Source organism: Gossypium hirsutum, chromosome A05, assembly GCF_007990345.1.
Source record: "Gossypium hirsutum isolate 1008001.06 chromosome A05, Gossypium_hirsutum_v2.1, whole genome shotgun sequence".
In the NCBI taxonomy this organism is placed as follows: Eukaryota; Viridiplantae; Streptophyta; class Magnoliopsida; order Malvales; family Malvaceae; genus Gossypium; species Gossypium hirsutum.
Window position 1 is genome coordinate 22,866,417 of NC_053428.1, and position 115,515 is coordinate 22,981,931.

The following is a 115,515-nucleotide window of genomic DNA, read 5'->3' on the forward strand; positions in this document are numbered from 1 at the left end:
TAATGATGTAATTATAATAATAACACCAAATAATAACAATAACAATAATCATATTAATTACTATTCTAATACTAATTAAATAAATAAAGTGAAATAAACACTAATAATAATATGTGTAAATAAAGGAATAAATAACAATATAAATTCTAAATAAAAGAAGAGTAAAGAATAGATAAATGAATGAACGTATAAATAAATAAATAAAATAAAACAAAACAATATACATATAAAACATTATAAAAGCTTGAAATTAAGCGAATAAAGGATTAAATTGGAATTAAAATAAAATTTAGATTCTAAATTATAATAAAATAAATGAATAAATATAAAAGGGACTAGATCAAAATTTGAATGGAATTTAAGGGCCTAAATTACAAAAAAAATGATAAAGGAGAAACTAAAACGCGCTGAAAAGGGGCAGGGACCAGATAGGCAATTATTCCAAGCCCTAGGACAAATGTCATCCCTTAAGCGGGTTCATAATGGTCTAGGGACCAAATTGTGAACAATTTAAAATTACAAGGGATAAGTAAAATAATTAAGAAGGGACTGGGACTAAATTGAAAAAAGTCGCAGAACTAGAAGGACTAAAGGTGCAAATAGACCCCACATAAAAAACACGCTGACCTGTAGCGGGTCGGGTCGGGTCGGGTCGGGTTGCGTCAAAATGACACCGTTTTGACGTCTAAAGCTTAAGCCTAAAATGACGCCGTTTTGGACCCTTACATAAGTGAAAAATCTTTTTTTTTAAAAAATAATTTTGAATCAATTTTTTTTAAAAAAAAACTTCTTTTCCTTTCATTTTTTTCTCTGAAGCTACCCTCCCCTCCTGTCACGAGACAGGTGAGTCTTTGCCGTGCCCGCCGGTCATCGGCGACGAAGACCGCATCCTCTAGTGGCCAGAAATTGAAAAAGGCTCATTTTCGAGTCCTTTTTTTGTGTAGAGCACAGATCTGGGGTCAAAATCCCCAAAACATGATCCCAAGTTAGAAAATAAAAATAAAAAGATGAAACACTTCGGTTTCTTGGATTTTTTTTTAAAAAAAAGAAAGAAAAAAGAGATAGCCCCTAAGACGACTGGAGACAAAGTGTCGTAGGTAAAAATTGAGCCTTTTACTCTTATATTTTCTATTTTAGACGTGAAAAAAAAACTACTTTTGTTAACTCTTTGCTTTTTTTGTATTCAATTTTTCTGTTTTTGATTGCTTTCTTCGTAAAAAAATTACATTTTCCATCCGGCCTTTATAACCAATTTTTACATATTATTTTTATTTATTTCTCTGCTGTTGCGTGTTTGTTTTTCTTTGCAAGCGATGGTAGCAGAGAGCGAAGTCAATAATGGTGGCATAAGGGAGTCAGACGGCACGCCTTCCGACGTGGAGAGGTTGCGGCACTGCTGGCTCATATAGTATTAGGGTTTCAGTTTTTACTAAAACTGAGTTTAGTTTTTGGGCCAACAGGCCGCCTAGGGTTTTTAGTTTTTGGGTTTGTAAATTGGGTTTTTGGGTTTAATGCATTTGGGCTACATTTGTTGTAAATGGACTGTGGATAATTATTTTTTATATTTTTATTTTATTTTCTTTGGTTTTTTGGGTTGGGCCCGGGCAAAATTGGGCTTCTACATTCCTGTTTTTCTAAACTTGAAATATTGGTCAACAATGGGTTCCTTGGGTTATAGGCATCATGCAGTATGCATTCATTTCCCTACTCAAGGCCATATCAATCCTATGCTAAAGCTAGCCAAAATACTTTACCAGAAGGGCTTTTATATCACCTTTGTCAACACTGAGTTTAACCACAAACATCTACTTAAATCCTGAGGACCTGATGTTCTTAATGGTCTCCCTTCTTTTTGTTTCGAGACCATTCCCGACAGCCTTCCGCCGACGGATATCAATGCCACCCAAGACATCCCTTCCCTCTGCGACTCCACCTGTAACACGCCCTACCCGTATCCATTGCCGGAATAGGTACGAGGCATTACCGGAGTTTACTGAATATTTTCAGATAATTCTGAGTCATTTATTATTCATATGTTGAAAATAATCATAACGTCTCTCTATTGGGCCCTCGAAGCCCCAAACATAAATTAAAAACCAACCAGAATTAAATCGGGATCGTAAAAAAAAATTCGCAAAATCTTAAATTTTATTTTCATCTAAGTACTTACCATTTCAATACTTCTTATAATTAAATATGTTACCATTCAATCAATAGCTTGACACTTGTCTAAGCGTCAAACAACATCATTGTTAGTATACTTGCATATATTTCATATAAATTCAACATTTATATACTTATTTTCTCGACATGTTACACTTGAGTTTAATAATTGTCTTTACTTACATAATTTTCTTGTATTAACATATCAAAGATTATCATATATGTACATGTCATGAAACATATCATTCTCTTGCTGTTTCTTCATAAGTATATATCAATCATTTCATTATATCAATATTTCATGCACCATCATTTCCATATATTTTATGTATATTTATTCCGGTAAAGTTTATATCAAACTTAACATAAATTATATTCCATGTGCTTATTCTTATTTTGTTTATCTATCTTCATAATTATTTCATACAACTATGTTGTACATATATTTCCATATGACCAGTTCTTGTAAACATTTCACACAACTATTCCATATAACCATTCGTCATCTGACACATATTACCTGAATATCAATTGTTCAATAGATGTCATCGCGTCTCCCATCCACGGTCTTATTTATCTTTAACATGATGCCATAGTGTCTTTCAATTATGGTCTTACTCATTTTCTGTCATGTTGCCATGGTATCTTTCAACCATGGTCTTATTCATTTCATGTCACGCTGCCATGGTATCTTTCAACCATGGTCTTATTCATTTCCCGTCATGTTGCCATGGTATTTTTCAACCATGGTCTTACACATTTCATATCAGGTTGCCATGGTATCTTTCAACCATGGTCTTACACATTTCATATCAGAGAGCACACTCCCGCGAACCTCATCCTTACAGTGGGATTACCAGTCCAGGCTAAATCCCCTGCAACGACAATTACTCTAATGAGCTTGGATCTGAATTACCAGTCCAGGCTAAATTCAGACCCTAATTTGGTATACCCGTCCAGGCTAAATCCATTTACACGTATTCTTCGGGAGGGCTATATCAGGATAGGATCACCTGTCCGGGCTAGATCCTTTTTTACCGTCAATTCCTTTTCAGAGATCCATCGAAATTTCCTTTTATTCAAACGGGATTTCTTCCCCTTTTTATCAAATATATCAATGTTCCATCAATTTTCATACAATGAACATTCAAATTATTTTCACATCAATAACATACATTTCAAGCATTTAAGAATATAATTCAAGTTACACCAACTTACCTCATTGCTTGTTTGTGTTTATAATTTCATTAATCCGATATCTTTTCTTTTCTAGTATCAAGTCTCATATTTGAGTCGTCCGGATCTTTATAAATAAATTTGATCATCATTTTCATTCATTTCATATTCTAATACATTTAATTAATGCTCTAGGCAAAATTACCATTTTGCCCCTAAACTTTTAATTAATGACGATTTCATCCTTAGAGTCAGGGAAAATAAAATTCTTGCAATTTAATCCTTATTTCCAGCTATTATTCTCATATGTATTGATAACAGTTCATGAATTCTATAAAATATCAGAATTTTCCATAATTTCAACACTTTTTTAATTTAATCCCTAAAACATGTTGCTCCCCGATCTTGAACTAAATTAATAATTTCATTCAATTTTGTAATTTAAATAATAAAATAATCCATTTCATGCAATTTGGTCATTTCTGAAATTTTTACAAAATTGCCCATAAAGTTTTACTTTTATTCAGTTTAGTCCCTGATCCTAAAATATACAAATTAGCCATGCTAGATGAATATTCATACATATTTTTCCTCCTCCTCCTCTCCATTCCACATCCTTAATGTAGATAACACACTTGTAAGTAACATTATCCATAATTTTTATTATTTACTTTTATGAATATTCAAGCTGTCTATCTACGTCATACTCACTAAATTATTTATATCTAGAGCTATAGAACTCCAAATTAAGATCCGCTAATTTTAACTGAAACTAGACTCATATATATTCTTACCATAAAATTTTAATAATTTTTGGTTTAGTCAATAAGTACAGTTTATTCTTTAAAATTACCCATGTTCTGCTGTCTGACAGTTCTAGCCCTTCTTCACTAAAAATTAATTATCTCCTCGTAAAGAATTCAAATGATGTTCCTGTTTTTTATATTGAAAATAGACTCATTAAGGATTCTAAAAATATAAATTTAATCCCATAATTATTTCTATCCAATTTTTTATGATTTTATAAAGTCAGAACAGGGGAACCCGAAATCATTCTGACCTTGTCTCACAAAATTCATCATATCTCATTATTTACAATTCCATTGCTTACATCATTTCTTCTATAAGAAACTAGACTTAATAAGATTTAATTTCATATTTTATTCATCCTATAATTGGATTTCTACAATTTTTGATGATTTTTCAAAGTTAGACTACTGTTGCTGTCCAAAACTGTTTTAGTACAAGATATTAATTACCATGTTATAACACCCTTATTTTTTTTTCTACACCATTTCTCATCACTTTCTCTTATTTTCTCTTCACTAACATATCAAGAACATAGGACCTTATGTAAGAAAACTCTACTATAACATTATTTTCATGCTTTGTCAATAATAACAAACTTAAAAACATATTGAAATCTTGATATTCTTACCTCGTTCTATTGATACTAATCTTTAACTTGATTTTCTCTCTCCTCCAGCTTCTATTTCTTGAATCCAACTTGATATTCTAACTCCCCATGGTCTCCTTAACATTTTTCTCTCTTAGTAGCTATGGAAATTCTTTTGATTTCTAGGTGAAAATGATGAATTTTTTGTGGAAGAACCAAATTGTAAAGAAAACAAAATTTCTTTCTTTTCCTTCTTTTCTAACGTTGGTTGCATGGGAAAGGAAATGAGATGTTAATTCTTTATCTTTCCTTCCTTTTATACTAAATAAATAATAATATAATAATAAACATATCATAAAAATATTAATAAAATAATATTTATCTAATTAATTAATTTAAAATATCATCAACATAATCATTACAGTCTAGAATTCTCTCTCTTACTAATTGACCATTTTGCCCTTCATGATCTTTTAGAATTCCATCATCGAGTCATCACTTAATTTGGTAAAATTGTGATTTAGTCCCTCATAATTTTTCACCTATTTAATTTGGTCCTAATTCATCAATTTTTCTTGGTTTCTAGATCATTCCACCCTTAAAATATTTGCACCATTAGTCCTTTAACTTTTTATATTTACACATCAACCCCTTAAATTTTGAGTATTTACTCTTGTGCAACAAGACTTTTCTCATCTTTGCAGTTTAGTCCTTTCTTGAATTAATATATCATAATATACTTCCCAATATTGACATAACTCAAAAATTCCCTTTTTGTTACTTTATTTCCTTATTTTACTATATCACGGATAATATTTTACTGTAAAAATTTTCGGGGTCTTACACCACCAGCAAGATCTACTTACCCCACTTCAAACAACTCCTCCGCAAGCTAAATGATTCCATGTCTGTAACACCCCCACGCCCGAAACCGTCACCGGAGTCAAGCTTGAGGTGTTACTAAACTTATCTTACCTTTTAAACAACTCTAAACCACTTATTTTAATTTTTGGAATAAACTATTTTTCTGCGTCATGGTTGCTTAAAAATTCATTTCTCGAGTTCCAAAAGTCAAAATTAAAATCCGTAAATTTTTCCTAAAACTAGACTCATATATCTATCTACTAATTTTTTTCTAGAATTTTTGACTTGGCCAATTAGTGCAGTTTATTAGTTAAAGTTTCCCCTATTTCAAAACTCGACTGCACTGACCTATTCTTACTATGAACCATGTTTCTTCCTGTAAAAAATTTATATGACTAAGCAGTTTATTTCACTTAAAACTAGATTCAACAAGGATTCTAACCATATAAATTAAACCTTATAATTAGTGTTTTACAATTTATGGTGAATTTCCAAAGCTGAAACAGGGGATCTAGAAATCGCTCTGACCCTATTTCACTAAAACTTAGATATCTCATAAAATATAATACCTTTACCTTTTTTGCTTATTCCATAAGAAAATATACATAATAAGCTTTAATTTCATATATTATTCATCTTCAAACTATGTTTCTACAATTTTTAGTGATTTTTCAAAGTTACGTTATTTTTGTTACTTGAATCTGTTTTTAGGTTACTTTCACATTTTTCATAATTTTCATGTGATAATCACCATTCAATCATACATATTAATAAACATGTATATCATCGACTAGTTTATTAGCTAATCACTAGCAAGTATTTACACATCATTCATTATTCATATTATACCAAAAGTAGCTAAGTCTCTATACATGCCATGCCCAAAACAAAAAGTCTAATTATACCGAGTTATTTCTTTGATAGTGTGATCGGCTTCCGACGTTTCCTTCGATCCCCGAGTGACTAGATAAGTACTATAAGAAAAAGAAAATAAAGAGATTAAGCACTAGGCTTAGTAAGGTTACAAGCAAATAAATCACAACATTCAACATAATAGATAATTATGCATAATATCATCTAACATCATAAATTTCTTTACTTCTCAATTTCTATCTTCTTCTTTATTCCCTTACCTTCTTTCTTACCTGACCTTTCCTTTTTCATAAGTATAATCTACTTTTCCTTTGCTGTTAATTCACTGTAATTTAACTCGTATCCTGACCCGTTGAACCACTCGGAATACTAAGGATACTAGGGTCGTTCCTGTCTATCAATATCCTGCCAATGCCATGTCTTTGACATGGACTTACATGAATTATTCCTGTCTCCAATGCCATATATATATGGACTTACATGGCTCAATCCTGTCTCCAAAGCCATATTTCTAATATGGATTTACATGGCTCATTTCTGTTCTATCCTGTCAACCCTAATATCCTAACATTCCTAGGGTTCAACCGGGGCTTTCTAACACTTTTCCTCTGTCATTTCACCTTAAATTCGACTTTAAATATTTTCATAACATAAATATATAAATGCTGGAAGTTGACAATAATAATGTAAAATAAAAGAATATTGCATTTATTTGCTGTAACTTACCTTGATACAAAATGTGACTAAACTTTACAATTTAGTCCTTTACTTTTTCTTTTCCCCGATCTACTCCCGAATTTCGTTCTTCTTGATCTATAATAGCAAATTTAACTTATTTAATATTCACATTTATTAAAACAGTCCTTGACCCAAACTTTGGCAAAATTATATTTTTACCCCTAAACTTTCACATATTTGCACTTTTTCCCCAAGGCTCGTAAATTAAAAATCATCCTATTTTCTTATGTTTTATGACATGCTGATCATTTTTCCCTTTTATGACAATATCAAAATCACACTCTAACACTTAAAACCGAGTAGCATAAGTTGTTTAACATAATTTAAAACCTCATATTCTATCATAAAATACCAAAATACACAAATTTCAGCCATGGGTACTTTTCCAAATATGAACCCTAGGTTGAATTATTGCTAGAATAAGCTTAATCAAGTTACCGGGACTCCAAAAACGTAAAGATCATTAAAAACGGGGCTTGGAATCACTTACTATGAAGCTTGAAAGTTGAAGAAACCCCAGCTATGGAGGAGAGCAAAAATCGGCAGAAACTAATTGAGAAGATGACCATTTTTGTGTTATTTTTCCCTTTTTTAATTCATTTAATATCTAAATGACCAAATTACCCCTCCTTACTAAACTTTCAAAAATTTCTTCCATGTCCTAATTTTTGTCCATGAACTTAAAATTGGTCAAATTGTTATTTAAACCCTCCTAATTAATATTCCAAAGTAATTTCATACTAAAAACTTCTAGAATGCAAGTTTTGTAAATTATTCGATTTAGTCCCTACCCTCAAGTTAAGCACTTTATGCATAGAATTTCATCACGAAATTTTCACACAATCATGCAATCATACCATGAACCTCAAAATAATAATAAAATAAATTTTTCTACCTCGAATTTATGGTTTTGCAACCACTATTCCGTTTAGGCCCTATTTCGGAATGTTACATTTCTCCCCCATTTTAGGGATTTTCGTCCCGAAAATCTTACCTGTGAAGAGATTTGGGTACTGTTTTCGCATAGCCTCTTCGGGTTCCCATGTAGCCTCATCTACCCCGTGTTTATTCCATAGTACTTTCACAAGTGCAATACTTTTGTTCCTTAATTGCTTTACCTCTCGAGCTAGAATCTTTACCGGTTCTTCACCGTAAGTTATGTCTGGCTGAATCTCAACCTCTGTCTGAGAAATCACATGTGACGGATCTGAACGATAACGACGTAGCATAGACACATGAAATACATTATAAATCTTCTCTAACTCAATCGGCAAAGCTAACCGATATGCTAATGGTCCGACTCTCTCAATTACTTCAAACAGTCCAATAAAACGTGGACTTAGTTTGCCTTTTTAAATCTGCATACGACTTCTGCCTGTCTGAAGCTGCTTTTAAACAATTTCTGATAACTTTCACTTTTTCTTCTGTTTCTTTAACTAGATCAACCCCGTAAATCTGGCTTTCTTTAAGCTCTGTCCAATATAAAGGTGTACGGCATTTACGTCCATATAAAGCTTCATAAGGTGTCATCTTCAAACTTGACTGGTAACTATTATTATAGGCAAACTCTACCAATGGTAAGTATTTTTCCCAACTACCTTGAAATTCTAATACACAACATCTAAGCATATCTTCAAGTACCTGAATAACTCTCTTTGACTGACCGTCGGTTTGAGGATGGAAAGTTGTACTAAAACTCAACTTTGTGCCCAAAGCCTCTTGTAATTTCTTCCAAAACCGTGAAGTAAATCTTGGATCTTTGTTTGAAATGATCGATAATGGTACCCCATGTAGCCTGACTATCTCTGAAATATACAACTCGGCCAACTTTTCAAGTGAATAATCCATACGAACTGGGATAAAATGAGCCGACTTCGTTAACTTATCAATCACAACCCATACTGCATCTTTCTTTCTCGGTGTAAACGGCAATCCTGTCACAAAATCCATAGTAACTCGATCCCACTTCCATTCCGGAACTAGCACAGGCTGCAATAATCCTGAGGGTACCTGATGTTCGACCTTTACCTGTTGATAAATCAAGCATCTAGAAACAAACTCTGAAATATCTCTTTTCATTCCTATCCACCAATACAATTTCTTCAAATCATTATACATTTTTTGTACTGCCTGGATGAATAGATAAAGGACTGCTATGTGCTTCTTGTAAAATCTTCCGAATAAGCTCATCATTCTTTGGTATACATATTCTGTCTCTAAACATCAAACAACCATCAGAACCAATCCAAAAATCTGATTCTATGCCTGACTCACATTGAACTCTTTTAGCTTGTAACTCATTAAAATCTTTCTGAGCTTCACAAATCTCTTCAAGAAGTACCGGTTTAGCTCTCAATTCAGTTAAAATAGAACCATCATCTGACATGGCTAAATTGGTATTCAAAGCTCGCAATGTAAATAAATGTTTCCTACTTAAAGCGTCAGCAACTACATTTGCTTTACCTGTGTGATAATCAATCACTAACTCATAATCTTTAAGCAATTCCAACCATCTTCTTTGCCTCAAATTCAAATCTTTTTGAGTCATCAAGTATTTCAAGCTTTTATGATCGGTAAATATCCGGCACCTTTCACCATACAAATAATGTCTCCAAATCTTCAATGCAAATACAATAACAGCTAGCTCTAAATCATGTGTCGGATAATTTTTCTCATGTGGCTTCAATTGTCTAGAGGCATAAGCAATTACCTTTCCTTCCTGCATGAGTACACAACTGAGCCCATTCAAGGATGCATCACTGTAAATCACAAATTCTTTACCCGATTCTAGCTGTACTAAGATAGGAGCTTCCATCAACAATGCCTTTAACTTGTCAAAACTTTGTTGGCACTTCTCAGTCCATTCAAACTTAACATCCTTCCGTAGCAGTCTCGTCAACGGGGTAGCTATCATGGAAAATCCCTCCACAAATCGTCTATAATATCCGGTAAGACCAAGAAAACTTCTAACTTCTGATACATTTCTAGGAGGCTTCCAATCAACAATGGCTGAAATCTTGCTCGTATCAACCTTAATACCTTCACCTGAGACAATATGTCCAAGAAAACCAACTTCTCGTAACTAGAACTCACTTTTGCTGAACTTGGCATACAACTGATTATCTCTCAGAATTTGTAAAACTATTCTCTAATGCTCTGCATGCTCAGTCTCATCATGAGAATAAATCAAAATATCATCAATGAACACAACTACAAACTTATCTAAGTACGATCTGAAAATTCGGTTCATTAAGTCCATGAAAATGGCAGGAGCATTAGTCAAGCCAAATGGCATCACAAGGAACTCATAATGACCATACCTAGTTCGGAAAGCAGCCTTCAAGACATCTGACTCTTTAACTCGCAACTGATAGTATCCGGATCTCAAATTTATCTTGGAAAACACAGTAGCTCCCTTCAATTGATCAAACAAATCATCAATTCTAGGCAATGAATACTTGTTCTTTACTGTTACCTTGTTAAGTTGCCGATAATCTATGCACAATCTCATCGATCCGTCTTTCTTTTTCACAAATAGCACTGGTGCACCCCATAGTGAACTACTGGGTCTTACCAAGCCTTTATCTGTTAATTCCTGCAACTGAGCTTTTAATTCTTTCAATTCCAACGGAGCCATTCTATAAGGAGCAATAGAAATGGGTGTGGTACCTGGAATCAACTCAATACCAAACTCAACTTCTCTAACAGGAGGCAAACCTGGTAGTTCTTCCGGAAACACATCGGGAAACTCACATACCACAGGCACTGATTCAATTTTCAATTTTGGATCTTTAGTGTTCAACACAAAAGCAAGATAAGCTTCATACCCTTTTCTCAAACATTTCTGAGCAGACATAATAGAAATTATGGGAAATAAACTATCTGACTCTTCTGAATTAACCCGAAGAATTTCATCATTTTCACACTTCAACTCAATGAATTTCTTTCCACAATTCACTATCACATCATGTGTAGTCAACCAATCCATACCAAGAATCACATCATACTCATCAAATGGAAATAGTATGAGATCAGCCGGAAAACAGTAACCTCTAATCATTAAAGGATAATTTCTACATACTTTATCTACTAATACATGCTTGCCTAATGGATTCGATACTTTAATCACAAATTCTGTAGATTCTATAGGCATACTTATACTAGGCATCAATTTCATACAAACATAAGAATGAGTCGAACCCGGATCAATCACAGCAATGACATTAATATCATGTAGAGAAAATGTACCCGTAATCACATCGGGGGAGGATGCCTCTTTGCGTGCACGAATAGCATAAGTCTTTGCAGGGGCTCTAACATCTGGTCTCACAGCTGAATCTCTAGAGGTACCTCTGTTACTTGCTCCTACTCCCGGTTGCCTCGGTGATCTGCCTCTAGTAGGAGCATTTCTGGATCTAGCACTCTGTGTTACCTCTCGGCTAGCCACTTCTAGACATTCTCGTACAAAATGATCTGGAGCACCACATTTATACCAAACATTTTTGCCTGCCCGACAAGGACCATAATGAAGTCTACCGTACCGTGGACACCCTGATCTGCCCTATCTGACATTACCTACACTCGTAGTCGAGGTGGTCTGAGCCTTCGGATCCTTAAATCTGCTACCTCTATTCTGACTAGATTGCCCTGCCGAAAAGCTAGATCTGGTAGAAAACTCTTTGGGCCTCTTGGATGTAGCCTGAAATGATCTGCTCATCTGTCTCTTCTTTGTATCTTGTGTCTCTGTCTCAACTTTGCCTTTTCTTTTTAACAGCTCCTCTCCCTTACAGGCTCTCTTAACTAAATAACAAACTCTTTTATTTCTAGGACACCCACTGACAGTCGGATATCATCATTTAACCCATCCTCAAACCTTTTACACATGATAGCCTCTGTAGACACACATTCTCGAGCATATTTACTAAGTCTGACAAATTCGCGCTCATAATCGCTCACTTTCATATTACCTTGTTTCAATTCCAGGAATTCCTTTCTCTTCTGGTCAATAAACCTCTGACTGATGTACTTTTTACGAAATTCCTCCTGAAAGAAATCCCAAGTGACCCTCTCATTTGGTACAACTGATACAAGCGTCTTCCACCAGTAGTAGGCTGAGTCTCTAAGAAGTGATACTACACATTTCATACATTCCTCGGGTGTACAAGATAATTCGTCAAAGACTCTGATAGTATTTTCTAACCAAAATTCTGCTTTTTCCACATCATCATCTTTTGTTGCTCGGAACTCTTCTGCCCCTTGTTTCCTGATTCTATCAATTGGTGGCTTTTCTCTTACCACTATACCTGTGACTGGGGAAGCTTGAGCTACATGGGTAGCCTGAGAATCATGAGGGGGTGGAGGTCTAACTTCCGGATTCGTACGAACGAACTCAGCAAACAAATCATTCAAAGCTCGGAAGAGAGTTTCTCGAGTCACTCCTCCCTGATCAACTATTACTGGCCTATTCTCAGATGGCGCTACCCCTTCTGCGGGAGCAGGCGCATTACTTTCTACATCATCATCACCAGCTCGTCCGGGATCCATTACTATAAAACAAAATATTTAAAAATCGTCAGGAGTCGTCACACTATCAAAATACAAGTATGGCATGTATAGCTAGACTTTTTCTCACACTAACTGTTTCGAGAACCGACTAAACCTGTTCTGATACCAATAAATGCAACACCCCCATGCCTGAAACCGTCACCGAAGTCAAGCTTGAGGTGTTACTAAACTTATCTTACCTTTTAAACAACTCTAAACCACTTATTTTAATTTTTGAAATAAACTATTTTTCTGCGTCATGGTTGCTTAAAAATTCATTTCTCGAGTTTCAAAACTCAAAATTAAGATCCATAAATTTTTCCTGAAATTAGACTCATATATCTATCTATTAATTTTTTTCTAGAATTTTTTACTTGGCCAATTAGTATAGTTTATTGGTTAAAGTTTCCCCTATTTCAAAACTCGACTACACTGACCTATTCTTACTATGAACCATGTTTCTTCCTGTACAAAATTCATATGACTAAGCCGTTTGTTTCTTTTAAAACTAGATTCAACAAGGATTCTAACCATATAAATTAAACCTTATAATTAGAGTTTTACAGTTTATGGTGAATTTCCAAAGCTGAAACAGGGGATCTAGAAATTGCTCTGACCCTATTTCACTAAAACTTAGATATCTCATAAAATATAATACCTTTACCTTTTTTGCTTATTCCATAAGAAAATATACATAATAAGCTTTAATTTAATATATTATTCATCTTCAAACTATGTTTCTACAATTTTTAGTGATTTTTCAAAGTTACGTCATTTTTGTTACTTGAATCTGTTTTTAGGTTACTTTCACATTTTTCATAATTTTCATGTGATAATCACCATTCAATCATACATATTAATAAACATGTATATCATCGACTAGTTTATTAGCTAATCACTAGCAAGTATTTACACATCATTCATTATTCATATTATACCAAAAGCAGCTAAGTCTCTATACATGCCATACCCAAAACAAAACGTCTAATTATACCGAGTTATTTCTTTGATAGTGTGATCGACCTCCGACGTTTCCTTCGATCCCCGAGTGACTAGATAAGTACTATAAGAAGAAGAAAATAAAGAGATTAAGCACTAGGCTTAGTAAGCTTACAAGCAAATAAATTACAGCATTCAACATAATGGATAATTATGCATAATATCATCTAACATCATAAATTTCTTTACTTCTCAATTTCTATCTTCTTCTTTATTCCCTTACCTTCTTTCTTACCTGACCTTTCCTTTTTCATAAGTATAATCTACTTTTCCTTTGCTGTTAATTCACTGTAATTTAACTCGTATCCTGACCCGTTGAACCACTCGGAATACTAAGGATACTAGGGTCGTTCCTGTCTATCAATATCCTGCCAATGCCATGTCTTTGACATGGACTTACATGAATTATTCCTGTCTCCAATGCCATATATATATATGGACTTACATGGCTCAATCCTGTCTCCAAAGCCATATTTCTAATATGGACTTACATGGCTCATTTCTGTTCTGTCCTGTCAACCCTAATATCCTAACATTCCTAGGGTTCAACCGGGGCTTTCTAACACTTTTCCTCTGTCATTTCACCTTAAATTCGACTTTAAATATTTTCATAACATAAATATATAAATGCTGGAAGTTGACAATAATAATGTAAAATAAAAGAATATTGCATTTATTTACTGTAACTTACATTGATACAAAATGTGACTAAACTTTACAATTTAGTCCTTTACTTTTTCTTTTCCCCGATCTACTCCCGAATTTCGTTCTTCTTGATCTATAATAGCAAATTTAACTTATTTAATATTCACATTTATTAAAACAGTCCTTGACCCAAACTTTGGCAAAATTATATTTTTACCCCTAAACTTTCACATATTTGCACTTTTTCCCCAAGGCTCGTAAATTAAACTTCATCCTATTTTCTTATGTTTTATGACATGCTGATCATTTTTCCCTTTTATGGCAATATCAAAATCACACTCTAACATATACTTATGACTATTGGTATTTTTTTCCAATTTAAGCCATTTTACTCGTTTTCACTTAAAACCGAGTAGCATAAGTTGTTTAACATAATTTAAAACCTCATATTCTATCATAAAACACCAAAATACACAAATTTCAGCCATGGGTATTTTTCCAAATATGAACCCTAGGTTGAATTATTGCTAGAATAAGCTTAATCAAGTTACCGGGACTCCAAAAACGTAAAGATCATTAAAAACGGGGCTTGGAATCACTTACTATGAAGCTTGAAAGTTGAAGAAACCCCAGCTATGGAGGAGAGCAAAAATCGGCAGAAACTAATTGAGAAGATGACCATTTTTGTGTTATTTTTCCCTTTTTAATTCATTTAAAAATTACCCCTCCTTACTAAACTTTCAAAAATTCCTTCCATGTCCTAATTTTTGTCCATGAACTTAAAATTGGTCAAATTGTTATTTAAACCCTCCTAATTAATATTCCAAAGTAATTTCATACTAAAAACTTCTAGAATGAAAGTTTTGCAAATTATTCGATTTAGTCCCTAACCTTAACTTAAGCACTTTATGCATAGAATTTCATCACGAAATTTTCACACAATCATGCAATCATACCATGAACCTCAAAATAATAATAAAATAAAATTTTTTACCTCGAATTTGTGGTTTCACAACCACTATTCCGTTTAGGCCCTATTTTGGGATGTTACAACGTCCACATCCAAAGTTTCCCCTATTTCTTGCATTATTTCGAATGGTGTCATGACCTTCACTCTTAATGCAATTAAAGAATTAGATGTCCCTAAAATTCTGTTTTGGACTACAAGCACTTGTGGCTTCCTCGGTTACATTCACTATCACCAATTAATGGAAAAGGGTTATAAGCCTCTCAAAGATAATTTTTATAATCCAACATTTTAGCTCTACTTTCACCACTTGCATTAGCTTCGCCATTGATGTCGGGTTTAATTATTGTTATTTTTGATTTGTAGATGAAAGCTATTTAACGAATGGGTACTTGGATATCGTCATAGATTGGATACAGGCAATGGAAGGTATCCGATAAAGGGATCTACCTTCTTTTTTTAAAACAACTGATCCAAATTTCGTTATACTTAATTTTATTTTCTTTGAAACCAAAAGAGCTCAGAAGGCGTCAGCAATTATATTGAACACCTTTGATGATTTGGAGCATGAGTCATTGGACGTACTCAACTTAATGCTACCCCTAGTTTACTAATTGGGTCCTCTGTAACACCCTTAACTCGTATCCGTTGCCAGAGTTTTCAAATCAAACAAACATAAATTTCAAACATTTCAAAATCATATCAGTAATCATATTAAATCCAATCCAAAACATACATATTGTCCCGTATACGAGCCTTTGAGGCCATAAAAACACATTAGAAACAAGTTGGGACTAAATCAGAAACTCAGAGAAGTTTTCATAAAACAAGGAAAATTTTCAAAACTACAGGGGTCACACGGTCGTGTCCCAACCCATGCCCGTGCCCGTGTAAGTCACTAACTTGGGCCATACGGCCAAGTCACACGCCCATGTGCCAGGCCATGTGCTAGGCAATGCAACTGCTTGACTTGCAACCCTTTGAAAGCTACAGGGGACACACCGCCGTGTCGTTTGGCTGTGTGTCACACACGACTATGACACACTCCCATGTCTCTACCCATGTGGACGAAAATAGGCTATTTTACAAGCCATTTTTCTCACCCATTATGGCATGCACCTATAACAAATTTTCATATACATACAAGCCAAAACAAGGCACTAAAATCATTCATATTCTAGCTATTCTAACATGGTATAAAATCATATAACCAATATGTCCTTAGGCACCTCAAATGATAACATGAAAGCATGTATAACCATGTACTCAATTTGGCCAAAATAATCAACTAACTTTTAAGCATAATTGCATCAATGCATATAATTGAATTTACTTACCAAAACATACCAAATAGTGCAAAACATGCCATTCAACTACTAGCATTAACATTCATAAATGTCATTCACAACAAAGTACCAATCACAATATTTCCAAACATGCCAAATACTTATAAAAAATTAATCATCATAACTACTTATAACCAAACTAATTCACATAACATACTTGAAATATTCAATCATCATCATTTGACACCAAAAGATTTATACAACTTTTTCTTATATATGTTCCAAAAAGTTTACCTAATTAAACACACAAGTTCAATTATCTTTACTAGAAACAAGCATAACAAGTTACTTCCAATAGTTATATCCTTTCAAAATATTCAAGTACTATAGACCCTTTCCTAATACATGCCACTTAAACCAACTAGCAAGAACCAAAATGACTACCAAGATGCTGATGACAGTGCACGAGCTTCCGAGTCGATCCAATCAAAGCAACGATTCCAAAGGTTCTACAAGAATAAATCAAACTAATAAGCATCACAAAGCCTAGTAAGTTCGGTATTAGTTTCATTTATTAATTAACCAAAATTATCAAATAAATGTCAATTTGTATTACACCAGTACAATGCCTGTTAGGCACAAAGCCCGAATATCACCGGCACAAAGCCTGCTAGGCACATAGCCTGAATAATTACCGGCACACAGCCTGAATAATCACCGACACATAACATGCTAGGCACATAGCCCAAATAATCACCGACACTTCTAATTTGTTAAACATAACTAAATAAAATTCATGATTCAACCAATTATGAAATAGTAAAAATATTCAATAAGATTAATAGTAACCATATAACAAACTTACCTAGACTGAATTATAGAAATGGTAGAAATTCAAGGACTATTCCGCTAATTTTCCTTTTCCTCGAATATCTACAGATTTTTTATCTATAATATTAAATTCTTCAATTATTAGCATATATTTCATTTCAAATTCATTTTACAATTAATACCCTATTATTTTTTTGAATTTATACAATTACCCTAAACTTTTACATTATGCAATTTAACCCCTTAACTCGAAACTCATCAAATTAACTAATTTTCTCAAGTCAATAATTTATCCAAATATTATAGGCCGTCAACCAGCCCCTAATAAACATCAAATTTACTATTAAACCCTAATATTTTGACATTTTCACAATTTAATCCTAAAATCAAGATTTAACAAAAATCTTTTTACAAATTCATCATATAGCATAATAAAGACTCCAAATACATGGTATTAATAAAAAATATTCAATATTCATCAATGACAACTTCCAAAAATTTTTAACAAAATCAAACACGAAGGTACTGGCTAGTTGGACCTAGTTACAACGATCTCAAAAATATAAAAATTACAAGAAGATGGATCAATTTCCATACCATGCTAGGAAAAATGATGAAAAAGCTTCCTAGGGCATCAATGGTGAGTTTCGGCCAAGCAGAAGAGAAAAATGAATAATTTTGGCTTTTGATTCCATTTGTTTAATTTTAATTTTAACAAATTTACCATTTTTCCATTATCATTAATTTTTTCATTTTTAATTCTAATTGCCGTCCCAGACATTAATCATGGTGTAATTGCTACTTAAGTCTATCCTTAACTATTAACTAATCAATTTGATTACCTAATTGTAATAAGTACTAACTTTTTCACCTTTTTCTTTAATTAACTATCTAAACGATAAAATTCCCGAACCAAAATTTAATACGACTCTAGTGACTCTATAAATATTTTAAAAATAATATTTACGAGTCGATACGACAGAAATTTGTGGTCCCGAAACCACTATTCTGTCATGTAATACCTTAAAAATTTTTACAGTAAGATATTATCCTTGATATAGTAAAATAAGGAAATAAAGTGACAAAAGGAGAAATTTTGAGTTATGTCAACATTGGGGAGTATATTATGATATATTAATTCAAGAAAGGACTAAATTGTAAAAGTGAGAAAAGTTTTGTTGCACAAGAGTAAATACTCAAAATTTGAGGGGTTAAAGTGTAAATATAAAAGAGTTGAAGGACTAATAGTGTTAATGCTTTCAGGGTGGAATGATCTAGAAACTAAGGAAAATGAATGAATTAGGACCAAATTGAATAGGTGAAGAATTATGATGGACTAAATTGTAATTTTACCAAATTTAAATAATGACTCAATGATGGAATTTTAACAGATTATAAAGGGAAAAATGGTCAATTAATAAGGAGAGAGGAATCTAGAAGATAATGATGATGTTGAAGATATTTTAGATTAATTAAATAAATATTAGTTTATGAATATTTTAATTTAATTTTAAAAATGATATTTTATTATTTTATTATTATTTTATTTAGTATATATAAGGAAAGAAAGATGAAGAGCCATCATCTTTTTCCCATGCACCCAATGTATGAAGAGAAAGAAAGAAAGAATCTTTCTTTTCTTTACAATTTAGTCCTTTCACCAAAAATCGACCATTTTCACTTAGAAATCAAAAGAATTTCTATAGCCATCAAGAGAGAAAGATGACAAGGAGACTATGGGGACCTAGAATATCAAATTAGATTCAAGAAATAAAAGCTAGAGGAGAGAGAAGATCAAGTTAGAGATTGAAATCAATAGAACAAGGTAAGAATATCAATATTTCAATATATTTTTAAGTGTAATATTATTGAAAAAGTAAGGAAATGATGTGAATGTAGAGTTTTCTTATATAAAGTTTTATGTTCTTGATATGTTAGTGAAGGAAAATAAGAGAAAGTGATGGAAAATATTGTTGAGAAAGAAAATAAGAGTGTTATAAACGTGGTAATCAATATTTTGTACTAAAATAGTTTTGGACAGCTTGATATGAGTATATAAGCATATAGTGAAATTATGTACATATTAAGGATGTGGAATGGAGAGGAGGAGGGGGAAAATATATGTGAATATTCAGCTAACATGGGTTTACATTAAAAATGGCTAATTTGCATGTTGTAGGCTCAGGGATTCAATTGAATAAAAGTAAAACTTTAGGAGTAATTTTATAAAAATGTAAAAAATGACCATATTGCATGAAATGAATTGTTTTATTATTTAAATTAATAAATTGAATGAAATTATCAATTTAGATAAATATCGTGTGGAAAATAGAGAAAAATAAAAAATTTCTAAAATGCCCCTGAATTTTGGTATTTCTGCAATTTAGCCAGGTAAGTTCATATGATTGAACTTTCATGATTATTTGCTAAATTAAGACTGATATAATGTATTATTTCATATGTTTACTATTGAATTATGAATATTATTAAATTATGGAAATCGGATCAAAAGTTCAAATTGAGCAGAACGCTGAATTGAGTATGACCATTCAGTGATCAGTGATGAATTAACGGATAAGACCATGGTTGGGCCATGGCAATATATGTGTAAGACTATAACTAGGCTATGACATCCTAATGATAAGACTATATCTGGGATATGGCACCACGAGTGTAAGACCATGGCTGGGCCATGGCAATACACGTGTAAGACCATAGTTGGACCATGGCATCATACCAGAAATGAGTAAGACCATAGCTAAAAGACGTTATGGCATCATGATTCAGGCGAGTAAGACCATAGCTGAAAGACGCTATGGCGTTGCGATTCAAATGTGAAAGACCATGGTTGAAAGATACAATGACAATATGACAAGGAATGAATAAGACTATGGTTGAAAGATACCATGGCAACACGACAGAAAATGAGTAAGACCATAGTTGAAAGACACTATGGCATCATGTTGAAGATAAATAAGATCGTGGATGGGAGACGCTATGACATCTGTTGAACAATTAATATTCAGGTAATATGTATCGATGATGAATGGTTATATGAATTGGTTGTACAAAATGGTTGTATGAAATGTTTACAAGAATTGGTCATATGGAAATATATGTACAAAATAGTTGCATGAAATAATTATGAAGATAGATAAACGAAATAAGCATAGGTACATAGAATATAATTTATGCAAGTTTGATATGAACTATTACCGGAATAAATATACATAAAATATATGAAAATGATGGTGCATGAAATATTGATATAATGAAATGAACTATTTATACTTATGGAGAAACGGTAAGTATTTAATTAAAATTTTTGTTAAATGATATGTAAATCCTAGTAATGACCGAAACCTTGTTCCAGCTATGGATACGGGTTAGGGGTGTTACACCTCACCACTGAAAATTGGGCTATTACATCCTCTGCGTCTTGTTTTGAATCACCATGTGGATGATAGTGAGTTGAAACAAATAGGATTGAATTTTTGGAAAGAAGAGCCCGAGTGCTCCAATGGTTAGACTCCAAAGAGCCCAACTCTATTGTTTACATGAATTCGGGAGCATCACTGTGATGATAGCTAATCAACTAACTGAATTTGCTTGGGGGCCAACAAACAGCAAACAACCTTTGATGTGGGTCATTAGACCCAATCTTGTCGGTGATGAATCAACAGTTGTGCCGATAGAGTTTGTAGCAGAGACCAAAGATAGAGGCATGTTGGCAACATGGTGCCCACAAGAACAAGTCCTAAACCACCCTTTAGTTGAAGGATTCTTAATGCATAGCGGATGGAATTCCACGATTGAAAGCATATCCGGCGGCATCCCCATGACATATTGGCCGTTTTTCACGGAGTAGCAAACGAATTGTTTGTATTCGTGTACTAAATGGGGAATAGGAGAGAAAAGCAGAGGCGGCTACTGTTAAAGAGTAAATATATAAAGAGTAAAGGAATGGGCATGGAAATCGACAATAATGTTAAGAGGAATGAAGTAGAGAGCCTTGTTAGAGAGCTAATCAAAGGAGAAAAGAGTAAAGATATGAAGAAGAAATCTGTGGAATAGGAGAGAAAAGTAGAGGCGGCGGCTGTTAATTCTGATGGCTCGTCTTATAGGAATCTCGACAAAATTATCCAACTTCTATGCACACCTAGAGCTTAAAACCAAAGCCTACTTTACTTGTTTGATTCAAAAGAAATATCTAAGAATTAATAAAGTTATACTGTTTTGCCCTTACAAAATTAATATAACATTAACACTAATAAAATTCCATTCGTAATATTTATTTGTATTAAATTATAGAGTACAAATTTAAATTTTAAATTATACTTAATTTCATAAATTTAGACTTTTTACTTTTTTAATTTAAAATTTTAAAAATAATTATTATCATAGTTAAATATTTTTTATTAAATTCACTTATGTGACATTTTAAAATTTAAAACATCATTTGTTAATCATGTAAAAAAAGAGAGAGCATAATTTGTCTTATATAAATATAATAAAAATATGATGTGTAATATTATTATTTATCATTAACAATATAAATTTCTTTCTAACTATATGACTGGACTTTTTTACATAAACAATATATAAATAAAATTAATTACTAGAATATTATACTTTGAAAATTGTTTATGAAAATGAGATGTTTTAATTTATTTGTCAATAAATTTAACATCAAATTGCCATTATTCATAATAATTTAGAATTTCAAAGTGTTTTGTTTGTCTCAAATCGTCACCACTCATGTATATGGATGGTAACTTAAAAAAAATTCATCAATCATGAATCAATATTAAATTAAAGTTTTTTTTTTGTAAAAATATCAAAATTTATAGAAGAAATGAAAATAAAACCTTGAAGATTTAAAAAACGAATATCATGGATTCAACATATTTTAAATATGGAAAGATGTAGGCAACTAGATACAAGGTATAAAATTACAAGGAAGGGGAATTTGGCACGTTCAAATTAATGTTGTAGTGTCGACTTTGTTAAATAATGACTGAAAGAATAGAAATACTGTATTGAATCAAGAAGACTACAGTAAGATACAAAACTCAGCCTTTTTGATGTACCTGCATGCAGGTTATATAGTAACGTAACCTAACAGTATTGAATAACTGACTACTGACTTTGCTAACTACTAATAACTAACGACTAACTGATTTTATTAGTTACTCTAACATTCTCCTGGTTTCTTTTTTCCTTGTTTGTTTCGAGAAGAAAGACAGTATCTCCGGGCAATATACAAAAAGCCTGTCGAAAAAAGCCAAACTGCTTAGGCGTGATGGGCTTGGTGAGGACATCAGAAACCTACTTCTCAGAAGGAACAAAGTTGACTTGCAGGGTGCCATTAAGAACTCTTTCTCGAACAAAATGATGATTGATCTCTACATGTTTTACTTTAGCATGATGCATAGGATTGACAACTATTGAAACCATGAACGTATTATCACACCAAACCACAAGAGATTGGCAGAAGATCACACCAACTTCAGCTAATAACTGTTTGACCCACAGTAGCTCAGACACACAATTGGCTAGACTGCGATACTCGGCTTCGGACTAGGATCTAGACACGACCACTTGTTTCTTGGAACATCATGCAACTGGATTCGATCCTAGATAGACGACATAGCCTGTGGTGACCGTCTGTCTTCAATGCAAGAGGACCAGTCAGCATCTGAGTAGCAGGTTAGCTGGAACTGGCCTTTGGAGTAAAGGAGCCCATGAGCCATAGTGCCACTAAGGTATCGAAGAACCCTCTTTACTGCCTTCCAATGAGCCTTACTTGGAGTGTTCATATAGTGACTTAACTTGTTAACACAGTAGGATAAGTTAGGACGAGTGATACACACATATTGAAGCATGCCAATTGTACTCCGATATAAACGATCATCAACCAGTGGAAGACTCTCATTAGCAGTTACCAGCTTTGGAAAACTCACCATGGGTGTTGGCGTGGGTGCTGCTGCTGACATGCCTGTTTTAGACAGAATCTCACCAATGTATTTTTGTTGGCTTAAAAATAACCCTTGAGGTGTATGTTGGACTGCAACACCTAAGAAAAAACTGAGTGGCCTTATGTCTTTAAGAGCAAATTTCGTGTGTAACAGTTGCACAACCTTGTCAATCTCATGATTGGAACTGTCTGTGATGGCTATATCATCAACATAGGCCATAAGTAGAAGAAAACTGTCAGATGTAGATCGAATGAACAACGAAGGGTCAGCTTTGGATGCATGAAAACCAAGCGGACTAATCAGGTATTGTCTGAGTGTCTGAAACCATGCACAATGGGCTTGCCGCAGTCCGTATAGAGCTTTGTTTAATTGACACACAAGCTACTGTCCATTAGGACCAACTTCTTCAAACTCAGGTGGTTGCTCTATGTAAATTTTTTCAGTCAACAACCTATTGAGGAAGGCATTGTTCACATTAATTTATCTTAACGCCTAGCCTTTCATGACTGAAAGAGCGAGATAGTGCGAATGGTAACAGCTCGAACCACAGGACTGAAGGTGTCCTGATAATCCAAGCGTGCATGTTGTGAGAACCCTTTGGCCACGAGACGTGCTTTGTACCTCTCAACAGTACCATCAGCCTTTATTTTTACTCTAAACAACCACTTGCAACCAATTACTCGTCTATTTTCAGGTAGAGGACATAGGCACCATGTGTTATTTCGAATAAGAGCCTGCAGCTCACTATGTACAGCAGCCTTCCAAGACTCATTGCTCATCGCAGCATGAATGTCTTTGGGAATACCGTCAGAGGAAGAAGATGCTATGCTCATGTAGGCTTTTGGCTTAAAGATGCCAACTTTGCTACGAGTAACCATAGCATGGGTGTTGCATGGGACATGTATTGAAAGTGGTTGAGTTGAGATGGGGTTAGGTGAATGTAAAGGAGATCTGTCAAAGATAGAGGGAGTTGAGGTAAAGGGATGAGACTGAAGATTATTAGTAAGAGAGGCAGTAGACATAGGGGTCAGTTGTCGAGATGGTTGAATAGAAGAGTGGGCTTGAGTACAAGTTGTCGATAAAACAAGTAGTTTAAAAATTGACAGTGATGGAGATGAAGAACAATGAGGCTTGGAGTTGACAACTTTAAATGGAAACATTGTTTCATGAAAAGTGACATGACGTGTGATATACATTCAACCAAAAGCATCTTGACACCGGTAGCCCTTATGCAATGGGGAATACCCCAAAAAAGTGCATGGTGTTGATCTATACTGTAACTTGTGAGTGTTGTAGGGTCACAGGTTAAGAAAGTACAAGCAATCAAAGACATGTAAGAAGGCATAACTGGGCAAAACTTTAAACAATTTTTCATATGGCGAGATGTGGTTCAGAGGATGAAAGGGCAATCTGTTGAGTAAGTGAACCGCAGTAACAAAGGCATCATTCCAGTAAGTCAAAGGCATAGAAGCATGTACCAACATGGAGAGACCTACTTCAGCTATTTGTCTATGTTTCACTCAACTAGACCATTTTGAGCTGAGGTATACGGGTATGTAAGGCGATGCACAATCTCTTGTTGAGATAGGTACAGTTTCAAAGCTTGAAATTCTCCTCCCCCATCGGTTTGAAGAGTTTTAAGCTTGCAACCAATAACTCTTTCAGCTTGTCGCTGAAACTGTGAAAATACAGTAAGAACTTCAGACTTCTTTTTCAGAAAGTAAACCCAAGTGTAGCGTGTATAAGCATCTGTAAAAGCAACATAGTATCAAAAGTTATTAGAAGTAATTGGAGCTGGTCTCTAGACATCAACAACCACTAATTGAAATGGTACAGTATATTCGGTTACAGATTTTTGAAATGGCTGCTTATGTTCTTTACCCAAATGACACGTAATACACGGAAATGAACCGTTATTATCACCAAAAGGTATGTTACACTTAAGCAATGCCTTTGTAAGTATAGCTTTACAAGGATGGCCTAGCCTATAATGCCATACATCATAAAGAATAATGAAGCTGGTAGTAAAACATTGAGCTGAAGCAGAAGAGCCTGGCTGGGCAGAAGTAGGTAAGTGAAGTTTGTAAATCCATACTGCACTGACCCTTTAAGAAGCACCTCCCCTGTGTGCATGTCACGAACTTGACACTGTGTAGGAAAAAACTCAAACATCACCTAGTTATCTTTAGTAAACTTTGAGACAGACAAGAGGTTCTTAGTTATGCCAGGCACAAGCAGTAAAGATCGCATATATAATGGGCACGAACGAGTAAGCAAAGAAGACTGACCAAAGGACAGGATCGGAAGAGCATTGCCATTACCAACATACACCTTAGCTGGACCTTTGTATAGTGTGTTGTCTGCTAGAGAAGTAGGGGAGTGAGTGAGTGAGATGATATGTTGCCCTAGAGTCAGGGTACCATGCATTTTCTCCAGCAGCCTCGGGTGTGGCAATGTAAGCTTAGGCAAGTGGGGCTGCTAGAATAGATGTATTGGTCGGTAGAAAACTGCTTGTGGCAAATGGATTAGACCAAGAAGATGTTGGCATTATAGATGGAATAAACCAGTTTGGTGGAGCATTGGGAACGGTAGTTGATGTAGGTGGCATCCAAGGCATCATGGGAGAAACAACAGAACATACAAACATTGACCTGTGTAGGCTGAGGTGGCCTATATCCTGTACTTTTGTACGAGGCATTGAACCTATAATAACAGTGATCAACAAAGTGACCGTGTTTCACACAAAGTTGACACTGAAAGCAGGAGCCAGATGATCGACCACGCTCTCGTCCTCGAGTGCTAGTGAGGGACGATAAACAGGTATAGATTCGCTGTTATCAACCGGCCTTGTTGGCTGATGCAAGACCACATTAGCAGGAGCAAAGACCTCAAGAACTAGAGAAAGTTGCCTTGTCCCAGCATCCAAAATCATAGTAGTGACACCCTAAACAGTGTAAGGTATTTGACTGGCGGTGATGATCGTAATAATAGACTCATAATTTGAGGAAAAACCATTAAGAATTAAGGTGACATGCTCATGATCGCTAATGATCTCTCCACAACTAGTAAGACTAGCACAGTACCCCTTAATCTTCATTAAAAAATCTTTCATAGATAGATCTCCTTTGCGCTGAGAGTGTAAAGTTCACTTGTAAAACATCAGTCTGGACATGGTTTGGCTACTGATGATAAGAGCCAAGACACAAGAGCACTATCTTGCTGCTCAAACCGAGTAAACTCAGGATTTTCTTGAGGTACACCAACAGCATCTGGAAGAAACTGAGGAGGAGGGACAGTTCGTGAATCCAAGAAACTTTGAAGCTTAAATGTTTTGATCTGTAACAGCCCGATTTTGGGCCTAGTCGAAATAGTGATTTCGGAACCACTAACCCGAGGTCGAATAAATTATTTTTAATATTATTTTATGTGTGATGGCATGTTTATAAATGTGCATGAAAATTTTGGTGAATTAATTTTAGCGTTTGTGAGCTTAATTACGAAAAAGGACTAAATCGCATAAAGTGAAAAAGTCTTAATTTGATAGCTAAAGGTGTTAAATTGTCATGAAACTTAAATTGGAGGTATTTAAAGGGAAAATAAACCCTAGAAATAATGCTTGGTCGGCCATGAGACTAGAAAGTCAAAATTAGGTGAAGTTTTGGTAACCAATTTTGACTAGTATAATATTAAAATAAAACAAAAAAGGCTTCATCTTTTTAGTTCTTCTTCTTCACCAATTTTCAGCATCAAAAAGGAGTTTTAAAGAGCTCAAAATATCAGCCACTAAGTTCTCTCATAAGTGAGTGATTTTGATGATTTTTCTTGAAGATTTTTACACTTTTAGAAACCTTGTAACATGAGTTTTCAAATGAGGGGACTATTTTGCAAAATGGTTGAAAGTCTAGGGTTTTACCATGAGTGTGTTCATATTGTCTGAAATTTTATGGAAGAACATGAGTTATAGTAGTGTAATAATAAACAACTTTTGTGAAGTAGTTTTCATGAAAACCCTAACTAATGACCATTTTGCATATGTTGTAAAATTGATGATAAATGTGTGAAATAATGAGAATTGTGAGCTACTTCTAGTATAAAAAGTATTCGGATACGCTTGGTTAGTGAGAAAATGTGATAGAAATTGATTTTTAGACTTAGTGGTAAAATGGTCATTTTACAAAAGTCTAGGGGCAAAATGGTCATTTTGCCTAATTATGAATTTTTGAGTGCCTAGATTAATATGCTGATGAAATGAATGAATTTATATCATTTTAGATCAATAATTACAAAATCCAGGCCTAGACCGGGGAAAAGCAAAACAAGTTAACTAAGCCGAGCTAGTCGCCTACATTTTGTACACCGAGGTAAGTTGTATGTAAATAATACAACTACATTGTTATTATATGTGTTTGAATTGATATCGCATAAAGTGCTTGGTTGTAGAAATGATAATGTATGTTGAATGTGGAGATTGTAGAATTCCCGTTTGAACCTTAATAAATAAATCGGATATTCATGCCATGATATTCGGGTTATTTGTGTGCTAGTGTAAGACATGTCTGGGACATGCATCGGCGTCGTAATGTAAATCAGTGTAAGACATGTCTGGGACATGCATCGGCAACGAGATGTATCAGTGTAAGACCATGTTTGGGACGTGACATCGGCACGGAGACGTGAAAGCCAGTGTAAGACCATGTCTGGGACATGGCATCAACTTAATGGATGAGCCAATGTAAGACCATGTCTGGGACATGGCATCGGTATTACACCCCAAGTTTGAGGCTTAATAAATATCCGGTAACATTCCAAAAGGTTCAACGATGAGAGTTACAGTTTAAGTTAAACAAGAAAAGTATAACCATGTTGTGAGTGGTACAGGTGCCTATTTGAAATGCATGAAATGTGAGCTCAATGTATGCTATGTGAATTGTATTGGATAGTGATGAGTAAGTTGTACTTATGTCTACTTTTGTGTTATGAGCATGGTTTTAAATGGTAAAGTTGTTGTCATATATTTATTTGCATGCAACGTTGGAGGCATCGATCACACTATCATCCGAAGCACTTGGTATAGTTAGATCTTTCATTTTGATTATGCCATGTATAAGACCCTGACTTTTGAGTTTTTGTCATTGTTAATTGGCCAAATGTGTTGGCTTACTTTAGTATTTGATTCATTTTGTATAAGGCCGTGGAAAAATGGCTAATATTGAAGGTTATTATGTGAATGCAAGCTAGTCTTTCATGAATGTGAAATTGTTGGCATGGTTGAATATATGTGATGTATATAGATCTTGACTACGGTTGTTAGTTGTGAAAATCATACTAATTTAGACTTTGTTATGTTGTTTGGTGTTGGATTGTGTTTCAAGGTGGCAAAGGGCTTTGTAGATACCCTTATATTGTCCACTCGAGTAGACACACGGGCGTGTATCTAGGCCATGTGTGACATACGGTTAGCCCCATGAGCGTGTTGCTTGGCCGTGTGTCCCCTACACATAAATTTTACAAGTCAGTATGCATGGTAGTAAACACACGGGCAGAGACACGGCCGTGTGGAGGACACAGCCTTTGGCCATAGGCTTGTGCCTCGGCCGTGTGCCCTAAATCGGATGCTGACGTCAGAAACAGAATGTCAAGGTTTTTAGACACGGGCGTGTCATGGTCGTGTGAGGGACACGGGCCATGGACACGGGCGTGTGTCAGGCAGTTGCAAAACCCTTGTAGGTTTGAATTTATAATTTAATTCACACGAGTATGGGACATGGACGTGTCCCTAGATGTTTAGGTCGTGTGTGTCACAAGGGCGTGTTACCCTTCCACACGGGCGTGTGCCCTGTTTCAAGAATTATTTTTATTAAGTCGATTTAAGGACCCGAGTTGGTTCCGAGTGGTTTCCATTGAATGTTTGAGGCTACGTAGGCCCGTATTAAGAAGATTAAAAAAAGTTCAAAAAATTTTAAATTTGGTCAAGTCTTGATGACTCGAAAAGGTTAAAACACATGTGTTAAGTAAGGTGACGCCTCGCATCCCGTTCCGGCGTGGGGTTCGGGTGTGGGGTGTTACATGATCACCAAAAGAATTTGTTGACGCCACAACAGATAGTTAGTGTCATCAAGAAGAACACTAATCTTCTTGGTAAAGAAGAACCGACTATCAAGAACACCATCAACAACACTGAAAGCCATTGCAGGTGCGGTAGACTGTACAGCAGATAGACTGAAAGACATGAAGAACTTAGAAAACTAACCTCCAGGGATCAATGGACATCTAGTACCATGTTAAACAATGACTAAAGGAATAGAACTACTGTATTGAATTAAGAAGATTACAATAAGATACAAAACTCAGCCTTTTTGATGTACTTGCATGCAGGTTATATAGTAACGTAGCCTAACAGCATTGAATAACTAACTACTGACTTTGCTAACTACTAACAACTAACGGCTAATTGATTTTATTAGTTACTCTAACAAGCTTCAAGGGTGATGTGAATTCATCGTCTTGGCACGTTCAAACTCATGCTGGCACCACAAATGTATGTGGACGTCGAAGCTTAGGCTTGTCATTATTATCGACAGTTACTGGCCCCTTCTTTTCAAACCCTTAACTTATATTTTTATTAATTTGGTATTATTTATATTGTTGGTTTTAATTTATAAATATATTTAAGTAGTGCTAATTTCTTTTATATTGATACGGTTATTTAAGTTATATGTAATTTAATTTATAAAGTTTAGTGCATATGTGTTTTAAGTACGTTATAAATTATTTTTGGTTTAAAATTATTACTCTAATGTGATTCGGTAATTTTAAATTTTACAAATTTAAGAAATGTTACAAATTTTATAAACCATCTTTGCTAAGATTGTTACATATTTCTTCACAGACTAATGAAGAAGCAACCTTTTCCCAACTTGGTCCTCACTAAGGACATCCTACAAATAACCTTCAAATTTTACCCTAAACAGGGGCGAAGCCAGAAAGTTTTTTTAGGGGGGCGGATGAAATTTTAATTTTCTATAGTTTATATCTTTATAATTTGTGAAGGATTAAATCAAATTTTTATAATTTTAGGGGGGCCAAAGTGAAATTTTACCTTTACTAATTTAATTTTTTTAAAAAATTTAAATTGCCAAAAATATAATTTTATATTTTAGGGGGGCCGGGGCCCATGCCAGCCCCCCTAGCTACGCCCCTGACCCCAAACGTAGCCCATCTCCCCTGAAAACTAAATGGAAGCTATCAAAAAACAAGTGCAAACATTGTAACATGCAAAGTTGGATGATGTAGAGTAGACAATGTAATGACTCGATTTTAGTCTGTGTTAGAAAAATATGATTTTAAAAAATTAATAGGATGAATAAATTTAATAATTGAGTCTAAATTAAAAATTAAATTATGTAATTATCGTAGTTTAATTCCATTCAGATAATTAAATATGTTTGCACATAAATTTTAATATAGTAAAATAATCATTGAAAAAAATTAGAATTAAGCTATGTGAATTAATTAATAATTAATTAAGATGAATATTTAATGATTTTGATACTTAGATAAATTGGTTTGTTTTTTTATTAAAATAAAGAGAGGTAAGTTTGAAAATGGAAAAGGCCCAATTGGTATAAATAGGATTAATAATTTATTTGATTAATAGGTTGATGTTACAAATTAATTTGATACCGACTCAAGATTGATAATAATATAATAATAAATAATTTAATCTATTATTCTTTTAATTTTAATATCGTAAATATTTCATATGTTATTATTAATTAATTTTAAACGATATATTTTATTATTTATTATATATTATTTTTAAATACATATTTATGATATCCACGTGAGATAAGATTTATAATAATAATAATAATATTATTATTATTATTATTATTATTATTATTATTAAGAGAACAAATAGTTAGTAGCCAAAAAAGGAAAGTGAGGTATAATATTTTGGAAAAAGCAAGAAAATCCAACTTAAGATGGGTTCAAGGTGTGATGTAAAAAGGTTGTATTCACTGTTTCAAACCCATTTTGATGGAGAAGGAATGAAACAGAACTATAAAGCGTTGCTTTCCTCTTTTGGAAATATAAGTAAATAACTAATTCCATCCTAATCATTTTTTTGATGTCTTGCTTTGCCAATTCTGCGTAGAACAGATGTCTCTTTGTCTTCTTTGTACCGATTAGGTGATCATTACTTTTATATCTCGGGATATATTTTAATTACTTATGTTATCGTGTTGTAATATTTTAACCATTAAACTATTAATTTTCGTTAACGGTGTAACGATGAGCTGATATGGCACACTAAATAATAATTTTAAACGAAAATTTTAAGTTAAATTCTATAATTTATCCCTATATTTTTTCATTTTGAGTAAATTTTTTTATGTTCTTTGACTTTCTTTCTTTTTTCCATTCTCTTTTGCTTCTCCCTCTGATTTCCTCCCTCTTTCATTTCCTTTAACGTAGTTTTTCTATATTTTTCATTTATTAAAACTAATCCATAAGCTCGTCTCATTTGCAAAAAATTAAATTTTTCAAAAAAAATATAAGAAAAGCTAGTTTTAACAAATAAAAAACATAGAAAAATTACGTTAAAAAAAATAGAGACTGGAGGAAAACAGAGAGAGAAGCAGAAGAGAATGGAAAAAAAAAAGAGAATAAAGTTAAAAAAATAATTAAATTGCTCAAAATGAAAATATATGAGGACCGATTATATAAAATAATTTAAAATTTTATTTGAAATGATGATTTAACGTGCCACGTTAACTTACCGTTATATTGTTAAAGGTAATTAACGGCTCAATTACTAAAATATTATAACGCGATAATATAACTAAAACGTAACATTTCAAATATAAACAACTAAAATATAACTAGAAGTAAAAAAAAAACGACTATTTTAATAGTTTACTATTTTCTTCTTCATGCTTCTAAGATTCATCGGGAAAAGGATAGGATAAAATCATAGGTCATCACATTATTAAAATGAATTATTATTTTGTAAATCGATAATATTAATAATGAAGTAAAAAAAAAATTATGAGTTGGAGATTATGTTATTTTTTTTAAAGCGTAATAAAATAAAAAATAATTAAAAAATATTTGACGTCATTTTAAACATGCTTTTTTCTTATCACTACTCACCATAAACAGAATAATGATCTAATTAAGATATTTTGATATTATTTATCCAACTATTTGAAGAAACAAGATAAAAGCGTAATTGGATAGATGTGAGGGTGTGTATGCTGCAACCAAGAGTTTGAGTCCGAAATGAAATTTCTCTCTGCATAATTGCCGCCTAAAAGCGCCACATAGTTTCCCATACGTAGTTGAATCAACTATGTTTTTGTCCGTGGCACTACATAAAAGAAAGCTCAATCTCTCTTTTTTCATCAACATCCCAATCTGGCTACCATCTCCATATATCTTATTATTTTAAGTTGAGATTTTTCTTCTCTTTTTATTATGGTCTAGTTGCTTACATGTAAAAAGTTTTACTAAAAATGTTTTTTATATTTTTTTGTATTTGTTTCACAAAAAATAGTTTGATCAACGGAAAATAATTTTTTTTCCTGTAAAATAACTTACTCTTTTGAAAAACGTTAAGTTATTTTCCGAAAAAAAAGCTCCTCTATAAATAATTTTATTTTGATATAAAAATCAACTTAAATCAAGTTTAATATTATTATATTAATAAGAATTTTTATTTTTATTTTTAAAATATTTAAAATATTATATTTCTTAATATTATTAAACATACCTATTTAATTATTTATATGTAATCATATAATAAATTATTAATATAATTAATATAATTTATTATTTTAATAAATATTTTAATTTTATTTAATAATAAATTTAAAAAATAATAATTTTAAATAATATTCATCATATATTATTGAAAATATTCAATATTAATATTTTATAATAAATATTTATTATCCACCAAAAATAATAATAAATATTTATTACAATTATAAATATATTAATAATAAATGTTTTGTAGTATAAAGGTTAAAATATGTCATAAGTCTTTATGTACTCTTCACAAATTTGCAATTTAGTCTCTATACTTTTATTTTCAAGAATTTAGTCCCTCTACTTTTCAGGTTTGAAAATCAAGTCCAATTGGTGACATTATTAAATTTTTTGTCAATTTTGTTGATATCACATTTTTAAATAAAAATGCTCACTTGGTAATCATGCAACTAAAAAATGACATTGTAATGAACCTGAATTTAACAAAATATTTTTAATATATGCAAAAACAATGTAAAATATAAAATTATAAATATAAAATAAACTTAATTAAATAATTAAAAGATAATAAAATCTCGAATGAATATTTATTTCATTAAAAACAAATTTTATAAAATATTTTAAAAAATCTGTCAAACAACAGAAAATATCTTATACATATTCATCTAAACATAAAAAAATATTAATTTTTTTAAAAAAATAAATTATTTTTCAAAAATTATTTTTAGTGAAGAAACAGAGCCTTAGTCAACGTAATAATGGGGAATTTAGAGTTGAGAAATAAGTCCCATGCAATTTGTATTCCATTCCTTGCACAAGGCCACATAAACCCCATGCTGAAGCGTGCCAAGCTACTTCACCACAATGGTTTCCATATCACCTTTGTGAATACAGGGTTCAATCACAAATGTTTGCTTAAATCCAGAGGACCCTGTGCTCTAAATCCTCACCCGGCATTTCGTTTTAACCCATTATTGGAAAAAAATAGATTTTTTAGAAATTTTAAGGTAAATTCTCGATTAATAAAGATGGAGATTTGAATCATAAAATTATAATTTTATATTTTATTCTATAAGACATTTATAATAATATATCATATGAATGAAAAATTGATGTTCAAAGGAAGGTACTTGTGAATTATGTTGAGAAAAATGAAAAATTTAGTCTCATAGATATCAAGTGTGAAATATGTTTATATATGTAAACAAACTATGACTAAACTAATGTTCTTCGCGCACAAAGGCGTGCAAATCCAAACTTATCGGAGTTGGGGGCACACTCGCATGACTTGGACAACCAAAAAGTTCTTTATTGTTAATCATTGCAGTCGTGCTACTACCATGCTCATCTGTTATATCTTGAGAGACAATCGACCAATATTTTTTCAGCACAAAACAGTTTCACATTGTGATTTAAATAAATAAATAATTTACATTACTATTATTTTACTGACGTTTGTGCAACACCCATATCCGGTTGTCTCCCTCCAATTGATGTTGATGCCACCCAAGACGTTCCATCTCTCTGCGACTCCATTTCCAAAACCTGCTTGCCTCACTTCAACAAACTCGTCAATAAAATCAACACCGACTCCGACGTTCCGACTGTTTCTTGCATTGTTTCCGATGGTGCAATGAGCTTCACCCTCGATGCAGCTCAAGAATTTGGTGTCCCTCAAGTTATTTTTTGGACTACAAGCGCTAGTGCTTTCTTGGGCTATTGCTACTTCGGCCAAGTCATAGAAAAGGGCTATCATTTTGAATATATTTGAGGACCTGGAGCATCAAGTTCTACGTGTACCCTCCTCAATGCTACCTCCCGTTAACTCCCTTGGTCCTCTTAATCTTTTATTGAACCATCAGGTCCACCACAACGGTTGCAAACAACTTGGGTCAAATCTATGGAAGGAAGACCCCATTTGTCTTGAATGGCTAGACTCAAAACAGCCCAATTCTGTGGTTTACGTGAATTTTGGTATCATCACTGTGATGACACCTGAGCAGCTCACAGAATTCGCTTGTGAGTTGGCTAATAGTAACCACTCATTTTGTGGGTTATTTGCCCTGATTTAGTATCCGGAGACACTGCAATTCTACCACCAGAATTTTCGACAGTGACCAAAGACGGGTTTGGTGGCAAGTTGGTGTCCACAAGAACAAGTTTTGAGCCACCCTTCTGTTGTTGGATTCTTGACACACAGCGGATGGAATTCTACCATTGAAAGTATATCATTTGGTGTTCCAATGATATGGTGGCCATTTTTCGCTGACCAGCAACCCAATTGTTGGTTCTCTTGCACTCGATAGGGAATCGCCATGGAAATTAACAGTGATGTTAAGAGAGATGAAGTTGCTGGGCACGTTAGAGAGTTAATGGAAGGAGAAAAGGGCAAAGCTATGAAGAAGAAAGCTTTAGACTGGAAGAAGATGGCCGAAGAGGCCACCAACACTCCCGATGGATCATCTTATGATAATCTAAACCACATCATAAAGCAGGGTTTGCTCCATTAGTCCATTAGAATAAAGACGAAGCAAACCTTCTTTACACCTTTTGTACATGCATTGACGTCAAGCCTGGAAGGAAATAAAGTCAACTTAAATCACTTTACTTTTAGATTTTAGATGTTGATCAATCTGTGTGCTTTGTTCAGATTTTAAACGCTGTTACCTTCCCAAGAAACATAGGAAAAGACGCAAACAAACTTTATGTAATCCAAAGGCAGAAAAATGGTGCGTTTAGGCCGAAATCTCACCGCACTAGGGGCCACTGGTGATCCAAAGGGGGCCTATGTCCTCTTCAACAACAAAAGTAGTGCACCATTAGGGAAGATTTGAGACGACTAGTAATATTGAGACAATCAGATCCAAAGAAAACTTTGGATCATCCTAATGTTATTGGGCTTAAAGCTTTGATCCATTCATTCTTTCAAGTTTTATAAGTCACGACATGAATGGTCTATACGTGTTTATGTGTTTCAAGAGAAGACAAAAACCAGAGCATGAATAACTCGAAACATTTTATGATATGCAGATAAAGTTGTAAAGATGGAAATATCCATCTTATTATACATAATACATAGTTTTTTTTTCCCTTCTTAACAAGGATTTTTGGCTGGTGATATAAATTAAGGGTTTTAAGATTCAACTTGCTAAGAAAATATTAAAATGACAATTGAAGGACAGTGCACTGTCATAAATATCGTGAAGGAGAAGTAGCATAATTCCAAAGCCAAAAATATTAAGAGGAATTATACATTATGCGGGCAAAAACTGGGTCCAATATTCATTTTAGGTTAATAGTTATTATTATTAATTACGGTAACTAGTAAATTTGCGACCTATTCATAAAAAAGAGTTACATCATTAATTCCACATATTTATTAATTCAGATTGACCCCATACATAAAAGAAAATCAGAAGACGCTGAGAGGTAAATTGTTAAGCAATTTTTTTTTTTAAGGGAATGTGCTTCCCTTTTGGTTCATAGTTCTTACAGTGTAGTTCTGTAAAGGATGTTAAAAACTCCTAATGAATGAATAACTTGAGATAAAAACTTTTGGGGAGAAAAATGGAATAAGGGGGGAAAAATCAGCATAAGGGTGGTTGATTAGTCCTCCTTTTCCTGCCTTAGGCCATAGCAGTAACTTGATGCAGTAGTCAGCTATGGCTAAAATGTTGAGAATATAAGAGTGAAATGAGGTGATAAGAAGGGCATAAAAAATTTATCAAGATTGTACAATTTGAACATTTTGGCATCAGGGATGAGTTCTTCCCTTTAGGTTTTTGGACTTTCAGAAGTGATGGCCCCAGGTTCTGATTCTGTGGAGGTAGGTTGAGGAGTCTGTGAATCTGAGACCAAAATCAGTAACAAAATTTATGATAAGCATATATATATATATATAGATACACATAGATATATACAATTGAAAAGAGCAAACCAATGATACAGATGAAGCAGTCTACTTTAAAATGTATATATATTTCCAGAAGGAAATAATGCCCCGCATGTGATGTTTCACTGAGCAGCAGGGCCCCTCTGCCTGCCTGGCTTCCATGTTATGTCTTTATACATCACATTGGACTGGGGGCATTGTAAATTTGGAAATCCAATAGCCATGCATCTACTAGAGAGAGAGAGAGAGAGAGAGTTACTCTTTTACTGAACATTGAGACAGCTAGCCTAGCAAAGCCAGTATCTCTCAGCATATAAATATAAATCTGGGTTAGTACTCTTAAACTCAATGGGATTTTTAAGACAAATTTTTTGGTCACTCTTTTCAATCAATTAAATATATATTGTGCTTTAAAGTCATTCCCTTTTTCATCTGTCATATTCCAAGAAAGGTTATTGGCCTGATCAGTCCAATAGAAAAGCAAAAAGGTTTGTTTTGTCAAAAGAAAGTGTGAATACTAACTTTGCTACTTAAAGTCTAGTTAAATAAATCCATTCATATATAGGAACACAAGAAATAGTTAAAACAATGGCAGTGAATAACATGGTTAGTGGGCCACTCCAAATTCGACCACTTGACTGCATGATCAGAATCAATCAAACCATCATCCCTGATACTTGAACAACATGTCACTATTTGTTTACACCATGCTCCTCTGTCATGACTTTCTATTTGACCCATCTTTTAGGTCATGCCAATAGCCAGACAGCTCATTCACATGTTTGAGGTTGCCCCATGTGGCCCCCTTCCCATTTGGCGCATGCTAAACTAGAACGCTATTACTATATATTATCTGTGGCAGAATGTGTATGTGAAAATCAGAGGAACAAGGCAGAAAATTATTACCACTTACCAAGAATGAACACTAAAACCATATGAGCATTTGGCTCAGGTGCATTCTGATTATAGCATTGGAAAAGTAGTTGACTCAGTATCATCAGATATGTATGAAGTCTAAGTTATGTTGGGATTCAGTGGTAGTAAAAACTGAAAGGAATAATTATTTACCTGCAGGAGATGGAAATGGATGCCTAGTGGGATGAAAAGGGGGGGGAGGATAGGTGGAGAAGGACCCCTCCATTTGTGAAGGATAGTAAAGATAGGACGGTCCGGGGATGCGTTGAGCCTGGGGTGCAGAAAATGTTCCCCTGGGAGCTTGCAAAGAGTAGCCAAAATAATATGGAGACCCCATTGAAGTTGATGATGAACCATACAGTTGATGATAGTATTGTGCCTGCTGGATTTGTGGATTATAGAGAGCCTGCATTGCCATTTTCAACATTCCTTTACCAAATAATGTTGCCTCAACTATTTGCTTTATATTAAACAACTTAACTATTAATATTGTTAATTTTCAGCTGAATTATCTTATGAAATTGACTGAGGTCTAGGGTTCCTCACTTACTTGGTGATACCCGTATTCAGGACTGTAAGTTGGGAACCTGGAAAGATAGAATTCATCAACAACTTTTGTTAGAAATAGAAGCAAATTAAAGGGGAAAACCGTGTTTTCCCTCGGAAGCAAATCGCAAGAAGCACCATCCATATATATTAAGGAATTAATTATAGCTAGCAAATAAGATGTCCACCATGAAGCAATTATTAGTACTAATAACAATATCGGCTTAGGTATATACTTGAAATTAATTCAAGGTATTAACTCTAGTGTTTATGCATTTAGATATACATGTACACACACAAATATATATTTTTTTATGCATTTATATATACATGTACACACACAAATATATATATATGTTTGATGTAAACGAAGGGTATCATATCAACTTATTCCGTACATTTCAGTGTGGAATATGTTATAAAAATCTGCCAACAAACCCAGAAACTAAAAGTTCAGACACCCCACCAGTGATCACTGATAAAAGTTTGTCAAGAAAGAGAAATTGGTATATTCTTGCAATGGTACTTTAGTTAAATGTATGTCACACATCAAGAAATGTTAACTATAAATGAGTTGGATCATTACCAGATGAGAGCATCGAACAACTTAATTACTATAACCTGATTTTTTTTCTTAAAACTTTTTCTGTTTTCACTCTGGGATGCCTGGCACTATAAGCAGGCTAAAAATGCATCTCTTTGTATGAACTCATATACAACATCTGCATTATTTGGGACCACTTTGAAATATAAATAGGCACTACAACGCATAGCCATATGTTCTACTAATCTTACCATGGATTTCCCAATTTGATTAACTGGTCACTTAATTTTCATATACCTTAAAAAAGTAAACTAGATTATAAGTTGATTAATAAATGGAAATATGATCATACATAATAAGGAACTAAAAGCTGAATTTATAAGGATCATAAACGTTCCTCTATCAAACCCTTTTCATATATAAATATATATTTGGCTTGCTTCGCCAAAGAAATGCTTTTAGCCTTTCCTTAAAGACTCAGTTTGATCCCAATATGTATCATTGACTGCATTAATTAATATAAGGTTCCCATTTTCTTTTTTCTTTTTAATCCAAGTGATGACAAATTTGCATAATGTAATTAGACAAACACTAAAATAACCAAGTTATTTAAAATTTTAAAGGCATGCATGTACCACTTCCTCTAACTGGTGCATGTGGACAAGCAATAGCTTTGATTTGATTGAAAAAACAATAGGGAGTACTCACCCATATGGTGGATAAATGACAGGTGGTAGTGGCGGCGGAGGTGGTGGAGGCACTACTGCTGCAACTCCACTATACGACGGTGTACCTTGCTGTGCAACTCCCTGAAAAGGACTGCTACCTTGATTTCTTCCTGCATTAAAATCAATCATATCCATTTCATTATTGTCATCACCTGTTTTTTTTTTTCTTTTCTTTTCTTTTCTTTTCGCTTTCAATAATTGAACAAAGAGCATGGGGGACCTCGTGGCGGTGAAGGTCTAGGCCTTCCGAGTGAAGAAATGTTACAATTTGCTCTTCTTCCACCAATCACAGGATTTGGATCAACACAAGCCCTCCGAGCTGATTCAGGATCACGGAACGTAACCTTCACAAATGTAATCATACGTTTTGGATCAACACAAGCCCTCCGAGCTGAGTCAGGAACACCTTAATGCATAACAACATATGAGAATGTAAGAGATCAGATATAAAACTTACAAAGCCATATCCTTTAGATTTGCCAGTGTTTTTTTCAGTGATGATAACAGCTTCAAGAATCTCTCCAAACTGCTGAAAATACCTACGCATTTCCTCTGTGGGGGTCTCCCAAGCTAGTCCCCCAACAAACACTTTGGTAAACGTTGTGTCACCAAAAGGTGATCGGTAATGTGGATAAGCCATGGCATCTAAACAAACAAAACAACAAATGGGTAACTTTCCTTTTGCATGAAAATCCTCTCCTCCTTTTTTTGGATGGATCACATTCACAGTTGACAAGAATGGATCAGAAAGCTGAATCTTGTGCAGTTCCACCTCATTTCCCTTGCTTGTTGCTCACTGTGCTTGTCCCTATATCCATTTCCCTAGTCCCCCACCCTCCACCCTTTTTGTTCACCACAAAAGAATCATTGAAGAGGGTCAGAGAATGAGATGAAGCCTTGTTTATGATGTTACAGAAGTTGTTGCCTGTTGTTATTATTTGATGAGTTGGTTAATAAAAGAGAAAGCCAGAAAAGGAAAATAAAAAGGGAGAAGAAAACAGTAGTTTAAAGACACAGAGACCCGACAGCTGCAAACGTTAATTTGCTGTCTATTGAGATATTGAGAGAGAGACAGAGAGGAGAAGGGGGCTTTAGCTTCGTAATATCGAATGACAGCTGAGCCAGCGAGATTGCACGCACTTGAACCTGTCCCTACGTTAATATAATCTCTTAACTCCCCCCTCAACCCCTCAATACAGTAGTCTTTTTGAGTCCTTGCCTGAAAATTTGAACTTTATAAAAAAAAGAAAAGAAATGCAGATAATTTATATAAGCATAATACTAAATAATATGATTTATAAACAGAAATTATAAATGTGATTGGTGTGTCTTGTCTTGAGCAACATTGCCATTGGTGATTGCTTTTGGAGAGGAAATAAATAAAGAAAAAGGCAAATAATTAATAAGAAAAACAGTGATTGCAGGACCTACTTCCATTATATATAAAAAGAAAATAGAGAATACCAGGCTTGTATAAGCTGGAAGAGCATTTAGAAATCAAATAATCCATCATTGAAAGGACCATTGACTCTCTGATGATGTTATGGTCCAACCAATTGAACCCGCTTTTTAATTTGATGAATAAAATGAGTAAGATTTCAAACTTGTTCATTTATAAATATTAATCATTGGCTTATACTGTTTATTTCTTTACATTTTTTTTATCAATTTTAAGATTATTTATGCTTGATATACAGTTATAATTTTTTTAAAATCTTTATAAAAAAATTACACTTATTCAATTAAATAATTTATTTATTAAATTAAATTTAAATAAATTTTATTAATTAATTATTAATTGATTATTGTAGAAATTTAAATTTTCTCTTATTTAAAAATTGGGAGAAATTATGAATAAACCTAAGCATTCTATAAAAAAATATTTTAATTAATTAATTATTATACTATTCTATTTATTTTTGTTAGATTCAATCTTTATAATTAATAATTTCAACTAAAAGTAATAAACATTTACTTTTTATCTTTTGTTTTGCTTAGCGGCGGTGTCAGTTTTCGAGTTGGCTACGACCCGTCTTTTTTCTCTCCCATCAACCCTTTCTTTCTTTCTTATTCTCAATCATTACACACGTCTTCTCTCTTTTCAGTTTGCAGATTTATTTTGTAGGTATTTTTGTTGTCTTCGCAAGTTGTGATGGGCAGATGATAATACTTGTTGTTCGCTAAAACTCCACCAGCCGCCAGTAGTTTTTCTTGGAAAGCGGGTGGCTCTTCGTCAACTTCTTAATTTGTTTCTGGTTTGAAAGTATTTTAGAATAATAAAAAATTTCACGTGTCGATAGGACCTATGTTGACTTAAGTTTTATATGTTTTTTTATTGTTTAATAAGTCTTCAGTTTTAGAAGTTTTTGTCTGCTCTTGTAGCACATTTTTAATTAGTCTTACTTATGCATGTAATTTCAGTTTGACAAATGATTTTGTTATCGTCCTCTCTACTTTGGCAAATGCTTGATTCTTTTGTTGATTTTTGCTCGCCGCTTTGGATTATCTGGGGCTGTTTTCATTATCATTTTAAATGCTTTCAAATAATCCAAATATGTCGTGCTTAAGTTGTGACAAAGCCAATTATCAACATGTCATAATGTTCTATTGATGCTGAGACTAAAGCCTTTATTGTGTTGATGAAACTTGTCCTTCACCATCTACAACGAGTATTTACTATTTTTTTTCTTTTTGAATTGTATGCATGGTTCCATTCATTGAATAAATTAATGAATTTAACTTTCAAAAAAAGTAATAAACATTTAGTTAGTTATAAAATATTTTAACTAATTTTAAATTAAATTATTGTCTAATAGAATCATATATTAAACATAATGTATTTATTTTTTAAAAGTTATAAACATAATGCACAATTGCAAATATAAATAACAAATTTAACCATTATCAAGATCTAGACCAAAAAACCGAAATAAATCCAGATACACGACGCATATATGATGAGACATGAACTAAAAATCACACATGAAATATAATTAATAATCAAATTTGAACTTGATATCTTAAAGTTGTTTCCTTAACTAGTTATTAACGGGCTATATCTTTAGAAACTGTTATCAATAATAATTGTATTTTGTTTTGTTTTGTTTTATTTTGTCTTTTCTTTTTTTTTCTACATATATTTTGATTATTCAAATTAAATTAAATTATATGTTGATGTTTTGATTTTTTTTCCTTTACTTTTTTATAATTTAATAATTTTTTTCATTAAAATATTCTAAATAATAGTTAATTAATTTTATATAAAAATAATTTAATGAATTCATCTAAAAAAATCAATATATAACTTAATTAAATACAAATTTAAAAAAACTTAATTTTAATTGAAGTAAAATAAATTAAGTTTTATACTAATTCAATATGCAATTGAATTTTTATTATTTTGTAATTAAAAATAGAGAAATGGTAATAAACTAAATAGAAAACAGATAATAGTAATGGTGGTGGTGGCGGCTTAATTGTCTTTTCATTTAAGATTTCTTAATAAATAGATTTCAATGGAGTTGATGAAATTTTCTTGAAATATGATGGATAAGTTCTTTTATTATTATTTATATAAAATATCAGTTAGACCAACTGATCTCATTATTATTTTATATTTTTAAAAATTAATCATCATTCAACATGACAATAATTAATTGAATGGTCTTAATAATTTTATTTAAGACACGAGAAAAAAAATACTAAAATACAATTGAAAAAATAGCATAAATTATAAAAGAAGTCAAAATTGCGTATAAATACATAATACCTTGAATACGTTAAATTATAAATTTCATATATTCCTTCACTTCTTCTCTCTTTTTCCTTTCTTTCTCTTCTTTTTTGTTGTTCATCAAAATAACTTAAAGCTGGCCGCATGCCTGATGAGGTTATAGAAAGTCATATGATAATGATATGTGCACTAACCATTATACTAACTTGTGGTGTACAATTGTAAGCTTTAAATATATATATATAAGTACATGGAAATACACAAAAATAGATCCTTGAATATTCCCACATGAATCCATGTTCCAAACCTCCTCTAATCACAAGCCTGTTTTTACATACAGAAAATAAGAATTAATATTATTTATATATATCAAAAGAATATAACAGTTGGGATCACACACATAAAACTAACCACTGAACAGCGATAGAAAATCATGTGCAAACGAGGGAGTCGTTGGGCGGGATGACTGCATGCGTTTGAAAACAATAACATCATTCCCCTTTAATTTGGTCAATCATATTTATATAAACAAAAGCTGATATGAAGGAAAATAATAATAAATCATGTTTTAACAGATTAAAGCATTATCATTATATATATGTGTGGAAGAGCATTAATTATATTGTCCACAACCGCCAGCGAAAAGCTCGCCCTTTTTTTTCTCTCTTGAAGGATTCTTCCCCATTTCCCAATTGGAAACGCGTGTTTGTCATATCCTTTGTTGTAAAGCTAGCCATGGTTTAAAAGACAGTGGATCGAGCTTTTATATCAACGAAAATAATAATAATAAAAGAACCCTTTTATTGTTATTTGTGGGGTTGATGAGAACAGGCAAAGAAAGCCAAAGAGAGGGGGGGAAGCCAAAGAGAGGGGGTCAGTTTATCTAAGCTTAGCTTTGTTTGTTGGCAGTGCCAGCGTTAGGGACGATGAGACAGCTATAAGAAACTATTTTTCTAATATATATTTATTAAAACTGTGCAAGTCCGTGAACTGGCTGGCTGTTTTCTCCACGTGGGGGTCGTATCACTCTTTGAGAACAATGAGCTGGATTTCATCTACTTCCTCTCTTTATATTTTATTGTTATTTATGATGGGTTTCATCTGTTCTTCCATTGTTTTCATGGTTGAGAGCTGAGGCCCACCTCTACTGCTTCCATCTATCAATGAATGGCTAATTAAAGTTTGCAGTCACACCCAAAAAATAAAAGCATTTTCTCCCACATTCTTTCCTTAAGACTCACCTCACTTCCGGCTTCAATTCTCCCACCGCTGCCAAAGTTGAAATTTTTGAGATGGAGCAACAAGATGTGTTTTAATTGTGATTGGTCTTGAAAATAAAATCTTTGTGCTATCTTAAAAGTAAGATACTAGATCCCTGGAAAGGGGTGGCCTAGCTATGTCTGAAAAATCAGAGGGCCTAGTGTTAAATATCTTTTGCTTTTATAGGCGACCAGTCCTTAGACATTTTGGCATCAAGACATATAGTTAAACTGTTTTAGCAGCAACTATTAACTCCCTTAGTAAATGTTCTTGCAATGTCATGTGATGTCTGAGTGATCTAGATTTGAGGATTGTATATTGCATTCAAAGACCTAAATTAAGACTCAAAGTGTAAAACCGTAAACTGAATATTCTTGGGTTCAAATCACGGCCATGGGCTTTGATGATTGGACGGGGTATCACTTTCCATGATGAATAAAAACCAAACATTTGGAATCAAAATAGGTCACACCAAAACTATAAGTTTCTAACTTAAAAACCACATTACATGACAGTAGCATATTCCACTTATTCATATTACGATTTTAAAAGAATGATAAGTTAAATTTTGATATGTTTTAAGGGAGTAAAATAAGATTACGGATTGCATAACTAAAATATTAAATAGAGATTTGAATGTGAAATGTTACTTTGTTGAACCATTTGAGGATGTCCGAAATCTAGTAGAAAATGATATTTAGTAATCTGGAATAAGATTAGTCTTTTAATAGAGTCATGTAATTAGAAGCTTACTTATATTTCTTTTCTTTTTTTAAATACAAAACCTTTACTACCTGCATTATATTAGTGTTTTGGTATTTAAAGAATTTATTTTGTATTATAGATAGCATCAATTGAGGAGCTTCAAATGCCCTGTATCATATAGACCGGCAAATTTATGTACATTTATTAACCTGCCCATTATCCACCGGAACAGGATGGCCTAAACAAAATTAATAGCCTGATCGAAAACAAAAAGAATACTATAACAATAGAAAAGGTTTTGTATGGAATATGGACATTAACATATATCACAAATTTTTGTAAAAGTTAGGTTATTTGTTCTTGATATTTCAAATTATTTGAATAAAAATATTTTATTCTCAAATAAATTTGAAAATAAAATTAGATCAATTTAAAATACACTTGAAATATCAATTAGCCCGTTTTTCAATTTTAGTAGTAATATATTATTTTTACATAATTTATATTGGATTTTAATTGAATATATATAGCATTTTAATATAAATATTAAAAATAATGTGTTAATTTTAATAATTGTGTACATTTATAATTTTAATAAATTATAAATTATATGGATTAATTATTTATAAATATAGATAAAATTTGAAACACATTAAATTAAGTCAAACTTAGACAACTGCGTATAGTTTTGATGCTAAACAAAATCTTGACCTGAATGAGTAGACAAGAAGATATTCCTAAGGTTTTTGGTGGGCTTTTATATGAATCGATAAATCAAATTTTTATAAAATTTGTGCAACTTTGAACCAATTGTAAGGGTTAGTTAATTTGGAGGGTGGAGATTTGAAAAGTCGGCGTATATACTGTTTTTGGTGGTGAAATTTTATTAAATACGCATAGAGTGATTTGGGAAGCAGATGTGGTGCCTTACGAACCCATCCAATCCAAGTTTGATGTGAAGCTGCTCCGAAGAAATTCCTTGCAATCAGCAACAATAGCATCACTTTCATTTTTAGAAGAGTAGAGAGCATAACATAAAGCCTCTTCTTGCCTTATAATAAAAACATTTTAAAGCTTATTTAGCTTCATTTTTATTAGTTCGTGATAAAATAACAATGACTCAATTATAATGAATAAGATATGAGTATCAACCACCAAATCCTAGTCTTTCTTTTCCTTTAATTAAACCCTGTCGGATTTTTATTATTATAATTGATGAATTATTGATAAAACTTTAAGTTTTGCCACATACAAAATAATAATAAAAGTGACCATTTCATCCTCACTTTAACCCGCAATTATAAAAGCTTAATAAAATTTATTTTTATCTTTTAATAAGGTTAAGTTGGAATTCAAAATCTCTTCTTCTCAATATAGATAATATCTAAAGGTTTGTATATATATTGAAAATTCTGCCAAATTTGGTTTATTGATTTATTTTTATAAAACTTAATTAATTAAAAAAACATTTAAAACATTTGAGGTTAAATTCTTTTTTTTTTTAAATCTTAACTTCAAATACGTTTTGTGTTAGTTACATTATGACTGAGTGAAAAATAAAATTAAGTAATAAATATATCTATAAAAAATTTAAAAAAATTTAAATTTTTGGTTAAATGATAAAATATAAATGTTGAAAGTTATAAAAGGTTAAGTTTAAATTCTATTATTTGTATTTTTATTTTTATTTTAATATATAAAAATTATAAAATAATATTACCTACTTTAAAAGGTGAGAATATTTTCGTTATTACTAGATATATATATATATATAAAAGGTAGGATAGTTGTGTTATAACTGAAGTTTTGTATGAAAAGAAATTGGAGTTATATCTCTTTAAGGTGCACTTAAATGAAATGATTATTTTGGACTCAACAATCACCAGGGGTGGTGGCGCAGTTGGCTAGCGCGTAGGTCTCATAGCTTCTGAGTTATCCTGAGGTCGAGAGTTCGAGCCTCTCTCACCCCATCATCTTTTTTGCCAATGTGTGTGTGCCAGCCTAGAATTGTCAATGTCGTCAGGCTTACGCTATTCTGCGTCATGCATGCCTATGCCTTTGCCCTAAATTTGGATGGGCAGTATTTAAACATTTAAAAAACAACATAAAATGAAATAATAAATAAGAAGGGGATTATTATAGTTTTTAAGGGAGTTAACTGGTATAAAGGTGAGCTAAGCATCTTTGTCAGTACCGTTAATCGTTTTTTGCTTATAGTTCCTTTGGTTACCATTTCGTCCATGAAAGAAATGTTTCTCCACTCAAAATTTTTTACAATATTTTTGTCTGCTTTTATGACATGATTTTATCTACTTCTATAGCACAATTATGTCTGTGCAACTTATTGATGACTCAATTATCGACTAAAAAGATGTATTAATTATTTTTTTTCAATTTATAAAATATTATCGAGACCTTTGAGCATCAAAACACGTAAATCGTAAACGATGTAGAGCAAAGTTTTTGACTTGCCTTTACAAATCATGGATGTATGCAGTATGTGGAATAAAGTTTCCATTTCCACTTTCTTGGAACAAAGTTTTGAGTATAATGTTTTTTGATCCTTCGCTATCATCCATCGCTCTCCACTTTGCACTATCCTGACACAAAAAGTTTGGGGCCTCATTCATCTTAAAATTAATGTGGTTTTTGCACTATTAATGTATTAATGATTGCTTTGCTTAATTGCTCACTGTCTTATGCATATTATCTTAATTTCAAAATAGTATTTTAGGTTAATTTCCGTTAGATATTATTGAAACTGTCTATCGGGATAATATTATTATCTACCTATTACATATATAAATAATTATATTTTTTAATATATAAATAAATTAATGTGTTTATTTATTTACATATGCATGATTAGTTGAATTAAAATTAATATTTCACATTGTTAAATTTACCTATTAATTACACATTCAATTTCAGCTAACTTTAACAACCGTAAAAGTAAATTTTCAAAATGCATAAATTAGTTCGCAGTTTGTACGACATTCCCAACGAGCAAACCACTAGTAAATTGTAATACAATATGTGATTTGAGTTCAATTTTTTAATCAAGATATAACATCATTACTCTTATACTTAACTATATTACTCTCTTCATTAAGATTTTTTCATTAAAAACTTTCATAAATTTCACAAGTTATATTTCTTACAATGAAAAATGTTAATACTCTGAATCTATTCACCAAATATATATATATTAATACTCTGAATCTCATACTCATTACAATAATAGGCCTTCTTTTAAATAGGCATATATTAACTTTAATGTTCAAAAATTTCGGCCCATTAACAGACAAGGCGTTAAATTGCAAGCTTAGGCAAGTTGTTGTTTGTCCCTAATGGAAAAGTGATAATCATGGTAAGCTTCGAAGCGGGGCTAATTAAATAGATACAATGAACCAGGTTAATTCAAATCCAAAGAAGTTTCTGGAATTCATCTGTTTGGTTAATTAAGAATGGTGGTCAGCCTGTGAGGAAACTGTGAAAATTAAGCATCTTGATATTCACATGCGAAAAATTCAATGATTATAGCTATGTAAGAAATAGGAGAAGAATGGAAATTATGGCTTTCCCACGTTTTTTAAACACATCACATGCAATGGAGGGAATTGGCCATAGGTTGCCCTAAGCTTTGACATTATGTATATTATGGTTTTTCCAATTTTCAAAAATATTATTGCATTAGACCAAGACATTTTACTCTTTTATTTTTTTTACTTAAGCATATTTTAACTATTACTAAAAAAAATTATGTGAATTCAAATATTAGAATGCATTCTAAAATATATATAAATTTCAATCATGTGAATTCAAATGTTAGAATGCATCCTAAAATATATATAAATTTCAGTCGGGAATAGTAGTAGTCAAATTTCCACAAGGTTTGTGGGTTTTTTTTTGGGGGGGGGGGGTGTGGGCTCCTTATTGGCTGAATTTTGATTTATGCTCTCTCAGCTTGATTCGATGCTAGTAGTCATACAATCTTTGCAAGTCGAGGAACGTAAGTATGACATAAAATTTATTGACGAGTCTTCTACTAGTACTATTGAAGATTGTGATATGTGTCAACAAGAAAGTTCTGTCAACACCATTTGTAAAGAAACACCATGTGATCCTATACCTATTATTGAGATTTCCTCTAGTGACAAAGAAAGTTGTGATGATGAATTCAATGTTCAAATTTTTTGTGAAGGGTTAAAGGGAAGTGAGAATTATTCATGTAAAAAGGCCGATAAAAATGAGATTTTGAACGATAAAAGTCAATTTTATTGGAGGAATGATACTTGCAACGACTTTCTAGATGGGATCCATGCATTTTCTGGGTTGAGATGTTTTCATAGCGTTCAAAGAGCTATCTCTTATCTTCGAAACGTACTTTAAATCACTTGATTTCAAGTCCAGGAGCTCAAGTTATGATCGCTTTAGTGAAGATTGCGAGAGCTGAATTTATGGACAGGATTATTACAACAAATTACGAGTTTTGGGCTTTAATTCGAATTTAAATCATATTGGGTTTAATTTTTAGGCTTAATTTTGATTATATATGGTCCTACTATTGTATCTATTAGGTTTTATATTCCGAATATTAGGATATTTTTAAGTATTTTAAGTTGTTTAGGAATTTTATGTTTCTTAGTCGAACAAGAAAATTTAGTTATATTAGAATTACTTCTTGTTTAGATTAATTAGAGTTTCGAGATCTATTTTAATGCAATTTGCTAGCCTATATGAAGGCCTCTTCGTTATTTATTATTCGTGCTTCACTTTTGAGTTAATAAAATTCTCTTTAAATTTTCTTTTAAAGAATTTTTCTTCAGTATTATTTTAGACGAGTTTTAACAATCTTTTTAAATTGTGAGAATCAATTCAAGCTTTTTCTTACCAATTATTATGATTCTTTATTGGGGGCGAATTAGAATTGTTTGAAGAAGGTTATGAATTCATCTTATTTTCAAGGCTCTTTAAGACTTCTACACATCATCTCTATCTTCTTTTATTTTCATTCGTTATCATATTCTTGTTATTTTGAATCTTGGTGAAATTCAAAGTCTTCAACTATAGAAAGTGACTTTATTTATTCTGTAAGTAATATTATTTAATTCGTAAAAAATAATTTTAAGTCTTCAATTTCAATTCAATTGATCTTTATGTTTTGGGCTTTAACTCATCTAAATATTTTCAAAAATAGATAACTCAATGCTTTTGTTGTAAAATTTACCTAAAGTTTGTGACAACTATTTCAATCACAAAAATAACCACAAAATTTATCTCCTTATTGAGAATAGAAGTACATTATGTGTAGTGTCGAAGTGAGTAAAAACATACATGGGATCGGTAGGCAGGCTCCAATGTAGGAGCCGAAACCACGTGGCTGGTGAGGTACAGCCCATCTTCCATGGCCAGTTGAAGTCTAACAATGCACCAAGGTGGAAGGATGCGTATTTAACAACGTAAAACGAAACATCAATGCATTCGTACAAGTGAAGTTTAGCAATTAATTAAATCTGGAAAGGCAAAACAAAAAAAGGTTCCTACAGTACTGTTATTGTATTAATTATTAATTAACACAATAAATGATCCCACAACATGATTCGATATGTCCCTAAAAACGTGTCAACTTCATTTTTCATGATTCTCAATTATTATAAATAATTAAAAGAAAATCGCACAAAAAGCAAAAGAAAAGGAATATTTATTCTTTTATACGTGTAAAGGCTTTGAATTTGTGTCCGTATAAGTATTGGGCATTTAGAGAATAGATGTGCATGGACCAGCAAACTCATTTGGCTGTAATTATGCGGAAAAGGAAATCAATGGCGTCGGGATTGAATGTGAAAATGGGATCACCGACGTCGTTTTTATGGATGGTTTTGACCTTTTATTAAGTGGGAATTAATGTAATATTATCCTTAAAAATATCTTTTAAGGTTGGTGCATGTATGTATGTACCTGGAAGTCAAAGGTTGGAGGAAGATCTACTTTAGAAATATGTTGGGTAGAATAGAATGAATATCAAAAGTATTTATATTTTATTTAATAAAAGTGTAATGTTTTGTTATTTGTTATTACTTACGAAAAATAATCTATAATCCAAAATTTCCACCTCAACCAAGACTGTATAATTTGATAAATGGAACGGTGCGAGTCACTCCCGTGTTTACGTCATTACCTCAATGACAACACAAAAACAAACAGCGCACAAATCTCTGTACGTAAAGAAAATATAATAGCTGAGATCTTGGGCATCGCATGTAACAGTAACCAGCGCCTCCATAACTGACACGTCATTATTTTATGTCACCGACAGAGGAACGCGGCAGAGCGGGCCCTACAGTTTGTTCTCCGAACCTTTTTCTCAGGGTGGTCCATTTTTATTATTATAGTTTTTTAATTCCTCAAAATCTAGTGTGTGTTTGCATGTGAATGGTAATTACTGTTTTCTTATTGCAACTAAAAATTCTCCAAACTCCAAAGTTTCACATTACTAAAATAAATTTAAATACCTTTATTTCTGTATTTTATTTTGAAATTGGTCTTGATCCAATGCATCTATTAACCCCACAGAGTACCCTATGTGTGCAGATGACTATAATTAAAGTACAGTAACTATTAAAAAGCTTATTTATTCCGATATTCAGTTAAATATTTTGTATAGTTTTGATTAAAATATAAACACTCGAAAATAATTAATTTATAAAATCATTATGCCAAAAATAAATCCAGGATGGAGTTGAATTTATTTCATTCCGCTTTCCACGCGGTGACAGTCAATTGAGGAGTGGAGCCACTCTCGAGCTTAAGAATTTTTATCATATTTGTCAATTAAAAATTAAAATTCATTATTAACGAAAATAAATAAATAAATTTAGGAGGCAAGATTTGTCACCGTACGTCTAGCGTTTCCGGCACGAGTCAAATATTATATTTATGTTCTATTAAACAAAATTAATGTCTTAATTCGTTGCTCTACTGTCGGTTTTATACAGCTTTGGATCCCAAATCTACACCTTAATTATGCTAACTACAAGCATAATCATAATAAATTGAAGTTCAATTTATAATCATAAATAAAAATTGACACCTTTTAATAAATACTTACCAGAATAAAAAACTGAAATTTTAATTTTTTTAAAGTTGAGATAAGAAGATAATGATTTATTAAATAATGAATTATCTTATAAATACATACACTTAGTTCAAAAATTCTATTTTTTTTATCTTCTTATCATTTTAATTTTAAATGTTTTGAAAAATTAATATATCTTTTATTTCTCTCGCAAATAGAAAAATATATTCTCAAAAGCTTTTAAATTTTATTTAAAATTTTAAAAACTTATACATGATTTGATTAAAACAAATATTTTCATAAATAAATAAAAGAATAAATATAAATTCAATTTTTTTCTATATCAAAATATTTTTCTTAAAGACGTAACAACTTAAACTAAATATGTTAATATTTTTTTCTATTTGTTTCATTTTTATAACTATTTAAAATTTAACCCTAAATTTGACATCGTAGGTAATTTTTTTGTGTAAATAGTAACAATAAATCAATAAAAATGTGTACAAATAGGTTAGATTTAAAGAAAGTTGATTCTAGATTTTGTTTTCAAAGAAAATAGGGGAATCTTAGTTGAACTCTTTTTTGTTATTGAAGTACTATTCTATGGTGATTAATTTGCCACTAAAGATTTAAAGTCCACCGGTGAAACAAATTTACTGCTAAATAATCGGGGCAAAATTTTCTGATAATTCAATTAATTTATATAATGGAACCTTCGTAAAACCTATCAATTTAAAATATTTATCTCGATTGTCATTTAATTACTTTTAAATTTTAAATTAAATTAAAATCTTTTACGAGCTTTTTTTTTTTTTTAAACAATTTCAATTTGAAATTCTTTTTTCTCCATTGTCTATTTCAATGATTACTGCGATTATATAAAAGGAGAGTAGTTTTTTTTCTCAGCTTTTCACGAGCTCTGTCTTGATTGGTTCCTTGCGGAAAATCGCTTACATTTCTTACAGTATTAAAGGGAGCTCGCAAAATCGCGATAAAGAAAACAGTAATTTTTTTCTGTAGATTAAACAAAAGGAAAATTTCTTCTTAGTATCTCCATTTGATGAAATTACGCTGATTTTGAGGCTGGTTTTCTGCTTTTTTTTTCCTTCCATTTCTAGCTCTGCTCCCACCAACAAGGTACCTTTTTTTTTTTTGGTGTTGTATTTCCTTGTTCGTGTTTTCTAACAGTTTAAATTTGTCTGATTTGATATGAGCTCCGATTTTCAAATATTTGAGCCAACATGGGTTTTGCTCATTTTTTAACCTGGGTTTTCGTTAGATTTTAGTATTGGATAGCAAATATCAGTTAATTATAATGAAAAGGACGTGATTTTGAATGGAAATGAGCTTACTATATTTATTACTTTCGGGTGGCGGCACTCACTCATAGTTTTTTCTATGGAAATTTATCTACTTACTTTCCTTTATTTTCTTCCTTTTCTAGTTTCAGTCTTAGAATCATCCAAAACGCCTTTCTTCTTCTTCTTCCTTTAGAAGTTTAAAATTTGATAGGTGCTCTAAGAGTTTCACTTTCAGCAGGGTTTATGGATTTAGTATCTTAAAATTGGTAAGTCTAATTTTGATCTTATTTAAGAGCAGTAAGTCTTTGGTTAAGTTAAAAACCATTTCATGCTTGTCCTTATTAATGGGCTAGCTAGGTTCAGAGAGTGATTTGTGTGGGATTTTTTTTCCTTCCTTTTTTGGTTTCAACTTTAACTTCATTGTGTTATTTCTTCAAACTTTACTGATGAAATTTCAGGTTAGTAAAATGCCCCGGCCTCTGCATCGAGGTGTATCTGGTATACGGGTCTCAGGCAATAGCAATGACTTTTGGGATGCCGAAGTGAAAGATAAAACAGAGAAGGAAGAGTCGGATAGAAATCATTCTTCTAGTCAGAGCTTTTTGTCCCTCAGGTCTCCTTTTCGGTTATTTTTTCAAGATAATTCTCCACCCAAATATGGTGTCACTGAGAATGGTTTTACATCCGATCCCTTCGGTGGTGGGACTCCAAGAAGCCGGCATAGGTTAACAATGCTGTTTTTGAAGTTAAGTTTAGTTGTGATCGTGATTCTTGCTCTTACTGGATCATTTTGGTGGACCATCTCCATTTCAACATCATCTAGGGGTCATATATTTCGTGGTTATAGGCGACTTCAAGAGCAGCTTGTTTCTGATTTGTGGGATATAGGGGAACTTTCTCTTGGTCCTTCACGGTTGAAAGAAATAGAATTCTGTTCTGAGGAGTTTGAGAACTATATTCCTTGCTTTAATGTTTCTGAGAATGTTGCTTTGGGTTATTCTGATGGTAATGAGTATGACCGACTATGTGGGCATGGGTCAAGGAAAAGTTGTTTAGTTCTTCCACCTGTGAACTATAAAATTCCTCTTAGGTGGCCAACTGGGAAAGAGGTCATCTGGGTTGCTAATGTTAAAATTACTGGTCAAGAGGTATTTTCCTCTGGCAGTTTAACGAAGAGGTGAGTGGTTGTTTCTCTTGTCAACCAAACTTTGTTATCTAATTGCCTTCATCCACCCTCCCCTTCCCTCCTTACCTATTTAAGTGTTTCTTCAGCTCCTTGCCTTGTGCCATTGCAGGATGATGATGCTGGAGGAAGATCAGATTTCTTTCCGTTCAGCATCACTTATGTTTGATGGTGTGGAAGATTATTCTCATCAGATTGCTGAAATGATTGGACTGAGAAATGAATCTAACTTCATACAAGCAGGGGTAAGCGAAATTTTACCTTGGAACATACATGTTGAGCTCCTACTGTTGAATTCTTTATGATTTTTTTCCCTTGTCTATTTTATTCTAATATTAATAAGGTTATTTCTGTTTAGCTTCAAGGTTGGCCTGCATTTTTTATTGCTTTATTATCTCTTACTTGACAGTAAACTGTTAATGATACCTTTTGGTTGCTCATTGCACTTCTTGGAATTTAAAGCCTGAATTAGCTTAAAGCCTTCTTAATAGCTACCATGATCTGGAGTGCCATAATTCTATTTACTTGCTTTTGCATTTCCAATAACAGTTAAAATGTTTCTACTCCCCCTACCTGATCTGAATTTAGCGCTACTGTTGCAGGTACGAACCATCTTGGATATAGGATGTGGTTATGGTAGCTTTGGAGCTCATCTTTTTTCCAAACAGCTCTTAACGATGTGTATTGCAAACTATGAGTCCTCAGGCAGCCAAGTTCAACTCACTCTCGAAAGGGGCCTTCCTGCAATGATTGGTTCTTTTAATTCGAAACAGTTACCATATCCATCTCTTTCATTTGATATGCTGCATTGTGCACGTTGCGGTGTTGACTGGGATAAAAAAGGTATAGTTTAAACTTTGGTGGTGTAGAATTTGCTGCCTCTTTCCACATCTTTTCATCCCTCTCCCCCCTCCCGCTACCCTGGTTTGTTATAATTTCTTATGTTGAGAGTCATTTTGTGTTAGGAATAGAAATAGGGCTAGAATCATTATTGTATGACAGAAAAAAGTTCTGTTGAATATTCTGTATATAAAAGGTCCTTTATGAATGTTTTATTGGTTTTTTGGCAGTTAACTCCTGCCAACCGAAGGATAATTTAACAGAATACACAAATTCCATGGTCAACTTCCTTTATTATTGCTTAAAGTTCTGAAAATTTGCCTCACTTCAGCAGCTCTTATATTTCCTAATTTGAATGTGTTATCATCTGTTGGCAAAATGTGTGCCACAGATGGTATTTTATGCCAAATTGTGTGACTTCTTTAATTATTATTATTTTGTTGTAATAAAAGTTTTATGCCAAAATGTTGTGCCGCAGATGGTATTTTCTTGATTGAAGCTGATAGAGTTCTGAAACCGGGTGGATACTTTGTGTGGACTTCACCTCTTACCAACGTTCATACTTTTCTTCGGGACAAAGAGAAGCAGAAAAGGTGGAATTTTGTTCGTGATTTTGCAGAAAATCTCTGCTGGGAGTTGATATCACAACAAGATGAAACTGTTGTTTGGAAGAAGACCAATACGAAGAGTTGCTACAGCTCCCGGTAAGGCAATTTTTTAAATTCTATTTACATAAAATTTCTTCAAACATTTATGTATTTTGACTATGTGAATCTTGGAAATCTTTATTACTTGAGAGCAGTAGGTTGTCCTGATCGTGTTATTGTAATGTATGTATCCAGGAAGCCTGGTTCTTGTCCTCCTATTTGTAGCAAAGGACAAGATGCTGAATCTCCATATTATCGGCCTCTTCAAAACTGTATAGGTGGAACAAATAGCCGCCGATGGGTTCCTATTGAGGAGAGGGCAACATGGCCTTTCAGGTCTAATTTGAACAAGAATGAACTAGAACCATACGGTAATTTGATGCTCTTTTCAAGGTTGTATTAGAAGTAAATTCCATCAAGCATTGATGACAGAAATTTCTGACTGCCACTCTGATTTATCTGTTTTACCAGGTCTACACTCGGAAGAACTTGTTGTAGATACTGCAAACTACAAAACAGCTGTTCGTAATTATTGGTCCCTTCTGTCCCCCTAATATTCTCAGATCATCCAAAGAGACCTGGTGACGAGGATCCTTCTCCACCTTATAACATGTTCAGGAATGTGCTAGACATGAATGCTCGCTATGGTGGTTTTAATGCTGCATTACTGGAAGCAGGGAAGTCAGTCTGGGTCATGAACGTAGTCCCAACAACTGGACCCAACTACCTTCCCCTGGTTCTTGACAGGGGATATATCGGTGTATCACACAATTGGTGATTCTCTCCTCTAGCTATATTTTTTTTTTCTTTGTTGCAGTGTTGTTTCAGTATGTTCTTTATATGAATCTAAAATATGAGCAGTCTTATAGTAATTTCTATGGGGCCGAAGAATGATTTTCAGCAACTTGATATACTTTAGTATAAGCTTTTCTCTCTAAGAGTAAAATAAAATCAAATGCAGTGAATGAAGAAAGCATTTGTATATTTAAAATGTATGCATCATGCAACAATATTAAGAGTTGAACTGAAGGAAACTCTGCTAGACTTATCTTTCTATTTAATGTTTGCTGTGTTTATTGTAACTCAAGTTTGAAGTTAGTACAGCATATTAGTTGATTAGGTTCACAGTTGATTAACCATGTTTCTAATTTTAATGATGGGATATTCTTGCGATGGTACTTCTCCTAGCCACTTTTATCTTTCCTTTTCTGTTTTATGTTATATTGTCTTATGATCCATCTGCATCATATTCAGGTGTGAAGCATTTCCAACATATCCTAGAACTTATGATATGGTGCATGCTGATGGACTTCTATCCCTTGAGACTAGTCAATATCGCAGGTGCACCATGCTTGATCTTTTCACAGAAATAGACAGGTTGCTTCGTCCAGAGGTACTAAACCAAAGCTATCAATTATTTAAATCAGGCCATATTTTAGTTCCTTTTGTGGTTGCCTTCTGTTTCTCTGTTCTTGATCAGTGGATTTAAGTTCAATTCTTAATGTGTTATTATTTCATGCCAAACCCCTTTTTCTTGTCATTCTAACTGATAATTTTAGTAAACACTCAAGAAAAAAAGAAGCAAGCACTTATTCATTTGGTTTTTCTCCGTAACTAATGTTGATTTGAGAACTTTTGTAGCTATATTTTTGGGGTTTGATGTTACTTTCTCTTGTAGATTTGAATGTCTGTATGAACATTTGTATATGCGACAATGATCGCTTAGCTGGTTGGCCTTTGAAATTAAGAGATCCAATCACCGGAGGATCACTTCTTCCATGGATACCACTCAAAATAGTATTTGTTTAAGTCGTACTCATTCAGCAGTCTCATATTGCTTCTCTATCATGGCTTAGAGACATGACTCACACTTTCATACTATGCAAACATCTATGCATATGTTAAATTCTATCAACTGTTAGTAGACCTTTCTAACGCTACCAATGTTTACTGCAATGTTTTAATGATTCAATGGTGGATGCAGGGTTGGGTAATAATTCATGATAAGGCTCCTCTTATCGAATCAGCTAGAGCTCTAACTGTGCAGTTGAAGTGGGATGCCAGAGTCATAGAAATCGAAAGCAACAGTGATGAGAGACTCCTAATCTGTCAGAAACCATTCTTTAAGAGACAAGCAACAAGCTAAGAACAATATCTGGAGAAGAAGCCCCAAAATTTTTCAAGTCTTGGTATTCAAATTCATTTTGTGCATTTTGAACAGAAAGAAAGAAGAAAGCAGCAAAGATAGTCGATGAAAAACAAAAATGAAAGCCGCAAGGCATAGATAGGGTTTTGTAATTAATCGAAAAGGAGGCGCCATTGCAAGGGAAAAACGTATAGCTTAGGTTTAAAATTTTCATGTTCTTTGTTTCATTATTACTATACAAAATACATGATTTAAGGTTGTGCAAAAAAGGTTACAGATTAAGCTTCTAGCTGTGCAGCATAGAGAAAAGAGAAGAGAATGAATTGCAGAGAGAATGAAAAAGAAAAGAAAGAAAGAATTGCCTGTAAGTGCATTTATGATGAAAATTTATAATTCATGTTATGTTCTTCTTCGAAACCAATATGGTGGATGGTGTTATTGATCTGAATTGAATTGAGAACTCAAGTGAATCGTTTTCCTTTGGATTTGATTTGAATTATCAGTTGAATTTTCTACTGAATTTTGTAAGCAAACCAAACTGTGAAACCAAGACTTTAATCTGGATCATGATCAAGGATTAGTTTCAGGGCGAGTTAAATTTGTTTTGTCTGAGATTATGTAAACAAGATATAAAAATTTGGAACGATAAAAAGGGTTTGTTTATGCAATCCTTAAAAACAAACTTCATGCACTAACACTTGATTATACCACACAAACACAAATCAAATTACCAAAAATACAACAAGAAACCCGGGAGGGGGGGGGTTGATTTGTCTGTGAAGCAAGCAGTCTTTAGGTTCACTCACAAAGCAAAAACAAGGAAATAAAGAAAAAAGTGCCCATGAATTGTCCAGGCAAGTTACTGGTAAAATATCTTAACGGGATGAAGAAGCCAGTGCAGGTGATTTTGCAGATGAGTGATAGCGACTTCGGCTCTTCGACTTGTTCTTGTTCTTATGCCTCAATCCCACACTGCCCCTATGCACACTGGCGGATGTTGAAGCACCTTGGCTTGTTCTTTTTGATGCTTTTCTTCTGGAGCTCCAACTGCCACTCCCTAGAGCAGCTTTGGCAACACTATCAGTGAGCACTTCCCTTGCCCTTTGTGGTTTAATGGGTTGCTTGTTCAGGTACGTAAGCTTAGGGAGCAAGCTACAAACTGCCTTTCGCAGCTGGTCATCACTAATGTTGCTCTGAACTGGATTTCCCAACAGATTCAATGCTTGCAATGAGTTGTAGTTGGCGACAAGCTGACCCAATGCCCTTGTTGTCGTTATCTTGTTGAAGCTCAGGTCCAATACTGTCAACTTCAAGAACCTATGTAGCCCTTCAACATCACTTATCTTGTTCCCAGCAAGGTACAGTTCTTTGATCAGTATGCAGTTTGACAACCCTGGCATCATTAATGAAACACAATGCACTTTTAGAACTACATGCAAGTTGTCTAAGGAGAATGTTTCTAGGTGACGGATTCACGAACTAGTTACCTACCATGTCCAATTCGAGCAATGCGGTTATAACTAAGGTCAACAACTCGCAATCGAGTTAACTCCCTGAGTCCTTCGATGGTGCTGATCTTGTTTCTTGACAAGTTGAGTATGTGAACGCCCTTTGGCAGTGATCCAGGAGTAATATGGGCTGCCGAGAAAGCACGAATCATAGTCATATATCAGAGTGCAAACTGCAAATTAGTTATATCATCAACTTCTTTTCAAGAGCTTACTTATAAAGTTGTTCGACAAGTTGACAGACCGAAGGCTGGTGAAACCTGAGATGATTGGAATAGCTTTCAAACCTATTCCTGATATGTGAGCAACGGTTGAGGAAGAATTGAGAGTCTGAATGACACTATTGGCATGTAAAATCTCCTCAGAAAGATTGATATCCGAACGGCGAGTGAAGTAGGCAGTGTTTCTTGCTGGTGATTTACCAGTGTCTGGAGAAGGTGGAAATGTGATGCCCTCTTCATCATTCACATCATCAGCAGGCTGCACAATTTCGGTTTCGAGATCTCTCACCCATTCATCGACTCTTGAGAACGATGATGATGGAGCAGGGAATGCAACCCATTGGTTCTGGGGCCATAAACCAGAAACTCCATTATGAAAACCTTTCCAGCTCCGGTTGTCATCGCAGTTGCCAGTGAAGCCTTTGTTCAAGGACTCTCCCGTAAACGATCCCGGTGATTCCATCTTGCTCGGTTTCATTGCTTGATGTAGATCAATTGTGTCTGAAGAATACCCACCTTGCTGGTTCAAAGTAGCAGTGATAGGAGCAGGTTGCGGTTTGGTCGTCCAGTTGTGAGAGTTCCGATGGCTCCAGAGGAAGAACTGCCACCATAACTTTCTGCTTCTGGAAGGTAGAACTTGACTCGAAGAATGTTTTTTCAACATCACTCGGTCGGCACTGCAGCGAGTCATCACAGAAGCAGGGCTACCGAGATTAAGTCCTGCAGATAAGTCCTGCAAGTCTTCAAATGACTGAGATGGAGGGAAATGATCAGCTACCTCTCTTAGCACATTCCTCCTCTCCAAATCAGAACACGAGCGCTTAAGCATAGGTGAAGCCCAGAACTCAGCCCTCCTCATCCCAGGATCACTAACATGTCCACTTTGGAACTTATCAACAGCCTTTTCAACCTCTTCCTTGGCTTCAGTTTCAAATGAATCTGAAGAAGCAACCCTTTTGGTTCCAAAATCAAATTCTTCACTTGAGTTGACCACATGGACTTGGAGATCAAAGTCAGAGAATTCTCTCTTGATTGATGCATTCTCTTCATGCTCATCTTCCCCTTCATATGCTTTCTCTACTGCTTCACATCCAACAGGGCTCCCATGCCTGATCACCTTGACATTGCAATCCTCCTTAAACCCAACAGGTGCTGGGACACTAAAAGTTGTCGATTTCAATTCATCGCTCTCTAAGGGCTTCACCGGTTGCTGTTGGAGCTTAATTTGGAGGGTTCTACCATTCTTTTGCTCACCAGCCCCCTACAAGTGAAACAGATTCAAGCCAGATGAAGCAGGAAATCATTACATGCACAAAATTGAAGTCTTATGTTAGACTTTTAAATCCCATTCTTACCTTATCTTTCTTTTTCCTCGCGGTCAACAAAGAGAAACAATTGAATTTGGCCATTTTATGAAGGACCTGGGTCAAAATCTAAGAGAAGCCTAAATGTATATATGCAATGAGTGCACCGTTTTATTTTCGCTCTTCCGCCTCTTGAACGTAAACTATCTAATAACCTCACATCTCTAACCGATTCTAATTAACAATGGAACTTGAGTTTGTGGTTTAAACGTTAGCCATAATCAACAGGAAGGCACCAAACCAAGGAGCGTGTAGAATCTGAAGGCGAATGACCACCAGAAATGAAAGGGCCAACGCCTTCTCCGGCTCGAGAAGGTGTCACTAGATTGTCGGCCAGAGTTGAAGACCCAGCTTCTTTCCAGAAGCTACTTTTAAATCTATCCTGTTTAAGAAGAAAAGCAACCAAGTGGTTAAGAAGACTCCAAAGCTCCTTTAAGGTAGAGTTAATTTTTCACACCTATTTGAGCAAATATCTGTGTCAGTTTGCCTTGTTATTACATAACCCCATTAATAAAAGAATCTCGCTCAAGACGTCTCCCAACTCCACATTGAAGTATTACATAACCCCATAACCTTTTAAGGATGACATCAAATGGATTACAACACTCTCAGATTCGTAACTTAAAACATGGGATCTGGAATGCAAGTGAAGTTTCTGGCACAGATTAGTTAAAGAAGAAAAAACAAAGCAGAAAGTTGGAAAAAAAGAAAAACTAACCTATTGAAGCTAATCTCCACCAGATTGTTATCCTTGGAACGCCTTTGTTGAGCAAAAAGCAAGGAAATGGTTTCGAAGCTTTGGATAAATGAAAAAGCAGATTATTTGAGAAGAAAGGTAGAGAGGTGCTAAAATATGGGAAGAAGAGACTGGAAATAGCGAGAGATGGCTGGCTGTAAAGTAATATAGTAAAATAACATACGCGCATGAAACACGGTGTAATGGTTATGGAATGGAATCTCAATTCTCAACCTACCTATTAATTATTTTTTAGCAAAACCAGTGTACGGATCATATTTAATTTGAGTGATTGGAAGAATCAGGGAGACTAATTTGGGCTAAAAATGAAAGAGATTTATTATCAAATTTTTGTCATGTGGAAAAAAAGGGTCCGTATTTTTTTTTTTTTTGGAAAGTAGAAAATGTCTTTGTGAGTTAAAGAGTGATTTGGAAAGTACATAGGATCCAAGAGTTTCATGGAACTCTCCTGCCTTTGGTTCGGTCATCGGTGCTTTTGACTTTACAAGCTTTCCTAGATTTCTCCTGCTCAGACAGATGTATTTCGTCACGTCTGCAAGTTAATTGGGTGTTGCATGTGATCTAAAAATCGATAGTTTTATTGGGTGCTTGTTATTCAGTTTTAGTGGCAATGAAATAGAAAAAAAGTTGATGAACCGACAATGCTACCGTAGACTGCACTTATCAGAGTACGGCCCATTTTCTAGCTTGCCTTCATCATAAATCATTCCATTGCAGACAGGCATATGAAGACAGCCAAATTGCATTGCCGTGCAATTTCATCCCAACTGTAAACGTCCTCTTTTATCTTCCTGTCTTTATCTTGCTTCTGACGTCTAACCTTCATTTTAATTTTATTTTTTGTTTTTGATCTGATTCTTTTCCATATTCTCTTTTAGATATTATCGCTTAAATTACGCAAATTTTGTGAACCACGAAATCAGCATAAAGGAAGATCAATAATTCAATTAGCATTTATCCTTACCACGCGCTCCCTCCCTCCCTCAACTCAATCAATCATCATCATTCTTCTTATTCCTTAATCAAAATAAAAAATCAGTTTTTTACCAAACAAATGGACCCTTAAAAATTATTTCTCATCTGAAACAACACAATGATCAGGACGGACACCAGCCATGCCATGGTCATGCAGGAAAAAAAGTGACTTTTCTTTATTACATGACTATGACATCCACGTGCTATGATATTGATTTGCTTCTTAGCTACTTCCCTACATATAATTGCATCAACAATCTCATATCCTCTACTGTTCATAATTATATCTACACATCTCCCAGATTTTCCGGGAAAAAGAAGAAATGAAAATCGAGTTCAAGTACATACGAATTACGAGTATAAATACAGTGTTTTTGCCGACCTATTTATGATGCAACAGCGCATGCAAAATATTTCCTCTCAAATGGTACTGGATTGAAGGTTTTTTAAAGTTGAATTATGATTTTGATTATGACATGAAAAATAATGGGTTTTTGTTTTTGAAGTTGTTCCCCTGTATCCATGTCGTGGACTGAAAACCAACCTCTTATTATTTCCTAAATAGAATATGGCAATGTCCCTATTTGGAACATTTTTAAAATTTCAAGCCTGTTTTGGTCTAAAATATATATGGGGTAATAACTAATAATATATAGCTCTTGGGAACATCAAGGGCCATGAATAGTGTGCCAAAGGGAGGCAGAGAAAATATAAATCTGGGAAAACGATTTGGATTTTATTGCTGTTTTGTTTTCCCCTTTTTTGTCGCTTTTACACTTGATTGCATTGCATTTGATCTATAGACACTACCTAAATTTGACATTTAGGGTCAAGCTACAATCTCTCTTTCTTTCCGACACGGTAATATATATTAACACCATCAGACGGAACTTAGCTTCTCTTTGACTCTGAATCATCCGTTGGCTAATGATGAGCCCAAAATAACTGATTTAGTTAATATTTGAGTTAAAAAGAGCCTGTTTTGGATTCGGTTTATCCCATTTAAATATCCTTCTTTTGCTTTCAATCAACATTGGCAACTTGGTGTAGCCATAGGTTTCTATTTTTAACCGAAAGTGCATGTCTTTATGGGTCTTAACTCATGCATGGAAAAACGAAATGAATGACAGTCTCTAATTTATTATTGCTCTCTTTTATGTTATCCATCTGCATTCATTGCACTTCTGTCTGTTCCCTCTCAACCTTGACACTCCTAAACCTTAACGGGAGAATAACAGACAACGGCCATTAAAGATGGTAGACCATAATTACATATAGGTGAGCTAATGGCTTCTATATTTTCATAGAAAGCACTGAGCTGAAACTAGTTGGATGACAAAAGTCTGCATATGGGTTCGTCCCAGGCTGCACATCTTTTTCCTTCGATCCAAAGGATCTCTTCTTCGTCAGCTGTGTTCAAATTTTAAGGGTATACAAAATATTGGTTAAATCAAATCAAATAAAGTTGAAATAATTTTCAATTGATTCGATTTATTTGGTCGATCTTTCATTTTGAATATATTGATACATAGGGGACTAGGTAGTGAAAACAAGTGGTTCACAATGTTTATAACAGGACAGAAGCAGTCTAGTACAGTGGCCTGAGAAGAGAAGGTGGCGTTGTAGCAAAGGTAGGAGAATGAGGAGTGCGGATTTCTTGCCCCTTCCCTCATGCCACGAGTTGTTTATATATATATTGCCCATTGTCCCAAGGTACCACGTGTTAAGTCATTTTAGTGGATAAAGTGGTTTGGTATCATATGTTTAGGTAAAGAAAATAATGAAATAAAATAAAATTATATCGGGATAACGGATTTTATTGTAAATAGATTAAAGATATCCCAACACATTTACGACAATGTCATTGTACGAGCACTTAGTAAAGTAACTTTCGTAACGATATATATTAAGGGAAAGATCAATCATGGCATTAGAATAGAATGACTCCATGACTTCTATTGTGTCTAAAAATATTGTTTTCTAAACCAATTTTTCCAACAATTGACCCATCTATGAAGATCGATTCATATGAAGAAACATATCTTACAGATTGGATCAATTTAAATCGAAACAAAAAATAAAATCTCTGAATTTAAGGAGATTGGATTGTCTAGTTAAAGACTTAGATATCTTTGAGGCTTAACCCACAATTGGAACCTAAGCTATACCCTTCTTCTTATCTTGGTACTAAACTTTTTTTTGGTCACAAGTGATACCTAGCTATTTTTTCCCAAGTTGGTAACTTCATGAGTCAAATCATTAAGTCTATTTTAGAAAAGCCTTGACCCGCAAATTAAAACATAAAGTATATTTTTTCCCAAGTTGGTACCTAAACTTTTTTTTGGTTGCAAATGGTACCTAAATTGTAACACCCCCTAACCCTTATTCGTCGCTGAAATAAGGTTACGGAGCATTACCGAACTTTCCAAATCAAATACAAATATTTTATAATCATTTAGCAATTACATCATTACTTAGTTATATTGTCCCTCTTTTAAGCCCTCGAGACCCAAAATACGTGTTAGAAACAAATCGGGACTAAATCGAGTACTCTAAGATATTCTTTTATGAAATTTCAAAAAATTTCCTAGATGCAGGGCACACACACCCGTGTGGTCAAGGGATACGCCCGAGTAACCATCCGTGCCTCAGGCCATGTTCTATCCCGTGTAACTCTCTAACGTAGGTCGCACAGCCAGCCACACATCTATGTGCTAGGCAGTGTGTCTCAAACGACTAAGACACATGTCTGTGTCTCTGCCCGTGTGAAATTACCTGAGCATTCTGTTTTTGAAATTTTAAAGTTGCAGGGGACACATGGCCAAATCACATGCTCATGTGTTACCCGTGTGTCTCACACGGTCCAGTCACAAGCCCGTGTGTCTGGCTATGTGGACTCAATATGAACCTTAAACATCAAGTTTACCATTCCCTGCAATCTTAGACATCAAGTAATTCATAACCAATCATTCAACCAATCCAAAACACAACCAAGTACATCTAAATCATGTCAAAACTACCAACCTAGTTGCCTAATCAAATGTATCCTCAAAGATACCCCAATATTTTATCAAAGCATTTCGATAAGACACCGTCCAAGCCAATTCAAAATCATGCCAAATTTCAATCCCAACTTGCTTATATCATATCCATATATACCTTAACTTAACATACCACATCATAATATCATCACAACACATATAATCTACCAATCAACTTAGAAAATCATTTACAACCATTCCACAAAATGATATACACTTAGACATCCTAGGTACATGCCATTACCAAAAAGAAACATACGTCACCATGTTTTGAGTTCGGGATTGTTGTGGATGTCGAATCAACGATCAACTTTAACACCTAACCTGAGAATAAAAAATAAACCGTACGCTGAGTATGAACTCAGTGGTATTTCTATAATTCGAATGCTTAAAAGTAGAGTAATTTAATATTCACATTTAAACCTACATTAATAATAATCAATCATTTGATCAATTTATTCATAATACATTCAATTCTCATCAATTGTTATCCCAAATAGCTTTTCACAATATCAACACATCTTACTTGAACCATAATATTGATCATTCATATTCAATTCACAAATACTCGTTTCATGTGTCTTTAGCCATAATTCATTTCACTATTCAATGTCAATCATAATACTGTTTATTTCAATAACCCCTATTAACATGACTCGGACTTGGACGGATACACGGATCCAACCAAAACACATCAGTTTGGCACCCAGTGCCTCATCGGATAATTCCCAGTAATAGGTTAACACCCAGTGTCTCATCGGCCCTGCCGAAGTAAGTTGGTAACCAATACCTCATCGAATTTATCCGAAGTAATGATTTGAGACCCAGTCCCTCATTTACTCAAAGTCGAAGTATTCCTGGACTCTTCCAATCCTATGGAATGCCATCTATATCCGACTCAGCCTGATACGGTTAATAGGGTTTCAATTCACTTTTAAAATACCACAATTATTCAATACTCAATTATCACATAAATCACAATTTCACATACATTCAATTCAATATCAAAAATGCTAACACTTACCTTATTTACTTATCATAAACATTTAAATCAAAATACAACAATTAGAAATTAAATTTGGATTATAGACATACAAACCGTAATTTCTGAGCTACTTTTCGTTGAATTTTTCTTTTCCTTTCTTAGCCAAAGTTTCCGGCACAACGTTAGCTACGGAAATTAAACAATTAAAAATCATCAATACTACACAATTTCACATTGAATATTTCAATTTATATTCAACTTTTGCCTAAATTCCAATTTAGTCCCTAAATCGAGACTAACTTTATTTCTCCAAACTAATTCCATATTTTCATTCAATTTCCACTTTATACTAATTTCAACTATCTAATTTCACTTAAATCCTTAAATTTTTAAATTTTTTCAATTTAGTCCCTATTACTCAAAACTTATAATTTATTTTACAATTCAATCCTTTTTTAATTTCTAACCTAAAATTCTATCAATTTAACCCCAATACTTAAATTATCCAAGGTGAACAACATCTAAAATCCACTAATTCCTAAAATTTCAACATAAATTAAGTAGTGTTTAACACTAGTGTCGAAACCATTTTTATTTTTGGAAAAACAGGGATGGCTTTTAAAACCAAAATGTGGAGTCACCACCAATCTTTTTATTTAGGTGTGATTGGATCACCTAATAAAACATTTTGTTCCATTTAAATCCATTTTGGTCCGCGTAAACTTAAAAATGGGTTCGAGAGTCGATTACGTATGAGGAAGGGTTAACACCCTCAATACGCCCAAAAAATTGGTACTAGATTAATTAAGTGTTATCCTTATGTCTAGATTTTTAAAAAAAGAAGAAGAAGTTTTGAAACATGATTCTTATTAAAACACTTAAGTAGTTCAAGTTGATCGTCAAAATTCTCTCGTTTCAAAGGTATGCAGCATCATATCCAGCACAATTGGACACGATCCTTTGTACCTTCAAAAATACGATTGATTTTTTACTTTCAAAAGCTCGTACGCCAAAAATTATAAAAGGATATCCAGATATTTAGTCCGACGAAAAACCATACCCAGCACAATAAGGCACGATTTCCCGAATTTCCAAATATTGAATATTGCCTTATTTTAGAATCTTTGAACAAAGAAAATCGAAAATTCACTCAAAACACATTTATTTGTTTTAAAATACGATGGAACACTTAATGGATTACAAAGAAACATTTGTATGACAAAGGATTAATAAACATGAAATAATATGCACACATAAAATGCAATAAACTGTAATTAATAAATCCAACAATTAAATACAACTATTCTAAGTAAAATGTGACCAAATTTTTAAGCATGGATGGAAATCAATTAATATAACGAATAAAACGATGAATAATATACAACAACAATAAATATGGCACAATATAAAACAATCAACCAAACATGTTCAAAACAAAATGAAAATTAGAAGTTAATGTCGTGAGATAATTTTAAAACAGTGACGAACTAATGAACCCATAATTTATACAATATATGAATTAATGAATTGATGGATTTAAAACTATTTGCAAGAACAAACTAGAGATATATACGTAATTATTAAAATATATGTTATAGAATGAATATTTTTAAATCGAATAATATACGAAGTGTTAAAGAATATTAGTTTAAAATTGACAATTTACATACAATAAAAGAGAATTTAAATTATGTATAAAATATGCAAAGATAGTAAAAATATATAATGAAATATAATTTTAAGAACATAATAGATTTACAAATTATATACATATGTAAATAAATTTAGAAATAATTGTTTGTAAAAATAAAGTGGAAATATATACAGGATTAAATTAATTTTGTTATATATGTACAAATATGTATAAAGGTGTTTAAAATGAGACATTAAAATAATATGATATAAAGAAGAATTTCAAAACAATAATTTTATAAGCACAAAAATGAATTTTAAAACAACAATTTAGCCATTAAAATAATATATGTACAAATATACACAAAAAAATTTAGATGAGATATTATACAAAAATGTTAAAATAACTTCAAAATAATTATACAGATGAAAATAGAGCAAAATAATTAAAATAGATTAATAAATATACATAGATTGATTTTAAAATATAAGTATTTCCAAATGGAAAGCTCAACTAAAATATTATATGTACACAAGTATATAAAAATATATAAACAAAATATTTTACATAATGTTAAAATAATATAATGTAAAACTTCAAAGCAATGATTCTTTTAAACAAAGTAAAAATTATTAAAGTATTAAAAAAAATTAAGTGAATATCCTTAAAACAATGGATTATATAAATGGGAAACTTAATAAAAAATAAATTTAAAATGAAAGGGATAGTTTATAAATAAAATAAACTAATGGAATTGAAATAAGGATCGATGCGAAACACGCGCGAATGCTCAGGGACTAAAATTGGAAATATTCCAAACCCCAAAACGCAGCACCTAGGTGCGGACTAAAATGAAATAGCATACAAACTTTTGGGGATGCCAATAGGGGTCAACTGAAATGCGGCGCAAAAAGGAGGGATTAGCCGCGCAAATTTCCCCATTGAAGCGTAGAGGCGCGGATCCGGGTGGGGAATGGGTCAATGCGCGGATCTTCCTGCCCTTAAATGCCACCGTTTCATTTTGTTTCAAAATTAAAAGCCATTGAATGGCAATTGGCCATTTCTTCAAGCCACTAACTGAATACCCAATTACTAGGGTTTCGGCGCAGCAGCCCTCTTCCATCCAATCCGGCCATTCAACCATCAGTTCACCATTAAAATTGCTGGATGATGTAGAGACGCTCCTTATTTCCATCAAAGTCTAAACTTAAGGCCTGCTTTCACTCGGAAATCCCCATTTCAAACCCTAATTTCGACAGAGGAAATAAGGATCTCGTGGATGAATCTAGGTAAAACTCTTTCATTTCCCTTTTTTTTTTTAAAAAACAAGATTATTCTACGAAACAAAATAGATGCAAAAAGAAACAAAAATATTAAAGACGAGGGAAGAGAAAAAAAAACCTGAAATCACCTTTTGATTTTTTTGCTGATTCTTTGTATTGAGTTTTCGTATTTCAATATGCGTAAAAATACAAGGTACATTCAGTGGCTTTTTATAGCCTAAAAATGATAATAAAATAAATCCAAAAAATCAAATTGCTTTGCTGTAAATTGCTGCATATTCTGTTAATCCATTTCTTTTCGCAGGTTCGAATGTACAGAAGAAGACCACTCATGGTGAGGCTGTGATGCAAGTGGTTTGGTGTCCTAGGATTCCAGAGTCTTCACCCGTCTGGGCAGTTTGGACTAATTTCGAGATTGGGCCTACTAGGGTGTTAGTTTATTTGGGCTAGAATTTAGATTTAATATTTGGGTCGGATATTATTTAGGTTAATTGGGTCCTAGGCTAATGGACTCTTATTATATTGATTTTTTATTCTTTGTTTTATTTGAGTTCTTTTATGGGCTCGGAGTTTTGTAAATGGGCATTGGTTTTATTTTTTAATTTTTTTTTTTGCTTTCTGGTTTATTATGGGTCCGGACAAAATGGGCCTGCTACAACTAGGATTTCAAAAAGATAAAAATCACAAGAAAAAGAACTAAATTGGTTTACCAATTAAACTTTGAATCTTAAAACCCTAGTTTCTCCTTTCTTTTTTTTCTTTTCTTTTTTTCCTTTCTTTTCCTCCCTATTTCATTTTCTGCTTGTTCTTTCTTTTTCTTTTGTTTATTTTATTTCTTTATTATTTTTTTATTATTTAATTATTATTGTAATAATAAATTTTTATATTATATACTTAAATATTAAGTATTCATATATTAATATTTTATGCATATGTATAGTATTTGTACACTTGTATTTACTTATTACCATACAAGTGTTACATATGGTTATTTTCTCATTTAATCCCTTTACTTTTCTTTAATTAATAATTAAACTTTCACCCTTTATTCAATTTATTCATTTTACTTAATTATTACTTAATTCAAGCTAATTCACTTAGCCAAAACTTAATTAACTACACAACTAACTCCATAAATATTTTTAATAAATATTTACGAATCTGTTTTACGAAAACAGAGACCCGAAAATACACTTTCTGATACCTGTGACTATCGGGTCGTTACATAAACTATTCTTTTGGTATTCATTTTAAACGAAATTATTATATTCGTTAAAAAATTCAATCAAATAATGAATTGTCACATCAAATAACCTTAAAAATGATCTTTTTTAATTCCTTTATAATGTCTAACAATACCAACAATGCTAGAATTTTGCCTTCTCAAGGTCAAGATGTTGGCAATTAATTATGTTTTCAAGCTTCACCACTTGCTTGCTCGACTGGACAAAGTCAAAAAATTTATTTCATGTAACACCGAAACCCGGCCTGGATGTTATGGCCGAATTTGGTGATGTCACATGATAGTGCTTTTGAAATCGTACTTGACGAGTAAAAATCGTTCTAGTTACTTAATCTTTATCATGATCAAAACGTATCTCTTTTTAGCAGAAGCTTTGAAAACAAACTATTTTAGGGAAACCCGTAATTAACTCCGAAAACCTTAGTTTATATGAAAAACCATTTATTTTTAATGAAAGCAGAGTTTTGATCATGCTTGTCAAAAATAAAACATCAATAGTATAAAATCGAGTTAAAGCCAGATAGTCCAAAGTCCCAAAAATTACAAAGTAAAACCCAAATTAAAAGAGGAAACAAATAACTAAGAAAAAATGCATTAATATAGTATGAAATCGTGGTGGTCATCGCCGAGTCCCCCGCTGCTCCAATCTGTCTATTACTGGGGATTACCTACACAGATTAAACAGAAAATGGTGAGTTTTCATAAACTCAGTGTGTAATCCCCACAGAAATCACACATACAGAATACACGTCAGGTATCATACATAAACAGTCTGGGGCCGGAGCCCTTTACAGAATCGGTTAGGGCCTTAGCCCATCAGATACAAAATCAGATATAACTTAGGGCCTTAGCTCATGTCAGACACAGAATGCAGACAGAATATCAGAATCCTACCCACCAGCCTCTACACACTATCTCTGTCCAACCCTACACACCATGTAGGGATAAAATCGACCCACCCATCCCTACACACCATGCTGTACCGAAATGCAGCACATAATCGGATAATTGCAGCTGAGCTGCCAGATATCAGACTTTAGAGCCTTTCAGAATACTTCCTCCAAATAACATCATCCCACCCCGATGCAATGCAACATACAAAAATAACATGCTAATATGCAATTTATCAAATCATACATTCAGTTTGATTATCGCAGTTCATGCTCGATACAGAAATCAAACAGTCAGAATACTCAATGAGGAGTCTAAATAGCGCTTATCGACCCTACGGTATGTCTACAGTAGACTTGGGTGACCCGTGTAACCTTACAGATCATTTCAGAAAATGGGCTCACACATCCGTGTGGCCTACAAGACCCAGATTGACCTTGGCCGTGTAGATCACACGGCCTGGTCCAAAATTTCACACTCCCGTATGGTTCACCTGTATGGGCCCACACGCTCATGTGGCCCATATGGCCCAATTGGTAGAGCCCGTGTGTCGCACACGGCTTCATCCGGCCATCACATGGCCGTGTCATGTGCACACGACCTGGTTTGTCGATCACACGCCCATGCACCGTCACACGGCCTACCACACACGTGACCATACGCCCGTGTGGTGTCGACATATTCATTTTTTAGCTTTCACCGATTCTCGTTTTCTGTGTTTTCGAGTACACACCTGGAATTGTTAGAAGCTAATCTGAACTCCGAGCACTCATGAACCTAAATATTTATAAATTTATATTCGATTAATCGCTTAGAAACTGAATTCATCTAATCCCAAAACAAGGTAACTAGCTTTCGAGTGATAAGCTAGTACCTTCTATCGCTTTCTGTGGTGTCGACATATTCATTTTTCAGCTTTCACCGATTCTCGTTTTCTGTGTTTTCGGGTACACACCTGGAATTGTTAGAAGCTAATCTGAACTCCGAGCACTCATGAACCTAAATATTTATAAATTTATATTCGATTAATCGCTTAGAAACTGAATTCATCTAATCCTAAAACAAGGTAACTAGCTTTCGAGTGATAAGCTAGTACCTTCTATCGATTAGCAAAAATTCCACGCCCTTAGAATGTCGATGAACGATAACCAGCCCTTCGATGAACCCCTAATCACCAAACGAATCCTTAGTAACCTATCAATTAATTAATTAAAACACAAAAACGTACCTTTATCTTACCAAACGTGCAACCAATTAAAGAACAATAGAAAAGATTAAAAAGGGAAGACAAAAACAGAAAAGAAGGGGAAAATAATAGAATTTCCGGCAGCAAAAGAAGAGAAAATGGTGGAGTCTTTTGCGAAGAGAGAGAAATTTCGATAATGGAAAATAAAATAAAATCCCGATAAGTCCCTAATCCCCCACTTGCCCACTCAAACTTCACTACTCAAAATCCAATTTTACTCAAACACTCCCACGGCCTCCAACAAAAACAATTCCCTTGCTCGCACAAAGATTTAAACTCTAAACCTCTAATAACTTAACACCCAACTTAGCCACCAGACCAGCAAACCCATTTTGTTATATTTTTACACATTTTTCCTTATAAACCTACTGACCAGGGATAGATATTTATTCATATAAAAACAAGGATTTTGCCCAAACCAATGCTTGAACTTGGGACCTCTTAGCTACACCCAAAACACTTAACCACTGAAGCAGACAGATATTTGTGTGTTACACATGCACAAAAACAAACACATAAATTTCAAAGCGCTATATTTCATCTATCAAAATTAGTATTTTCAGAATGAGACCTAACCGGTTGGTCAAACTAGGAACTAGTCGAGGAACTAATCTAAAAATAGTGGTTAAACTGATTGACATGCGAACTGATACAAACTGGTTAAATCAATTTTCTCAATTATTTAAATATTTTTTATTTTTATGAATTTTGTAATAATTTATTTGATCGAACCGGATGAACTGATGAAATTGGGATATGGGCCTGATCAATTTAACTATTAGCTTGGTTATTAGTGTAATACCCCAATACCCAACCAATCGTTAGGTCTGAGTTACGATGTGTCACATTCGTTGCTGGAGCAACTACGGTCAAACTATATTCAATTACATCTATTAAATGATAAATTTAAACCAATACAATCATACAGTACAAAATATAACTATTTTCAAGTCTTATAAGAGCTTATGAAAGCTTTAAAAAATAGCTTATGAAAGCTTTAAAACTAACTCGGGGTCAAATTAGGGCTAAATTATAAAGATTCTAAAATACTGAGTTGACGTCTCGACGTAACATATTGGGTTGACCTAATCGCAATGTTTAATACTCGGCGTCACACCATGGTATGACAACTTGGTCTCGTCGCGAAGTCAACCATTCAATGTCGCAACGTGACATACTGTTTTCAAACGGTTAGGTTTTGGTACTTGTTTGCAATCACCTAAAACTTTTCAAATTCGTTTGCAATTATAATTTCAACCAAGTCTATATACCTAATGAGATCTATTATGTCTAAAATAGCATTTATATATACACGCCTTCATCTATTTCAATAAATTCACTCAAGTACATGAAATAATTTATCCATGTCCAATTCAATGAACTAGTTGGCATTTATATACATATGTATATAGAAATATTACCAATTAGCCTATTAACATACCACAAAATATGTCTAACCAAAAGTTGCGACATTCACAATATCATGTTCATGAATATATGACCAATTAAAAATATAAATTCTAACTCAACCTAGATATGTGTCGTATAAACAACAAAATAAACTATACAAACTTTGTTGAGTCTAGGATCTTTGTCTGGATGTTGAAGTTGATGCTCAAGAACGAAAAACAAATTGTACGTTGAACAATAAATCTCAATGGTATTTCCATGATTCAAATCAAAGAATTACAAGTTTATATCAATTGCATACATCCAATTCAAAGACCATTAACAACAAATTCATACATATTTCATGCTAATCCTTAAATCACACATCAATATATATAAGCCACAAAGTGCACCAAATATACCAAATGAATCAACTATGTGTTACTTAAATAACAAGCTAGTTAATCATACAATACCAATATCATTAATATTTATTTTCTTATTCAATTTAACACATACAATCAAATCCGCATTTCAATTCCAAATCGAATCATTCATTCTTTATATTATTGTATTGACCCTCAGGCTCATTAACCAGTTCGCATGGTCTTTCACATGCTATCGATAATCAAATATCATTTATAAATATCTGTAATAAATTTTATAACATTTAATCGTTTTCAAATATTAATTAACCAATTCATAATTTATATTCCCTGTTAACATGACTCGGACTCGAACGGATACACTGATCCCAACCAACACACTAATTTGGCTCCCAGTGTCTCATCAGAACGTCCGAAGTAAATAGATTGCGTCCAGCCGTCACTGGTATAACCAAAATAAAAATTGTGCCCTGCACTTATCAGAATGTCCAAAGGAAAATGCGCCCAACACTCATCAACAAATAGTCGAAGTAACCTGTATTCATTATGTCCTATGGCATGCTAACTATATCCAACTCTGCTCGAATTGTTAATAGGGTAACCAATAATCCAATTTCATTATATAGATCAATTTACATTTCATCATTTTCAATTCATAATCCAATTCATTATTTTATAAATAACATAACATATTTCAACCTAATTCAAACCCAGTATCATACATTCATCAAGTTATACTATTTTCTATTTTATTCAATTTAGTCCTCTATTTCAATAATTAATCTCAACTGTAGCAATTCAATTCAAATAATCATTTCCAACTCACATCAATATCATACCATGCAAAACAATATAAATATTCAACAATTAAAGTGATTTGAATCATACAAATACAAACTGAAGACTTGAGTTACTCATCGTCAGCTCTCGCATTTCCTTTCCCTCTCGATGGCCCTATTTCATCTTTAGTTACAAATAATAATTCAACAATACAAAATATCAAATTTTATATCAAACCACTTTCAATTACAAAGTCAAATATATTTTACAATTTATTCAATTTAGTCTCTAAACTTAGGACAAGCATAAGTTTTGATCTAGACTTCGAATTAAAATCTAATTTCACATATATTTGTTAGGGAACTTATAATTTCTATTCCTAATAAAATTTCATAAAATTTTTCATTTTATTCAATTTGATCCCTAATGTATGAAACTAACAATTAGATTGCACAATTAAGTCTTTTTCTTAGTCTAAGCTTAATTTTGATTAATTTAACACCTAAATCATTCAATCCTCAACAATGACATCTTATTAAAACTTCACCAATTGATCAAACTAATCATTGGGTTAACTTAGTCAAGCTCCCAAAGTAAAAAATTTATAAAAATAAAAGAAAAGTGGCTAGAGACTTACTTGAATTAAAGACTAAAAGCTTCAATACCCTAGCAACGACATTCTTATTTTTATTTTTCATTTATGGTCAGTTGGAGAAGATGAAATTTATGTTTCCATCCACCAATTCTCAATTTTGTACTTAAATAAATGATTATCTAAATTTAATTAATCATGTTTTAGTTTTAATTAATCTTAATTTACTAAATTAATCTATAGTCATTATTACGGTCCACTAGAGAATGTTTAAAAGTGGTTTATTAACTATTTTGGTCCTTTGAATAATTACAATTTAAGTCACCAAGACATTTCCTAATTAAAAATATATAGTGATTGGACTTTTAAAATTTAGTCCCTGGGCCTCAATTAAACACAATTTCGACTAAATTGACTATTCAAATTTCAATTCATATAAATATTATAGAGATATTTACAGACTCGGTTTAAGAAAACGGGATCCTAAAACCACATTTTCTGACACCACTAGAAATTGGGTTGTTACATATAGGAAAGAAAAAATGAAATATATAAGAGAAAATAATATTTTTTGTCTTTTTTGTCACATGTCAATTTTTAATTGGTTATTTTTTAAAAATAGAATTAATTGTTTAACTAACGATTGAACTACTAGAGATACCAACTTGGGGAAAAATAGTTTAGGTACCACTTATGACTAAAAAAGATGTTTGGGTTCCAAAATGAGAAAAAAATGCATAGTTTAGGTTTAGGTACCAATTTGTGGGATAAGTCTTTTTTTTTTTTCAATAGACTTAATGGTTTGCCTAACATAGGTACCAATTTGGGGGAAAAAATAGTTTAGGTACCACTTGTGACCAAAACAAAGTTTAGGTACCAAGATGTGAGAATTGATATTGTTTAGGTACCAAATTGAGGGTCAGTCCTATCTTTGAAATATCTTGAACTTCATCAGGATATTGCTTATGCTTCTTTAGCTGCATAGAAAGATTGATTGTAATTGGTCTAATAGTTAGCAAGTCGAAAAAACATATATTGAGAATAGAATACTTGTATAGGTTTTGTACAGAGAGTTTAGCACCTATTTTGTTTATTAAAAATTCATTATTGTAAGGGCATTTTATAAGTAAACAAGTGAGCCAATTGGTTTACACACAATTTTTAAGAAAAAACTTAGTGGAGATAAATTTAAATTAAGTGTAAAATGAATTTACTGTATTGATGTATAACAAAACTTAAATCATTAATTGTTTAGTGTTAGAGACAATAGATTATCACTCTATAAAAAGTCTCGCAAATATAAAAAAACCAAACTGAGTTAATGTTTATTGTTTTGTAGTTCTGCGAACAATTTTAACTGCTTCTATAATGATTTCCCTATTTTGCAAATATTGACAGCGTTTTCTTTAATTAGGAAAATACAACAGTAACAAATTAAAGAATATAGATTACATTTTTATAGAAAAAAACAGAATATAAAGTCTTAATTAGTACATTTACTTAGCTAAATTTACATTTTATTCCATGAGTGTTGAAGTGGTTGAATATTAAAGAAAAAAATGTTCTGAGAATATTTTTTTTTTCAAAATTTAATAAAAGAAATCTATTCATAAATGAACTTTTTTTGTTTTTAAATATTTTTAGAATTAATAATTAAACGGAGTAAATTTTGTGGAAAGGGCTGTATGGTATCCAAGGAATCTGACAAAGTCATCAGGAAAAATAAAAAAAAAGTGTAGACCCCATGGATTCACAATCAATCGTGTTCCTCCAGGTCAACATCACTACTTTCCATGTGATCACTGCCAATTGTCAATTCAACGATCAAAACTACTCCTAAATCCCTCACATGCACCGCGTTGATTGAACCCTCATCCGCACCCAACATTTTTCGACTTCTCCAAGGGTTTTTCCGACTTTTTCATCATCCTCAAAAGTCCCTCTCAGAAAACTCAATCCAGACCGTCGATTCACCCTCCAAAGCGAACCACATCTAACGGCCAGAAAACAAAGTACGGCATTCCTTAAAAAGCAGTTTCCCTTCCTTTCCCCTGCTCCCTCAAACCGCAAAATCTAAAGATCAAAGACTCAAAGAGAAAGAAAGCGGCCATGGAGAAGGAAAGAGAGCAACAAGTTTACTTGGCAAGGCTTGCTGAGCAAGCTGAAAGATACGATGGTAACTATCTTTTTGTGGATCTTTCAATTTATTCGTGAGATTTTGTTTGCTTACTTTTTTAATCCTTTATTTTCTCTGATTTGATCGGTAGTCTTATCTGTTTCGTTTTTGTCGTTTTAACTTGATTTCTAGCTTGATCTGTAGTTTAGAGAATAGTAGAGGCTTTGGTTCTGATTTGATGATAATATACTGAAAAGAGATGATGAAGTTGAGACTTGAGTTACAACCTTTTTTTAAAACAAAATTTGTAGCAGTAGATAAATATTAGCTTATCTAGGCATAAAGAAGTCCGATTTGATAAAGCAATTGCTAGTACTTTTTTATTAATTAAGGTTAAAAACTTGTGGAGAAATAAAATGCTTGTTTTTTACTATCATTTGAGATGTTTATGTTTAAGTTTTTACATTTTAAGTTGTTGCTCGTTTTCTTAAAAAAACGGTGTTTTTTTTTTCTTTTGAATTTGCTATTAAGTTTCCCATTTTAACAAATTTGAAGAAGCAAAAGACAAATTAGCAAATATATGTATGTTTGGGGCTCATTTTTTGGTTTGTTGGAACCTCAGCTTATTTGGAATCTGTTTTAAAATTGTAAAAAACTTTACTATTTCAGAGATGGTTGAGGCCATGAAGAGTGTTGCTAAGTTGGATGTTGAGCTGACTGTGGAGGAGAGGAATCTGTTATCTGTGGGATATAAGAATGTGATTGGAGCAAGAAGGGCATCCTGGCGGATACTGTCTTCAATTGAACAGAAGGAGGAGGCCAAAGGTAACGAACAAAATGTGAAGAGGATAAAGGATTATAGGCAAAGGGTCGAAGATGAACTCTCAAAGATATGCAATGACATACTCTCAGTCATTGATAAGCACCTCATTCCATCTTCCTCCACCGGGGAATCAACTGTTTTCTACTATAAGATGTGAGGATCATCTTACTTTTGTTTTTGTTTTATGGGGCGGTTTGAGTGTGAATATTTCCTTATTTGTTGCTTTTTGTGTAACAGGAAAGGAGATTATTTTCGTTATTTGGCAGAATTTAAGGCAGGAGATGATCGTAAAGAAGCTGCTGATCAGTCACTTAAGGCTTATGAGGTGCGTTGAATTCCCACCAAGTCCTGCTTCTTCTTCCTTTTTTTTTTTGCTCTTCTTTTACCTTTAATCAGCCCTCCTCTTATCCTATTTTGATTTCTATTGTAGGCTGCCACTTCCACTGCAAGCTCAGATTTGCCTCCAACTCACCCAATTAGACTTGGCCTGGCTTTGAACTTCTCAGTTTTCTACTATGAGATATTAAATTCTCCCGAGAGGTTAGAAATAGAAGGAATCTTTCTACCCCCTGTTCATGCACAATCATGTAACCTACTTGAAAATTTTCTTTCAATTGGGGAGAATGATCCCAATGCTAATTTTTCTTTTCATTTTGTGGTAGTTTCAGAAATACTTTCCTTGGTAACCATTGTTGCTGTTTATTTATTTTAATAATTATAGATGGCTATTATATGAGTACCACTTTAGCAGCTAGTGTTTATCTAATGAGATGCAAATCTGAGCAGGGCTTGTCATCTGGCTAAACAAGCATTTGATGAGGCTATTGCTGAGCTTGATAGCCTTAATGAAGAATCTTACAAGGATAGCACCCTTATCATGCAGCTTCTTAGGGACAACCTCACCTTGTGGACCTCGGATCTGCCAGAGGAAGGAGGTAAGTATTTTGTGTATGTTTCTGTGATTAATAAGAGAATATATATATGTATGGGCACATTTGGATTGCTATGGTTCACTTCTTGTCTGACTGGATTTTATGTATTTATAGTTAGTTTCAAGAAGCATGATCTCCTCCTACTAATCACTTTCTGCTAATACTAGTAATTTCTATTGTCAACTGCCTCTGATAATTTCCTTTTTGCAAATTTGTTATTTGGTAATCCAGGTGAGCAATCAAAAGCAGATGAACCTCAGGCTGAGGTAAGAAAATTTTAATTTTTTGTGCTGGACTGATCATTGATCAACCGATGAATTTTATCTCTGGCATGTTAGATTTTATTGTGGTGTGAATCTTGATTGCATTCTTACTCTTTCATTCTGCTGTCTACAAATAAACCTCTTTTTCTGTCTTCTCAAAATTGTTCAATATCTTGGCAGAGTTAATTGGATGAAAGAGTATTCTTTTAAGACTGGGCTTGTCGAGATAGGAAAGGGGCTTGCTGCTAGAGTGACCTGCTTTCAACTCATGGTAGTAGTACCAGGATTTGTTACCTATGACATGGTTCGATTTGTTTATCAGATGTTTTCAGACTGTTGTTCTGTGTTCTCTTCTGTTTAAACATAATTGAATCGGTTACACTTTATAGTCTTTATGACTTACTTCCTTATGTTCAATTTTTTGTTGTCTTAGCTTCTTGTTTTTCCACATGTTTCTGATTGAAGCACACCACACCTCGCTCATTCTTCAGTTTTTTGCTTGGTTTTGATCTTAACATAGCTTAAATGCCCAATTTGTTTGAGAAGTTTAATGAACAAGGGGATTGATATTTGTGTAGCAGGAGTGTTCGATTCTGTGTGTGGACCTTTTTGCAAAATTCATGACATGGGTCATTGTCTACTTTCAGACATCCATATTTTGGCCTCAAAAATAAGCAAATGACCACCCTCCCCAGTCCTACTGAAAGGGTTCTTTGGGATAAATTATCTTTTTCATTGAACTCAATTGTGAACTGGAATATTTATATATATAGTAAGAGCCTAGGGAGGGTTTGTTGTTTAGATTTGAATCTTGAATTTAGCGTGAGCTAAAATTTCAAAATGAAATTAAGAATCTAACAGAAATATTATATCCTTGAATATATTGGCCTGGTTGTTGAATTCGGTATTCGAGACTACTAACTCGTTGGCAAATGGTAGCAGATTGATACAATACGTATGAGGAATAATGGTTGAAATTCATTAAAGGAAGATGAATTTTACTGAATAATCAATTCCTTAGCAAGAATTTATGTTATGGATTTCCCTAACAATAAAACTAAGCATCTGATGCTCAGAAGAAAAGTGGAAGGGCAGCATCTAACAGGGGCTCCTTTGGAATAGCTTAATAGATTCTGTGTCTCCCTGTGTTGATTTTGATTTTTCATATGGACGTAAATGATGCATAAAATCTAGGCTGTTTTCAAGGTTATCTTCTCTGCTTCTCCTTTGCAAGATAAAAGATGGTTTTCATTGTTGGGAATGGGAGATGGGGTGGACGGAGGAGGCTGCAAATCAACTAGAAATGATTTCAAGTGCCTGTAACACTCTTTGGGCTTCTCTACGATGAATGCGTGTCCCGTGCCCTTGATGACGACGAGGTGAGCATTATCTCCCAGATGCCTGCATTTTTTAAAAAAAAAAAAAAAGAAAAAAAATTCCTCGATCAGCAGAAAGGTTTTTTTAAGTAATTTGATTCCCAAAGCTTTGAAGAAGATGCGAACCTTTGTAACCTGTGACCCAATTCCAAAGGGAAAATTTTATCATATTCTCCCCATAAAATCAAGGTGGGCTGAAAATAGTGAAGTCACAAAGGTTGAAAGCAAACTTGGTTCAGAAAAAAGCAGCAAATGGTTAAAAAAACAAAGAACGGTTTAAAATTAAGATGAACCTGAGAGATTCTGGTAATGTTTGATAATTTTCGATCTTTGGGTATTGCTCGGATCAGCTCTTTCTTTTCTTCCGTGTACTCTGTACACATAACCTGTTTGTATATGTTCCCAATTACATCAAGACATAACATAGAGAAAAAGACAACCCCAAATGAAAAGCAGACGTATTGAGGCAGTCGATTGGCTATTAACAAAGATGAGAAATTTGTGCTGGTTCTAGAGACTGAAATCGTTGGTTCACTTACGTCAATGAAATCCGCAAGCAGACAAGAAGGGACCAAAGTCGAAGGAGGCGGCTTGAACATAGCAAAACCCAAGAGTTCCCTAAGCTTCTCGGGCGTTTGGGGTACTAAAATCTCGGCAGCTTCTTCCAAATCAGATACCTTGAAAACTCCTTCCTTCAAATCTTTCTCTTCCATGCAAACTCCAGCGCAGCATATCACCACTCTCTCAACAGCTTCACTGAACTGCGCTGCTAAACTGTACCCAACAAACCCACCATAGCTGAGGCCTACCAGGCTGAGTTTCTTCACCGAGTTGGCTTCCATCAGACGCATCACGCACTGAGCCTGAAATGATTCGGAGCGTTCAGGCCGAGTCGTGTAGGAGTCCCCGAAGAAGACAAGGTCGGGTACGAAGATGTTGAAGAAAGGGATCATCTTACGAATGGTGTCACCCCATTGCCACATTGTGTTGGCTCCCAGTCCATGGATGAGGAGGAGGTTAGGCTTGGAGTCATTATGTGTCCTGGGGACCCAACAGTGCATGACGGTGCCATCTTGGAGGTCCGTGATGGGGGATCGAAGCCCCGCTTTGATGAATGATGATTTGTAACACCGGTTTCTGGCTGCGGTTAAGCTGAAACACCTTGTCATTTTCTTTCCTTAGAAAACCTAAGGAATCATACAACCTAAACTCTTCCACCAAGGGAGGGAAATGATTGTCCTCTAATCACTTGATAATGATGGATTTTGGTTTAGTTTATGTGATTTGAGAGGGACATAGACAGCACTATTAAAATGGATTTTTGAGGAATAAAAATTTGTGGGTGTAGAGGAATAAAGAGTTACATCAGATCTTGGTCTGATTTGAGAGAGAGATTAAAACTCAAAACAATGGAAGAAGAAAGATGAGAGATAAAAGGATATGTAAATGTAATATGACCAACCAAAGCGATTGAAGCCAATTTCCTCCAGCAAGTTCTTTTCTTTTTTATATGGTTTTTTTTTTTGGGGGGGGGGGGGTGACATTAAATGCTATATCCAATAGAAAAGATTGGAATCTGTGTGAAAGAAAGAGATGGTGTTGTCGGGACCATGTGGGTCTGGCTGGGGTTATTCTGTTTTCTGCTTTTCATTTAATCTAATCATTTATTGGCAAGTCAAATTTTTTTAAATGATATTTCATGATTAAATTATAAATATTTTAAAACAAAGTATAATTATTTTATTATTATTATTATTTTAATGTTTATTTAAATAATTAAAACTAAAAGTTTTTAGGCCAAAGTCCCAGTGACGCCGCCCCTGCCTATAATAGTCAAGGAAGCAGTCATCAGGGGTAAGTTTTGTTTAGTTGAACTTCCATTCGGAGATGGATTACCGGATAAAAACTGTGTGGATGTAAGTAAAGCATACTAGTCGTTGAACTGCTGCTAAGCTTATTATTATTATTATTATTATTAATGATAAGTGACATTCAAGGTTGACAACATTTTCTCCCTAATTTTTGAAAAAAATTTATTCACAATTTGATTTTTTTTAATTTAATCTCTAAACTTAAATTCTATTAAAAGTATGAGAAAATGTTAATCATCAACTAAATTTTTACAATTTTTTAAAATATATTTAAAATATATTTTTTAAAAATTTATACAAATTATTTAAAATTTCATGTAATGACAAAACAGATATAATCACAGAAACTAATTTGAATAAAAAAAACTATTTTTATTTTCAAATGGAAGGATTAAAAGTAAGTAGAGAGAAAAAGGTGCAGTGTTTATAAAAGCATCCGGGAAAGTGGGAAACGTAACAGCGCTTATCGTGCGGCTCTCTCCTTAATCACAATCAATTTGGGGGACGTGCGCTTCTAGTCTTCTATCTATTTTGAAATTTGAGAAAAATCTAGCTCTTTGATTAATCAACATCAAATCCACCAACACTATAATTGCTCTTACTCTATGTTTAATAATTTCATTTAAAATTAATATATTATTTCAAACTGATATTTATGTTGTTTTTTTTAATCTAATCTATTTTTTGTATTTGACAAATATTATATATTTTAGTATTTAAAGGTAACGATGTTAAATTTTTAGTGTTTAATTTAGATTTTAAAGTTGATTGGTGAAACTTAATTTCTAATATTATAATATTTAATTTTTTTAATAAAAAAATAGTGTTAATTCTAAATTTGTTTAACTTTAGGTTTAATTTTTTAATTCAATTGTTAGAGTTAATTACTATTATTATTAGTTAATTATTTATTTCCATCAAATCAACTATAAAAACCTAGACTAAACATTAAAAAAATTAACATTATTATCTCTAGATATCAAAATGTATAATTTTTGTTAAATATAAATATTATATTATACAAAAAAAAACATTGATACCACATAAAACAAATATCAAACTCAAATAACAAAATTATATATTAAGTCTTTAATATATATAGCTAAATTTCACATAAATCCAATCCTAGATAAAAATACCTACACTTGAATTCATGTAGAAAATAGTTTATAGACTTAATTTTTATATTATACTAATATGATTTCTACCACGCTTTGTGTTGAGTTAATTATTTTTAAGCTAGATTATAGTGTAATTATTTGAAGATTAAAATATATTCCATATTTCTTAGTTTTCATACATTTGAAATTTTGTCTTCCTATTTTTTTTTTATGATAAATTCAATATAATGAAAATGACAGATCCATAAAATTTTTTAGAGAAAATAATAATTTTTTTAAAATAAATAAGCATAACAACGTGTCACCACCATGTTGAATCGGTCATGTGACAGTGGGTACGATTTAAGAAAAAAATATTTTTTAAATAAATCAGTAGTGTCATGTGTCATGTGTCATCACCATATTTAACTTTCCGTTTGGCATGGTAAGTTGAAAAAGTATTTGATAAGTAGGCTAGATAATATTTTTCATGTATAATGTTTTAAAGTTAATTGCAACGTCCAATCAAGTAAGCAAGCAAAAAGGAAGGTAAAGTTGGATAAAATAATAAATGTGGGAATCATCAGGTCATGTATATGAAATTGAAAGCAGTTAATGGTTTCCGCATCCGTACGAGGAAGTAGGAATAGTTTGTTGCATTATGAATCAAGGTTTTAGCCTTGTATAAAAATTCCATGATACATATGCTTCTGAGTCGGATACAATCAGATAACCCAATTTGCTGAAAAACAAACTTTTAATTCAAATTCCTGCACTCACAATTTAAAACAGGCAACTTCATCTGGACTCCAAGACTTGAGAAATTTTTAGTGACAACCATTATCATATACAACGAATTCCTAATAATAATAATAATCAAACATCAAAGCCTAATAGATAAAACAAATTTACATGAGTCAAAACCTGTATTTTGTTTTTGAATAATAATTTCGTAAATTCCAAACCTTTGATTCTGCAGAACTTCAAGGATTACCCCAAGCAGCTATATGCATTTTCATGTTGGTCTAATCCACAAATTGACATCCTGGGTAAACGAACTCTTATTTCAGCACTTCACCCGAGAGCAATATGATTTAAACGATTCTGTCCCCTAAATCTAACTACGACGCAAGATATGTCATCTTTGCTGTCTCTTTTAACTGCTTCGGTGGTCAGTTGCTTTGCGGCCTTCTGTGGGTCTTTGAACCTTTTTGCAATATCAACCGCCTCTTGATTAGTCATCACCTGGATTAAGCATAAAGAACGGGAAATATAACTCCTGCTGAACTATTACTAGCTCATGCATCATTGAGACAATTTCTTGCATGTGCACAAAGTGAATATATATAAATGAACAGAGGCATCAAAACCAAAAGAATTTACCTTCCAAAGACCATCACTAGCAAGGACTAAAACGTCTGTATTGCCATCTACCTTGGTGTTTTGAATGTCTGGATCTGACCGCAGATGTGATTTAAGGCTCTTGTCCCCAAAAGCACGTGAAACTGCCAGTTGTCCGTTAACTCTAGGAACATCTCCTGTTAAGCATGACAAAACAGCAAATTCAACAATTTCAAACCGAAAAAAAATTATAGGAGTAAGAGCCTTATGTTTCACTCTATAGTGAGAATTTCCATGGATTAGAATTAGCTGAACTGATGTTTTCGGGCCATCAATTCTTTTGTGGTATCTTTGAATGTATTTCAGGCCAAAGCAAGAGAAGCAAAATAATAAAAATTAATTAAAAAAAAAAATCATGGCAACTTGCAGTTTCCTTTTCAATGGATACATCAAGAAAAATGCAAAGGAAGCTCATGATGTGGATTTTGAGTAAAGCAACCAACTTACAGAGAAATTATCATAACCTAAAATTATCGCAGATTCCATATTTGTAATGAAGGAAGAATCAGTAACTTAAATCTAATAAATGCCCACAATAGGCAGCAACAAGACAAAATCAGCCTATCGTCTTCATTGACTTAACCAGCTAACTAAGACTTGGCAATAAAAAGTAAATTTAACCACTAATTAAATGTATGCGCCCATAAAAAGAAGAAAAATTAGTGAATTACAAGGTAGTGAACCGTGAAGACAAAAATTCTTTTCAATGTAATTGATGTGTTCTTGGTAGATGAAGTAACTAACTGAACCATCGGCGTCTTAATGGGGATCGAAACTACATGGATAATAAGTTCTTTTAGGAACTTCCTACATAAGTGTCTAAGCATTTGAAGCTGCAAACAGCTTAAAGATCATCAGCAGATTCAAACATTCAACTTCTTTGCCAAAACATGTTATAAATTATTATCATATTAGACTGTATGTGCATAATAACAAATGAACTTGTAAACATTGGATGCAGTAGAAGACCTGGCATATTTGATACAAATCCTCCTCTGTTCTCAATGCTGCCTCGTTCGGTGTTTGGTTCATGATCTGTAGTCATCTGTCTAGTCTGACCCCTACTTGAAAGAACAGCACGAGAATCTCCAACATTTGCCACCCATAGACTTTTTCCATTTATCAATATTGCAGTTACAGCAGTGGATCCACCACGACCCAAGTCAGCAGTACGTGAAAGAATTGCCTGGTCTGTTTTGTCATAAGCTTTTGAAATGGCTCTGCGGGGATCAACCCAAAACTCTTCCTAGAAAAAGTAAGAAATGAAAGCATAAGTTGATTTGAAAGTAATAAGCCAAAACATGTAATTACCCTATTAAAAATGGTATGGCACATCCCACCTCCTTTAGGATATTGGCAAACAGATGCTTTTGTAGGTAGGCAGGTACACTATCTCCCAGATGACCATCATAGATAGCAAAAAGCCCCAACTCGTGACCTTGAATCTGCATGAACTTAGCGACATGATAATCCTCCATAGGATGACTTGCTTTCCCTTTTACTAGGCTGAATCCAAACCGCATTATACCCTCATGGCTTTTCCCCTTGCCAGAAGTAGATGATGAACGCCCCCCTCCATGCTAAAATGATAAAACAGTAACAATAAGTCTCTTTGTAAGCCTCACTTAGCCACGTTGCTTAACACCAAACAAAAGAAAACCTATACCAATCCGGTTACTAAAAAAAACCATCAAATATGTTGCATCAACATAACATTATGAAAAAGATGACACGACGAAAAGGGAAAAAGAATCCCAAAGAGTAAATTCTTGTAGCATGGAAAGTTCATCCAAATTTCCCTTCTAAACAAGCTGTGTACTGACTGTTCATAATAAATCAATATACAGGATCATATGATGAACTTCTTGTACAAGACTGTTGGGTAAATAGATTTAAAAAAAAAAATTAATTGCATAACCTGTATTAAAAGAAAAACTCTAAATTGGTTTACCAAGTTAGGAGCATCTGCATTATAATCTCACACAATAATAAATAAATAAAAGAAAAGAACATATTAATGACTATATGCCATACAGATCATCATTAGGAAGCGTTCATGAAAAATTATAGCAATCCCAACACACATCTAAGATGAATGATGAAATCCTTTCAATATGCAGACCATTCTTGCAACCCAAATTCATCACTCTTAAGTAGCTCATATAAGATACCTACTGAAATCAAGCAACATAACCTCAAAATTAATCACACAACTAACCTATATAAAAATTCCAAGTATCATCACAATTAATTAAAAGTTTTAATTGCCCAAACATAGGAGTACTAAGAAAAGCCTTAAAAGAGTACAGCAAATATGCTTTACCTGAGAGGAATTAAAGCAGCACAACCAATCCATAGAAAATAAAATTTCTGCAAAAACCTCTAACTTGCCTGACTAAATTCTCTTCAGCATCAAGTTCCTGGTCAATTTAAAGATATCATCAAAACCCCAACAAAAAAAATATCGTTAAAGGAAAACCCTCAAAGCCACAAATAAAAAAAAAAAGAGAGCAAAAACAAAAAGATGAGCATGAAAGAATCACCAAGATAAAGAATCAATTAAAAGGCCAAAATATGCCTTGCTTCTGCTATTGCTGGGTGAAGTAGGTGTCCGCTACAACAGCTCTCCTTTATGTTTATCAGCTGGGGTTTTCTTCCTCTTTTTGTTATTGGTTGGCTTTTGTTAGTTTGCACAAGCAATTGAATAATATTTGAAAGCTTTCTTCTAAAGGGTTAAAAACTAGTGCTTAATATTAAAAAAAGGTTGGAATTTGGAGAAAAGGAATGGAGCTTTTGCCTGAATGATTATTTGTGACCGTTCTCGGAAGAGTCTGCCTTTGCTATTTGATATGATATATCATAATATTTATGTGAAAAAGGAATCGTTAACAATATAATGAAAAAAAAAAAAAAGCTGCCACAAAGCAGACTTCTTCATGTTGACTTTGCTGTTTCAGTCTGTTTTCCATTTTTGGGGGCGCTTTCTCTGTTTTCAGCCTTAAAAAAAACAAAAAAGTCTTTTTAATTTTTTATTAAAAAAAGTAAAAAATTACAAATACAATTATCATTTAAGCCAAATTAACATTTTTGTTATAGGTTACGATCATAATATTTTTTTATCACACAATGTTTAAAATTACTCATAATCTTACTTAACTTATAAATAGGAGGATAATATAGTTCAATGCACTTAAATTAATGTTATCCTATATCGACAACAATACTATGTCAATCGAGTTTAGAATCAATCAACAATTAAACCAAGTTAAATTAATTTTTTAATTCAAAGAGTTGGATTATGTTAATTCGCAAAGAATTTGTGGTAAGAAATGATAAGTTGAAATTTGATTTTTTTTTTGTAAATTATTAAAAAATAAAATGGTTAGCTTGCTTAATACTTAACCAAAACGTAAATGGATGACCAACTCCTAACTGGGCAACCCTTGAACGTAATGTAGTTGCCCAGTTGGTCAGCAAATCCAACCCTAGTGTTAAATTAAGTCTCGACATGTCTGTTTTAAGATGATATAAACTATTAATTAATTTACCAAAGAAGTTATAATAATAAAAATATTATAAACATAAATATGATTTTGTGTACGGTAATATTAGTAAACAATATCCCAAACTAAAAAAAACATTTAAAAAAATAACTTACCTGCCGATTTTATGAAAAAATTAGAGACATAAAAACTTTCGATTATTTAAGGAAATAGATTGGTTTTTCTTATATGTCGCAATAATGCTTTTCAGAAAATGCTTTCCCTAGTTCGATTACTCTCTCAGGCATATGTGTTTTTTTTTTTAATTTCATGTTCTTTTAAGTTTTTTTTGTTAATTTTTAATTAAAACTTTTAATTAATAAATATGTTGTTTTCAATTTTTTTTATTTTTAATTAATAATTCTTTTAGTTATATCAATAAAATAATAATTATGTAATTATATAATAAATATATTTTTTATATCTATCATTATGTAAAAATGTTTTTTTAAGAGTATCAACTATTTTATTTATTTATTTTTCCTTATATATAATTTTTTTTTACATGTCAAAAAATTATTTTTTTGACTTGACTATGATAAATTTTAATATTCTAAAACTAAATAATTATTTTAAAAATTATTATTATTTTTATATGTGAAATATTTTAATTAATTATTTCAAATACCATTATTTTTGCATCTAGTAATGTGAATTTAGACTTGATCATGGGTTAAGACGAAGTAAAATTTTAGGCCTATTTTCTAGGCACGAGCCTAGCCCGGCCCAATAAAATGGGCGTAAAATTCTGTCTAAGCCAAGTCTAGATTAGAAATACTAAACTCGAGCCTGGCACAACCCGCACATATTAATTTTTTTAAATTTTTTTATATAAAAATAAATTAAAAAAACATAATACATCAAATACACTAAAAATTAAAATAAATGTTTTCCAACAAATTGAAAATACATTAAAAAAAATTATACTTAAATAACATAAAGATAGTTACAATTTAGTAAGTAAATGTCTCTAAAATAGTAGAAAAATTAACAATAAAATAATAGTTATACAATATCTAAACAATAACAACCAAATAGTAACAATATAATAACAAAATGGTAGTAAAACAACAATAAAACAAGAACATAACAACAAAAAAATAACAAGAAAAAAGTTTAGGCTTATTCGAGTCAGGGCCGGGCCAAAAAAATCCTACTTGAGGCCCAACCCATTTAGAAATCATGCATTTTTTTTTATCCACACCTATCTTTCGGTGCCATTTTTCTATCTAAACCCTCCCACTTTTCAGGCTGGCCTTCGGGTTTGGGCAAATGACCCAACTTATGATTTGGTCTACGCATGATCTACATGAATGAAGCATGAAATATTATGATTAAATTGTTAAAATATGAATTGTATAAAAAGTTATGAAAATGTGTAAAACTAATTAAATTTTACACCAATGTAGGTGGATCCCTCCCCAAGAAAAATATTTCAAAAAAATTAATTGATTTTTTTAAAAATAAAATATATTCAACATAATGATAAATATCAATAATATATTCATTATATAATTACATATTTATTATTTTATTTATACAAATAAAATAATTATTAATTAAAAATAAAAAAAAAACTTGAAACAACATGAAATAGAAAACACAAATGTAGAGAAGAATTGAACTTGTGACTTAATGATAAAAACACTAACAGGTAACAAAAGAAAACGCTTTTTGTGAAATATATTTTTTCAAAAATATTTTTTCTCAATACGCATTTTTGTCACATCTATAAAAACATGAACTATTTCCCTAAATAATCAAAATTTTAATTTATATCTCTATTCTTGTTCTAAAATCGACATATAGCTTTAATTTTACCTTTTAAAGCCATTTAATTTAATTATGTCGAAATCTGTCCAGGGATTAAAGAAATTATTCTGGAAATGAAATAATCATTGATGACTAGAATCTAAATAAAATATTTATAGAGTAATTGCTATGTTAATATTTTGTAAATTTTGAAGAGTTTAAATTGAAATTCAATTTTATAAACAGGTATCTCTTATTTTAAAAATTTGTCAATCATTTAAATATTTAAATCTCGATTAAGTTATACTGAAATTTTATAAACTTGTCTTGTCTTTAGAAATTTAAATTTTCTATAAAATTAAAAGACAAAATTTCTACTAAATATAATATTAAATTTATTGAAGGATTTGTAGATTCCAAGAGGTACTTTTATGAACTTTCTATTCAAAGCTTAAATGATGCATGCCAAAAGACCTATATTATAGAAGTAAATCTTAATTTAATTTTTTATATAATTACAATATTATTTTGAGATCCAGGACAATGGCATCTTTTCTAATGTACCAATTTTAATAAATTATTGTCAAAGTGTAATTTGATATGAAAACAAGATTTACTTGTATGAACTTTTTATTTGCTAAAAATGTGATAAATTTTTTTATAATATCTATTTAATAATACAATAAATAATTATATATTATAAATAATCATATTTGTGATAAATCTAAAATTTTAAATTGATACAATAGCATTTTTATGTTCCGAAAAAATATTGTTTCGCATGTAGTTAAAAGGTCAATTTTTTTATATATAAAAATATACGAATATTTATAATAAACTCAAATATAATGATTAATGATTGAATTACACACTCATAAATCATAAAAAAATATAAAAGAAAGTCTTTAATTGAATCTTATAAGCAAAACAAAAAATATAAAATATAAAAGAAAGTCTTTAATTGAATCTTATAAGCAAAACAAAAAACATTCTCCAAAATTTCCATTAATAGTTAATGGTTGGTACCATTTATATTCGAAAATAACAGGGTCCAGCAAACTTATTTTGACATATAAAAAAATTAAAGAGTATAACACACTTCGGATAAATTTCTTTTATGTAAATAAAAAATTATTTAAATAATTAATGATATTTTGATTGGAATGACAAATTTAAATTGGCAAAAGTAATTTTTAAAAAAAATTTGAAGTCATAATTTCAACTTTTCTGATTTCATATAATGAAAAACACAAACAATTATACAATAATATTGTTTCTTTTTTATAAATTTTGTGCAAAATGTATAACGACAAAAATCACATCATAGGAGCCCGAAGCTAACGAAGTAGAATCCCGGGAAGACTTAGCTGAGGCGGTTTGTTGGTAAGGACCTTGGACGGCGGATGCTGGATGGTCTCTGCTGCAGCCGCCAACTAAACATGTTCGTCTTTTTGAGATTTTTCACATTTTGTAGGCTCTGCCTCAGCCGCGTCCGCGTCGCTACCGTCACATCAAGCAGGGTTTAATTTACTCTAGGTTAAGACATGTGATAAAGGTGCAATGGGTATAAGTAAGACATCTAAACTTGTGTCAAATAGTTTTACTTCTTATTTTGGGTCAATTAGCCCTGCTCCAAAATTGAATCTATAAATAAATTTAATTATATATAAAGAGTTTAGAATTATTCATATATATTATTTAATTTTTAAGTACATTTTAACGTATTTGAATTCATATTTTCTTATATTAATAATAATATTGATATCAATTAAATTAATATTCAATCGATATAAACTTAATTTTCTAAACTCAACATCATTTTAATTTTTATTTAAATATAATCTTATAAAATAATTCTTTCAACAATCTCACGTTGGCAAAGATAGCATTTTGAACCAAACTACTTCCTAGTAACGTGACCGTTTCTTGCTAAAACTGGGACAAATGAAAGGAAACCAAAATTGAAATTAAGAAAAAAAGGCCAAAATCCGTGACTACGTAGTCATCATCTCCTAAGGCCCCCGCTCAGCTGGCAAAGAGAAAACAAGGCTAATAAAGATACAAATCGTTTCGTTTACTTGCTCCCTTAATTCATAAAATTCATATTTGAGTAATTATTTCATATACAACTTACAAGTCTAAAAACTCCAAAATCATATTGAAAATGTGACAAGGTGTACAATATATATATATTTAGTTTTTGAAATTTTTTTAATTAAATCTTTGAGACATTTGTCATATTCTCAAATTGTTTCATATATAAGATAATTTTTTATTTATTAAGTAATTATTTGATACACAAGTAATAAAAATTTTTAATTCTATAAATGGGGTTAAAATTTCGTTATGTTTAAAATTTCAAACTTCTAAGAAAAGATGATCATCGGAGGTAGCACTAGATGTGACTTTGGTAGTGGTAGTGGTTGAGCCATCAAGAAAGTCTCCACCAGATGGACCGGATGAAGATATGACTACTCCGGCTGCAAATAACATGTCGTTTAAAGACATACTAATGAATGGAGGGAATGGAAACTCGAATGAAAGCATGCCATTAATGGTTGATGTTGAAGAAGATGATATCAAACTTCTCGAGGGTGATGTTCTTATGTGCATGGAGAATGAGATTCCTTCAATAAAGTTTTTAGGAAGTGTTAATAATTTGGTGAATGAGAGTATGTCTAAAACCATTGTTCTTAAATTACTTGGGAGGCGGATTGGTTTTAACGCTCTTCGCAGTAAAACTCTTATGCTTTGGAAGACTAATCAATTGTTCCAATTATAATGGATTTGGAAAACAATTATTATGTGGCCAAATTTCGCTTTATTGATGATAAATACAAAGGTTTTGACAAGGTTATCGTGGGTAATCTTTGGTCAATATTTTATTGTTTAACCGTAGATACCGAATATCAGTATAATTTAAGAGTATATACACGAGGCTATTTCTTTCGACAACTTAGTGGTTATAAGTTAAAGATATTATAGACGGTAAAAGATAATAATATAAATCAATAAGTAACTACAAAGAGAATTTAGCTTTGTCTTTTGTTTTTAGTTTTGAAACTTAATTTCTGTCTATTTATCTTCAACTTGAAGATGATAGACACTAATTATTTTGCAACCATGTTAAGCAACCTATGCTTTATAATAACATCTGGGTGTAACGCAATATTTTAAAATTCGAAGTACCTCTCAAAACATAATCTGAAACCTTATACCATCTTTTTAAGCTTCTAAAACAAGAAGATTTATTTTTGTTATCATTATTGACTGGTCTCAAAAATCAACCACAAAAAGGAATTGGTCCAAAATCATGAATGTACAGCTGCTGGCCAATGGTGATTGTTTACATGTTAGGAACAAGCACACGTGATGTGACCAGCGCCCGCGGTCTTAACAAGCTGGAACCCCAACCAGAGAAAAATCTTACCAACTTTGTCTCATACACTTTAGATTATTTATACCTATTTTAATTAATCAATCTCAACACGAGTTTTTGTCCAATATGGGAAAATAATATTGAGAGAATATAACTTTTTATTTAAAAGTTTGATTTAACTAAATTTCAAATATAATCAAAATTTAATGTGATTATAAAAAAAAACTCAAAAATTTATAATAAACCGATTATAAATCTATATATTAAATATGAGACCTATTTGACATTAAAAAAAACAAAGATTTGATTCCTTTTTAGTTTGTGTTTTTAATGTCAAAATTTGTTTATTTGATAGGTTGCGGAGCTCAAGACCGGAAACCTTGACGGGGAAGCCTCATGGCATCTTCTTCCTCTATAAAATAATACCCTTCCGTTTCTCTGAAAATGAGAGAATGAAAAAATATGTGTTGTAATAGGCGGAATTAATAATTTAGGACTAAAAATAAAATTTATCATTCTTAATATAATATGAAAACGTTAATAAACATAATAATTCCAATGGCGTAATTAGGGGTTGACTGGTAAAATTACATTTTATCCTCTAAAAATGATAAAAAGTTAATTTAATATTTTAAAAATTAGAATAATATATATTATTAAAATAATAAAATTACATCGCAAAAATTACAATGATTTTATGTTTAAAGTTTTAGTGAAATTATGGATTAATGAATTGATATAATGGCAAAGGACATAGATTGTTATAAAAAAACAAATAGTCCCGAGTTTAATATGCGAACAATGTAACACTCCCTACCCGTATCCATTGCCGGAATAGGTACGAGGCATTACCGGAGTTTACTGAATATTTTCAGATAATTTCGAGTAATTTATTATTTATTTTTTGAAAATAATCATAACGTCTCTCTCTTGGGCCCTCGAAGCCCCAAACATACATTAAAAACCAACCAGAATTAAATTGGGATCATAAAAAAAAATTTCGCAAAATCTTAAATTTTATTTTCATCTAAATACTTACCATTTCAATACTTCTTATAATTAAACATGTTACCATTCAATCAATAGCTTGACACTTGTCTAAGCGTCAAACAACATCATTGTTATTATACTTGCATATATTTCATATAAATTCAACATTTATATACTTATTTTCTCGACATGTTACACTTGAGTTTAATAATTGTCTTTACTTACATAATTTCCTTGTATTAACATATCAAAGATAATCATATATGTACATGTCATGAAACATATCATTCTCTTATCGTTTCTTCATAAGTATATATCAATCATTTCATTATATCAATATTTCATGCACCATCATTTCCATATATTTTATGTATATTTATTCCGGTAAAGTTTATATCAAACTTAACATAAATTATATTCTATGGACTTATTCTTATTTTGTTTATCTATCTTCATAATTATTTCATACAACTATTTTGTACATATATTTCCATATGACTAGTTCTTGTAAACATTTCACACAACTATTTCATATAACCATTCGTCATCTGATACATATTACCTGAATATCAATTGTTCAATAGATGTCATCGCGTCTCCCATCCACGGTCTTATTTATCTTTGACATGATGCCATAGTGTCTTTCAACTATGGTCTTATTAATTTTCTGTCATGTTGCCATGGTATCTTTCAACCATGGTCTTATTCATTTCATGTCACGCTGCCATGGTATCTTTCAACCATGGTCTTATTCATTTCATGTCACGCTGCCATGGTATCTTTCAACAATGGTCTTATTCATTTCATATCAGGTTGCCATGGTATCTTTCAACCATGGTCTTACACATTTCATATCAGGTTGCCATGCTATCTTTCAACCATGGTCTTACACATTTCATATCAGGTTGCCATGGTATCTTTCAACCATGGTCTTATACATTTCATATCAGAAAGCACACTCCCGCGAACCTTATCCTTACAGTGGGATTACCAGTCCAGGCTAAATCCCCTTTAATATAAACTCATAGAGTATTGTCGGGATTACCAGTCCAGGCTAAATCCACTGCAATGACAATTACTCTAATGAGCTTGGATTTCAATTACCAGTCTAGGCTAAATTCAGACCCTAATTTGGATTACCTGTCCGAGCTAAATTCATTTACACGTATTCTTCAGGAGGGCTATATCAGGATAGGATCACCCGTCCGGGCTAGATCTTTTTTACCGTCAATTCCTTTTCAGAGCTCCATCGAAATTTCCTTTTATTCAACCGGGATTTCTTCCCTTTTTTATCAAATATATCAATGTTCCATCAATTTTCATACAATGAACATTCAAATTATTTTCACATCAATAACATACATTTTAAGCATTTAAGAATATAATTCAAGTTACATGAACTTACCTCATTGCTTGTTTGTGTTTATAATTTCATTAATCCGATATCTTTTCTTTTCTACGATCAAGTCTCATATTTGAGTCGTCCGGATCTTTATAAATAAATTTGATCATCATTTTCATTCATTTCATATTCTAATGCATTTAATTAATGCTCTAGGCAAAATTACCATTTTGCCCCTAAACTTTTAATTAATGACGATTTCCTCCTTAGGGTCAGGGAAAATAAAATTCTTGCAATTTAATCCTTATTTCCAGCTATTATTCTCATATGTATTGATAACAGTTCATGAATTCTATAAAATATCAGAATTTTCCATAATTTCAACACTTTTCAATTTAATCCCTAAAACATGTTTTTCCCGGATCTTGAACTAAATTAATAATTTCATTCAATTTTGTAATTTAAATAATAAAATAATCCATTTCATGCAATTTGGTCATTTCTGAAATTTTTACAATTGCCCATAAAGTTTTACTTTTATTCAATTTAGTCCCTGAGCCTAAAATATACAAATTAGCCATGCTAGATGAATATTCATACATATTTTTCCTCCTCCTCCTCTCCATTCCACATCCTTAATGTATATAACACACTTGTAAGTAACATTATCCATAATTTTTATTATTTACTTTTATGAATATTCAAGTTGTCTATCTGCGTCATAGTTACTAAATTATTTATATCTGGAGCTATAGAACTCCAAATTAAGATCTGCTAATTTTTCCTGAAACTAGACTCATATATATTCTTACCATAAAATTTTCAGAATTTTTGGTTCAGCCAATAAGTACAGTTTATTCTTTAAAGTTACCCATGTTTGTCTTACAATTCTAGCCCTTTTTCACTAAAAATTAATTATCTCCTCGTACAGAATTCGAATGATGTTCCCGTTTGTTTCTATTGAAAATAGACTCATTAAGGATTCTAAAAATATAAATTTAATCCCATAATTATTTCTATCCAATTTTTTATGATTTTATAAAGTCAGAACAGGGGAACCCGAAATTATTCTGACCTTGTCTCACAAAATTCATCATATCCCATTATTTACAATTCCATTGCTTACATCATTTCTTCTATAAGAAACTAGACTTAATAAGATTTAATTTCATATTTTATTCATCCTATAATTAGATTTCTACAATTTTTGATGATTTTTCAAAGTTAGACTACTGTTGCTGTCCAAAACTGTTTTAGTACAAGATATTAATTACCATGTTATAACACCCTTATTTTCTTTTTCTACACCATTTCTCATCACTTTCTCTTATTTTCTCTTCACTAACATATCAAGAACATGGGACCTTATGTAAGAAAACTCTACTATAACATTATTTCCATGCTTTGTCAATAATAACAAACTTAAAAACATATTGAAATCTTGATATACTTACCTTGTTCTATTGATACTAATCTTTAACTTGATTTTCTCTCTCCTCCAGCTTCTATTTCTTGAATCCAACTTGATATTCTAACTCCCCATGTCTCCTTAACATTTTTCTCTCTTAGTAGTTATGGAAATTCTTTTGATTTCTAGGTGAAAATGGTGAATTTTTGGTGGAAGGACCAAATTGTAAAGAAAATAAAATTTCTTTCTTTTCCTTCTCTTCTAACGTTGGTTGCATGGGAAAGGAAATGTGGTGTTAATTCTTTATCTTTCCTTCCTTTTATACTAAATAAATAATAATATAATAATAATAAACATCTCATAAAAATATTAATAAAATGATATTTATCTAATTAATTAATTTAAAATATCATCAACATAATCATTACATTCTAGAATTCTCTCTCTTACTAATTGACCATTTTGCCCTTCATGATCTTTTAGAATTCCATCCTTGAGTCATCACTTAATTTGGTAAAATTGTGATTTAGTCCCTCATAATTTTTCACCTATTCAATTTGGTCTTAATTCATCAACTTTTCTTGGTTTCTAGATCATTCCACCCTTAAAATATTTGCACCATTAGTCCTTCAACTTTTTTATATTTACACTTCAACCCCTCAAATTTTGAGTATTTACTCTTGTGCAACAAGACTTTTCTCATCTTTGCAATTTAGTCATTTCTTGAATTAATATATCATAATATACTTCTCAATATTGACATAACTCAAAAATTCCCTTTTTGTCACTTTATTTCTTTATTTTACTATATCACGGATAATATTTTACTGTAAAAATTTTCGGGGTATTACAAACAACTTTTTGAAAATTGTTATTACAAAGTTTGGAAGGGAGAATGAAACATAGGTTAGTGGAACAGATCATCTTCTTTTTTTAAGATTATCTCAAATTAATGTAATAATGGCGATATATTCTTGAGTCCTTTTTCTCCTTTTAGTTTAAAAAAGGTGTTGAATTAAACTGTGGCCTACAATCCAATTATATAATAATAGTATGAGACCTTTTTATAGAATTTAACCTTTTTAAAAAAAAGGCTTTGTGATGGTTTTCATAACTTCTTGCAAAATGAAAATGAAAAGATAAAAATTAAAGTTGTAGAAAAGTAAAAAAGATGGAAAAATGTAAAGGAAAATAATTGCTGAGAAGGTATACTGAAATTCAAATTATTTTAAATTTTGATTACTTTAAATTATCTATATATTTATATTCTTTTATTTAAAATAAAATTTAACTCAAATTATCAAGGCATGTTTTATCGAGTGGTAAGGAATTCAATGTCTTTTTTTGTCAAGATCTTCTTATGTTCGAGTCTCATGAATGGTGAAAATAACATTAAAAGAGTTTTGCTCTTTGTTAACTACTCTTATTTTTTTTCAGTTAAAATCACCCGTCACAACTATGACGTGACATGTGGCAAACAAATTATAAAAAATAAAAATCAATAAAAGCTCTAAAAATTAATAAAATTTAATTAAAAATTTAAAAAAATAGAAAAAAAATTGTAAATTTTTTATAAAAGTCATAAAATATAAAATTGTAAAATTTTATAAGAAAATTATAAAAAAATGTAAAAAAAAATATAAAATTCATAAAAATTATAAAAATTATCATACCAAAAGAAATTTTATAATTTTTCTATAACTTTTATTGATTTTTATTTTTTTTATCATTTTTTACCACATGTCATGCTATGTTGCAAACGTGATGGCTTTAATTGAAAAAGTGAGGGTCTTTAACTTTAATAATCAACTGTTAAAGTTAATAATTGAAAGGCCTTTTTGATGCATTTTTATAAATTTTTAATGATTTTTATAAAATTTTATGTTTTTATTTTTAAATTTTTTAATAAAATTTAAATATTTTTTTATATTTTTATTAAAATTTAATATTTGTTATAACTTTTATTATTTTTTTATTTTTTATAATTTTTTGCCATATGTTTTGCTGTGGTTGTGGCACAAGGTAACCTTAACTGAAAAAAATTAGAAGTAATTAACTTAAACTGTCAAAGAGCCTTTTTAATGCATTTTGACAGTTCAAATATCCAATTGAGTGTAAAAAAAAATAATGACTTAATTGCTTTTTTTGAAAAAAATTAAGGACCTTGTTGATGTATTTTAAAAATTTAAATTCCCGATTGAAAGCAAAAAAAAGGTTCAATTATTTTTTTGAAAAATTTGAGGGATTTTTATTCCTTAAGCCAAAAAAAAATAATTTTATAAGTTTAAGATATTGTTTCGTGTATATGATGGAACATAAAATTGGAACTTAAAAATTATACCAAAAGTAAGACGAAAGGAGTTGAGAAACATGTAATTGGAGAATGTTTGGTGTGGTGGTGGAGTTTGGAACAGGGCACACACGGTTTCGTCTCCCTTTTCGCTGCACAATTTGTCAAAGGCAGGAATCCTTGTGTAATAAGTCGGGGGGATTCATTAATGTTGTAATGAAGTTTCCATAAAAATGTTTACTAGAATAAGGAAAATTGCAGCAAAAGTGACAAAATTTTGACAAGAAACAGGCCAACCAAAAGTTTCTTTGACAGAATAAATATGGAAAAAATCAACCAAGTGAAGAACATGTGCTACCAACAAAACATTAATTAACAATTTCACCCTCTGATAGCTGTGGAATCTTAATTTCACCGAAATTATCACTAGGGACATTTTCCTACCTCCCACGACTTTTTAAGGATAAACTCTTCTTCTTCCTTTTTAATATTAAATAAATATTTGATAAAAATTCTAAAACTGAATATATCAATAGTCACTCAATTTTGGTTCTAATAATAAAATAGTCATTCAACTTTAAAAAAAAACAAATCAGTCACTAATATTATTGAAAAGTAACAAATTAGTCACCCACTGATATTTTCCAATACAAGTCTAATGAAACAACTGACGTGGTTCATTAGCTAACTAGCCATGGTGGAAACCCAATTTAAGAACCAAACAAAATAGTAAAAGAAGAAGAAGAAAAGAAGATGAAAAACAAGTAGAAGAAGAAGAGAAGAAGAAGAGAAAAAGAAGAGAAGAAATGGAGATGCCAAAACAAGAGAGACGCGAATTTGAATCAACGAAGTGCCATTGTCATTGCTAGCTTTTCCTATTTTAATATAGTATTTGGCAGCAAGAAAGGCGAATTTGTAAGGAAACATTAAAACTAAAACTTCCTTGTTTGACGCTTCGCTTTCAGTTATCAAATTTTGAAGCAATTATTTTTTTTTTATTTTATTTTTTTCAGATTCTTCCAAACAATCCATTCCCCAACCTTCCTATACTCTTCCACCAACTCTTTCTCTTTCGATCGATTCCACAATGCTAATAACTCTACCTTTGCTGCTTCACATGAATCTCCCACTGCACCATCATCACTATCGGAGGCTACACGACAACACCCATTCGGTGTCCACCAAGGCACTAGCCCACCACCGCCCTGCGTTCACCACCCCTCTTTGACGGCACTAATATATCTCTAACGGATCTTTAATGTGTGTTTTGGCATTGGGCGTTTCAGTTTCATGTTTTATTTATTTTGTTGATTTAGATTCAAGTCATAAAGATTGAGATTTAGAATTTTTCTCTTCTTCTTCTTCTTTTTCTTCTACTGCCTAGCTAGGGTTCTTAAATTGGGGCCGATTAAATGACAGGTAGAATGCCAACATGGCCAATTAAATGATAGGTCAACTTTCCATTACGTCTGTAGCGAGTAAAAATTTTGCTTTGGTCGCTAATTGAGGCGATTTATTGAAAATTTAAAAACCGACCTTTGATTTTAAAAAAGGGAGTCGCCACCGATCCTTTTTCTAAGTGTGATCGAACACCTAATAAATCCTCTTTTTTCTAAAAGAAAATTTATTTTTTAAACAAAAAGAAGGCCGAGTTTAGGTCTACGTCAAAAGCCAGAGAAAAAAAATAAATAGGGTTCGGGAATCGGTTACGCACGAGGAAGGTATTAGCACCCTCGCGACTCCCAAAATTGGTATCTCATTAAACACGTGTGGTCTTAATTTTCAAAAATGCGAGTTCAATGTAACATTTAATCACGATCTAACCAAAACACTAGAAATTTCAAGTTTTTGGTTTTTTTTTTAAGGATATTCCGTTTTTAACACGAGCCAACGAATTTCACCCAACATAGCGATGAAGTTGATGACTTAATGTTAAATCGGTACATTGCCTTGTTTATTGAAAAAAAAAATTTTTAAAATAGAAAATTCATAAATAAATAAACGGCGCAAACAATGACGTAATGAATGAAAAAATATTAACATATAATATAAGAGCATTAGGATAATAATAAAAACAATACTTACAATAAAAAGAAAATAATAATAAAAAATGATATGCTAATAACATAATAAGAAAAGCAAGCTTATACAGAGGGTAAGAAACAAAAAATAAAAGAATTAGAAATACATCGAAGCAAATAATAAATATGATAATAATATTAAAAACAATAATCATGCATGCGATATTAAACGTAATAATAGTGTTAAAACGAAATAAAAACAATAAATATATATACATATAATAATAGTTAGTAAAGTGACGGAAACATGATATTAAAAAAATCACTAATAATTTTATCTATATACATACGTATATATATTAAAATATATACATAGTATTAAAAATATATACATATTAGAAATAATAATAATATTAAAAACAACTATTAATAATACTACATAAATGTACATATATATTAAAAAATACATAATAATATTAAAAATACGTACATAATATATATACATATAATATAGTTATTAAAAAAATACATACAATATATAGTATTAAGAATATACACAATATACACAATATATATGGTATTAAAAATATAGTATTAAAAAATATACATATAAGTATTGATTAAAAATAATACTAATACTAATAATAGTAATAGTAAAATACTAATAAATAATAGATATAGTAATAATAAGAACGTATAAACGACAATATGTACAGGGGAAAATAAAAATAATAAAAGAAAATTAGTAACGCTATATATATGTAAACATATATATATATACATTGAAAACATATATACACAGTATTAGTATTTAAATACATATAAATAATATTTAAGAAAAAACTGTATATAATATATACCTACTTGATATAGCATTTAAAAAATATACATGTAATATAACATTAGACATATATATATGATAATATAAAAATATATAACTAATAATATTTAAGAATGTATACATAATATAGTATAAGAAATGTATATATATACGTAATATAGAATATAAAATATATCTAATATATTAAAAGAATATATACATAATATAATATTAAGAAAAATAATAATAACAAAAAAAACTATTAATAATACTATATAATATATATAAGTATTAAGTAAAAATAATACTAATGCTAATAAATAATAAATATAATAATAATAGTAATAAAATATAATAGTATACATATTTAAAATTGAGAAAAAGTAAAAAAGGACAAAATTGAATTAAAAATGAAGTTTGGGGGGAAATCTGAAATAAAAAAAAAGAAAATGACCTATTTCAACGCGCATAAATAGTGGAGGGACTAAAAACGAAATAAATCCCTTCAACCAAAACGCGCAGCAGCATTGAGGACAAAATTGGAAAACGCAACAAATTATAGGGCCAAATTAAAATACATAAAAATCTGATTGAAAAATATAGAAAATACGAAAGGACCGTGCGCGCAATTAGCCCCTAAGAGCAAAAACACATAGATCCTGAATGGGTAGGGTCGGGTCGACCCGATCCATGACAAAACGACGTCGTTTTTGGGTTAAAGGGTAGCCCCAAAATGAATAAAAGGGCCAAAATCTTTAAAAAAAATTCATTTTCTGTAGAGCAAAGAAAAAAAAGGGAAGAGAGGGGAGAAGGAGAGGCAATTTCCAGCCACAAGGCTGATCGCCGATCGGTCGCCTGACCGCCGTGCGCCGCCGACGGTGGCTGAAAAAGGTAAAACTTTTTTTATTTTTTTATTTTTTTATTTTTAGTTAAATAATATGATATATATATATGGATATGGATATGTGTTTGAATAGAAAAGAAAAAAGAAAAAAAATAGATTCGGTAAACAAAAAAAATTTAATCACATTTTTTACTTTCGTTCTTGGTTTTGGTATTCGAACGATCTGTGGTATTGATCTACTGTTTTTTTGTTTTTAAAATACTGTATGTATTTTCTCAAATCCGAAATCTCTTCTTTTACAACAGATTTTTGATTGGCTTTATATAGCCATTATACAAGCTTTTTCTTTTATTACTTCTGTCTTTTCTTCATCTAATCTGCAGGTGCAAGTGGCGGTGCTTGGGCTGTGGATTTGACCCGAGTTGGTGGCCGGTGCTGCAGGGTCATCAGAGGCAAGTGGGGAGGCTGATTCAGCTAGGTGGTTAGGGTTAGGGTTTCAGGATTGGGCTAGCTTAGGTGGGCTTCTGTTAGGTTTGTTGTTTGGGTTAGTTTAGGTATTGGGTTGGGTTTAATTTGTTGGGTTTTAGTTTAGTAATTGGGCCACTCGGGTTTAGATGTAAACGGGCCAAAATTGGCCTACAACAGCTACCCCTCTTTGTTCATAGTCGTGTAACGGGAATAGAGCAAAGACACAAAGAAAGGCCAATTTTGCCCGGTCTTGCTGAGTCTTGACTTCTTTGGTGCTTTTCTTGTTCGGGTAGTCTCTTTCCAGTCCACCGCATCTTTTAGCTTTAGTTCAATCGACTGTAACTTCAAAGAGATAGAAACTTATATTTTCAATCTATTTGCATCTTCAATGATACAAGATTCGTCGTGATCTGCTTTCTGCAACTTCAGAGAGATGAGATCTGATATCTTCAATCTGCTCCGCTACAACTTCAGGGAGATGAGGTTTGTGGTCTTCTCTTCTACAACTTCAGAAATGTAAGATCTGATACCTCCAACCCGCTCCACTAAGACTTGCAACTTCGACCTGCTCCACTGCAACTTCAAGGAGGCAAAATCTGGTGTCTTCGATCAGCTCCAATCTTTATTCTTTACTTGGCCCGTGACCCTGGGTTCAACTCACCTCTCATGATATGAGTTGATTTTTTTTAAAAACAGACATTAAAAAAACAGAATTTGAAAATATCTCGGTATGTGACCCGAGGCTAACTCACCTCTCGCAATATAAGTTGATTTTGATGAAAAACAGAAATTAAAAATACCTTAGCGTGTTCTGAGGCTCAACTCACCTCTCGCAATATGAGTTGATTTTTTTGAAACATAATTTGAAGAACAGAAATTAAAATTACCTCAACGCGTCCTGAGGCTCAACTCACCTTTCGCAATATGAGTTGATTTTGACGAACGGAAATTAAAAAACAGAAATTGAAAATACCTCACCATGTGAGCCGAGGCTCAACTCACCTCTCGCAATATGAGTTGATTTTTTTTGAACAGAAATTAAAATTACTTCAACATGTCTTGAGGCTCAACTCACCCTCGCAATATGAGTTGATTTTTGAAAACAAAAATAAAAAATAGAAATTGAAAATACCTCAGCATGTCCGAGGTTCAAATCACCTCTCGCAATATGAGTTGATTTTTGAAAGACAGAAATTAAAACATCCGAGTACCAAAACATGTCATCTGGTGGAGCTCGGGTGTCTTTTCCTTGATTCAGTACAACTATCATCATAGCCTCTTTCTCTGCTGGAATACCTGTATATGTCATGCATGATGTTATCATGATATGTACATGTTTGTCTTAAATGCCTTTATGCCTACATGATTATGCTATGCGCCTTAGGCATGTTTGTCGTATGTCCTTTTTCGTCACGATTTTTGTGATGATCTGCATTCATTACTTCGGCTCTTGACTTTCTCTTTAGGCCCTGTACCTGTCCTCAAGCTTCACGAACAATCTGCGTTTCTCAGATATCACTCTTTTGTCCCTGGTTGAACTTTGTCCTTGCTTTGAGGCTCTTATACTTATCAAATTCTTATCCGGGTAATGCTTAACATTTCTTTTGTTCAGAGTATGTCATTTTACTATTTATTATTTAAATAAACCACACAATGAGATGCATGAAAATGGTCAGGTAGGTACGAAAGGGATACATCCATTTATTTATTTCAAAGGTGACAAACAAAGAAAGTTAACCAAGAATAGTAAAAAGTGTAATAAAAAGAAAGGGGATCGCATTCAGCGGATACAAATGCTTAGATTTTCAACGCATGAACTCTTCCATGTTTCTTAATCAAGAATCTTTTCAAGCATGGCTTCTTGCGTAGAAGATCTCGAGTTTCCAGAAATGCTTCAAATACTGTAGTCTCACTGTTTGACCCATCATTCAAAACGCCTTGCTTTTTTAAGCCCAGTGTTTGCTTCATTAGGATGCGCTTTCGGGTTTTCATCCTAATCTTTTGTGTTAATCAAGACGCCCTTTTCGGGTTTTCACATTGATCTTTTTTTTTCAAGCATAATATTTCTTCACAGCATCTGAGTTCACTGGATTTGGTAACTCCTTCCCATCCATCTCAGTGAGAATCAAAGCTCCACCCGAGAAGGCCTTCTTTACGACGTATGGTCCTTCCCAATTTGGTGCCCATTTTCCTCGTAAGTCTTTTTGTGTTGGGAGAATCTTTCTCAGTATGAGTTCTCTTTCGTGGAATTCTCTTGGCCGTATTTTCTTATCATGGGCCGCGATCATTCTCTTCTGGTACATCTGTCCATGACAGATTGTCTTCAAACGTTTTTCTTTGATAAGGTTTAGCTGGTCATATCGAGTGACAGATTGTCTTCAAACGTTTTTCTTCGATAAGGTTTAGCTGGTCATATCGAGTTTGAACCTATTCTGCTTCCTCTAGTTTCGACTTCATTAAGACTCGTAGAGAGGGGATCTCAACTTTGATAGGTAGCACAGTTTCCATTCCATAGACCAGAGAGAAAGGAGTTTCTCCCGTAGATGTCCGTACAGATGTACGATATGCATACAAAGCAAGTGGTAGTTTCTCGTACCAGTCTTTATATGTCTCGGTCATTTTCCCAATAATCTTCTTAATATTCTTGTTGGTCGCTTCAACAGCTCCATTCATTTTCGGGCGATAGGGTGATGAGTTATGATGCTTTATTTGAAATTGCTCACACACTTCCTTCATCATCTTGTTGTTCAGATGCAAGGCGTTATCTGAAATAATTCGTTCAGGCAAACCATACCGACAAATGATTTCCTTTTTCAAAAACCTACAAACTGCAGTCTTCGTCACATTGGCAAACGAAGCGGCTTCTATCCATTTTATGAAGTAATCAATAACCACAAAAATAAATCGGTGTCCATTAGAAGCTTTTGGGGAAATTAGCCCTATAACATCCATACCCCACATAGAAAAAGGCCACGGAGAAGTCATGATATGAAGGGGTGAAGGGGCTACATGAATCTTATCGCCATAAATTTGACATTTGTGGCATTTTCTTGCATAACTAATGCAGTCGCTTTCTATCGTCAGCCAGTAATAACCGACTTCCTGGCCATAGTGAAACCATTGGCATGTGTCCCACAAATTCCCTCATGGACATCTTCAAGTATTTTTCTGGCTTCAACAGCATCTACGCATCTGAAGAGCACTTGATCTTTTCCTCTTTTGTACAGAATGCCCCCATCAAGAACGAATCCTACTGCCATTCTTCTGATGTTCTTTTATCGTTCTCATTTTCTTGTTCGGGATACTTTTGATTCTTGACATATTTTAAGATATCATGGAACCATGGTCGTCTATCTGGCTCTTTTTCAATGTTGAAACAATGTGTAGGGACTTCATATATGCTCATTTGAAGAGGCATTACTTCTGTTTCTCTGTTCGCTTTGAACATTGAAGCCAAAGTGGCCAGGGCATCAGCCAATTGGTTTTCTTCTCGTGGGAAGTAACTAAAAGTTATTTTTTTGAATTCTTTAATCAGTTTTGCCACTAGATCACTATATTTAACTAGTTTCGAATCTCTCACTTCCCAATCTCCACGGATTTGGTATATCACCAACGCTGAGTCCCCGTACACCTCTAAGATTTTGACGTTTTGTTCAATAGCAGCACGAAGTCCCATGATACAGGCCTCATTTTTCGCTATGTTATTGGTACAAAAGAAATTTAGCATGGCAGTGAACGGATAATGGTTCCCTTCCGGTGATACTAAGACTGTTCCAATCCCATGCCCCAATGCGTTCGATGCACCATCAAAGCTCATCTTCCATGACTTCTCTTTTGATGACTCGCACTCTTTCTCTGTAATACACATCAAGTCTTCATCTGAGAAATCAAATCTCAATGGCTCGTATTCATCCGTTGTTCGAGTTGCTAAGAAGTCAGCTATTTCACTCCCTTTTATCGACTTTTGGCTCACATAGACGATGTCGTATTTGATAATAGGATCTGCCATCGCGCCATTTTTCCTGAGAGTGCGGGTGATTCAATCATGTTCTTTATGGAGTCCAACTTTGAAATTAACCATGTCGTATAATAAAACATATATTGCTTGAGTCTTCGAGCTACCCAAACCAAAGCACAACAGAATTTTTCAATAGACGAGTACTTCGTCTCATATTCTGTGAACTTTTTGCTGAGATAGTAAATCGCCTTTTCTCTTTTCCTTGACTCATCATGTTGCCTCAGTATGCAACCCATTGAATTTTTTAACACAGTCAGATACAATATTAACGGTCTTCCTAGAACTGGCGGTACTAGCACCGGAGGACTAGACAAATACTGTTTTATCTTGTCAAAAGCCACTTGGCACTCCTCATTCCATTCTCCCGGATTATGTTTTCGAAGGAGTCAAAAAATTGGGTTACACTGGTTGGTAAGTTGAGCAATGAATCGAGCGATGTAGTTCAACCTCCCTAAAAATCCTCTGACTTCTTTTTGCGTGCACGGAGGTGGTAGTTCTTGTATGGCTTTTATCTTATCTGGATTAACTTCGATGCCTCTCTTGCTGACAATGAAGCCTAGCAATTTTCCCGAGGTAGCCCCAAACGTACACTTAGCTGGATTAAGCTTCAACTGGAACTTTCTCAGTCTTTCGAACAACTTCCTGAGGTTCCCAATATGCTCTCTTTCCTCCTTGGATTTGGCGATCATATCATCGACGTAGACTTCTATTTCTTTGTGTATCATGTCATGAAACAACATCACCATGGCCCTCTGATATGTTGCCCCAACGTTCTTTAATCCGAATGACATCACCTTATAACAGAATGTTCCCCACATCGTTACGAAAGTAGTTTTCTCCATATCCTCAGGAGCCATCTTTATCTGATTATAACTCGAGAGTCCATCCATGAATGAAAACAATGAATGTTTGGCTGTATTATCCACCAATGTATCGATGTGTGACAAGGGAAAATTATCTTTAGGACTTGCTCGATTCAGGTCGCGATAATCCACACACATTTGTACCTTGACGTCTTTCTTCGGTACTGGGACTATGTTAGCTACCCATTGTGGGTAATTGGAGACTTGTAGGAAGCCAACATCGAATTGTTTTTTGACTTCTTTTTTTATCTTTAACAACATTTCAAGTCTCATTCGTCTTAGCTTCTGTTGAATGGGTTTGCATTCTGGTTTCAGTGGGAGTCTATGGACCATTACATCCTCATCCAATCCTGGCATGTCCTGATACGACCATACAAATACATCTTTATACTCATGAAGCAAAGCGATCAAATCATGTTTGGTGTTATCTGAAATGGAGGTCCTAATCTTCACTTCTTGCTTCTTTTCTTTATTTCCCAAGTTTACTGTCTCAATAGATTCTTGATGAGGTAGAATCTATTTATCTTCTTGTTCTACCATTCTTAATAAGTCAAGAGATGAGACATAGTCTTTAGCATTTTCCTCAGCTTCAAACTCTCCTAAACAAATAGCCTTCTCGAAATCGATTTCAAGATTTATAACGGGTTTGTTCATATCGTTGATATCCGAGCACTCTGGAGAAGACTTAGAAACTACAAGGAGATCCACAGCAATCTAGTTGTTCAAAACGAATCTAGGAGGACAATGGCGTATCATTGAAACATCTTCAATTGCATCATTTCCTTTGTCAATGACATTTATACTGACATTCTGAAGACCCTTTTCAATTAATAAGTGCGTGCTTCGTGGATTATCTTGCCCGGGGTATATCATTCCTGCAGATGTAAATGTTTTTACAAAGGAGGGTACGTTTTGGGCTCCCATTCTAATTATCGGCCTAAGGCTCTTGCAATCCGCCTTTCTCGATCTTTCTGCAACTGTTTTCTTCTTTTTCGCATATCCGGTTCGAACCCTAAACCATATCAAGCCTTATGGGCTATTGGTTTTAGAGCTCTAACTATCCTTTGCTAATATCTTCCCAAACCTTTCCTTGCTCGGGCTCCCTTTTCCACAGTCAGTTCAACTCCCATCTTGGTATTCCTTGACAGCTTGGCATGGGAATTTTATTCCCTTCAGCAGCGAACGTAGCATTGATAAATTCGAAGGAATGGAAGGAACATTCTACTGCATCATTGTTTACTTCGAGGCATGGTGTATCAGCAGAGATAGATGCGACAATGTCTTCCTCACCCACGACAGTGACCAAAAGACCATCCATTATAAACTTCACTTTTAATTGGAGAGATGAAGGAACTGCCCCAGCAGAGTGGATCCAAGGCCTTCCTAAAAGGCAATTATACGAAGGCGTGATGTCCATAACCTGAAACTCGATGTCATATATATAGGGGCCCACTTCTAGAGGAATTTTGATTTTTCCCATGACTTTTCATATTGTCCTATCGAATGTTCTTACTGTAGAGTGACAAGGCCTCAGATAAGATATATCAATTGGAATTCTAGAAAGCGTGGCCAAAGGCATGACATTGAGTGCGGACCCGTTATCAATGATCACATTCGGTATTATATAACCTTTGCAACGGGTTGTGATATGTAATACTTTTACGGAGCCCCTACCATTTGGCGGTATTTCGTCATCACTGAAAGAAATAAAACTATCTGCGTTTAGGTTATTCACCCACCTATCAAGTTTTTCGACAGATATATTGCTTGCCATGTAAGCTTGATTTAACACTTTCAGTAAAGCATTCCGATATAGTTCTGAATTCAACAGTAGGGAGAATACCAAGATTCGTGCCGGTTGTTTGCTTAACTATTCCACGACGTTATATTCACTATGTTTGATGAACTTCAAGAATTCATGTGCTTCCTCTTCATTCACAGGCCTTTTAACTTCTTATTTGGACGGAGTTTCAAGTTTGACCTCGGCCTTATGCATTGGTGCCTTTCCTTTCTGCTTCAAGTCATTAGTCTTCTTCATTAGTTCGACCACTTTAGAATAACACCTCCTGCTGCGGGTGAAGTGTCCTACTTCACCAACATTTTCAGCCGTGACTTTGGATTTTTCACCTTCAGGTATGATAATGTTAACATCATATGTCCATGGTACTGCATTGTTGTCTTTGTAAGGGAAATGAGATGGTACTTTTATTATCATCTTTGGTTTCACTTGTTCTTTTTTTGCATCGTAATAAATCACCAATGGTCGATTGGCACTATAAGGGAAAACTGATGATTGATTTTCAGAAGTGTATACTTCTCCTTCAGTGGCCTCTTCCCTTTTGTTAAAAATCTCGACTTCCTTGTTGTCCATCATGTCTTGAAGTAGTTTTCTAAATCATTCACAAGACTGGATGTCATGCCCCTCGATCCCATAAAAATCACAAAAATATTGAATTTTTGTATTTCCTTATTTGAAAATTCTGTTACGCTGACAGAACAGCCCCTTTCAACCATTACTTCCCAAATCTTTCGCAGTGGTATCTTTATTTCAGAAACACAACTTTTGGTACGTCACATGTTTTCTTTTATCAACACTCACGTTTCCTTCAGTATGGTTAGGGAGCGGATTTCCAGCCATATTGCTAGCACCATCAAATCGTAAAATACCTGCATCGATAAGACCTTGAACCTTCCTTTTAAAAGCTAGACAATTTTCTGTAGAATGCCCCTGGTTTCCGGCGTGGTACATGCAACTGGCATTAGAATCGTACCATTTTGGGTATGGAGGCTTCAGGGGTGCCATATAATGTGGGGATATTAATTATTTTTCCAACAGTTTTGGGTACAGCTCTCTGTATGACACGGGAATTGGGGTGAACTAGGGCTTTTCAGGATTGGATCTTGTCGGTCTTTGTTCATTTTTGGGTTGGATTTGAGTAGGCATGGTATTTGGTGGGAACATGGCAAATGGTTTTTGGTTATCTGTGGCGTAGACGGGGTAAGGAGGAGGTGCTTGGTAGTAAGGGCTTTGGGGTGGATAATAAAAGTTTGGAGGTGGGCGATATCAAAGTTGTGGCTGGACTGGGTAATGATTAGAAGTGTGGTGGCTCTCAATTCCCACCATATGGGCTTCTGCCTCTTTTTTCTTTACAGGTGCTACCCTTTTCGAGCTCTCGGAACCTTCCATCCTTCCACTTTTGATGGCATTTTCTATAAGTTCCCTGGATATTACAATATCTATGAAGTCTTTCGTGGCACTTCCTACCATCTTATCATAAAATGGTGATTTCAAAGTGTTGATGAAGAGGACCGTTATTTCAGTTTTAGTCAATGGGGGTTCTACTTGAGCCGAGATATCCCTCCATCTTTGAGCGTATTGTCTAAAAGTCTCTGTCGGCTTCTTTTCCATCATCTACAGAGTTAGTCGATCAGGCACCATGTCGGATACATGCTTGTATTGTTCACAAAATGTTGACGCCAAGTCTTTTCATGATCAGATCCTTTCTCTACCGAGTTGATTATACCATCGAAGAGCCGATCCGTCCAAGTTATCTTGAAAACAGTGTATTAGCAATTTATCTTCATTCACGTAACCAGTCATCTTCCGGCAGAACATGATAAGATGCGCTTTTGGACATCTCGCGCCATCGTATTTTTTGAAATCTGGTACTTTGAATTTCAGAGGCAGAACCAGATTGGGCACCAAGCTGAGCTCTTTGGCACTCAATGCAGAGAAGGCTTCAGTACCTTCTATCTCTTTGAGTCTTTCTTCCAAACTCCTATACTTATCCTGAACATCATGATCATCCATTTTCAACCTGGCTATTTTTACCGGATCATCCAAATCTGGAACATTGGGATCAGCAGGATTAGCTCCAGGGTCTGATATGAATATACCTTACCCCAGATGAGCCGGGGGTACGGGTCGTTGCTCCAAGCTTGCAGGGTCTCCTCGAGGACATTCTCTTTACGTTACATGTGCATGAGGTGGAGTGAATTCTGGGGATAGAGTGGATCCTGATCATGATTAGTTTTTGGCTGAGGCTCTATAGTGTCAGGGCTCTGTATATGTCCTTTTCCTTTGACCAAAGTTGTCATCATCTCCATCATTTTGGCCATCTGATCTCTTTGCTCGAGCGATTCCTCTCGAGATCTTAACATCAAATCTCTTGCTTCTTGTTGTGACTTGGTCAAATGCTCTTGCAATTCTCTTTGGGTCCTTTCCATCCTTTCAATTCTCTCATTGAACTCGGCTTCCATAATTCTAGCTTTTCGGCGCGTCCTATAGGAATAGCGTGATTCCAGACTTGGAGTGTTGCAACTGTGGATTATACGGTTTTAGCCTCAGTGAATGATTATGGTGATATGTACATGCAATGAATAGATGAATGGATGAATGACAAATGAATGTTAGTCATGATGAATGTGCAAGAATTTGGTGTTGATTCCAAGATGGCCCCTACTTAGGCATTTCATTAATCAAAAGAGTCTATTATAAAACGTTTCACTATCTTTGATTCAACAGTTAAATAAATTTTCTAGCTACATCGCCTTGTTTTTTCACTCGTTCTAAGAATTCTAATATGCTTGATCTTTGACTCGGAGGGAATTGGCAACTGAGAGTTTCGGCTTCATCTGATAATTGCACAACTTGCATAGCCGCCTTGCGAATTTCATTGATTAAAAAGTCGAGTTGCATTTCCTTTTCTTGGAGAGCTCTTTCGTAGGTGTGAGTGTCTCGGTCGTACTGACTATTTTTTTCTTCTAGGGCCTTTAGGAGATTATCCAACTGTTGCTGATGAGCTTGTAGTGTATTTTCTAAATTTTGTATTTTCCCTCTTAGCTCTTGA

At 32.9% G+C, this 115,515-nt stretch overlaps 6 protein-coding genes, 1 long non-coding RNA gene, 1 other non-coding gene and 2 pseudogenes across 13 annotated transcripts; 6 read left to right on the top strand and 4 right to left on the bottom strand.

The window, feature by feature from the left end:
- The first annotated feature begins 1,658 nt into the window (after window positions 1-1,658).
- Window positions 1,659-21,652, top strand: LOC107960661 (7-deoxyloganetin glucosyltransferase-like; annotated as a pseudogene).
- A 12,340-nt stretch (window positions 21,653-33,992) lies between these two features.
- Window positions 33,993-36,464, top strand: LOC107957767 (7-deoxyloganetin glucosyltransferase-like; annotated as a pseudogene).
- Window positions 36,465-36,593: 129 nt separating this feature from the next.
- On the bottom strand, window positions 36,594-41,442 carry LOC107957765 (RNA-binding protein 38). 3 transcript variants are annotated; one of them, XM_016893337.2, is made up of 7 exons: window positions 41,324-41,442; window positions 40,317-41,091; window positions 40,080-40,203; window positions 39,840-39,969; window positions 38,592-38,628; window positions 38,195-38,447; window positions 36,594-37,082 (listed from the first exon to the last, which is right to left on the bottom strand). In XM_016893337.2, the coding sequence occupies exons 2-7, from the start codon at window positions 40,497-40,499 to the stop codon at window positions 37,009-37,011; spliced, it is 801 nt and encodes a 266-aa protein (XP_016748826.2). In that variant the 5' UTR covers window positions 40,500-41,091; window positions 41,324-41,442; the 3' UTR covers window positions 36,594-37,008. The 3 variants fall into 3 exon arrangements, with proteins under 3 accessions (XP_016748826.2, XP_040969922.1, XP_016748828.2); XM_041113988.1 differs by having other exon boundaries at window positions 40,317-41,078; window positions 41,324-41,394; XM_016893339.2 differs by lacking the exon at window positions 41,324-41,442 and adding an exon at window positions 38,040-38,085 and having other exon boundaries at window positions 36,918-37,082; window positions 40,317-41,285.
- Window positions 41,443-47,442: 6,000 nt separating this feature from the next.
- Window positions 47,443-47,527, top strand: TRNAM-CAU (transfer RNA methionine (anticodon CAU)). The gene is given in 2 exon segments: window positions 47,443-47,480; window positions 47,492-47,527. It is a non-coding gene; the product is annotated as a tRNA-Met (tRNA).
- A 6,299-nt stretch (window positions 47,528-53,826) lies between these two features.
- On the top strand, window positions 53,827-59,237 carry LOC107957760 (probable pectin methyltransferase QUA2). The gene is given in 10 exon segments (XM_016893332.2): window positions 53,827-54,202; window positions 54,395-55,113; window positions 55,232-55,364; window positions 55,722-55,962; window positions 56,438-56,663; window positions 56,802-56,977; window positions 57,078-57,149; window positions 57,152-57,380; window positions 57,861-57,999; window positions 58,591-59,237. Coding segments are annotated over 9 exon segments (2,088 nt in total). The 5' UTR covers window positions 53,827-54,202; window positions 54,395-54,403; the 3' UTR covers window positions 58,753-59,237.
- A 186-nt stretch (window positions 59,238-59,423) lies between these two features.
- Window positions 59,424-63,146, bottom strand: LOC107957761 (uncharacterized). Of its 2 annotated transcripts, XM_016893334.2 has the most exons (6): window positions 62,564-62,888; window positions 62,303-62,480; window positions 61,837-62,227; window positions 60,476-61,742; window positions 60,244-60,390; window positions 59,424-60,145 (listed from the first exon to the last, which is right to left on the bottom strand). In XM_016893334.2, the coding sequence occupies exons 3-6, from the start codon at window positions 61,888-61,890 to the stop codon at window positions 59,628-59,630; spliced, it is 1,986 nt and encodes a 661-aa protein (XP_016748823.2). In that variant the 5' UTR covers window positions 61,891-62,227; window positions 62,303-62,480; window positions 62,564-62,888; the 3' UTR covers window positions 59,424-59,627. The 2 variants fall into 2 exon arrangements, with proteins under 2 accessions (XP_016748823.2, XP_016748822.2); XM_016893333.2 differs by lacking the exon at window positions 62,303-62,480 and having other exon boundaries at window positions 62,564-63,146.
- A 6,762-nt stretch (window positions 63,147-69,908) lies between these two features.
- On the top strand, window positions 69,909-71,121 carry LOC107957764 (uncharacterized). The gene is made up of 2 exons (XR_001700532.2): window positions 69,909-70,525; window positions 70,824-71,121. It is a non-coding gene; the product is annotated as an uncharacterized lncRNA (long non-coding RNA).
- Window positions 71,122-79,121: 8,000 nt separating this feature from the next.
- Window positions 79,122-81,582, top strand: LOC107957763 (14-3-3 protein 7-like). The gene is given in 7 exon segments (NM_001327663.1): window positions 79,122-79,222; window positions 79,832-80,138; window positions 80,223-80,310; window positions 80,416-80,525; window positions 80,772-80,920; window positions 81,149-81,183; window positions 81,361-81,582. Coding segments are annotated over 7 exon segments (762 nt in total). The 5' UTR covers window positions 79,122-79,155; the 3' UTR covers window positions 81,367-81,582.
- A 556-nt stretch (window positions 81,583-82,138) lies between these two features.
- Window positions 82,139-84,229, bottom strand: LOC107957762 (uncharacterized hydrolase YugF). 3 transcript variants are annotated; one of them, XM_016893335.2, is made up of 4 exons: window positions 83,096-84,229; window positions 82,850-82,942; window positions 82,683-82,750; window positions 82,139-82,581 (listed from the first exon to the last, which is right to left on the bottom strand). In XM_016893335.2, the coding sequence occupies exons 1-4, from the start codon at window positions 83,723-83,725 to the stop codon at window positions 82,371-82,373; spliced, it is 1,002 nt and encodes a 333-aa protein (XP_016748824.2). In that variant the 5' UTR covers window positions 83,726-84,229; the 3' UTR covers window positions 82,139-82,370. The 3 variants fall into 3 exon arrangements, with proteins under 3 accessions (XP_016748824.2, XP_040969923.1, XP_040969924.1); XM_041113989.1 differs by having other exon boundaries at window positions 82,850-84,229; XM_041113990.1 differs by lacking the exon at window positions 82,683-82,750 and having other exon boundaries at window positions 82,850-84,229.
- Window positions 84,230-86,158: 1,929 nt separating this feature from the next.
- LOC107957759 (probable protein phosphatase 2C 9) lies at window positions 86,159-89,900 on the bottom strand. The gene is made up of 6 exons (XM_016893329.2): window positions 89,472-89,900; window positions 89,252-89,348; window positions 88,269-88,508; window positions 87,898-88,174; window positions 86,911-87,065; window positions 86,159-86,772 (listed from the first exon to the last, which is right to left on the bottom strand). Exons 2-6 carry the CDS (start codon window positions 89,282-89,284, stop codon window positions 86,602-86,604), a joined length of 876 nt encoding a protein of 291 aa, XP_016748818.2. The 5' UTR covers window positions 89,285-89,348; window positions 89,472-89,900; the 3' UTR covers window positions 86,159-86,601.
- Between the last annotated feature and the right edge of the window lie 25,615 nt (window positions 89,901-115,515).

Bases quoted from the DNA above. Each gene is read 5' to 3' on its own strand.
- LOC107957765 (XM_016893337.2), bottom strand. From the start codon at position 40,499: ATGGCTTATCCACATTACCGATCACCTTTTGGTGACACAACGTTTACC. The intron at 38,448-38,591 runs GTAAGTGAGGAA...ATGGCAATGCAG, and splicing joins CTGAATACGGGTATCACCAA to GCTCTCTATAATCCACAAAT. The intron at 37,083-38,194 runs GTAAATAATTAT...TTTTGGTCTCAG, and splicing joins TCCATTTCCATCTCCTGCAG to ATTCACAGACTCCTCAACCT.
- LOC107957761 (XM_016893333.2), bottom strand. From the start codon at position 61,890: ATGGCCAAATTCAATTGTTTCTCTTTGTTGACCGCGAGGAAAAAGAAA. The intron at 60,391-60,475 runs GTAAGCTCTTGA...CTTTCTCGGCAG, and splicing joins CTTGTCGAACAACTTTATAA to CCCATATTACTCCTGGATCA. The intron at 60,146-60,243 runs GTAGGTAACTAG...TAATGATGCCAG, and splicing joins CATTGCTCGAATTGGACATG to GGTTGTCAAACTGCATACTG.
- LOC107957762 (XM_041113989.1), bottom strand. From the start codon at position 83,725: ATGACAAGGTGTTTCAGCTTAACCGCAGCCAGAAACCGGTGTTACAAA. The intron at 82,751-82,849 runs GTTCATCTTAAT...CACTATTTTCAG, and splicing joins ACATTACCAGAATCTCTCAG to CCCACCTTGATTTTATGGGG. The intron at 82,582-82,682 runs GTTCGCATCTTC...TAAAAAATGCAG, and splicing joins TTGGGTCACAGGTTACAAAG to GCATCTGGGAGATAATGCTC.
- LOC107957759 (XM_016893329.2), bottom strand. From the start codon at position 89,284: ATGGATTGGTTGTGCTGCTTTAATTCCTCTCAG. The intron at 88,175-88,268 runs GTGGGATGTGCC...TACTTTTTCTAG, and splicing joins TTGCCAATATCCTAAAGGAG to GAAGAGTTTTGGGTTGATCC. The intron at 87,066-87,897 runs GTCTTCTACTGC...CATGCTTAACAG, and splicing joins ATTTGTATCAAATATGCCAG to GAGATGTTCCTAGAGTTAAC.